The sequence below is a fragment of the Molossus molossus genome, unplaced genomic scaffold (genome assembly GCF_014108415.1).
Source record: "Molossus molossus isolate mMolMol1 unplaced genomic scaffold, mMolMol1.p scaffold_m16_p_22, whole genome shotgun sequence".
NCBI classification, from domain to species: Eukaryota; Metazoa; Chordata; class Mammalia; order Chiroptera; family Molossidae; genus Molossus; species Molossus molossus.
The window spans coordinates 25434506-25557267 of record NW_023425358.1 but is presented as its reverse complement, the minus strand read 5'-3'; the positions used below and the strand labels follow the sequence as shown (position 1 = coordinate 25557267).

Genomic DNA, 122762 nt, shown 5'->3' with positions numbered 1-122762 from the left:
AGCCAGGATAAACCCCTCTAGGCATCTTGCTTCTTGAAACCAAGGGCAGTTCTGGGGCTCTGCTTTGGGTAATTTCAAAGTGATTTCCTTAATCAGGAGGATTTTGAAACACAGAAAGACATCTGGAGAGAAGGGGTTTGGGTTGGGTTCATTTTGGAACAGTTGCCCAGCATAGGATGATACGCAGTTGGCCGAGTCCTGGGGTGGGTGTTAAATATAAAAGATTCACACAACAAAAGCTCCCTTCTGGGAGGGCCCGGTGCATCTTTGGAAGTATCTCTTCCAACACCAGAGGGTTAGGTAGCGATGTCAGGATGAGTTTTAATCTTTACAGAAACTCCTGTGATGTAATCTGGGGAAAGAATTAGCGTCATGCAACATAAAAGGTTAGGATCTGCATGTCTCAGGGATAAAAAGGACCTTAGAAATAGTCAAGTCCAAAGTATCCCAACGTGGGTGTATTTTAAAGATGATTTAGGCGTTGCATTAATCAGGCTAAGTTGACTAATGCTGCAGTAATAAGCAAACCCAGAAATCTTTGTGGTTTACCACAACAAAGCTTTGTTTCTCCTACGCAAATTCCGACGAGGGTCAGAGCCTCTAGGGTGATGGTCCTCCACGCAATGACTCCAGGGCTCGAACTGCTTTGATTGTTGCTGCCATGTCATTGTGTAGCTTCCAGGTCACAAAAGCAGAGGAAGAGAAAATTGAAGGGCTACATATGTTGCAAAACAAAACATTACAGATACAGAATTTTAAAATCTTTGCCCTGAACAAGAACTGACTTGCAAGACGAAAAGAGAATATTCTTTAGTTAGGAGCTTGGGACCACCCATCTCATTTTCTTAGCATTATCACAACCACAGACTTTCATTTATCTCTGACTAGAACCCCAAATCACCTCCAAGATTTGCTCTGTGGTCAGCAGGGGAGAAGGTGTCTTGTCATCCAAGCAGGGACGATGAGGCTCGGTGGGGTTCAGTAGGGGTGAGGAACGTGGACCTTGTGGCTAATTCCCCAAAGGCTACTTGAAAGGGAAGCTGATATCATATATTTCAAAGACAGTCAAAGACAGAAACACAAACGCATGCACCCACAAAGACACACAAACCCGCTGAAGTTGATCCACACAAAGACACAATTTACACACACATCCAAGCACACACAGGCACACCCACAACGATACTCCGACATGTGGCCGCCTCTCCTTGTGTGATTAACCTCCCCAAGGCTAGGAGGGGAGGCCGGAAGGTCCCCGAGGTCCTGTGAGGACAGTGAACGAGGCCCGGAGTATATAAATCTGGGGTTGGCAGAAGAATGGGCTCACCCACCTCCATTCCTCTCTGGCTGGTATCCCATAAACCTCTCCTAGCCCCTGCCTTCGTGGGAGCAATCTCCGCCGCCACCTCCCGGGTTTGTTAGATTTAGGTGCTGGAGTGGTTTGTTTTAGCCTGCCTGACAGGGGCACATTTACCATCCCGGGAGCCTGCAGAATCAGTGTTGCTTTCTCCTTGCCTGCGGGAGAAAGTGGGGTTTGGGGGCATCAGGCATGGCTGCTGTGACCTGGGCCCCTGCTCCTTCCAGAACAGGGGCAGGGTTGCTGGCGCAGGGCAGGACTGGCCCTCTCCCCAGCTCAGGGTGGACTGCCGAGCCTGGGGTCTGGCCACCTGTGGACCCCGGAGGCCCGGGGTCAAGGAAATGAAGGCGGAAACCAGCTGGTAGACTTCTCGGTGTCAGGAGAAAGCCCGTGTGGCGACTGAAAGCAGAGGCTGTGTGCTCAGCCTGCGTGAGCGGCTCTGTGACCTTGGGCACTCGGAGCTCACTTCCCCATCTGTAAAATGGGGATGATGATGGTGCATCCCTCACAGGAAGCTGTGGGCGTGTGGCACGAGAAGCGTTTTAGCACAGGGCCAGACCCCGGAGACATGATTCTATAGGTGTTGGCTGTTTTGCTCAGACTTGTTATCATGCACAGACAGAGAGTCAGGGAGGGGCCACAGATAAGAGAATGTTCACGATATACAAGCTTCAAAGAGAAAACGGCTGTTGGTCTCTATACTTCTCATTAGAGGCTCTGGCCGTTCTGGATATAGTGTGACCGGGCTCCCTGGGGTCCATGCCAATGACTAACGGCACCCACTGCGGTGGTGCTGACAGGGTGGGACCAGCTTCAGGTCTGATGACTTGTTGGTTAGCCAATTCTTTCTCAAGTGTTTGGTGCCATGGCAGAGGTGTTCCCCTAAGGAGCCCACACAGGTCTCCCTCTTCCTTCCTTCCTTCCACCTCCCCTTCCTTTCTTCTTAGATATTTATTGAGCACCTGCTATGTACTGGGTGCTTGAATGAAGTTGACCTGGTCCTTCCCTGGTAGTGCGTGTATCATGGCCTGGGAAGACAATCAACCAATAAACAGATAGGTGACCACATTGATTTCAGATGGTGGTAAATTCTTTGAAAGAGTAACCCAGCTGATAAGATAGATGGGAGTGATGGGGTGGGGGGTAGATGAACCCAGGGAGGACTTCTCAGAGGAGGTGACATCTCCGTTGAGACCTGAGGGGGAGAAGGAGCCGGCTGTGCAGACACGTGGGGGCTGAGACTTCCAGGGAGAAGGAACAGCAAGTGCAAAGGCCACGGGGTGGGGTGAGGGGAGGGCTGGTTTTTTCCAGCAATAGAACGAAGGTCAGGGTTAGTGAGGGGAATGCTACAGGAGACAAGGTCTAGTGTAGATGGATCATGTCTCGCCTTGTAGATCAGGGTGAGAAATAGAGGTTTTATTTTAAGGGCACAGACCTCATTTGCTGGAGGCTCCAAGACAGGGAGAGAGACACAATCCAATTTATGTTTTAAGGAGAGGACTTCGGCTGCTTTATGGGGACACCAGTGAGGGGGAACAGTGGGAACCAGGCGAGTGGGGAGGAGGCGGCTGCCTTGGCTGGGCGTGGCCTCAGTTCGAAGGAAGCTCTGGATCCCCAATATATTTTGAAGGAAGAGCTGATAGAAGCTGCTGACAGGTTAGATTGGGGTACGGGTGGTAGACTTGAACTTGTCTGTCTCAGTTTAGGTCCAATTCCGTTTTAACATGAACCTTCCTATGATGATTAATATTCCTGTGCCTCAGATCCCTGGGAGGGCAGGAGAATGAGCTGTGATAGAGACTCAGACCGAAGTGATGTCAGAGGTCTGGGTCATCGCCCGTCTCTGCTGCTGTCTGGTTAAGTGACGGCGGCTAAATCATGTCCCACCCCTGCCCCCGAGTCGGCCGGATCCCAGCGCCCTGGAGAAGGGAGGCTCGGAGGGGCTCGAGTTCAGGCACCGTGCAGCCGGGGTGAAAGCAGTGGATGGAAGCGTGTGTGTTGGGGTGTCACCAGGAAACGTCGCTCTCTTTGCTGGCTGGGCGTCCCTTCCCTCTGCCGTCTCCCTGTGGCTCTGAGGACACTTTGCTCCTCTGTTAGATAGCACCACAACAGGGCAATGCATACGTGCATGCTACAGGGAGACGAGATGGCGACAGTCCTTGGGCACCCCCGTGACGCTCGCTCTGCCGCTGTGCCGGGGAGAGTGATGTGACCCAGCTGGAGCTTCCGAAACGTGGGGAGGGCTGTTCGCTACCGATAAAGCCTCACAGAAATAGGGTTCCCTTTCCTCCTAGCAAGCAGGCTGTTTATGAGGCCTCACCAGCTCTGATTGGCCTCCAGGCTCACTCTTGTGTGTTGGGACGGTGGGGTAGATGGAGGACGGGGATCTTCCCTCTTCCCCCTCTGGGCCAGCTGCCTCCTCCCCACCTCGCTGGCATGGACCTCCCCCGTCACCTTCCTTTCCTGTCCTCGTCACACTGAGCCAGGCAGGACCCCCTGCCCTCCAGAGTGACCATCCATTTCCAGATTCCCTTATTCAGGCTTGTTTTCCAGGGGATGAGAGGTTCTACTCCTCGTAAGTATTTCAACAGGAACCTCCATGAACACATATTCAAAACGAAGGACTCTAATGGAGAAATGTCAGCTATTCTGATAGACCGACGGATAGAGTAACTTAGGGCTAGTGAGCAATTCCGATCGATTGTTAACACCCCCCACATTTTTAAAAGTTGTGTGTGCTCAATGCGTAACCCTTGGAAAACACAGAAGGGCACAAAGAAAATTAAATAAAATTCTCTGTAATTCCTCCAGTCAACAATTACCACTGGCAACACACACACACACACACACACACACACACACACACACACACTCACTACATATAGAATATTTACCCCAAATAGCATACTTTGCATATTCTTCTGTAGTCAGTTCTTTTCATGTAGCAATATGTTGTGAGCATATACCCAGAACTATAAATATTCTAACCCATGATTTTTTTAAATGGATAAATTTCAAACAACACAAAACAGAAAAAAATGATATGCTATTATTACAATCCTCAGGATAACCATTGTCACTTTAAATATTTTTAGGCTTGCCCTGGCCATTTTTGCTCAGTGGATAGAGATTTGACCTGAGGACCAATGAGTCACAGGTTCGATTCCAGTCAAGGGCACGTACCTCAGTTGCGGTTTGTCCCCGGCTCTAGTCTGGTCATGTGGGAGGCAACCAGTCGATGTGTCTCTCTTACACTGATGTTTCTTTCTCTCTCTCGTCTGATGATAAATGAAAAAATATCGTCGGGTGAGGATTAAAAAATATATTTTTAGGCTGTTTTTCTATGCATATATGCATTAGAATGTAATCTCTATGGAGTCTTGTCTTGCTTTCTGCACCCGTGTCCGCAGCAACTAGAAGACATGTATGCATTAGGTACTCAATAAATATTGTTGAATGGATGAAAAATAAAAAATGCGTATTTAATAAGGAGCTGGAAGCAGAGTCAACCTGCACAGTTATTTTTTTTCCTGGAGCTTGGAACACCCTAATTTAATACATTACATGGGAGGAGACAGGCATTCACCTTTGAGAAAGACCATCCCTTCATTCTGGGTGTGAGCACTTGGTGGGCAGAAAATAAGAAAAATATCTACGCATAGTTCTTGGGGAGGCTCTGAAAACTTAGATGCTGAGGCCGCAGAGGGAGCTGTCAGTCTTCTGAAGAGAACCCAGTGCAAACTGTGCATGTTGGCGGAACGTGCCCTGCAGGGTTGGAGAAAAATCTGTTTCCAAACTTGGGGTTAGGTTGCTCCAGCCCCAAAGGTGCTTGTTTGCTCTTGAGAGTTGGGGTGCGTATTCTCATCCAAGCGTTTGTTCACTGGAGCTGGGAACTGAGGGCCAGAGCGTGGTGGTATTGGAGACGGAGCCTTGAGGAGGTGCTTAGGTCTGAGGGTGGTGCCCTCATGAAGGGGATCAGTGCCCTTATAAAAGGGACCCCAGAGAGCTCCTTGCACTTGCTGCCGGGTGAGGGCACAGCAAAAGGGCGGCCATCTGTGCACCAGGGAACGAGCACTGGCACCTTGATCTTGGGCTTCCCAGCCCAGAACTGTGAGAAATAAATGTTTGTTGTTTAATTCACCCAGTCGACGCCATTTTTGTAATAGCAGCCTAAGACAACAGGTCAGGCCCATTTAAGGTGGAGGCAAGGATGCCCTAGGGGATGGATACCAGGGCTCCCAGGGAGGCAGGGCCATCCTGGAGGCTGTGCCGCAGCCTGGCAGACTCCGATTTCACAGGTGTGTGGAGGAGCGCTCAGGGATCCACCTTCATAACAAGTGCCCAGGTGACTCTGTTGTATTAGCCCATCACAGAATTACTGGCTCAGGGATCAGCTCCCCGTCCAGGTGGCTGCAAATGGGCTCCTGAAGTTTGCTTTCCCTGGCAGGTGGGAGTGAGGGAGAGGGACTGTCTGGTTCCTTTGGTTTGTGGATATAGTAGTTCCCCCTTATCGGGGGACACATTCCAAGGCCCTCAGTGGATGTCTGAAACCATGGCTTGTACTAAACCCTATATATACTATGCTTTTTCCTCTATACACATACATATCTCTGATAAAGTTTAATTTATAAATTGGGCACAGTACGAAATAAAACAATTACTACTAATAAAAGAGAACAATTATAACAATATGCTGCAGTGGAAAGTATGTGACTGTGGTCTCTCTCTCTCTGTCTCTCTGAGAGCTGATCTAAAAGCCCAGCCGGCGGCTGAGTGAATAATGGCAGAGAGTGAGGAGAAGCTGAACAAGGGATGATTCCTGTCCCAGGTGGGGAAGAGCAGGACAGGGTGAGATTTCGTCCTGCTACTCAGAATGGTGCGCAATTGAAAAGTTATGGATTGTATATTTTTTGGAATTTTCTATTTAATATTTTCAGACCATGGTTGACCGCAGGTAACTGAAACTGTGGATAAGGGAGGACTACTGTACAGTAGCAGAGCGGGGACAAATTACTCCTGGGACTGAAGATGTACTTTGTAAGAAAAGGCGGTGAGCAGATCTGCTCAGATGTTTAAGAACCCCCTCTCCCCCAACACTTTGGAGTTGAATAGATCAAACATTTGGGTGTTACTTGACCTTTCTGAACCCCCATTTCTTTGTCTATAAAGTACAAGCAATTATTACAATGAATGTGTATGACTTCAGCATTAAAAAGAGTAAAAAAAAAATCCAAATGATTATTTTTGGGGATCATAATAAAAGGTCTGAGCCAGCGGGAGATCACATCCACAGCTCGAGGCCAATATAGAGCAACATGGCTTCATTGCATGTGCCTGGGTGCAGGCGGGCTGAGCCGAGAAGGGTTCAGCCTCGAATAACAGTTGGGGTGTAGGTTATATACTCTGCTTCTAGCTTCCGGCAGTTGCTGCTGACGTACTCTGCCTGGCCCACTGTCCACTGTGCAGTTGGACTGGTCTGGTATCTCGTCCTGCATCTGCTGGGTGATTCATTGTCTTGCGGATAATCCAGATAATCCTTATCCATACTCAACAGAAGGCTGAGCAAAGGTCATGCAAACAACACAATTTTCACAGTTTCTGCCTTTTGCAAACTTTTACCTTTACCCTTTAACACATTACTGACCCTTTCACGTAGATCCCCTTGAAAATCAGATGACAGCTGGGGATCCTGCAGTGGCATGAGTTATGTATGCCTGGCTGGCATACCATTCCGCTCTTTAAAAAAAATTTTTTTTCTTTATTGACTTTTAGAGAGGAAGGAAGAGGGAGAGAGAGATAGAAACATCAATGAGAGAGAACATCAATTGGCCGCCTCCTGCATGCCCCTCACTGCACTGCAGATCAGACCCATAATCTGGGCATGTGCCCTGATTGGGAATGGAACTGGCAACCTCTTGGTGCATCGGTCAATGCTCAGCCACTGAGCCACACCAGCTTGGGCCCTTTCCTCTCTTTTGGTAACATCTTATGAGTCAATGGGGGTTGGATTAGCCCCATTTAGGTTCTCTGGATAAGGTAACATTAGGCCTGGCCAATCAGAGCACTTATTAGATTCCCCCCCACAATGATTGGTTTAGGTAGGTCACATGACTACAGAGCTGGCCCAATCAGAATGAGTTCCAGGCCTTCTGAGAGAGATACTAACATAGAGGAATTCTTTTTCTGCTGGAGTCTCTGGTGGCTGGGATGTGAGCAAGATGCTTCTGTCACTCAGCTGGGCAGAGCATCTGATGGTGAAGACAACACAGAGATGAAATAAAATAAAAAAATAGAGCCCTGGCCAGTTTGGCCCAGCGGTTGGAGCATCGGCCTGCGGACCAGAGAGTCCCGGGTTCAGTTGCCGCTAGGGGCATGTACTAAAAAACAAAACAAAAAAAACAACAAAAAATAAATAAAATAAAATAAAATAAAATAAAATAAAATAAATAAAAAAATAGAAACAAACCAAGTCTTGATGTTGTCTTGTGAGCACCTGATCAAGCCACACTTGAACTTCCAAGTTATGTTGGTCAGTAAATCGCCCTTTAGGCTTAGTCACTTTGAAATGGGTTTCTGACACTTGCAAAGTCTTACATAATATAGCAATTAAGGTGGAACCATTTTGAAATGCTAAATGCTCCAAATAGACGCAGATGGTCTGTATTAAATTTTCATGCACTTGATACCTTTGATGGAGATGAGGGTCTTTTTCCCATCCCTCTGAGAAAAGGAATAATTTTGCTTGTTTTGAAAAACTAGACATCTGGCCAATCCCAGAGAGATAACATGACTCTGTTTCGCAATGTGTGACTGTGTCTTTAGAATGGCATGTCTGCTCTGCCAAACATGTATTGAGCACTTCCTGTATACCAGACACCCTCGCCTACAGAAATTAACTTGTTTCCAATTTACAAAAGAAAAAAAACTCCCCGATCATACCCCAAATAAATAGAATTTATAGTTTGGGCTCTCTCTCCCATTCTTTTCCTGCTAGCTCATTGGCTCTTGCTACTGGCTTACATTAGAATTTGATAAGAGATGATAGTTGATTTAGCACAAAATGTTATGTGTCAGAATAACTCATTGAGATGATAATTTGTGTTTTGTTTTCTACAGGAACAGAATCAGAATGGATGGGAGTTATTTGTACAGAGAGTTATTTGTACATCCTGCTCTGTACCGGATCCAGTTCGGAAAGGGGACAAGAACGCTGGGTAGGCAGACGTGATGTCTGCTGCTTTGGTACTCAATAAATGCCTGTTTCCTCCTCTCTTTCCTCTTCTGTCTTGTTAGACCTCATGACAAAGTGGAAGTGCTGTCATCTACGGGCCGAACCCTCCCCGGGAGAGTCAAAACCTGCTCCATAGCCAGTGAGCTCCAGACAAAGCCTGTGCGATTGTATCGGGCAGAGGACTGGGCTCAGAGAGCTTTCAGGACTGCTGTAGGAGAGGGCAGGGCTCGGACTCCAGCGCCTGTCACCGGAGGTCAATGATGTGCAGCCCAGGCGATTCTGCAGGCTCCTGGGATGGTAATGCTTACTAGCTCCAGGAGCTCAGAGCCCCTTTCCAAGCAGGCACTTTGTTGTTTTCAGGAGGAAACTCGATCCATTCTCTTTGTCCTTTCATTTGCAACATTGGCTGATGTGTCAAAGGGGAAGAGAGGGAGTTGAATGACTTTGGGGGGGCAAAAGGCGGAAGCAGGGAGAGCAGAGGGAGACTCCCTAACGCCAGAGGCAAGTTGGCTGGAACATTGCAGGTGCCATGACTCACTCCATCACAGGGTCCTAGGGAGGAGATGGAGCCCCACTGGTGCTGGGATGGGAGGCATTTTATTTATTTTTTTCTTTATTGATTTTTAGAGGGAGAGGGAGAGAGACAGAAACAGAAACATAGATGAGAGAGAACATCAACTGGCCACCACCTGCATGCCCCCTCCTGGGGATCAGGCCCACAACCTGGGCATGTGCCCTGACTGGGAATCGAACCAGTGACCTCTTGGTGCATGGGTCGATGCTCAACCACTGAGCTATATGGGCCGGGCTGGAGAGGCATTTTAAATGGATGGGGAACACAGAAGGGATGTCTGGGGTACACTGAATCCTGGATATTGGGGCTCAGCCTCCACAAAGATTCCTGTGGCCAAACTTAAATGATTCTGTAGAGTTGGATGATGGTCCACCAGTGAGGTCATGGGATACTGAAGACCAGAGGCCTATTCTTTGTTTCCTGAACCCCATGTCAAACCTCTCAGATTTCAGTGTGACCTTAGAGAGGTGGAAGGACCATCTTAAAATATGGAGATTGAATTTCTCACCAACTCCACAGGATGGGGGCTCAGAGTTGATTAAAAGATAAGCCTGGTATTCATTGCATATTCGATTCTGCAGGCTGGGTCTTTGAAAGGGAGCTGTCATTTGTTGAATGCTTACTAGCTTTAGGTACTGTGCTGGATTTTTTTTTTCTCTATTGATTTTTAGAGAGAGAGGAAGGGAGAAGGAGAGACAGATAGAAACATCAATGAGAGACAACATCGATAGGTCGCCTCCTGTATGCTCCCCACTGGGGATTTGGCCAACAACCTGGGCATGTGCCCTGACCGGGAATTGAACTGGTGGCCTCTTGGTGCATGGGATGATGCTCAATCCACTGAGCCACACCAGCTGGATGTGTGTTGAATTTTTAAACTTATGGGATTGTCTTTACCCCTCAAAGCAACCCTATGACATTGGATAGTATTATATTCTATAGATGAGGAAATTGAGTCTCAGAGAAGTTAGGTTGCTCGCTGTAGGGTGTGTTGTTGATGCCCCTCCACACTCTCTCGCTTGGGTCTTACAATTTCAGGGTCCACAGGCTGAACTTCCAAACCCCCAAATCTGTAGCTCTTTGTCTGAGGGCTCATGCTGACCACCAGGGTCCCCATGTTCCGCAGGCCCGACCTGCCATGGAGTTGATGCCTTAGGGGGCAGCCCTCGAATAATGACTTATAGGAGTTGGTGTCCTTGGATGAGTTCCACTGTTAGCCAGTTCAACACTGGCTGGCTCGCTGGGGTCTCCAGCAGAATCCAGCTACCTTGGTAGCTTCCTGGATACACATCCTGCTTTGGTTCCTCCTGTCCCCAGTCCCCGGCTGGTGCTTCAGGAGGTCACCTTCTGAATCAGCTACTTGCGTGAGAAGCCTTGTCTCAGGGGAAGTCTCCGAGGGATCTCAAACTGAGACACTTGGCCTTGACAAGCAGTGAATCGAGGAGCTGGGACTCGACCCCTGTCTGCCTCTTTCTGATGCCTGTGTACTTAGCTGCTGCTCTAGAGTTTTCTTTTAAGCTTGACACACCAGCATTTGGAGGGTCTGCCAGCGATGGACAAGTTCTCTGCCGCTCAACAAGCTTGTGAGCAGCGACCCCGCCGGACCGGTGCATGTAAGGTGGGCATATTCAGCAGACCCCTAATCTTCACGATGGAAGCAGCAGGCCAGTCTCAGGGTGGAGTTCTGCTCGTTGGTGGGAAGGAGGAGGGAGAGTCTATTGTAGTGAGGAAGTGTGGTCTGTGTGCTGATGCTCACTCTAGTTAGCATGCTGCCTGAGTACAATGTCTCCAAGCTGGCCATCTCTCAGCTGGGCGATAAAGTAATTTAACGAGGGCTGTCTTCCAGGCTAGAGCTCCTGGAGATTGCTCCCCATTTATCACAGAGGAAAAACCTGGATCCGCAGCCCTTTGGCTGCCGACATCATCTAGGCTGCACGTCATTGATCTTTGAATGGTGAAGTTCTGCTGTGGGTAATGGAGTCAGAGCCCATACGCTCCAGTAGCCATGAAAGCTCTTCTCGACCCGGTCCTCTGCCTGATGTGAATTCACGGGCTTCGTGCCTGGTCCTTGGCAATGGAGTGGGAGTTGATGGACCCTGGGAAGATTCTCCTGCCTACAGATGCTCTGCTGGTTTGTCGTGATGTCACCCAACAGAGAAGGAATAAGGAGTGAAAGAAATATATATTTTTTACTGTTATTGCAATGGAAATTGTGTTTGCCTACATGCAAGGGTCTGCCTTTTTTTTTTCCCTGCAAAGAGCCTGAGAGTATTTTGGGCTTTGCAAGACATAGGGTTTCTTTGGCAACGGCTCAACCCTGCTGCTGATGCATGTGGTTGTGTTCCAGTAAAACTTTATTTATAAAAACAGGGCTGGATTTGGCAGGCAAGTAGACCCTGGCCCACAGCATCCATTTTTTCTTACTGACAGTACCTGATTTTCATTTCACCTTCCTTGTGGTCCTAGGAGACTGACCACCCAACCACTGGGGATGGATTTTGATTGGCTTAAGTCAATCAGCACATTCCATTTCTCTGGACACTGGCTGGTTCTGGAAGATCCCTTGGGCTGGCGTGGAGCAGAGCTGGCAATGGAGATGGGAAGAGGGGGATGGAGTCCAGAGGACTCTAAGGAAGGAGAGAGAGGAGGACTTGGCTGTGGATGGGGTGTAGAGAGAGACAGAGGGACTGTTGAGCTCCATGGATAAATGGCGGCATGGAGACAGGAAGGAAGGCACACTGAGGGGGGGCGTCCGGAGTGGGGATGAAGATGATCAATGTAGGTCTGTGCAGGCTGTGTTTGAGCTGTCTCCAAAACATCCAAGCATTTGCCTTGCCAGCAACTGACATTACTCCTCTCCCCGCAGGGTGAGCACTTTGCAACCTACTGACACGGATTTTATCACTGCCATCGGGAAGCAAATGGGCAGAGGGGTAAAAAGAAAACAACCCCAACTGTCCTGTGGACACTCGGTTTCATTCGACTCTTGTAGCCCTGGTAGAGAATGTCAGGCAAGGGGGACGTGTAGGGGAACAGAGGGAAGGGATCCGGTCTATTCCCATTCTTCAAAGCTCCTAGGCTAGCAGTCACTGGGGTCAATGAAATTGAACTGCAATCTACAACACTTATTGAATACCTGTTTTATGGTGGGCGTCATGGCTACATTGGAATCCTGTCTTTCTCTCACGCCTCCCTGGAGAAGACTCGGGACCATCTCTATGTGGTCGGGAAAGGAGAGACCTTATGTTTGAATAGAGGCAAAGACCAAAAAAGTAATAATCAGGACAAGTCATCAAAACTAAATTAAATCCACACGCCAAGTAGAAGCTCCACCAGCTATGCCAAGTGATTAGAATTAAATAGAAAGATCTGTTTCCTTTCGCCTCCTCTCCAACCTTTTCCCCGTGTTGTGTTTTTCTCCCCCTCTGAAAGTAAAGAGAAGTCTTAACAAGCACCTCGGTGAATGATGTGGAGTTCTCTTGGAGTTTTCAATTTGGCTGTATTGATTTATAAGGTCGTTTCAATTACTGAATTCTTCTTGGTGGCAGTGCGTAGGGCCCGAGTACGTGAGAATCATGCTCTATTGATCCCAGGTACTTAGAAAGGGGGCATTTACGTGTCTGCTTGAGATTGATGAAGTTTCAAATAATGAAGCTCCCCATGCCACATTTATTAAATGAAAATCTAGAATTCATTAACACAAGAACTTGTCTCAGATGGGGGGGGGTGCTTGAGGAAAAATAGGAACTACAGTAGTTATTGTGAACATAATATATGAAGCAATTTGAATGCGAGGGAAGGCAATTTAGAATCTTATTAAATTTTCTTCTCTCCTTTTATTGGGTGAACATGGTTGAGTGGCTTCTGGGGCATCATTGATCAAAACATAGGTACACGGGGAGGTGGGGACTGGAGAAGAGACCAGTTCCCCATTCCTTGCTCTAGTGAAAATGGGATTTTTTCCAGTGCCTAGTATCTGGCGGAATCAGAAACACAATGACTGTGAATGATAGATGATGGATGGATGGATGGACGGATGGATGAGGGTTGGGAGAGACCATTGAACATTAGCCGTGGTTGCCAAAGAGGTGGCAGCTATTTAGCTAAGCCCTGTCAGACTCTGTTTCCGATTCATTTCACTCACTCATTCATTCTCTTACTCCACAAACATTTATTGAGAATTGATCATGTGCAAGGTACTATGTTAATCACTCTTCGTATCCTGGGGCTGTCCTAACAAATGACTACAAACCAGGTGGCTTAAAACAACAGAAATTTATTTTTTACAGTCTGGAGGCTAGAAGTCCAAAATCAAGGCATTGAGAGGGGCACCCCCCCACGCCCGAAGGCTCTAGGGAAGAATTCTCCCAGCCTCTGCCAGGGTCGGGGGGTCCTGGGCGTTTCTTGGTTTGTGGCACCATCACTCGGTCTTTGTCTCTGAATTCCCATGACTGTCTTTCCTACATGTCTGTGTCTCTAGACTCCCCTCTCTCTCCTTATGAAAACACCAGTCATTGGATTTGGGGCCCATGTGAATCCAATATGACCTCATCTTAAGTTGGTAACATCTGCAAGGGCCCTATTTCCAAATAAGGTCACATCCATAGGTTCTAGGTGGACATGTCTAGGGCTACCAGCCAAATGGGGGAGAAAAGAGAAACACACAAATCCTGCATATAAACACCAGTGTATAAACACCTCCCAGTTGCTAGCATGTTGCTCTGGTGACCTGCTGTATCCCCTTGAATCCTTTCTGCAACTCGCTGAACACAGGGAGGAGGCTGCTCGTTTTTAGAGACGAGGAAACGGAGTTGCGGGAGAGTGAAGTCGTGGAGCTGGCCAGGGGCACAGCCAAGTCGTACCGGTTCCTTGTACACCCTTACCGTAGGGCAGAGAGAGCGCAGGTAAGCGTCGAGAGGGAAAACAGAGGTGAACACTGTTACACGTGGGTGTGGAATCCTTCTGGGATGTACAGTGGACATTTTTTTTTTGTCTGCTGAGCATCCCCTTTCCAGTCTTAGGAACTGGCCGTCTTCCCACGCATGTAGCTCCGTGACGGGCTCCCGGAAGCCATGTGTGGGCAGCACACCCCAATCCTGGCCATGGTTGATTAAGTCAGGCGTGGGCACCTGGCCCCCACTGAGTCAGCCAGTCTGGACTGGGAACTTGGACTGGAGACCAAGGGGTTCTAGCCTCAATCTTGCTGATCCCCGAGATGGAGCAGGTGGGAATTTAGAACGGGCGCCACTCCCCTGTGTTGTGGGCTTGCAAGCCGAGGAGGGTGGTCTGCAGAGGGAGAGCAGAGGAACCCAGCTGAGAGAATTCAGAGATGGTTCCCATGATCCAGCCGCATCTTACCCTTTAGGGCTCTGCGTGTCCTTGGGACAGTCGTCCCTTTTCCAAATCGATTCAATGGAAAAGGTTTCTGGGTCTTGCAACCAAGAACACTATGCGTGACGAGGAAAAAGAAACCCTAAAAAGTAGCTTGAGCCATAAAGATGTTTGTTTGTTTGTTTATTTATTTACTAAGATGGCTGGAGGAAGGTAATTTTTGTATGGTTTAATGTCATTAAAGGCATAGATATTTATTCTTTTGTCTTGGCTTCCCTGGTGTGTAGGCTGACTGCCCTCATGGTCACAAGGCAGCTGCCGCAGCTCCAAGAATCACATCCTCACAAGAGAGAGTCCCAAACGAGGAAGGAAAGGGAGCCAGAGCAGGAAAGGAGCTCTTTCTGCACGTCCTTCTCTCTACTAGGAGACGAGGAGGAGGACTACTTCCGGAAAGCCCCTCAGCAGATGGCCCCGATGTCTCATTGGTCAGATAGATGGCATACTATGACTGATTTAGACAAGTCTTAATTCGTCCTCAGGGGCTGAGCATATTTTTTCTTTTTCCTTTTTTTTTTAAAATCCTCACCCGAGGACATTTTTGCATTTATCTTCAGATAGAGTGGGAGGGAGAGAGGGAGGAAGAGAGAGAGAAAAACATCGATGTGAGAGAGACACATTGACTGGTTGCCACCCACATGACCCCAACTGGGCTGGGGACAAACTGCAACTGAGGTACATGCCCTTAGTGGGAACCGAACCCTGGTCTCTCTGGTCTGCAGGCCGATGCTCTAACTGCTGAGCCAAACCGGCCAGGGCTGAGCATATTTTTCAATAGTACAAAATCATAGCCCTGTGAATGAGGAAGAGGGTATGCAATGGTATTGGGAGGGTAACCAATAAACTACTCCATGAGTCTTAACTAACAAATTATCCATAACGTTTTTTAGCCTACAACATTCACTATAAATATTATGACCATCTTTTCATTTTGATAAATATACAAAGCGCATGATTTTATTCACCACGCTGTAGAACAGTACTCAGCATAGGTGATATAGCCAATGACCTCTGCTGTCTGATGCCCCCCACCACCTCTCTGCTGTTGCCCTGGCAACAATCATCTCTGACCCGGTTGTCAAGGACAATTGTCTTTGTCTTCCTTTTCTACTTCTTTGTTAGAGACTTTTTATTTTTCTCCCTTAGGTAAGACTGAGGTTTCCAGAGAGGATCATCTCCTTCTCTCTCCTCACTTGTCCATTCCTGAGCCCTGAGGATGGACAGCCAGCACCAAAGTCTTGGTCAGGGGATCGGGTGGAAGCTGAGCCCTCTCTCTGGTGACACTGGGTACTGATCAGGGAATCCTTGGCCTCCAAGTGACCTAAGTGCCCAGCACGAGCTGACCATAGCAATGCTTCTTCTTCCTCCTCCTCCTCCTCCTCCTCCTCCTCCTCCTCCTCCTCCTCCTCCTCCTCCTCCTCCTCCTCCTCCTCTTCTTCTTCTTCTTCTTCTTCTTCTTCTTCTTCTGTACGTGACCCTAGTGGGAATTGAACCTGGGACTCTCTGGTCCGCAGGCCGACGCTCCAACCGCTGAGCCAAACCAGCCAGGGCAAAATGCTTTTTTTTCCCTTTTCTTAGAGGGCGAGGGGCACAATGCTTCTTTGAACATCAGGTTCCTGCTGGCCCCAGGGATGGAGGGTGATGGCAGTTTGCTGTCATGGCTAAGCACAGACTTCAGACTTGGACGGACCTAGGTTTGGATCCTGGTTCTGCTACATGGAAACAAGTTACTTCAACTCCGTGTCTCTCGGTTTCCTAAAATACTGTCTCTTCTGCGGGTCACAGTGTAGGTTGGAGATACACATGTCGAGTCATGAGCAGAGAACCTGGCATGTAGAAGATGCTCAAGAGATGACAGTTGTGGCTGGTGTAATAGAATTTCCCAGGGGGCTCCTCTCCTTGCCCTGTTCTCTATGTGGGGGAACCATGAAAGAGACCATGCCCCTCCATTTCCTCATCTTTAAAGAGAGAAACTAATAAAACGGGTCATTGTTTGTTAAACATCCAGCAGGTTGTAAATTCAGTGAACATGAACAGTGATCACTAGTACCACCGCTATTTGTACTAGGCTGATGTTTCTTTATGCATTTCATAATTCTTTGGTGCCTTCTATTTTTTTTATTTATTTATTTTATTCTTACCTGAGGACATTTTTTCAATTTTCTTTTCAGATAGAGTGGGAGGAAGAGAGAGAGAGAGAGAGAGAGAGAGAGAGAGAGAGAGAGAGAGAGAAACATCAAAGTAGAAGGGACACATCGAGTGGCTGCCAGCCGCATGACCAACCAGAGCCGGGGACAAACTGCAACCGAGGTACGTGCCCTTAGTGGGAACCGAACCTGGATCTCTCTGGACCGCAGGCCGACGCTCCAACCGCTGAGCCAAACCGGCCAGGGCCTTTGGTGCCTTCTAGAAGCCAAGCCCTGTGCTTGGTTCTGGGGGGTTAGCAGGGACCCCAACAGGCACAGGGAGGAGCCATCCTGCCTGGGTGCTGAGACAGTCACCTTTGCCTGGGAGTAGACATCTGTGAGCCAGGTCCTTGAAACAGAGTTCTCCCTTCAGCCTCCCTGGAACCATGGGGGGAGGGAGCAGGATGGAGATGGGCGCGGGAATAATGATTCTGTCAGCAAGAAGTGAACCACCGAATGCAAAGGGACGTCAAGGTCCCACTGCCCCAGCGGCAAAGGAGGGAGGCTCTTCCTGGCAGGCCTCCTGCAGCCCCAGGAGATGTTTAAATGCACTTAATTCGGCGGACAGAACAAGCCCGGCCTGCACGGCACTTCTGAGAAGCCAGCTCTTTGGGGCCAGAAATGCAGCTGTCCTGAGAGAGCTCTGGGATCAGGCACCCACCAGAGCCTCCTTGCCGATTGCATCGGCCAAAATAGGCAGGAAAGACGCTGGGGACGTCTGGGGAAAGAGAGCATTGATCTTTGTTTATGGTTGATTCCAGCTTAGAGTGGCCGGGAGCATAGGATCTGGAGCCAGAATGCCTGGGTTTGACTCCCTGCTTCCCCCCAACCAGCTGTGTGGCATTAGGAAAACCACTCTACCTCTCTGAGCCTCGCTTTCCTTGTCTGTAAACAGGGGTGGAAGTGGTCCCGACCGTGCAGGGCTGCCACAAGGATTACATGAGACAATGCACGTGGAATGCTGGTTCTCCCGTTAGCTCTGCACAGCAAGGAGGCAGGGCAGGCTGCCCATCAGCTGGCAAAGGCTCAGGGAACTCCCTGAGGGCAGGTGCTGGGCCATCCTTGTCTCTCTCTAGTACCTATTAAGATACTTCAATTATGTATCACATATCATTCTAGGAATGTGACCACTGATTGCATTCATTCAATAAGCACCTGACAACATCCTGATCCCAAACGTCCTGCTCCATGTGGATTAGAAAGATGTTTTTGGGTGAGATGTGGTGCTGATGTGGGTTTGAATAACTGCTGTTGATTGAACACTTCTGTGCCGGGCACTGTACCAAACACGTCACACGCATTTTCATAGGGTGCTCAAAAATTGCCCAATGAATAGTGCTATTCTTTATTTCCATTTCATGGATGAATAAACTAAGCCGTATCAAGGTTAAAGAAGCTGTTCAGGGCCATCCATCTGGTGGTGTGAGAGCTGGGATTTCCACCCAAGCTTGTTAGACACCAAAGTGAGCACCTGGAGTATCCCACATGGCCCAGAGAAGGCGAGTGACTTGCCAAGGTCACACAGCACGCAGGAACGCAGCCAGCTGCTTCGGCCTGTCCTGCCTCTCTGCCCCTCAGTCCTCCCTCGTGCACACTGAAGCCCACGGCACTGGGCGTGGAACCCCTTCAACCCCCCGGGGAAGGACAGAGGGCATGAGTGGGCCCGGAGTCTTAGTTATTCCTTTCATACCCTCACTGTGGTTGTATGACTTTCTAGATTGAATCCAATTTCCAGCCAGAGCTGAAATGTGTCAGGCATTTAGCAGCGACAAGCCAAACCGGGCCACGTGTGGCGGGAATAGAGGGGGCTAATGACTTGCCGGTGGTGTCCAATTACCAGCACGATGTCAGAACAAGGCAGCTCGGGAAGATGGTGTCAGCCCTGGCTCCACGTCTGGGCCAGGTAACAGGAGTGGTGTGAGGTGGGGCATTCACGGCACCTGAGTCTCTGTTGCTGTCCCAAGAGGGGGCGACATGCCTTTCGATCACAGACACCGAAGGCAGCAAAAGCAATGGAAAAAGAAGTGTATGTGGAACGGAATCACCGCACGTGCGTGGGAGGAAGGACGAGGTCGTGGTTAAAAGCAGATCTTTGGAGGCAGAGCTGGGATGACCTAGCTGGGTGACCTTGAGGCTGCGTACTTTGACTCAGTTTCTTTTTTTGAGGCTCCAGTGAAGCAATCGTTGCAATAAGGGCATTTCCTTTTTAAAAACATTTCCTCAGCTTTATTGATGTATATTGACACAATTAATTGCCCATATTTAAAGTGCACGATTTCATGAATTTTGACACGTTTACCTATGAAATCATCACCACAATCAAGATAGCGAGCATAGCCATCATCCCCAAAGTGTCCTGTGTCCCTTTGTCATCTCTCCCTGCCCTCCCTGCCCCCATTCTTCCCAAGGAAACACTGGGTTGCTTTTTGCCACTATTGACTAGTTCGCATTTTCTAGAATTCTTTGATATGATACGTGCTTCTTTTGTTTGCTTGCTTTTTTTTTCTTTTTATTCTCACCTGAGGACATTTTTGCATTTATCTTCAGATAGAGCAGGAGGGAGAGAGGGAGGAAGAGAAAGAAACATCGAAGTGAGAGAGACTCATCGACTGGCTGTCACCCACACGACCCCAACCGAGGCCGGGGACAAACTGCAACCGAGGTACGTGCCCTTAGCGGGAACTGAACCCGGGTCTCTCTGGACCACGGGCCGATGCTCTAACCGCTGAGCCAAACCGGCCAGGGCGGCATACTGTCCTTAAGGAAGCAGAATGAATATTCATTAAATCAATGGCCATTCTATGTTGCTGTGTCCCTGAGCCTGCGAACCATGCCTTGAGAAGTAGAAACTGCCCGCTCTCTGTAACTCCCAGTGGTCTACATGGAGAATCTCTGCGGTGCCCCAGGCTCTATGGATCTCCAAGTCCCAGTTTCCAAAGGGGGTGATACTTCCACGAAGGGACATAATAAGGGTCTCAGTCAACATAAGACCATGCCTGCCACCTTGGCATTTCGGGTGGCCCAGGAGGCACCATTCTGGTGGACGCAGCTGACCCCGAGCTGCAGCTACATGTGAGTGAGACATCTTCTTGGTGCTCAGTTGAATCACCTGGGGTGTCTTTTGGTACCCCCATACCTAATATAGTTCATCTTCCTCTTGTTAACGTTTCCTCCACTTGTGACCAACCGGGGTTCTGTAGAGACTGAGCCTGCGGGGAGTGAGCTTCATGTGAGAAGCAATGAATCAGAGCAGTTCAAGGGGTGGACTGTCGTAGACATGGTGGGTGCCTCTCTTGATTCCTTTAACTGGCTGGTGGGCCCATCTGCTAGGTCCGTGAGTGCTGGTGCACAGCTCATGGCTGCCTTGTTCTCCGGGGAACCAATGGGAACCCTCTGTTACCTGGGACAGCCAATGATAGACTGATACAAGGGAATAAAATCCAGACCCCTTGCCTAGACACATCATCCCTGTGATGTAATTCATGCTCCAGAGCACCCGGTGGGATCAGGCTGAGGCTAGTCTCCAGCTGAGACCACAGCCTCGCTTAGCTTTTACCCCCTTCCCTGTCCCGCCCCCTCACCCCCTCTGCTCTAGGAGTACTCACTCAAACAACAACAACAACAACAACAAAAACTTACATAAGAATAGCACTGAAACCCGTAAAATCTGGTAATTAATCTAACCAAAGATGTGAAATACTATGATCACATCAGGTAATATCTTAGAATTATCCAATAATGATGATGATTATAATTTTTAAAATGTAGTTTGGATCTGTATGAATTTCCTATTGCCGCTGTAACAAATTACCATCAACGGGGTCGTTTGACAATATGCATTTGTTATCTTATAATTCAGGGGGTCAGAAGTCGGACATGGATCCCATCGGGGTAAAATCAATGGCAATATTCTGTCCTGGAGGCTCTAGGGGGGAATCCATTTCCTTGTCTGTCTCTATGACCCTTCTTCTACCTCTTTCTGAGGACAGAGAAAAGACTCCACTTTTTCAAGACTTGTGGTTAAATTCAGCCCACCTAGATAATCCAGAATAACCATCGCATCTCAGAGCCCTTAACCTTGTCCTATCTGCAAAGTCCCCCTTGTCATGAAAGGTAAGCTATTCGCAGGTTCCAGGAGTGAGAAAATGGGCATCTCTGGAGGCCATTATTCTCAAGTCCGTATTGTGTTTGGTTCATATATTTCTTAAGTCTTTCAAAATTGGGAGATCCCTCCTTTAGAATTCTGGGTTCTTTTTCCTTTAGGATCCTCCAGCCTTGATTTTGCTTATGGCTTTTAAAAAATGTTCTCCTGTAAACTGGTAGTTGAATCTAGAAGCTTTGTCAGATTTCTGATCATTTCTTTTGGTAAGACGACGTCATCGAAGGTCTTTTGTAATATTAGTAACTTATAGCCGCTCAATACACACATTTATTAATCCTATAGGGGCTGAAAAAGGGTGATAGTCTAATCCTACAATTCTGTGTTTGTTCATTAGTTGGAATACATCTACAAAGTGTCACCCGCTATTTGGCTAGCCTCAGATGCAGTTCTTCTAGGAGAGGCACGATAGATGCTCCTTCTGTCCTTTTATTTTCTTCTTTCCACAATGAAGAGTTGGTTCACTAGCATCCTCCCTCCATGCCCAGTGAGTTCCATTTTGAATCACCACAAAGTCAAGGATTTAAGGATGTCCGATGTCAAACCCAGATCTATATTCTGGTTTCAGAACAACAGTACCTAAATCTCTTCTCACTGCGAATCAAGCTATTCTATCCCCAAGACTGCTTAACTGAAAATAGTTGCTCACTAAATCCACTGCAGAAAATAAGAATTAATTAGTTGTTCCAGTTTTAATAAACTAAAGACATAAGCCAGAGTCACATAAGGTCATGATCGGCAGGCAAGTCCCAGTGTGACCATCCTGGGTTGCCAGCCTTCCAGTCAAAACAAAAGATTCATTAGTCAACGTGGTCTTTTCTCATGCCATTAGCTTCTCTGTATTGAAAGTACCTTAAATAACCTCGCTCCCATTATTGGCTCCAAAAATCCCTTGTTTAAAAGCATCTACTTAATAAGACCGGCCAACGTTATTGAGTTCTTGCTACGGGAGAGGCAATGTTCTAAGTACTTCAATAGATTGATTCATTTAATTTTCACAATCGCCCTAAGAGGTAGACATTACTTTTATCTCCACTTGTGGATGAAGAAATTGAATCTCAGAGAGGTTAAGTGACTAGCCTGAGGTCAACCAGCTGATAAATGATGAAGCTGGGACTGGCAACCCTGGGCCCGTATTCCCACACGGCAATTATTGGCCAAGTAGTAGCTGTCTCCTTGAGACGGCATGTGCCCTGCGTTTACCACAGTACCCACCTGTGCTCTTCATTCATTGATATTGCTTGCCTGTCCTCAGCAGGTACTTGAGTTTAAGATTTCTGATTCGGCCCTGGCGGGCTTGGCTCAGCGGTTAGAGCATCAGCCTGCGGTCCAGAGAGACCTGGGTTCGACTCCCACTAAGGGCATGTACCTCGGTTGCAGTTTGTCCCCGGCCCTGGTTGGTCGTGCAAGTGGCAGCCACTCAATGTGTCCCTTTCACATTGATGTTTCTCTCTCTCTCTTCCTCTCTCTCCCTCCCAATCTGTCTGAACAAAAGGTAGAAAAATGTCCTCAGGTGAGGATAAAAAAAAAAAAAAGATTTCTGATTCGCCTCGCCACCCCTTTACAAGTCTAACGGTTCTAGGAAGCTTTAATTGGGTTGGTAATAAGAAGGGATGCCTCATCTGAACCTGTCCAGGGAATAGTTTTATTTGTCCTGGAGCCCACACTGTGCTGGATTTATCAACGCAGACTCCCAGTGCCAACTTTGATGGAGTAAACTGTTTCCGAAATGCAGGCCAAAGCATCTCACTTGAGCTGTGACTTAGTAACTATGTGTGCAATTACCCAGCGGGGCGATGCATGATGGACATGCTCAAGATGGGATCTGGGTGCACTGGACTAAGTAATTTCCTCCTTTTTGTTTCTCCTGCCACCAGAAACAATTCTCGTCCTTGTTGACTGTCTCACCGGAGTCAGATCTTCCTCTGGCCGCTGGAGACGACACTGAAGATGTGACTCCGAGGCCAGACAGCTGTCAAGAGGCGATGGAACTCAAGCCCAGCACCACAGTGTCTGCTGTGTGACTTGGGGTTACTTTGTAAGGTTCTCTGGGCCTATTTTTTTATCACATAAAAAGCCAGGGCTGGATGGTGATGATGTATCAATTCTACCTCCTCCTAATCTGTCTTCACTGCGCTTAAGATCCAGATTCCTGGGAGAGAGTGATTGGTCCAGATGGAGTCACATGCTTGCCCCAGCAGGCAAGAGGTGATGGGCACTTTGATTGACAGCTCCCAGAGATCTGCATGCAATGGGGATGGATGGGTGGGAATAGGTCCCTGTATTGCACATGAAGGTGCTGGTAAAACTCAGCAGAGGTCCGCAGTGGAGGCCTTCCTGGGGGTGCACAGGGTGCCACAGGGCCCAGGCAGCTCTTTCAGGAGCTGGGACAGGGATTGCTGGTCTCGCCATCTGCAGAATGACCATCCTGGAGTACATAGACCCCGAGGGTCTCTCTGTCCCATCCCCCTCTCTGGCCAATTAAGACCCTCTGGCTCCTTCACTGAACACCACCTGCCAAAGAATGTTGGTTTCCTGGACTCCTGCCTGGGTGCAGCCCTGGGACATACAGCTGCACCTGTCACCAAATCTTCCCCTCTCCCTCTGATTATGAAACACCGTGATGAGATGCAGGAAAAGGGTCTTTAACATTGGACATTAGTGACAGTCATCATGTGCCCATAGAAATCCTCTTCCCACTCCCTCCATTACTGTGTACCCGTCTTAATCCTTGTCAGGCTTCATTACGCGTGGACAATAAAGTGACGCTGGAACAATAAAACGAGAACGTTGAGGGGTGGGCAGAGTGGCTTCTGGGTCAGGCTGGAGTGGGCACTGCCTTCTTGGCCACATAAAACTTTTATTGCGTTGGCTGTCTCACTGCCGAAGCCTGTGGCTCTTTCAATTATACCCTTAGCGTGGTCAGAGCTCAGGCTCCAAGCCAGTGATTCTCCTCCTTGGCTGCGAATTGGAGATGCTCTGGGGAGCTTAACATGCTGAGATCCGTGGTCCCACCCCCAGAGAGTCCAATTTAATTAAGTCTGGTCATCTTTGGGCGTTGGTATGGTTCAGTCTCCCCAGGTAATTCGAATGTGCAGACAGAAATGAGGACCACTGACAGGTATGGGCTGGCTCTTCAGGTCACTGGGTCTCCCTCCCCTAGTAGAATGAGGATTCTGGGGTAGCAGCCTTGTCCTGGACTTTTGGAAGCACCTCCTAGTGGCGAAGCATACAGAGCCAGATAGCCATGGGTTCAGATCCCAGATCTTCCTCTCACTCACTGTGCACCTGAGGGCAAATGTCTTAACCTCTCTGAGATACAGCTTCTTCATTTATAAAGTTGGGTTCATAACAGAACTCCCCGACAAGGGTGTCATTAGGATTAAATGAACTAGTGTATATAAAACACTTGGTACAGTGCCAGGTATACATAAGCCCTTGATAACTGTTAGTTGTTATTACTATTATCTGGCATTTCCCATGTTTTATCTGAATATTTAGATACTTGGTGTGTCAATCTAAACAAGGCAGCCCCATGAGGGAAACTGGTTTTATGATATACAGAAGAATTTCTAGGACCCTGCTACCTGAAGGGTGCTCTGGGGAACGCCCCCTCTATCACCCCAGAACTTGGGAGAAATTCAGAATCTCAGGCCCACCCCAGGCCTAGGAACCAAAAACCTGCATTTTTAACATGAGCCCCAGGTAACCTGCATGGACCTTAACTAGCACTTGAGAAGCATTGGACTAGAATGTTCTGAGCTGAGGGCCCCGGATGAGAGTCATTCTCCACTACACTAGTCTTAAGCCAAGGTAACCAGGGGTGAAATTTTAGGCACTCTGGTAGGAAGATATTTCTGATCAAAAGAACTTAAAAAGTCATTCTGTTGGACTACTGAGATGCTCACATTGACTTCTCTCTTTGGGACTACACCCATTGTCACACGGAAAGGCTCAAGACAACTCTATATGACAGGTACTATCTTAGCATGTAAAGAAATTGAGACTCAGAGAGATTAAGGAACTTGCCTAAGGCCACACAGCGTGTACAGAACAGTCTTTTGAAGCCTGCTCCAGGGTTCTGACTCTTCTGCTTTTAGTTTGCTTGGAACCAGTAAGTAACCTCTGGATAATTCCCTATTTCTCGCCACTGTGCAACCCTCCTTCTTTCCACACTCCTAGCTGGACGGCGAACATGCCCATCAGAGCCACACCCAGGGGCTGTGTGCCATGTTGTGGTAAAGAAATGCTTGATTATGATGATGTTCTCTCCTCTCCGGAAAGTTAATTGATACTCACACGCAGGCTTGATCCTTGAGAGTGCGTGGGCCAAGTGTGTGTGAGGACTGACGAGCGTAGCAGAGACGGAGCAGAGGTGCTCTCCACAGCCTGGGCACTGGCATGCTCGCACAGACCTTTCCCGAAGCAGAGAGCAAAAACCCGTGCCAATTCCATGAAAGGGCTGAAGGGTCCTTTAAGATATGAGGAGTGCATCATGAGTGGTTCCGGGTCCTCCAAAGGGGACTCACATTACTTGACTCACAGGGGAATTAAAAGAGTTGGGGTGAGAGAGAAGCAAAACCTACATCGGATGAAAACAATGGAAGAAGAAGAAAAAACTGGCAATAGTCATTAGTGGTGGAAAGCGGGGGGTAATGAGGAATGGTGCCTTGTCCCTGGCTGTTGGGGACAAGCAGGGGGGATCCGGAGCAAAGGAGTAAAGTAGGTGGATCTGGATGATGTGATGTTGATGATAATGAGAGGTATTCTATGCTGGGCATCACGTGAGTTCTTCGTAAGTACCATCCCATCGAATCCTCTAGATGTGCACCATTCAATACACAGCCATGCGCACCATTCGATACACAGCCATGCGCACCATTCAGTACACAGCCATGCGCACCATTCAGTACACAGCCATGCGCACCATTCAATACACAGCCATGTGCACCATTCAATACACAGCCGTGTGCACCATTCAATACACAGCCATGCGCACCATTCAGTACACAGCATGTGCACCATTCAGTACACAGCCATGTGCACCATTCAATACACAGCCATGCGCACCATTCGATACACAGCCATGCGCACCATTCAGTACACAGCCATGTGCACCATTCAGTACACAGCCATGTGCACCATTCAAAACACAGCCATGCGCACCATTCGATACACAGCCATGCGCACCATTCAGTACACAGCCATGTGCACCATTCGATACACAGCATGTGCACCATTCAGTACACAGCCATGTGCACCATTCAGTACACAGCCATGTGCACCATTCAGTACACAGCCATGCGCACCATTCAATACACAGCCATGCGCACCATTCGATACACAGCCATGCGCACCATTCAGTACACAGCCATGCGCACCATTCGATACACAGCCATGCGCACCATTCAGTACACAGCATGTGCACCATTCAGTACACAGCCATGTGCACCATTCAATACACAGCCATGCGCACCATTCGATACACAGCCATGCGCACCATTCAGTACACAGCCATGCGCACCATTCGATACACAGCCATGCGCACCATTCAGTACACAGCCATGCGCACCATTCAGTACACAGCCATGTGCACCATTCGATACACAGCATGTGCACCATTCAGTACACAGCCATGCGCACCATTCAGTACACAGCCATGTGCACCATTCAGTACACAGCCATGTGCACCATTCAATACACAGCCATGCGCACCATTCGATACACAGCCATGCGCACCATTCAGTACACAGCCATGCGCACCATTCGATACACAGCCATGCGCACCATTCAGTACACAGCCATGTGCACCATTCAATACACAGCCGTGTGCACCATTCAATACACAGCCATGCGCACCATTCAGTACACAGCATGTGCACCATTCAGTACACAGCCATGCGCACCATTCAATACACAGCCATGCGCACCATTCGATACACAGCCATGCGCACCATTCAGTACACAGCCATGTGCACCATTCAATACACAGCCATGCGCACCATTCAGTACACAGCATGTGCACCATTCAGTACACAGCCATGCGCACCATTCAATACACAGCCATGCGCACCATTCGATACACAGCCATGCGCACCATTCAGTACACAGCCATGCGCACCATTCGATACACAGCCATGCGCACCATTCAGTACACAGCCATGCGCACCATTCGATACACAGCCATGCGCACCATTCAGTACACAGCCATGTGCACCATTCGATACACAGCCATGCGCACCATTCAATACACAGCCATGAGCACCATTCAGTACACAGCCATGTGCACCATTCAGTACACAGCCATGCGCACCATTCAGTACACAGCCATGAGCACCATTCGATACACAGCCATGAGCACCATTCAGTACACAGCCATGCGCACCATTCAGTACACAGCCATGCACACCATTCGATACACAGCATGCGTACCATTCGATACACAGCCATGTGCACCATTCAGTACACAGCCATGCGCACCATTCAGTACACAGCCATGAGCACCATTCGATACACAGCCATGAGCACCATTCAGTACACAGCCATGAGCACCATTCAGTACACAGCCATGCGCACCATTCAGTACACAGCCATGCACACCATTCGATACACAGCATGCGTACCATTCGATACACAGCCATGCGCACCATTCGATACACAGCCATGTGCACCATTCGATACACAGCCATGCGCACCATTCGATACACAGCCATGATTCACATGTGGCTTTTTAGATTTAGGTTTATATGAAATAAAATGAAAATTAAGTTCAGTAATTACACTAGTCAAGTTTCAAGTTTTTGATAGCCATGCATGGCTAGTGGCTACCACATTGGATGGTGAAGCTATAGAACATTCTTGCAGAATACGCTATTGAACAGTACAGTGCTGGTCTGTATCCCACCTACTCCAAGTATGGCCTATCGATATTACCTAGAAGCTTCTTAGAAAGCCAGAATCTAAGCCCTTCCTATGCATCTATGGAATCACTAATTTGGAAAGTTTTTGGACAGTATTTCTTCAAGTGCATTTTTTTTTCCTGCCTCATTGTCTTTCTCTCTTTTCTTTCTGGAATTGCAATTACCCTCATTTTAGACTTTTTGATATTATTTCACAGCCCCTAAAGCTCTGTTCATTGTATTCTCAATCTATTTCCCCTCCCTCTTTTAAAGAATGAATATTTTCTATTGATCTAATTTCAAGTTCCCTGACTTTCTTTTCTTATATATTCTAGTTAGAAAATTTCCATTTGGTTATTTTTAATATTTTCTATTTTTCTGCTGAGATTCCCCATTTTATATTCACTATGACCCTATTATCCTCTACATAATCAGACATAGTTACAATAGTTGTTTTAAATCCTTGAATCATAGTTTCAATATCTGGGTCATCTCAGGATTGGCTTCTGTTGAATGTCTTTTCTCTTGAAAATGGGTCACATCTGCCCGGTTTTCTGCATGTCAAGCACTTTGGAATTTCACCCTGGATGCTGTGAATGTTTTCTTTAGGGGATCATGAATTCTCTTACATTGCTCCAAAGAGTGTTGATGATTTTGTTTTAGCAGACAATGCAGTTGGTTAGACTGCAAAGTGTCTCACCTGTATGTGCAGAAGTTAAAAATCTTAGTTGAGATCTTTAATCTTTAGCTGTAAGCTATTTTGAGTTCTCCTGTGCACGCATGGTCTTGGGGTCTGCTAGAGATTTGGACTGCATCTACACCCAGAGTTTGGGGTGCCCCTTCTCTGCTTTCTCCCCTCTAGGACTGTCCCTCATTATGATTATGGCTGCCTTGGGCTGCATGCATCCTCTAGTTCCTGAGGCCAGAATAGTTGCCAAGATTTCTGAGTGTTTTAGCTGCCCTGCAGGCTGAGATTCAACTTCCCTCCAAAATCTACTTCTTCCCCCAACTCTCACAGTTGTGTGTGGTATGGTTATGGTTAGTCTGTTAGGCTAATGGGTCACATCTGACTCTGCTGTACCATAGAGTTCAGGACTTACTGAATCCGTCTTCATTTTACTAAGATCCCCACATGATTAAGAGGCAATGCTCATGTTATTGATGAGGAAACCGAGGCTTAAAGGGATTTCTCCTAATGGCCAAGGCCAAGAGTGTTAGGGGAGATGGGGTTCAAACCCATCAGGATTTTTATTTTTTATTTTATTTTATTTTATCCTCACCCGAGGACATTTTTCCATTTTTTGTTCAGGTAGAGTGGGAGGGAGAGAGAGGAACAGAGAGAGAGAGAGAGAAACATCGATGTGAAAGGAACACATCGAGTGGCTGCCACCTGCACAACTGACCAGGGCCGGGGACAAACTGCAACCGAGGTACATGCCCTTAGCGGGAACCGAACCCGGGTCTCTCAGGACTGCAGGCCAATGCTCTAACCGCTGAGCCAAACCGGCCAGGGCCCATCAGGATTTTTAAAATATTTTTTTCTTCATTGATTTTAGAGAGAGAGGAAGGGAGAGGGAGAGAGATAGAAACATGGATGAGAGAGAACATCGACTGTCCGCCTCCTGCATGCCCCCACTGGGGGTTTGGCCCACAGCCTGGGCACGTGCCCTGACCGGGAATCAAACCGGCGACCTCCTGGTGCAGGGGTCGACGCTCGACCACTGAGCCACACTGGCCAGGCAAGACTCCTTCTTTAATATCTACTGTTGATTCATGAACAGTGAAGCTCATGGCCAACAGCACTGTCACTCCCGCCTGAATGAAGCTTATCTAACATGTATTTTCTTTTTCAGGCGCATCACGGCCCCCCTGTGCTCAGGAACAGGGCCTCAGCGCTACGCTTGGGGGTCCTTTTACATAGTGAAATCCCCAGCGCAAAGCACAGATTGCTGAGGCATCGCACCAAACTGAGAAAAGGAACGTGTTCCCAGTGGGAGGGCCGGCGGGGGAAAGAGCGGCTCCCTGTTCAACCTCAGAGGCAAGCAGGCTTGGGGGGCAGGGGGGTGGGGGGGCTGCCACGTCTGCTGCTCTGTGCCCGTCCTGAGAGGTTAGAGATAAATCTGAGCAGGGAGGCAGATCCTCAAACACCGGTTTTCGTGGATCACGAGGATCAGCCACACGGGGATGGTGCTTTGCATACGGTAAACTCGGTGAAGGTTTCTTAGGGTTATTAAGGGCTGGGAGGTGGCTCATGGGGCTCATGAACAAATGTCTCTGTGGGGAAAGAAAGGGCAAAGTGGAGAAAGCTCGCTCAGACTTCCTGGTGCCCCGGGGGAGGGGCAGGGCTTAGAGTGGAGTCGCCCGATGTGGTCAGCCTCCAGAAATTCAATTCCGTGTGCAGACCAGCTAGACATCTTGATTGCAAGAGACAAAAATGGACATTTGTTACCTTAAGCAGAAAATACCTCTGTTGGAAGGGCATGGGAATCATGGGTACGGTGGCGGGCCAGGCAAGAAGAGAGACAAAGGGCTGCCAAGGGCCAGCCGCTGACATGATCTGTGTAGGGGCCACACGTGGCACACACCATGCACATGCAATGCCAACCACTTCCCTTATCAGGATCTCATACTCTGGGCCACTATGCACTTGCCCAAATCATGCCAGGATTCTTATGTTCCGGGCGCTGGACCATTACACTGTGTTTCATCTCCTCCTCCTTCCGTTTTCACAGAGGCCCCTGGAGGTAGGTCTGTTGTCCCATTTTACAGACAAAGAGACTAAGGGCCAGAGACTTAAGGAACTTGCTGGGAGTGAGTCAGAGAGCAGGTGACAGGTGCAGGATTCCACCTGGCATCCCAGGGGAGTCAGTTCCTTCCAGGTGAGGAGGAGAGGAGGTGGGGAGGTGGGGAGGGAGCAGAAACAGTGGGTTAGGGTCCTCGTTCTCAAACTGTGGTCCCTGGACCAGCAGCAGCAACAGTAGCACTTGAGAACTGAAAAGTGGCTTCTCAGGTGTCACCCCAGATGTCCTGAATGGACACCCTGAGGGCATCATGACAAGCCCTGCAGGTGATTCTGATACTCCTGTTTGAGTCCCCTGGCTTAAAAGCCCAGGGCTGGCTGCCCGTGGCAAGTTATCAACTCCGTTTGTCATCTTCTGCATTATGTATGAGGTTTCATTAATATGCAAATTTCTGTCAATTGATTGGCTTGCCTGGCATGGTGCCTTGCATCTCCTAAGTCAGAGGCCGCTGTGCTTTCCTGTTTTGTAATTCTCTAACTGTGGACCATTCTGTAGCTGCAATGAGATCAATAAACCCTCTACTCAGAGGGAAGTGAGCCGGGCTGGCTCCCATATGCCCAGAATTTCCGCTGCCTTGAAGCTCCTCAGGCCGGGGAATTGCAAAGGGGCCCTTGGAGCCAGTGCATTGACGTTTACATTTCAGCCTTGTCAATTACTGGCTGTGTGAGGAGAGCAAGTCATGTGACCTCCCAGCCCATTTCCTTATCTGTGAGAAGATGGCAGAATCTTCGGACTTATTAGTATGAAAATGATTAGTCTTTTCTTTCTCCCAGCCTTGGCCTCTGAGGGATTCAGTGACATACCCAAGGTCACACGACTCTCTTGTGGTGGAATCAGGCCAGAAAGCAGGTGACCTACAAGGACTCTTGGCCCGTCATGAATCCACCTGGAGGCTGGTGTCGTCACTGACAGTACTTTGCTGCTGGTGACTGTGGGGAGGGAGGGGTCAGTTTCAGGAGTCTGGACATGTGGCCACTCTTTGACCATTTTTGGATACTGAGAGACAGGACAGGCAAGAGACAAAGCCAGGTGATGGAGGTAGGCACTGTCCCTACCCTGAAATACAAGCCTTGGTCATCTACCTTGTTCTCAACGTGTCTATAAGCTGCCTGGTTGGGGGCAGCCAAGCCTGCAGGTCTTTGGTCCTTAGTTTCTTTGTCTGTAAAATGGGACAACAGCACCTACCTCAGGAGGCCGCGGTGAGGACTGAGGAAATGATGATGCACAAACTATGCTCCCAGTCAAGTGACATATGCTCCCTGGTCCTGGCGTTCTGTAAAATTGGGGTAATGACAAACCCATGTCAGAGAGGGCACTGGGATTCTTGCTATTGTTGCTACTCCACTGTTTGGCTGTATCCTGATTCATTAGCTCGTCCTATGGGAAAACTTCTGGGTTGTCCCCACTTTTCCCTGGGACAAGTCCACAATTCCTTATCCAATCCTCTGGGGACACCTGTGTTTTGGGATTCACATGTTTTTGTCCTCTTTTTCTGAAGGACTTTTTATTTTCATTTATTCAAGAACTTTACATTTTATTTTCAATGACAGCTGACATTCAGTATTCTTTTGTCTTAGTTTCTGGTGTACAGCATCGTGGTTAGACAGTCATATACTTTACAAAATGTTCCCTCTGATATTCCCAGTACCCCCCTGGAGCCATCCATAGTTATTGCAATATTATTGACTATATTCCCCAGGCTGTACTTACATCCCTATGACTACTTTGTAACTGCCAACCTGTGACTCTCAATCCCTTCACCTTTCTACCAAGTCCCCCAGCCCCCTTCCCTTCTGGCAACCACCCGTCTCTGTGTCTCCGGGACATGATTTGGATTTCAGGCAGGGTACAGGGCACATACATCACATGCTATGTAATACCCCTGGGGGTGATGGGGCAGCACCCTGCCATCAAACACATTTATGAATTCTTCAGTGAAACCATAAACATTGCCACTGAAGGGGGCGAGTGAAGACTCACTCACTAGCTTCCCATTAGTTCCAGGCTGGTTTTACTGAGTGAGCGTTGGCTCCACCCTTAGGGAAACAGCATCAGAGTCAAAGCCTCCTGGGGGGTTGAATTATGATAAACGCATGACTATGCACTTAGGCAAATATTTCTGTAAGACGACTTTCTGCAAAAGATGTCGCTGGGTTGAGGAGTCTGTCCATTTACAAACTTTTAATACTCGTTGAGAAATTCCCACTCCCCGCTGTCTCTGAGCTGCACTCGTTGTGAGCCAGGATCGCTACGGAAGTGGAGGCCCCGGCTCTGGGGTCCTGGGGGGGTGGAGGTCTGCCGGGGGTAGCAGGGCCTTGCCCACCCCCTGGAGTCCTTGGAGACAGAGGTGAGTGGAGGCTGCTCTGTGCACCTGCCAGGAGGGGGGCACTGTGCCAGCAGAAGGCGGGGCTGGGCTCGGAGCAATGGGAGCTCAAGGAAGTGAAATCTGAGCTCCCCAGGCTTGTTGGACAGGCGGGAAAAGTACTCAAGGGGGCTGGCCTCAGGGCCCAGAACCCAGTCAGCTGGTGTCAGAATTAGCTCTGGCTCTCTTCCCATCTCCGAGCCAAGAGCTCCGGGGCCGGGGCTGGGCTGTGTTTCCTTCCTTGTCTCTCCATCTGTTTGTATCGGAGGAAAACATATTCCTGAGTGGAGATGGAAGGCCTGCTGTGACCACAGCTGTTGGAGCAGGTGGCATGGGGCTGGTGTCAGGTGGGAGTCCTGGGTGACTTGGCAGGTGCTGGGTACCCCCTGTATTGGGGGAACATTGCAGGGATGTGAAAGAAGAGGTGATGCTTCTGATCTTCTTCCTGTGGCCGGCACAGTGCCTGGCACTTAGTGGGAACTTTATATGCGATTAGACGGAAGGAAGAAGAGAAAGAAAAAGCAAGAAGCCGAGTGATGTTAGCAGGTCAGAGCTAGAATGGTCTTTAATGATCACTCTGTGTCCCCGTTTTACAGATGGGAAAGCGGAGGCCCAGAGGGCTCAAGGGGCTTGCCCGAGGTTACCCAGCGGGTAAGCCCCCTCCAAACCCTCACAGCCTCTTCTGTCGAGTCACCCCATCTCTCTGGCTTCAGGTTCCTCATCTGTCAAATGTGTGTCTGCTCCTGACCCGCTCTGTCTGCTGGGTGGAGTAAGAATCAAAGTTGATCACATCCCTCCCTTGTATAAAACCCTTCTGTGGCTCCCCATTGCCCTCAAAATAAAGATATGGGTCTTTCCCGGCCGGTGTGGCTCAGTGGTTGAACATCGACCCATGCACCAAGAGGTCACTGGCTCAATTCCCAGGCAGGGCACATGCCCAGGTTGTTAGCCAAATCCCCGGGGGGGGGGGGCATATAGGAGGCGGTCAATTGATGTTCTCTCTCATTGATGTTTCCATCTCTCTCTCTCCCTTCCTCTCTCTCTAAACAATAAAGAAAAAAAAGACACGGGTTCTCAATGCCACTGACATGTCTGACCCCGGAGACTCCCATCCACTCTCCTCCCGGCATCAGCCTGCCTCCCTCCCTCCATCTCTGCCTCCAGCGCCCCTGCTGGCTGCCAGTTCAGCCACCACTCACACTCCTCCCCTCTGCAGGGCCTTTGCACAGCCCTCTGCCTGGTGGTTGGGCCCCAGGATGCTGGAGTTTCAAATCCTACCTTTGCCTCTTCCCTGGGCCACCTAGGGATAGTGTCTGATTAGTTCTGTCAATGCTCCGCTCACTAAACAGGGAAGTTGGAGATGTTCTGAGCTTCCCCACGGGAGGGAAGGACCATGGCAGGTTCTTAAAGGGCTGACGTTGTTGGTTTTTGAAGGATGCTTGGGGGCAGAGACCACGATTCAAGCATGAAAACTAAATTACTTGGTCATATGTCCTCAGAAAATTGCTCTGTTCTCTCTCCTCCCCCACACCTGGCCATCTTACTAAGTCACAAGATGCTCTTAAAAGCTAAATAACACCCTAGGATGTGCGTAAGGACGTGCGGGAATGTGCGTAAGAGAGAGAAAACCTGGTTTCTTGGATGCTGTAAAATGTGTCGATTCTCCTTGCTCTTGACCTGAAGTTAGAAATATGGGGACTTTTTATAAACTGCAGAAAGACTGTTAGTTTTTGGAAAAAAAGAGAGCAAGCAAAAGCCTTAAGAGCAGCCCAACAGACCATGGCCTTCCCTTCGGCCGCAAGCCGATGTGTGTCCCACATCGTCTTTATCTATTCACCATGGTTAGGTTGCTCCCATATTTTGGCTACTGTAAACAAACAATGTTGCAATGAAAATGGGGTGCATATATCTTTTTGAGTTAGTGTTTTTATTTTCTTTGGATACGTACCCCAAAGCAGAATTGCTGGGTTCTATGGTAGCTCTATTTTTAATAGTCTGAGGAATCACCATACTGTTTCATAGTGGCTGTACCAATGTACACTCTCCCCAACAGTGCAGGAGGGTCTTCTTCTCCACCACTTGTTCTCCCATTATTTTTTTAAAAATCACATCCCCCTGTTTTTCTCCTCACAGCATTTACTGCAGCCTTTAATTATTTTAAGATCAGTGGTTCTTAAGAGGGGATGATTTTGTCCCTACCCCTTGGGGACATCTAGCAATCACTAAAGATATTTTTATTGTTACATTCTGGGTTAGGGCGGGAAGAGCCCAGGGGTCTTTCTAAACATCTTATAATGAACAGAACAGTCTTCCACAAGTATCTGGCCAAAATGTCTACAGTGCCGAGGTTGAGAAACCGCGACCTAGACTACAAAGTGAATGTTACCTATATAATGTGCCTTGACCTTCACATGGATTCAAGGGCTTTCATTTCCACAGAAGCCCAGCTGCTTGGCGCTGTCTGTGGTGCTGAAGGGAGCTTGACCTCCAAGCTGAGTCCCCCAACAGCTTGTCCAAACCCCCGCATTTCTTGATCCCGTTTGGATCTCTGTTCCCAGATCCCACCTCAGACTGTTGTACATTGACTTATACAACATGAGAGCAGGAAGAGTCTTAGAAGTCAGCTAGTCTAACTCTCCTCTGTTGCATTAAAAGGAAAACGAGGTCCAGAGTCCAAATGGGCTATTGCAATAGAAGATGACATTGCAATAGAACGGCATTTACTTGCAGCTGATGAAGTGCCGGTCATTTCCCTGGGGGCCCTCCGTGCCCAGCACACTGTGGCCAATGACGTTTTGCCATCTGAGGACTGTTAATGGGGTTGTCCCCCGACTAAGAAGCTCTTTGAGGTAGGTTGTCCCTGAATCTCATCAGCACCAGAGGGAAGTTGGGTGAGCAGATTTGCTTCTGCATTGCTCAGGGCAGCCAGGGTGGGCAGGCCCTCACTGAGTGCTCTGGGAACAGATGCCCTCTGTTCCTGGAAGCTAAGTGGGTCTTAGGTTAGCACCCACAAATCTGAGCATCACTCTGCTTAATGTGACCCCGAGTGTTTCCTGTGTTTTACAGCCCTGAGCTTTTGCTTCTGACTTCGTGGGACTTTGTGAAACCATCGATTTCCCACTCATCAGAGAAATAAATTCCAGGAGGCTATTTTGCTAGTAGTGGTCTTTTGTGAAAGCATCACTTTTATGCATTGTGAGGAAACTGCCACCTAACGTGGCCTTCAGTTGAGGGCCTACTAAGTGTCAGGTGCTTTATATATTGTCTCTGATCTTAATAACTCCATGAAGTGGACATTATTTGCCCTGTTTGCAGATGAAGAAACTGGGTCTCAGAGGGGCCAAGTAGTTTGCCCAAGGTCACACAGCAAGAAAATGGTGGCATCGCATGTTTAACTCCATCTTTCTCGTCTTTCCTCCAGATCTGGTGTTCTCAAAGTGTGGTCCCCAGACCAGCAGCACCGGCACCACTGGGAACGTGTTAGAAATGCCCATTCTCAGATCCTGCCCCACACGCAGGGGGTCAGGAACTCCAAGGTGGGCCTGGCAATCTGAGCTTTGTGAAGCCCTCCCGGTGATTCTGCTGCTGATTCGAGTGTGAGAACCACTTCGCTAGAGTTCCTTTCTTTTGCTTCCCACCAGAGCTGTCTTCTAGAGAGAGGGACCAGCACTGAGGAGTTATCTTGTATTTTCAGAGGCAGAAGAGATGAACTACTCCAGATTCCCTTCCTCCCAGGAGCAGATCACTGGACATCGTAGGCTTAGTATCATTCGGGAAACTTCTCTACCTTGACTTAAGAGGAGAGCCTTCTAGCCAGCGAACTGCCTCAGTTTCTCTACCTACAATTACACAATTCCATGAGGCTCAGGTGTTTGTCGTATGCACACAAAATAACAGTGACCTCAGATGATGTTTCATAATAACAATAGCAGTGGCCATGCTTTATTGAGCACCTACTGTGTGGCAGGCCTGACGCTGCAGATCGGTAAGCTCTGTTGCCTTGAGTCCTCACCCTATGAGACATGTGCTCTCATTCCTCTGGGCCTCAGTCCTTTCATCTGTACAATGGGGATGATGTCGCAACTACTGCACAGGGTTGTTTGGGGATTAACTGAGTTCGTGTATCTAAGTGATTAGAACCAGGCCTGGCACATGGCAAGTACCATCTAAGTATCCTAGCACCACGCACATCGTGTATCTGGGGAAACTGAGGCTCAGAAAAGTAAACGACTTGCTCACGACCACATAGCTGAGAAGTGGCTGACCCAGGTCTGAAGCCTGTGTGTGAGGACTCCAGTGCCCACTCTTTCGCTTTCTGTTCAGAGGCAACCACGTGGCAGTGACCCTGGTTTGGGGGTGCCTTTTCCTGCCCCAGATATCAGAGTGGGATTCCCTGGTCTCTATAGCTTTGGTCCGTTCTCTCTTAGCCCATGGACGCCCCATTGCCATTCTCCGGGCCCCCAGGCTTATGGAAGTAAACGGCAGAGCCTGAAAAATAAATAAAAAATTAGCTTCACGCTCCCAGTGCCCGGAGGCGATGGCAGGCGTTGCATTATTCAGGCTATTTGGGTGGGAGCTGTTAGTTTTCTGCTGCTCTCGCCTCGACGGCCACCCCGACAGATTGATGGATGAGCCAGTAAAACACTCGGAGGCCAGGAGGAAAATTCTTAATCATAACTCACCGATGGTTTTTCTGCACTGGCAGCGCCAGAGGCTCGGCCTGGCCTGGGACCTCCCTCGGCCCCCTCTCGTGAGGCTGAGGGTGCCAAAGGCAGAGTCATCCTAGCAACCGGCTGAGGACTTGAAGCAGGACTTTTCAGAACGGCGCTCTTCCTTCATTTTATTCTAGGCTTTTATTTTTAAAAGCGAAGGTGTAATGAACAGAACTGTACAGTTCGATGAATTTTTACATGTATGAACATGATATAACTGTTATTGGACAAACGGGGTCCATTTACCCGTGTGCGTCCAGCCCAATAAGGTCCGAGCAGGAGTTTGCAGCCAAGGGAGTGAGAGTTTCCTGGCTGAGGACATGGCCCACGCCGGGAGACACAGGTGGCTAATGCAAAGACCCGCGGGGGTGGTGGTACTGGTGCTCAGGGGCTGGGGCACCTGATAGAAGCTGGAATTACAGTGGCTTGTCCTGGGGAAGCTGATGCCACCAAGAAGTCCGACGCTGTCAGACTGGAATCCAGACAGAACCCAGCTGACCCAAGAGCCTTGAAAATGCAGCCCTGAGCCAGGGAAGGACCAGGTACGAGGCAAACAGGCCCAGACCCAGAGGCAAGCAAGCAGGCAGAGCATCCCCCCAGGCACCGAGGATGACCCACTGTGCTTTCCAGGGGCACGCAGGCCGGATGCAGAGACCACCCTCTCTGCCGCGGCTCCGCCCCCGAATACTCTGTACAGGATGCTCTCTCTCTCAGCATCCTAAGCATGACATCTGTCCCTTTGTGTCTGGGCACAGGGCATGCGTGGTCTGGAGCCACTTCTTCCTGGGCCACTTTGTGCTTTTGTGGTGGGACATGTAGGTATCAGTTGTCTGCAAGATTAAAACCCACTCAGGTGGAAAATGGCAGGTGGGGTGCCAAGCAAAAGGATTCCATCCCTCCTCAGCAGGAAGGCAGCCCTTTGAGCCAGCGCCAGGGACGCCGGATGCCTCTGCTGGCAAGGCCCCTCCTGGCAGATGGAATCTGCAAACCTCAGTGCCCTGCAAGGGAACACAGGAGAAAACAATCCACACTGGGGTGTGTGTGCTCGTCTGAGCCCATCCGCTGACAGGCCAGGTGACCCTGGGCAAATCCTCCCCTCCCCCAGCCTCTGCTTTGCCATCTGCACAACGGGATCATGATGCTCTTCACTTTTCTCATGGGGTGTGGAGAGGACTCACGTGCAAAGAAAGTACATGTTAACAGGATGAAGGTAAAAAACTTAGCTTTGGCCCCTATCTGTTCTCCTACTCAGAAAAGTCACGTGGTGAGGAGGTATGCCGGAACATGTCTTTAGCAAAGTCACAGGGTAACAGAACCCTAAGGGGACCTCCAATGATCAGCTCAGTGGGTACTTAATAAATGTTTGCTAGGTGCATGAACACATCAACACCCACCCCTTACCGCTAATTAAATCACATTTTATTTTAATCTTCACCGACGACATGCTTAGAGAGAGGGAGGAGAGAGGGAGAGAAACATTGATGTGAGAGAGAGAAACATCAATCGGTCGCCTCTCATACGCTCCCTGACTGGGGATCAAACCCGAAACCCAGGAATATGCCCTGACAGGGAATCAAACCGGTAACCTGTCATTGCAAGGGGACAACGCTCAACAAACCCAGCCACTCCAGCCAGGCTAAATCATATTTAAATTAATATTTGGTAGTCAAAGCTCCTATGTCTTGTCTCAGCCCTTCCTACCAACCTCCTTTTCCACTGCTCCCCAATCCGCAGCTGGCACCCCGCTGATGTCTGCTGTCTCTCTTTCCTGCTGGGCTGTGGCTGGTCTACGTCCCTCTCCTGAAGGTTTCTGTGACCCAGGCCTCTTGAGTTCTGTAACCAGCTTCCTCCACACCCTTAGGCCTTGCCCAGGCCAACTCATGCCTCTGAGCTACTCTGTCCCGTTCACGGTGCCTGAGAGTGGGGGAGGATTTGGCTAAGAGGAAGGATTGAGGGGAGCATCCTGGAAAGGGGGCAGAGCATAAGTGGGGGCCCAGGAGTGGGGATGAATAGGACCTAAACAGAGCCAGTAGACGGTGTGTCTCACAAACGGGGTGGGCAAATGACTGAGCACCTGTTCTGGGACAGGCACAGGGCCAAGCTCATGGCTTTTATGTCTTATGATGAGCCCTGTTTACTGTATGGAATCCCAGCCTACTCACTTTGTAAGAACTTGACCTCACTGTCCCTCAGTGTCTCTGGAGGGAAAACCAGAGATGTACCTGCTCATGGGTTCTTATAAGAATGAAGAGTTAAGGCTTCCGGTCAGGATGGCGGGTAGGTAAACGCGGTATCCGTCCTCCCACAACCACATCAAAGTTACAACTAAACTATGGAACAACCATCATTCAGAACTGCCTGAAATCGAGCTGAATGGAAGGCCTACACCTACGGAATTAAAGCAGCAGCCACATCCAGACTGGAAGGAGGGTGGAGGCGGACGGGCTGGTCCCACACCCACGTGTGGCGGATAAAAATCAGGAGGACACCTCGGCTGGGAAGATCCTCCCTGAGGACTCAGGGGTCCCCATCTCACACCAGGTGCCCCGCTCAGGGTTCCAGTGCCAGGAAGAGAATCCCCATAACTTCTGGCTGGAAAACCCAGCGGGAACTGAGACTCAGGGAAACTGGTGGCTGGAGCCCCAGGCAGCTCCTCTTAAAGGGCCCGCGCACGGACTTATTGGACTCTCTCCCTCTAAGCTTGGAGGGGAGGCAGCTCAAGGGGCACCAGAGACATACAGGGAAGAACTGAGCTGCTTGGCACTGGAGCGAGGGCTGGAGAGGGGATTTCTCTGTGACAAACGTGCTGTCAGAGGCCTTTGTTCCTTTGGTGAGCCCTTCCCTGGGGCAGTAGACAGAAGCCATATCTGGGACTCCAGCAACCTGGCTCACACTGGTAGCCCCGCCCTACCCAACTTTCAAGCCCACCCAAGCTGTTGCCACTTGCTTAACCATAGGATTGGCCTGTCTTGGATCCTGCTTCAGGTTTTCCTAAATTCTTTCAAACAAGCAGCATCTGGTCTCAGCTAGCCCCATACCGCTTATTAAGTAATACACGGAAACAAACACAGGGAGGCAGCCAAAGTGAGGAAACAAGGAAACAGGTCCCAAATGAAAGAACAGAACAAAACCCCAGGAAAAGAACTAAGTGAAATGGAGATAAGCAACCTAACAGATGCTGAGTTCAAAATACTGCTTATAAGGATGCTCAATGAACTTAGTGAGAACCTCAGCGAACTTAGTGAGGGCCTCAAGAGCATAAAAAAGGACCAGTCAGAAGTGAAGGATGCACAGTCAGAAATGAAGGAGGCACTAACTGAAATAAAGAATAACTTACACAGATTCAATAGTAGCGTAGGTAAAGCCAAGAAGAAAACCATCGATCTGGAATATAAGGAAGCAAAAAACACCCAATCAGAACAGCAAAAAGAAAAAAAAAAAATGAGGAGAGTGTAAGGAGCCTCTGGGACAACTTCAAGCGTGCCAACATTCGCATCTTGGGGGTGCCAGAAGGAGAAGAGAGAGAACAAGAAATGGAAAACCTATTTGAAACAATAATGGCAGAAAACTTCCCTAACTTGGTGAAGGAAACAGACATACAAGTCTAGGAAGCACAGAAAGTCCCAAACAAGATGAACCCCAAGAGGCCCACACCAAGACACATTATCATCAAAATACAAAAGGTCCAAGACAGAGAGAGAATCTTAAAAGCAGCAAGAGAAAACAGTTAGTTACCTACAAGGGAGTTCCCATAAGACTGTCAGCTGATTTCTCAAAAGAAACTTTGCAGGCCAGAAGGGAGTGGCAAGAAATATTCAGAGTGATGAAAAGCAAGAACTTACAACCAAGATTACTCTATCCTGCAAAGCTGTCATTTAGAATCGATGGCCATATAAAGAGTTTCCCAGACAAGAAAAAGTGAAAGGAGTTCATCACCACCAAACCATTATTATATGAAATGTTGAAGGGTCTTTTTGAAGAAAAAGATAAAATATATGAACAAACAAAATGGCAATGGATACATATCTATCAACAATGGAATCTACAAACAAAATGAACAGGCAGAACAGAAACATTCTCATAAATACAGAGAACATTTTGTTGGTTGCCAGATGGGAGGGGGGTTGGGGGAATGTGTGAAAAAGGTGACGAGATTAAGAAGTACAAATTCATTGCTAGACTGACAAACCTCAAAGGGAAGGGGGTTGGGGGGTGGGAAAAAATAAACCAAAGAACTTATATGCATAACCAATGGACACAGACAACAGTGTGGGAAAAGGCAGGAGTGGGGAGGAGGGGTCAATGGGGAAAAAAAGAGAAACATCTGTAATACATTCAACAATAAAGATTAAAAAAAAAAAGAATGAAGAGTTAACATATGGGAAGTGCTTAGAACATGCCTGCCACATGTGGTCACTGCTCCGTAGGTGTGTTATTGGAGTCTCTAGACTTGCCCTGTCCAAGATGGCAGCCACTAGCCACATGCGACTCTTTAAATTTAAATAAATGAAAACCCATTGAAATTCATAATTTAGGTGCTCATCACACTGACCACGTTTCACGGGCTCGATCAGCAGCATTTCGGAGAAAGCAGGTGTGGAGCGTGTGTGTCGTATTAGACAGAGGTGCTGGAGAGCACGCGTGAGAAACTGGCTTTAGTGGTGACCGCTGGGGAGGTCCTGGGAGGTGGTGGGGGATGGGCATGGCAGAAAGATTCTCCTTTTTTGTGCATTTGGGACTTAAAAAAAAAAAATCACAAGCATTTACTACTTAGCAAAACACCCGAACAACATGCATCTTATAGCAAACATCTTTATGGAGGAGACACAGGCTCGGGGAAGGTCCAAGTGCAGGGGCTGAGGCTGGAACCCTCCGTCTGACCTGCAGCTGTAGCTCTCAATCAGCCGAGATGGGGATGCAAATGGATATGGGGACCCCCCAAAGCAGGCGAGGTTCAGCTCTGGAGACTCCCAGGACCTACTTCCCTATTGTAGTCCTGACCAGGGACCACCGTGCAAAGCCCCTAGGGCGGCTCCCAGTCAGATTCACGGAGCGCACATTATGCGGACTGGAGGGAAGACAGGCTGGGTGTCAGACAGGCTGGGTCATGTCCGGGCTCCTCCACGACATCTCTGTGAGATCTCGCGCCTCGGTCTTCTCATCTGCTAAATGGGGAGAGTAACTGCTTCATGCTCATAGGGTGTTGCCAAAACGAAGTGAGACAATGTGAAGTGCTTGACTCCTGGTGAGCCCATGATAATGGTGAGTTAATGTATTGTTACTATTATTATTGTGTTAAACCTCTGAAGTTGGCCTCTGATGGAGGAATCCATGAGGGGCAGACATTTGGCCCCCTGCCCCCAAGCATTTTCTCCTCCCACGTCCTTGGGAAGGGCAAACGAAGAGGGTACGAGGGAGGAGGCGGCCTGAGGTTCGTCTCAGTTATACGGTCACACCCATCCCTGGCATGTTCCCCTCGGCCTTGCAGAGAGTGGACAGGAAGACACTACGTTCTGATAACAAAGAGTGTGACAAAAGGCAGGAGTGGCCTCGAGGAATATTTATGAGGCTGTCACATGGAGAGTCTCCAGATTTCCCTGACAGTCCCAAGGTGAAGAAGCAATTTTGTATCTGCCATTAATCTTGCAAATAAATGCATGAAGTGGCCGCAGCTGGGAGTTTTCATATTAATTGATTGTTGCTTCAGAACTGAGTGCAGAGCTCATTAGGCAGGGCTGGGAGCGGGGGGCCCACTGTGCTCACCGGGCAGTCCTGGTCACTGCGTGGCCCCGACAGCCCGCTGTGGCCCTGGCCCGTTGGTGGGTGATGCTTGGGGCTCCCCGCTGGTACCAGGACTGGCATCCAGAACCCGAAAGGGAGGGAGAAGGGGTTGCGGGGTTGGAGATCTCATGGAGCTTATACTTGGGAGACCGGGTTCAAGTCTGGGCCTCCCACTCTCCACCTGCGGGAACCTGGGTCACTGCTCCTGTCTGAGTCTCAGGTTCGTCATCTTTTAAATGGAGATTTTACCAATGCTTAGTACAGAAGGGTATTTGAGGGTTACGTGAACTTAGCTCCAGGTCAGAGTAGATGCTGCTCTTGGGATGTGATTATTGGGTCCTAGACGGATTTGCCTACAACCCTCAAACCCATGCTGTGGGGTGACTGAGATACTCGTATTAATCCTCCATCCGCATATACATTTATATATCTGTAAATGGTGTGTCATCCCTCAGTGGCACTGGGGTGGGTGAAGGATCCAAGTTGTTTGGGGGAGGGGTGGGAGAGTCCAGAGGCACGGGGACCAGGAGGGAGCGGGAGAGGACTCCTGACATGTGTATTGGGCTTTACCGTGTATGGAGGACACTCATATTCTTCCTCTCACCTGCTCACCTCCAGGTCAGGTGGGCAAACACCCTGAGGACAGCACCTCCGCTGCTCTTCCGCCTTCACTTTCACTGAAACCTCGGTGACTCTCACTTCTCCCGGTGCCTCAGGCCACCTGCGCGGTGCCTCTTTCCTCATATGTTTACTCAACCGCTCAGCCTTTCCCAAGCCCCACTCTGCAGCCATTAACTCAACCACTCACGTGTGTTCAACCAGCCAATGACGTAGTAGCACAATGAGCCAACCAATCAGCTAATCAACCAGCTGGCCAATCAATCAACAGACTGACCATCCAGCTAGCCCCAATTAATGAACCATTCAACAAACCCACAGATCAACGAACCAATCAAATAACCACTAATGAACCATGAAATCAAGGAACAGAACAACCAACTAGCAGCCAACCTACGGACTAACCAAGCAACTAATCAACCAACTAGCTAATGAATCAACGAACCAGCCAACCAGGCAACCATTCAATGAGCAACTAATAAATCATTCTACAAACCCACAGATTGAGTGACCAATTAAATAATCACTAGCTAGCAAATCAACCAAAAAATACTGGTTTTGGGCAAATGTGTACCAGGAGACTCTGACTTGACCCAGGAGAAGGGCCGTGTGCCTCCTCTTCGGGCTTTCTGCAGCCTCTTGGACTGCCTCCCTGCACGGCCCTGGGCCAGGCACTTTCTATGTGGGCCCCACTAGAACAGTGGCTTGCAAACTGGGTTCCCTGGGGTCCAGGGTTCTGTGGAAGGGCCCTGTGGCTGCCTGGGGAGGCAAGGAGCAGCCAGGTGGGTGGTATTGGGATTGTCGTCCCTGCTTTCTACATTGGGATATTGAGTATGACTTTGAAGATAGGTTAGATGTCTTTAAAAAGACATTATTTGGGGGGGGGTACGTGCCCCTTGCCTCCAGGGCCTAGAGGGAACTGAACCCGGGTCTCTCTGGTCTGCAGGCCAATGCTCCAACCACTGAGCTAAACTGGCCAGGACTAAAAAAAACATTTTAAAAATGTTTAAACCCCAACACATGGGTTCTCTTTTTAGCTCCTTTTTTAGATCAATGACTGTGTCTTTGTGGGTGCCGGGGAGTCATGAAGGAGACCTTAGGCTCTTGACCTGGAGTTTCCAGGGGGCAGAAGGACAGAGGCAGCCACCCAAGTCTCCCCGGGACAAGGGGCTACTGCGCTCTGAGGCAGGGCCGTTGGGAGCTGGATATACTTAGAAGCTCGGGAGACCAGGTGTCAGCAAGGGGCTGAGTGTGAGTCACTCCTGATTGCATCTCCGTACCTGTTTCCAAGCAGAGCCTGCCTCCCGTGATCCAGGGTCTGCTGGAATTTCCGAACAGCTCCTGGTGGGGCATAGGAAGACCGGATCCAGCTCTCACATCCACACGCAGGGAATGCAGAGGGCGGCGTGTGGGAAGACTGTTCATATCACACCAGCTTCCTCGGTGGGGTGTGCTGCTGGGACGCCTTTGTGGGTTTCAGCTTCCAATAGCAGACAAGCAGCCAGATAGAGCCCAGGGTTCCCCTGTGGCAGAGAAGGCACAGCACTGGGGGCCGGGCACTGGCTTGAGACCCGCTTCGCTTGAGACCTCAGGCAAGTCGCTTCACCTTTCTGAGCCTCTGTCCCCTCTTCTGCAAAATGGGGGTGGTCAGTGGTCACCACTGAAGAGAGTAGACCAAGAGTAGGAAGCGCCTCTGCTTAGTAGGATCCCCACCTTAAGAATGGAAACTGGCCAAGCGGGGGATTTTTGGAAGAGCTGGATTATAATTGAGGTTTCTGAGTTGATGTCTCTTTTCTTAACCCTGAGACATCTTTTCCTCTCTCTTAGGGGGCTGTTTCCTCTGGCCAGTTAGAACCAAGCCCTGACCGGAGAAGCTGGCTCTGTTCAAACTGCCGGGACTGACTCCGGGGGCCTCTTGATCTGTGCCCCTGTCTTCTCAGCAACGTCCCCCACCTCGCAGCAGGGTGTGGGTTTAGACCTCTCCCAAGGCACATGAGACATCTCAGATGGCCTGCCCACTGATCCGAGAGGCCATCATTTATTCAGAAGCATCACCTAAGTTCCTGATTTATTGGCGACAGGTCAGCTGTGTTTGTAGGCAGCCATGGCCATGCCGTTGCTTTTTTCAGAGACTAAGAGCCCGATGGGGAAGATAAATGGAGTGATTCTGGGAATCCTCAGAGCAGCTCCTAGGAGGGATCCCCTCACCCCTTCATGCTCACCTGGATGAAAAGCATCCTATAGGGAGGAGACTGGCTCCCAAAACGGGGGTATGTTCCTTCCTGGAGTTGCAGGGTATTTCCATACTAGAATCATAGACTATCTGAATCGGAGTCACAGACGGTGAGAGTCAGACGAGTTCTTGAAATCATGCAGTCCAGTCCTCTCACTTTATGGATGGAGAAGCTGAGGCCCAGGGTGGGGAAATGACCTCATCAGGGCCACTCAGCCGGAAGGCTGCACCCTGACTCTCCCTCCTTTCTCCTAGAGGTGGGGATTAGCCACCCAGTGGAGGAAGAGGGCTTTGGAAGGGATCTTACATCTTCCTAAGCACCCCCACATACAGAAAAAGAAACTGAGGTTCAGAGAGGACCCTTGACTTCTTGACTGTGAATTGCACAGGGATCCCATGGTTGTCTGCTGCTGAATCCCGGCTTTACCGCTTACTAGCTGAGTGACCTTGGGTAAATCACTTAACTGAGCCTCAGTTTCCTTGTCTGTCAAGGGAGGATAATAGTAACAGGGTTGTTATGAGGATTAAACAAGTTCATGCACATAAAGCCCTTGGCAAGATGTCTGCACATAGTATGAGCTCAATAAGTATTGTTGCTATTATTATTATTATTATTATTATTATTTTGTGGTATGTGCTCCTAGCGGGAACTGAACCCGGGACTCTGGTCCACACTCAAGGGCTGAGCCAAACTGGCCAGGGCTATTGTTGCTATTATTATGTAAAGAGAGCAAATGTCCCTGGCGTTATGCAAATGGCGCTGCGGGGACAGTAATGCCCATATTACAAGGGCTGCTTGCAGGACCTCACCCTCAGTGTCTCCCCAAGGGACTTTCGGGCGCACTTCCTTGTGTTCAGGAAATTGCCCGCCCACATTCTCCTGCTCTGAGCATCCCGAGGAAGTCCCTGTCCACGTGCCGTTCAATTTTCCCAGTAATTCCTGTGGTCTGGTTGCACACGGGCAGTCTGCACTCCATCTGGGCCCTCAGACACACTCTGATGGATGCCATGGGGTTTCGAAACCACTGGAGGCAGCTTCCTTAAGCCAGGCGATTTTGTATTTAAAGAAATCATATTTTTAGATATTTATAAAAACAGAAAGGAAGATCTGGCAAATCTTTTAGAAATGCACGAACGATCCCGCATTTCTGCTTGGCAACAAGGGACTGGAGCTGAATGGCCACCACCCTATTGGGACAACGGTCTCCACTCGGCCCCCAGTCCTGAGACTCCCTTTACTCCCCCTCCCCCTAAGCCCCCAGTTCCCGTGCCCAGCCTGGCCTCCGCAAGCATTTGAGCCCCCTGATCCAGTCCTTTCTGGCCATTGAACGGGTCAGGGTGGACCCCTCTGTCCTCTCCCCAAGAACTCACTCCAAAGACCTTCTTGCTGCCGACTTCTGCCCCATCTCTCACCCTTGGAGTGCAGATTTTAAAACAGGCAAAATTGATCTGCCAAGGACGGGTGATTAATTAGACTGGAAGCCTGGCCGCAGGAGAGCCTCGGAGGCCGGTTTGATCTCTGATGCCTCTGAATTGCGCTGCCTTTGGGGCTGGTTGCGCAGATGGGCAGATGGCGTGCTATTCATGACAACCACCGACCCAGCACCCCGCCTCCCACCCTGCCCTCTTCCCTTTCTTCTGGAGATCTCCAGGGGTGCGTGGGGGCGGTGGGGGCTGTCACCGCTCTTTGGAGCCTGGGGGACAGATGTTCACACCTGGCACGTTGCCAGGGTGCATTTTGTCTTTTCCTCACACTTTGTTATCACCTCCAGGCAATGCTCAGGACTGTCGGAGAGGTGGAGAGATGGTGGTGGAGAGAAAAGGCTGAGACCCCCGAGAGGTTTCCTTCAGAACCTTGCCACCCACAGGCTGTTCTGGGCCCAGTAAAAACGTGAGGAAGCTTATAAATGCAGACTCTGGGCCCTGCATTTTAACCAGATCCCCCAGGCAATGGGCGGACCAGAGGACTTTTCAGCTAGATCTTGGCTTCAGCATACATCTGTTGAGAGTGGGTAAAGTCTTTCCTAGTGAGTCTTAAATGACTATGGGATCTGATTCTTACCAACCGCCACCTTGCCCCACTGCCCAGTGTCTGGTGCATAGTAGGTGCTCAGTAAGTTTTTGTAGCTTTACATTCTCCATAGGGGTTAGGTTTTCTATGTAATTCTCAGCCTTGGCCCCACACTGGATCCCCCAGGGCAGCTTTAACATTACTGGTCACTAGGTCTCATGCCCAGAGAGTCTAACTTAATGACCCGGGCGTGGCCTGGCCCTGGAGACTTGATAGCTCCCCAGAGACCCAAGTGCGGCCCCAGTAGAGAACCACTACGATGGTGCCTATGATAAAAACTCTGAGTGGTCAAAATCACTCTTTCAAATCCCACGGGGAGGCTGATGTTGCAGACACACTCACCATCTCTGCTTTTCCTCGGTGTTGAGATTGGACATCCGTTTCCCCACTGAATAACTTTCTGGCTCGGAGTTAGGGGTCAAGGCATAGGAAATACTTTTCTTTGCAGGGAAGGGTCACACTGGGGTGATGGCACGAGGGTGAGATGCTCACTGTCTGAAGGGGTGCACGGGAGGTGAGAGCCCAGCCACATATATGGATGCACCTGCCCTCCCCACCTCTTCTGGTAAATTCCTATTCCTTCTTGAGATCAACTTGGTCACTTCCCCCGGGAAGCCTTTTCTGACTACACCCACGGTAGGCAGGTTCCTTTGTTATATGTTCACAAAGAATGGTGCTCTTTTCAGAACCCGGTTGGCAGGCATTCAGGCGTGTGTGGTTGGGCATGATGTCTGGCGCCCCCTTCTGGAATGGAGGTCCACTGGGGTCCTTCACTGTGTTTCCAGGTCACATGACAGAGGCTCAGTGAAAATCCCAGTGAATGACCGACTGCCTGGCTAAGTAAGCGAATGAACGAATAAATGCAGTTCTGCATGCACAGGTGGTTGAGGGTACCACCACTGAGGGAAGGGTTCTTCTTTTCCACATGGCTTCTCTGTAGATGTGCTTTATCCAGTTACCACGAGGGACCCTGCGGTGTGCAGTGAGACATAGCTGTGTTTCTTGGGTCTGTAATTTCCCAATAAGTAGGCTTTCAGGCACGTATGTCTTGTGGTTTGAACATGATTTAGTTATAGCTCTGTTGCTAAAGTAACCACATACGTAAGCCCTCAAAAATGTGCTTTAATAGTGATGGCTACTGTGAATTTGTGCTATTTAGGTAACTTGCAATAGACTTGCAGGGCAATATAATTACATGGCTGGGTTATTTTTAATTTCATGGGACAGCGTTTCTCAAGCCTCTGCCATCCAGTGCCCCCCTTTTTTTGATTTTTTCCCTGCTTGTATACCACCCCTATGGTGTCATGAACTTTAATTTTTTTCTTTAAATCTCATTAAAAATGACAGTAAATGTCCTCATGAAAAATAGCAGTAAACGTAGCTCCAGAGGAAAATAGAGATGACCACAGTCAATAGAAAACCAATCACTGATTTTCTCAACTAGAAGGTAACCATAAACTATCCCCCACCCAATACACAGTGAAAATAGAACAATGTGATTCAACGTTACCTCGACGCTGTTGCCTGCCCAAGGCTCTGAGCCAGTGCCTGGTCTTTCTGCTATAAAGGGACAGTGGCAAGTTTTGGAGAAGGTGTTCAAGACTTGTTAGCCCTAAATTGAGACATTTCCCCATGTGCAGTTGGAAGGATTGGAGAAGAACTGAAAAGGGTATACTTTTCTTGTGCGGTGATTCAATATTTATTTAGTGTCTTGTCCGTATTCCAGGGCATTGTTTTAGCAAAAAAAAAAAAAAAAAAAAAAAACTCATCGTATGAGCTCCTAGTTTTATAAAACCAACAGCATGTTTGATGTTTTGGCATCGAGTTGACTGCAACTATTTTGTTTTGTTTTTTTCCCCAGCCAAATCAAAAGGGTTGAGATTCAGTGAGTCTTAAGGTCTCCCCCCGCCCCCCCCCCAGCAAACTATAAAGTTAAGAACCACTGACAAATCACAGGTGCAACTGCCCAGGGTTGGAACCCTGGTTTTACCACTTGTTTGCTCTGTGACCTGGGGCAAATCACTTCACTTATTGAAGCCTACATTTTCTCAGCCGTAAAAGGTTATTCACCTTTTACGTATCAGCCTCAAAGGACTGACACGAGGCTTCTTGTCGTGAATCCCGTCTCGAACAGGACAGGTGGTCTGTAATTGGTATTATTGTTGACGCTGTAAGCTCCCAGAGAGCATGGTGGGTCTCTCTTAAGCACTACCACCGCGTCGGTGGCTGGCACCTGCTTGATGCCCAGTGAATATGCTCGTGCTTGACCAGGTCAGGGCTGCGGAGGGTGGGGATGCTGTTTGCCCACACTGCCGGCTTCAAAAAGTCTTCCTCCATTAGGTTTGCAAAGCGTCATGTGTCAATTTAGAGACTGCCTTTGGGTGGAATCACCCTTGAGATTTGGGGGCGGGGGCAGCGCTGGGCAGTCAGGACAAAGGGGTCAAACCATTTGGTACGTGGATGGTGGAAACAAAGACTTCAAGTATGAAACTCCAGAATCATAAGCCATTAGGGCTAGGACTAAGTGCCCTCGCTTTCCCGAGGGAGAAACTGAGGCTGGAGAGGGGAGGTGTCTTGTCTAAGGTCATCCAGCCAGAAGGAATCAAAGCAGAGGCCTGAAACCACGTTTCCTGATACCCACCGGGTCCAGACTCTGTCCCCAGCATCATGCCCAGGCCTCCTGTGTGCCTCCTCCAGCTGTTTTCGGATCTGCTTGTCTTCCTGGAACTTTGCAAAGCCTCTGGCCTCCTCTCTCCTCTGGGAAGAAATCACAGTCTCCGCCAGCACCTGCAGGAAGCAGGGGATGCTGAGAGCCTCTGTGTGCTCACATCATTCCGCTTAGGGCCCAGCTGTGATGGGGGCGGTGCGCATGCACTGACTGGAGCAAAGGCTGTGCCAAGCCGTCTCCAGAAAAACATTGCCTCATGTCTTCCCTCCTGGGTCTCATCTATTGGACTAAAACATGTTTATTCTTCCATATCATGCAACTTACATTAAGAGGACGGAAAAGGAAAAAAAGCATCAAGAAGAAGTTAAAAAAATTGCAACCCCACAACCCAGAGATAACCACTGCTAATACCTGGGCACATTTCTTCCAGTCTTTTTTCTCTTCGTGTATATATATTTCTCTTTCCCTCACCCGGCCAGCACACTCCCACCCTGAACACTCTACCTGCTTTCCCCCACCCACCCCATGCCACTAAATAGTTTTCCTGTTTTCCTAAAGCATCAAGGATTTGTATTCATGGATTTGGAGAAAATAAATAATTTTTTTTTTTATCCTCACCCGAGGACATTTTTCCATTTTTTTGTACAGATAGAGTGGGAGGGAGAGAGAGGAAGAGAGAGAGAGAGGGAAACATCGATGTGAAAGGGACACATCGAGTGGCTGCCACCCACATGACTAACCAGGGCCGGGGACAAACTGCAACCGAGGCACGCGCCCTTAGCGGGAACCGAACCCGGGTCTCTCCGGACTGCAGGCGGACGCTCCAACCGCTGAGCCAAACCGGCCAGGGCAGAAAATAAATAATTTTTTATATTAAAATTAACATGGCCATATTTCGAAGTGGAAGGTGAAATATGGCTGTATTTTGTAACTGAAACAGGAGGTTTAAAAAAAAAATGAGCTGGGAGCTTAGACTCTCAGAGCTACACATGTGCTCTTCTTTGCCATTTGATGGGTAAGTATGGAAGTAGCAGTCTATTTCAAGATTTTTTAAAAGAGAATTTTTATGAATTTATTTGAGCCAAACAAAGGATGGATGCGGAGGAGCAGGGTCTCAAATATTCCCCAAGATATTTTTATTTATTTATTTATTCTTTATTTTATTTTTCTTAATTGATTTAGAGAGGAAGGGAGAGGGAGATCGAGAGAGAACCATCCATGAGAGAGAACATCAACTGGCCACCTCCTGCATGTCCCCCACTGGGGATCAGGCCCACAACCTGGGCATGTGTCTTGACCAGGAATCGAACTGGCGACATCTTGGTGCATGGGTCGATGCTCAACCACTGAGCCACAGTGCCCGGGCTCCCCAAGATGTTTGAAAATATAGTACTCACCAAGTGTAATTTACTTAATATGTATTATATATTACATACGTAGAATATACTCAATATATACTTATATATATTTATATTGCACGCTATATTTATATATAATATACTTCATATATAACAGTTATTATATAACTTATATAAAATAGCTTTATTTAGATATAATTTACATACCATATAATTCACCCATTTAAAATGTATATTTCCACGGTTTTTAGTATGTTCACAAAATTGTGCCACTACCACCCTAATCAATTTTAGAACATCCTCATCCCCTCAAAAAGAAACCATACCATACAATTCACCCATTTAAAATGTACATTTCCATCCATGGTTTTTAGTATGTTCACAAAATTGTGCCACTACCACCCTAATCAATTTTAGAACATCCTCATCCCCTCAAAAAGAAACCCTGATGCTTTAGCCATCACCCTCTGTTTCTCCCCAACCCGACAACCACTGACCTATTATTGCGTCTGTAGATTCGCTTATTCTGGACATTTCATATACATGAAATTGTATACTACGTGGCCTTTCGTGTCTGGCTGCTTTCTCTTAGCATCATGCTTTCAAGGTTCACCCTTGTTGCAGCAAATATCAGTATTTCATTTCTTTTTTTATAGCTGAACAACAGTCTACTGTATGGATACACCACCTCGCGTTTATTTCATTTTCTAGCTATTATGACGAATGCCACTATGGGCATTTGTGTACGAGTTTTTGTGTGGACACATGTTTTCATTTCTGTGGTGTCTACCTAGGAGGGGCACGTCTGGGTCACATGGCACCTCTGTTTCTCCTTTCCAGGAACCGCCAGACTGCTTTCCACAGCGGCCGCGGTTCACGTCCCCCCGCGTTCTGTCCGGCACTGGTCATGACCGTCCTCCTAGTGGGTGCGAATTGGTATTTCACTGTGGTTTTGCTTTGCATTTCCCTACTAATGTCATTGGGCATTTTTCATGTGCTTATTGGCCATCTGTGTATCTTCTCTGGAGAAAAGTCTGTTTAGATCGTTTGCCCATTGTTAGATTGGGTGATGGAGTTGTCAGAGTTCTCTTGTATTCCAGATCCAAGCGCCTTATCAATGGTGTGCAAATATTTTCTCCCATTCAATGGGTTTTCTTTTTGCTTTCTTGCTGATATCCTTTGAAGCATTAATGTTTTTATTTTTATGAAGTTTGAAAAGTATTTTCAAGACATGATTTTATGGTATAATTTAATGTTTCATATGGGTATTGTCCGATAGTTTGGGGACTGGCACCAGGCAACCTGTTCAACCATTGTCTCACTTACCAACCTAAACTCCCACCCTGTTTCAGGGACTGTCTGCCCCGGACTCATAGATCAACTCCTGCCCTAGTCCAGGGACAATAGACTCACATTCCAGAGGCTCCCATGCGTAGCCCCGCAGGACCTAACCCTAACGAACAAATTCCAGCTGCCACGGCAGATATAAAAATCACAAACCGCCCTGGCCGGTTTGGCTCAGCGATTAGAGCGTCAGCCTGTGGTCCGGAGAGACCCGGGTTCGGTTCCCGCTAAGGGCACGTACTTCGGTTGCAGTTTGTCCCCAGCCCTGGTCGGTTGTGCAGGTGGCAGCCACTCGATGTGTCCTTTCACGTCGATGTTTCTCTCTCTCTTCCTCTCTCTCCCTCCCACTCTATCTGTACAAAAAATGGAAAAATGTCCTCGGGTGAGGATAAAAAAAAAAAAGATCACAAACCCCAGCATCGGGCGCGGCTTCTAGGACTCGACCCCCGGAGTCTGTGAACCCGCCCGGAGTGTACCCAATAAAGCCTGATTTCTGCTTATTTGGCTCTTCGGTTTCTTTCCACCTCCCACCGGCGGCGCCACGTGTTAACACTTGTTTTAACACGTGTTCCCAGTTGATTTACTATTATTGATGGCGTTAAGCTATATCTCTGAATAAATCTGTGCGCAGGTCTGACGGTCTCCTCAAGACAGAGTTCTAGACGTGCACGACTCTGCCTAAGGGTACGAGTGCTGTTATGACTCTTACAAAATTGCTTTTCGAAAAGGTGCTGCCCATGCACCCTCCTCTGCCCACCACCGCCCCTGCAATGCATCTGAGCCTACTTACTGCATCCTCTGCTACAATTACTCGGGAAAACTTCCTCACTGAATTCACTGAACGTTTACTGAGTTGCACTGAGTTTTAAGAGGCATGTACAGCTGGTGTGGGCTCAGCTGTGCAAGAAACCAGTCGGGGGAAACCAGTTTGAGGTCCATCAGAGGTACGTCCAGCCAGAAGGGATGGCTAATCAGACCCCAGAATATCTTTCAAGAGATGCAGTTTTATTACTTTTATGTGCAGATAACAACTGTCTGGGAAGAGAAACCATCTCTTTTGTCAAGTTCCTTGGGGAGGCTGAGCGGGAAATGGTAACTCCCAGAACACTTTGTTGGCCGGTGGTGGGCTTCACTCAACACCAGTTGCCACTCATTCTTGTTTGCACCATTGATTTATCTCTTCCTTCCTGGTGACAAAAAAAAAAAAAAAAAAAAAAGAATCCATTCAGGTCATTCCAAAATTCCAGATTAGTGCGGTTTGACCATCTAGATTATTATGAAGTTGGTGGTTTTCAACAGTCGTTTAAAGATTAATTCATCCAGCAAATATTTCTTTTAAGTATTTTTTTCTTTATGGATTGTAGAGAGAGAGGAAGGGAGAGGGAGAGAGAGATAGAAACATCGATGAGAGAGACCACTGATTGGCTGCCTCCTGCATGACCCCCACTGGGGATCGGGCCCACAACCTGGGCATGTGCCCTGATCGGGAATCAAACCGGTGACCTCTTGGTGTGTGGGTCGATGCTCAACCACTGAGCCACACCGGCTGGGCCCAGCAAATATTTCTTGAGCATCTATTATGCACCAGCCATTACACTAGGGGCCCAAATGTGGATCTGACTTATGGTCTCACATGTATGCCCCTGTAAGGTTCTGGAAACCGTTTTAAAATGTTGGACCTGCCCTTTTCAGAAAACCGTGTGCCACGTGGGCACACCCCTGTAAATCTTATCTTTATGGCCTCCTTGGAGACCATCACTACATTTCCCAGGGGTCCACGGGTCCCAGGTTCAGAGTCATGGTCAGAGTCTACTAAATGAAAAAGAAAAATGTCATCATATTTGTGTCGTAATTGCATAATCCCTTAGAACTTGACTCAGAATCAAGGATGTCCTGCCCTGGCCAGTTTGGCTCAGCGATTAAAGCGTCCGCCTGCGGTCCAGAGAGACCTGGGTTCGGTTCCCGCTAAGGGCGTGTACCTCAGCTGCAGTTTGTCCCCGGCCCTGCTTGGGTCGTGGTGGGTGGCAACCACTCGATGTGTCCCTTTCACGTCGATGTTTCTCTCTCTCTCTGAACAAAAAATGGAAAAATGTCCTCGGGTGAGGATAAAAAAAAAAAAATGATTGGTTGTAAAGATTAAATAAAACAAAAATTAAAAATAAAAAAGGATGTCCTGCCGTTTGCCACAAGATTGGCAGACTTTGACATTTGAACACCAGCGTCAGCAGAAACTCCAGCAGATGTGGTCCCAGCCCTCTCTGAACCTGCCATGGGGGGGGGGGGGCATTCCTTACCAGCCCTGGACGACCCTGGGGACATCCGCTGAAGCTCAACAGGGCATTTGACCCCTCGCTCTCACCAGCAGTGTGTTGGGAAGAAATAGGGATGAAAAGCAGAAGAGGGGACAGGCCAGTGGTGTTGGCATCAGGGGGCCTGGATTTACCAGGCTGGGGGATCGTGGGTCACGACGGGCTCCGGTGGCTGAGTTCAGCTTGGTCTTTTAGATGACATCAGAGCCCAGTTAGGGTTTGGGGAACCAAGACGCCTCAAATAGTAGAAACCAAGGTGGACGGCTGCGGGCATGGAACGAAGCCAAGAGCGTGGCCACCCGCGATCCTCAGCTCTGGGAGGCCCACACATGGCTTCTTGGGCCGGTTTCCAAATGCGGTTGGAGCAGCGAACCCCTGCAGATTCCGCCGCCTGCTTCCCGCGGGGTGAATCCGACCAGAGCCAGGACGGCATCTTTCTGGGTGAATAATTCACAGTTTCCTTTGCAGAATTCGAGATGAGCCGGTGGGCCCTCACCCCCTCCCTGTCGCCCAGCGCCACACAAAGGCACGCGGAGAGGACGGAGCAGGAGGCAGCCAGCTGCTTTGGGACGGCCACAGGGCGGCACAGAGGGGAACCTCATTTCCGAACCCTCCGTGCGTGGCGCCGGGGAGGGGTGCTGTCTGAGAAGGAACACGCTGGGAAAAGAAGGAGGATGTTGATTTAGACCTGGGCTCTCTCCTCAAATGCGTATGATCCTGGGGTTGTGGCTTTCTCGTGGGCCCTGGGGTGTTCTACAGGGCAGGAGATGGGAAACGTTCCAGGTGCTATGCTCAGGGCCTTATATGGGTTCACACCAGTCATTCCCACCGCCACTCACTGTTTCTATTATTACATCTGTGCCCTTTGTTGTGACCTCTCTGAGGCACAGAGAAGTTAAGCCACTTGCCTTAGGTCACACAGCTGGTCAGTGGGGCAGGAGTAGAACCCTACACTGTGCTCTCAAGCTCCCTCCGTTGCTACCTAGAAGCCCTCAGGCTGTGGGAATATTTTCTTTATCACCTGCTAGGGCATGGACCCTGATCGATGCAAAGGCAGCCCTGGGCTAGGATCCCAGGCCCCTTGCGTGGTAATGGTTACCCCTCTGGCCCCTGGAATCACGGGGAGGTTCTGGGAGACGGCCCTGTGTAGCTGGGTTTTACCAGCTGCTCAGGAAATATTTCCATGTTTACAGAACTGGTACAAGCCCTTTGGCTGTGTGTGCCCTGCAAGGTGGGGCTGTCCTGGGTGGGGGCCTGTGGATGACAGCCCTCGCAGGCCTGGTGGGGGCCAGAAACCAGGGCACCTGCGTGCCTGGAAGACAGGCCAGGTGAGGGGAATGTGAGGTCTGGGACCCCTGGGCGTCACCGCCCCGGCCCAGGGCGAGGGCCAGGGCCCCCACCCCTCCCGTCTCTCCTCAGAGAAGGCGGACTTGACTTCTGGGCTTGTCTCTGAGTCAGAGGCCCCGGCAGGAAAATAAACTTTCTGTACCAAGAGGAGCTCACTTTTCAAAAATAGGAGAAGCAGTCCCGTTGCTATGACGAATTCCTCATGTTGCTCCATGTTTAAAACATTTTTTAATTTTTTTTAATGACCCACATAAAAAGGTACATACGGCCTCCTTGTCGAAGTCCGTGGAAGAGTCTCCCTTATGCCCGATTTGAGTGAAGCTCAAGGGGCTGGGGGCCAGGAGAACATGTTTGCTTGAAGGCCTTTGACAGCTCTGGGGTCTCAGGACCCTGCCCCACATCATGGCAAAATGTCCCTCCAGACCCCGGACACAGGCTTATAAAAATATCTGGAAAAGGTTTTAAAATACTTCCTGCTACATAGGGCTCTATGAAGGATCAGGGATTCATCGTGTTCTTGTGAATGGTGCGGGTTGGTCTCCGAAGACGCCAGAGCCGTGGACAAGCGGTGCGCTCAGCCCGGTCGGTATACGTTTAGCCAGACATGTCGTGACCTCAACCCTTCAGCTGCCTTTCGGTGTCCTGGGGTCGGCGTGCTCGTGGGCTCGGTTTCAGATCTCCCTCTGGGCCCTGGTACGCGTGTCGCTTTTCAGGTGGGGCCAGGGCTCAGGGTCTCAGTTTTCCCATATGGGAAATGGGTGTGGTTCAGGAGAAGGTGTGGTAGAGGGAGGTGGGGAGAGAGGAATAAAGCAAATGGGGCAAAATAGAAAGAATCCATGACTTCGGGAGAAGGTATATGGGAGTTCTTGCTCCTTTTGTAAGTTTAAAGTGATATCGAAACGAAATGAAATTATATCTAAATGGAAAATGAAAAAGTCCCCCCACCCAGGGTGGTGGTGGGTGGGGGTCAATGGATTCACTGAAAACTTTGTGGGTGAGGAGGGGCTGAGGGGGGTGGCTCCTGGTTCCCCGTCCTCTCTAGCCAAGCAGGTCGTTTTCACGTGCCTTATATTTCGGGGATCCATGCAGATTCTTCTGGGAGAAAAGGGTCCTCCAAAGAAAAAGCTGGAGGCTGGTGGAGGACAAAGGCAGGCCTGGGGGCGTGAAGAGTCTGAGTCAGGGATCTCGGAGAGCATCGGGTTTTGCTTTGTTTTTCAAATGTCCACCTGAAGATATGCTTATTGATTTTATTTTATTAAAAATGTTTTTTCTTTATTGGTTTCTAGAGAAAGAGAAAGGGAGAGGGAGAGAGAGAGAGAAGCAATGATGAGAGAGAACATCCATTGGCCGCCTCCTGCATGCCCCGTACTGGGGATCGGGCCCACAACCTGGGCATGTGCCCTGACAAGGAATCGAACTCACGACCTCTTGGTACATGGGTCAACGCTCAACCATTGAGCCACACTGGCTGGGCTTATTGATTTTAGTGTGAGAGAGGGAAGGAGGGAGAGAAGCAGGGAGGGGGGGTGAGAGAGACATTGCTTGTCTAAGGTAGATGCAACCCAGGTATGTGCCCTGACCAGGAATTGAACCCATAACCTTTTGGTATACAGGACGATGCTCCAACCAACTGAGCCACACCAGCCAGGGCGAGACCATGGGTTTTTCCAGCTGCGAAGGGCAAAGAAGCCAAGCCGCTGGTTGTGGACGGCTGTGGGGTGCGAGGCGATGGTGGGCAGGGAGAGGAACAGGGGGAGGAACAGGTGGTGAGTGTGAGTCTTACAACCAGCACCTGGTCCGCTGGGCTGCTCTGGGAACTTTGTGAGCAGTAACCACACCCTCTCTAGCCCCATGTTGCGGAGGAAACTGAAGCTCAGAGAGGCGGAGTCACTTTCTTAAGGTCACCCAGCCAGGGAATAGCAGAGCCAGGATGCCAATCTGAGGACCTAGGTCCAGTGTGTGACTTTACTTCCTCTATGTTTATAATGTAGTGAGAACAGAGACTTTGGTGGATGCTGCCGGGCGGGAGACAGGGGGAGGGGAGTTTCCAGAAATGACCCACAGAATTATGACAGGACCGTGTATTAAGCACTAGCTCCGAGCCCTGTGTCCATATACATCCCTCCCCTAGCATATGGCTGGTCAAGTGGTTTGGACCCTTGCCTGACCTTTCCTATCACTGGCCATGCAGTTCAGACCCCCTGACCATTCCTCTCTAAAGACAACGTCTCCGCCTCACTTGTATTTCAGCTCCAGGCCCAGAAAAGCAGCCATACCAGACCAGTGACGCAGTGCCTGTCCCAGGACCAGCCGCACCGACTAATGACCCCTGTCCTGGTGCAGAAAAATCCGCAGAGACCACGACCCTGAAAGAGCACAGGAAAGCTGAGGAATATGCTATTATAACCCCCCCTGAGATCTCCCCTAAGATTCCCACCTGCGAGAGAGAGAGAGAGAGAGAGAGAGAGAGAGAGAGAGGTAAATACCTTAACGCAAAGGACCCAGTGTGCGCTCTCCCCCAGGGGAGCACGCCCAAGCCATTACCTCCCCCTTCCTCCTGCTAAGAGACCCCAGGAGACTTGCAACCCGGGGAGCGATGGGCAGCGGCAGCTGGTCCAGGCTAACCCCTGAACCTGTCTCCAAGGCCCCTTTTCTCTGACGTCCCAGTGAGCCAAGCAGCCCCGCCTGGGCTCTCCTGCGGCTTCTATGCCCTTCCTTGTCTCACTGTCCGAAGTGGGTCTTTGCTGCGGCCAATGAATTCCTGCTGGCTTGGCTGCACTCTGTCTCTTGATTGAAATCTTTCCTTCCAGAAGACGAGACCACGGTTTCTTTGTCTCAACAGTAACATTTCCACAGGCTGGATCACCTGGCTCCCCTTCCAGGATCCCCCAAGTGTGCTTGATCTTCCAGGAAGGCTGCCTCCTCCTGCTGCCTCTCCCCTCCCCTCCCTCCCCTCCCTCCCCTCCCCCATGACCCTCTCCTCCCCTCCCTCCCCTCCCCATGACCCCTCTCCTCCCCTCCCTCCCCTCCCCCATCACCCCTTTCCTTTCCCTCCTCTCCCTCATCACCTCCCCCTCCTTCTCCTCTCCCTCCCCCTCCTTCACCTCTCACTCCTCTTCCCCTTCACTTGTCCTCCTCCCCACCCAGCACCCTGTGCCCACAGGCGATGAGGACACTGAGGCTGGGAGAGGCGAAGGACGCACCACATCCCGGGGCTCGCAGTGGCGGAGACGGTGAATCAATCACACCAGGTCTGCTGATCTCAAAGCCTCCCTCTGAACCCCTGTGCTGTGGGTTGACAAGGTAACTCGTTCTGGGCTCCAGAATGTATCCCTAAAGCAAGTGTCTGCGTCAGGGATTTTCAAACGTGAGCGAGCTCTGAGCTCCGGACCCCCAGCAGCTCGCTGACCTCCAGCTGACCGGGTGCCACCCCCAGAGGGCCCCATTCTCCATCCCTCCCTCCACCCCTTCCCTTCCCTCCACTCACTCACCTTCTCTTCCATTCCACACAAGTTGTTTTCTGCAGCTTTAGTTTTGGAGTCAGACCTGGGTTCAGTCAGACCTGTGGGCGTGATCTGAGCGCCCTTGGCTAAGCTACTTCCCCTCTGTGGCCACAGCACCCTCATCTGTAAAATGGGCACATTGACACCTCCCCTGGTGGTGTTGGGGGGTCACACGACTCATTCCATGGAAACCCCTTGGTCCGGGGCCGTGCACTCAGTAGGCGCCTGTTAGTTCTTTAGTTGGAGGCAGAGGGCTGGGCTCTCGTCCCACTGACCAGCTGTTTGCCTTGGGCCAATGACTTAACCTTTCTGTGCCCCAATTTCTTCACCGGCAGAGTGGGGACAGAAGTAATAACTGCTTCCTGGGGTTGCAGTGAGGACAAGTGCCTAGCACATCGCCTGGCTGTCGGCTCTTTTGATGATTCTACTGAGGATAGTGATGATAGTGTGATGACCCAGGGACTGAGCCAGGCATGGCGCTTCGTTGGGGACAGAGCAGGGGACACCATCCAATCCTTTCCCAAGGAGCTCCCGGTGTGAGGGGGAGACACCTTCGCAGCAGGGGCAATATCCCGTCAGCGCTGTGATTGAGGGGAAGCCCAAAGGGCCCAGGGGGCCAGAGCAGCTCCCAGGGGACAGGGAAGGCGTCCAGGGAGGTGCTCCCCAAGCTGAGACCTGATGAGGAAGCACAAGACCTTTTGAATAATAAATACGTTCATAAGAATTTTGTACTAAAAGATAATTGATCGAGTGTGTTTATTATAGTTAAAAAGTTGAAAATAACCTAATCAACCACCTAGGAAGTATTGATCAAATAAGCTATGGTGCACTGAGTCAATGAAATAATGAGCAGCTGTTCAAACAGGGTAAGAGATATAAACCTTATCATTGAATGAAAAAGCAGGTTACAACATGGTACATAGAGTATGACTGAGTCATCTCATGTTTATGTATAAAATATATACACGTGTGTGTTCATCCCAGAGTGTTCGCATTACTGATCTTGGAAGATGAGGGTTTAGGATGAAAACAGAATTTATATTTAAACAATACAGGGTCTGCACGCAGTTCCAGGTTTTGATACATTTTATCAGAAAGCTCTCCAGAAATGTTATGTCAGTGTATATTCCAATTAAGTATGTGATTGTTGCTTCTGTCTAACATTTAAGAGAATCAAACATACAACATTGTAATCTTTGTTCCTTTGATACTTTAAAAAAAAACCTCATTGCTGTTTTAATTTACAAAAAAAAGAGGAAGCAAGAAGTCATCAGGCCGCGAACAGGGGCAGGCAGGCAGGGCATCCAGGTGGAAGGAACAGCGTGTCGCCCTGGCCGGTTTGGCTCAGCGGTTGGAGCGTCGGCCTGCGGTACAGAGAGACCCGGGTTCGGTTCCCGCTAAGGGCACATACCTCGGTTGCAGTTTGTCCCCAGCCCTGGTTGGTCGTCCGGGTGGCAGCCACTCGATGTGTCCCTTCATGTTGATGTTTCTCTCCTCTCTCTCCCTCCCGCTCTATCTGAACAAAAAATGGAAAAATGTCCTCGGATGAGGATAAAAAAAAAAAAAAAAAAGGAACAGCGTGTGCGAAGGCCTGGGGTGACGAGGTGGCCCTGGCGGAGGCATATCCAGCACTGGAGCGCCTGGGGCCCTTGTCAGAAACACAGCGCTTCCCCCAGATGCATGTTCTCCGGGGCTGTGCTCAGACAGTGGGCACGGCTCCCAGCTGGGCTTGGCCGACAGAGGGGTGGGTGGGTTGTCCCCAGCAGGCCTTGCCACCCGCCACCACCCACCAGCCCAGTCCCTGTCTGGCAGAGACAGCCTGCCCTGGCAGCCCCCACTCCGTGCAGCTGGCCGCCCCCGCCCTCGTCCGGCTCAGTTTCCTGCCCCTCCCTCGCCTGCTCCCTCCAGCTGTTTCTCTGGCAGAGGCTGTCCATTCAGGACAGCAGCCCCTACGAGCAGGAGCTCAGCACAGACTGAGGGCTCCCCGGGAGCCTCTTAGGGATGAGGCTGTTCTAGGGTGGGGGTGGGGCTGCGCGGTGGGCTTCGAGGGGATTTTGAATGACTAGATGAACTGCTTTCTGGGAAAACAGCCACAGCCCAAGAACGGTGTGACTGGGAGAAAGGCGTCGGGAAACAAAGGTCTCCTGTACAGCCTCTCGTGGCCCGAAGTCCTGGGGCACCCTCAGGAAGACCTGGGCGGAAACCAGCCTCAAGGTACCATGCTTGGCTTTGGCACCACCCCGAGGGGCCAGGAAAGGGGAATCCTAGTCTAGGAGAGAAGTTCTTTGGTTCTTAAATTTTAATTTTTCTCAAAACGAGTATCATTCTATTATGATTTTCTGATTTTTAAAATAATGCATGCAACTTGTAAAAAATAGCAAGGTCACCAGGATTTTAAAAGCAGTGCGTTTAGGGGTTCCCTTTGTGACTCTGTTAATGCTCACGACAGCCACGGGGAGGTACTTTCACAGTCTTCATTCTACAGAGGGGGAAACTGAGGCTCAGAGAGGGGAGGGCACTGGCTCAGGGCTGCTGGGGGGTTGAGATTGGAATGAAGTGAGGGTCTTCACCCCTGGGCTGTACTAACTCTCAGGACAGAGATAAAAGAGGGGTCCTAACTCAGAGGTCGCCCTCTCTGTCACTCACTAACTGACGCATGAAGTTTGTGGGGTGCCGGCCATGTACCGACACATGGAAGCATGTCAATGTGAATACACACACCCACTGTCCCCCTCAGTTTTAAAGATTAAATTTATTGGGGTGACACTGGTCAGTAAGATTACCTAAATTTCAAGTGTACAGTTCTGTAATACATCACCTGTCTATTGTTCGTGTGTTTCCCACTCACTTTTCCAACATCCTGCCTCCTACTGCAGCTCCTTCCCCATCATCTGCGTGAGAGACATGGCTTGGGGTTTATTTAGGTATTTCTCGTCGTGATTGTTCCCCCTGCCCCATGATTATAAATAGTGCTGCAATGACCACTGTAGTTGGTCTTCTTGGTTTGCTTGTTCTATGGACACCTTTCCAGAGGCGAAATCACTGGGTCAAAGGTGTGCGTGTTTTTAAGGCTGTTGAGGTTTTTGGCCATTGGCCCTCCCCTGGCACTGTACTGGGTGCAATGTTCTCCTAGCTCTTAAAACTTCCCCCATGAGAAAGGGGAGGTAACCCCTGGCTGCCTCACTTGCCATTTCTTTCTTAATGCTGATTTGTTTTTATATTCTTATTGTTTACTTTTCTTTTATGATTATCCTGTTCAAGTCCGTTTCCATTTGTTTTTCCCTGTTGGCTTGTCTTTTTCTTATTGATACTTAGGAGTTCTTTGTATATGAAGGCTAGGAACCCTTTGCCAGTGTTCTCTGTTGAAAATATTCCACTCTCCTCTCTGTTTCCAGACTAGCACATTTTAAATGGGGAAGGCATAAAGACGAGGTTTTGGCCAAATTACAAGAAAACAACATGTAATAATTAAGGACAGTAGGCTCTCCGTATCGTGGGTTCCACATGTACAGATTCAACCAACTGTGGATCAAAAATCTTTGCCAAAGCCCTGGCCAGTTTGGCTCAGCATTTAGAGCGTTGGCCTGCGGACCAATGAGTTGCGGGTTCAATTCCGGTCAAGGGCACGTACCTCAGTTGTGGTTCATTCCCTGGCCCTGGTCGGGGTCATGCGAAGGCAACCATCAATTAATGTGTCTCTTTCACATCGAGGTCTCTCTCTGTCTCTCCCTTCTCCCTCTCTCCCTCCCTCCCTCCTACTCTGTCTGAAGATAAATGGAAAAGTAAACTCGGGTGAGGATTAAAAAAAAAAAACTTTACCAAAAAGAAAACCAAAGTTTGCCTTTACTGACAGGTGCCATGCAGTTACAATAGATGCATCTGCATATTCGCCTCATTATTCCCTAAACAATACAGAATAACAACGATTTGCTTGTCATTTACATTGTATTAGGTGTTATAAGTAATCTAGAGATGATTTCAAGTATATGTGAGGATGTGTACAGGTTATAAGCAAATACTACACCATTTTATATAAGAGGCTGTGGATTTCGGTATCCAGAGGGGTCGTGGAACCAGTCCCCGTGGATACGGATGAAGCCCTGGAACTGGCGTTGGCGGTGAGTCTGATCACTCAGACCAGCGTGGCTCAGAGAGGGTAGCAAGACAGCGGCCAGACCCCGGGTCTTCCTTATCCTTCCATCGAGGGCGTGAGCCCCAGTTTCCCTTTTGGAACCCCCTACTTCCTTTTCACGACCAATCTCCTTGCAGTTCTTGCTGCGCCCTCCAACTTGCTGAAAGGAAAAACTTCTCCAAATGCTCCTGTTGCTGAAATGAGTAGCGTCGGCTAATTCAGGTCTCTGCTGGTGAGAGGAGGGTGGCTTGGCATTTTCTTAACAAGGTTTGACTCACACCGGTGATGCTCAAACGGCGGGGTGTCCGACACTGAAGAGCCCATGGGAAGAGTTCTTTATCTCTTGGTACACAGGGACAGTCTCTGGATTTGACTTTGGGTAAGTACTCCTCTCTTTGGCGGAGTCCTTCTGAGAACTCCCCCTGCAGCTGGGCCAAGGCCTCTCTCTACTAGGTCCTCTCAATGCCTGCTCCCCATTCCCAATCCCCCCTTTCATCACAGTGCCTGTCATACTCTCTTGTGATTGCTGGTCCTGCTGTCTGTATCTCCTGCTGGCCTGGGGGCTCTTTGAGGCCAGAACAGGGTATTATTCTCTCTGTATCCTCAGTCCCGTGCACAAGACCCGGCATGTAGTAGGTGCTCAGTAAATGTTCATCGAATAAATAAGTAGCCAGGCCTCAGTTTCTCTATCTGTAAAATGGGATGAGGGAGTTAGACTAAAATCTCATCTCTTAGATGCTTACTTAATAACTCCTGTCAGTTTGGCAAACCATTATGTCACAATGATTTTCTTGAATCTTCTGCATGGCAATATGATAAGGGTACTATTAATATGTCTGTTTGACAGATTGGGAAACTGAGTCCTGGAGAGGGATTCTGATGCTAGGCCTCCATGAGAGGCAATAGAGCACTGTGGCTATGGGGTTGGGTTCTGTTGGGTGGGCTTGATCCTGGTCTGCCACCTGCCAACTTAGTGACATAGAACAAGTTATGCCTTATCTTAATGCTTCAGTTTCCTCATCTATAGAATGGGAATATGTAGTAACTACCTCCTAGGATTATTAAAAGATTAAATGAGATGATACATGAAGAGCATTTAGCAGAGGTCTTGTCATGTAGTAAGGGCTCTATAAACATTAGCTATTATTCCATTATCATTTCTGTACCACTGTGCTATCTATACCCATGATACCCATCTGGGCCAAGTAGAAATTATTATTAATTTCTTTACCAGTAGATTATTAACGCTCAGGTTCTTGCCAGTGTACAAGAAAACAAAAAACTGATTTCATTCTCTTTGAGCTATGCTGCACGGGTGCAGTTATCACTGCCAGTTTTGAGGCTATGAAGTAGACTCAGGACTTCTCAAAGTGGAATCCTGAAATTACTGACATTATGATCAATAATCATGAGTGGTTCTTAAAGCTTCAGTTTTCTGACTCAGAATATCTGAGGATGAGCAGTGGGAGTCTGCATTTTGAACCTGTCTCCTGGATGAGTCTGATGCACCCCAAAACTTAAGAACCATTGTGCTAGAGTACTTGAACGTCTTTTCTTTTTGCCTTTGCCCAGGTTTCTGGGTTCTTTGCTGCACACTGAGGTGTTTTTTTCCTTTATAAACAAATATCTGTGAACTTCTTGCAAGATATATCCTGTGTCAGCAGTTGAGGCCAGGAGGCATGATGGAGAAGAAGTGAAACTTTGTTGTGTTGTACCACAGAAAGTCAGATCCTGTTAGTAATCACTCAGTGTGCAGACTTGGAAAGTATTTTAAGCCACAGAATCCTTTCCTCCAATGAAAAGATATGGAGAAGTGCAATTCAAAAAATAGATAAAAGTCATATTATTCTAGTTGAAATAGAAATAGAAGTGGGGGGCTCTCATTGCTAAAGGACCTCTAAGAATTCTGATAGCTCTGCTGGGCAGGCTGAACATTGCCAATCTACTCCAAATTGCTAAGAGACCAAAGTTCTTGACCTTTGCTGAATATGCTCTGAGACCTTAGGCAAGGTACTCTCACTCTCTGGCCATAATCATTCATAAATAAGGAGACTGAGTGTTGTATTTGTCGGATAGTAGCTGTAGTAACAGATAGACCCAAACATGTATGATGGCTCAAACAGAACGGATGTTTATTATATGGCAGGTATCTCTGAATGGAGGGTGACCCATCTCCTGTCCCTGCCATCCCCTTGGACATCATCACTGATTAAAGAAAGCACGGGGGTGGCATGCTTGCTTCTAAACTGCCTTCCACCACCCACAAGAACTAATTATGTGACCTATCTAGTTGCAAACGGGGCTGGGAAATGAAGTTCTGAACCAGGGTGGCTTCTTCCCAGCTACAGCTGTGTACTGTAGAGGGGAAACTGGGTTTCGTGGACAGCTGGCTGTCTCTGCCACAAGTATGGTGGCTTCTTGGGTCTCTTCCGTTATTCGGTTCTAAGTCTAAATGTTCATCAGTCAATCTTCAAGTTAACATGGTGATGTTGGGCCCACAAACACTTCTCTCTCTGTAAGACAATCCCCATCAAACAGACCAAGTCAATTCCTACATTCCAGGCCCCTAAACACGGATTTCCCCGGAACTTAGACAACTGCCGTTCTCTTTCCCTTCTGGAAAAAAGAAACAAGAATAACTGAGCACAGCACATTTATTGAGCCAAAGGTTGGCATATCCATTATCTCACTTAATCCCCTCACAACCTTATAGAGAAAGGCTTCAGGATTCATCATTCCCATTTTAGAGATGAAGAAAATGAGGCTCAGAGAGGAAGAGGGATTTGCCCAAGGTCGCATAGCTCATAAGCGAAAGAACTGGGATTTGAACTCAGAAAATCCTACCCCCGCCCTAGGGTCTCATTGTGTGCGTGGGTGTGTGTAAATGTGTGTGTGCGCACGTGCGTGTGTATGCACGTGTGTGTGTGGTTAAGGTAGGCGTTCTCTTTGCGCTGGATTTTCCCAGCACTGGGCATAGGGGAAGTGAAAGTGCAGGAATCATTGTCTGAGTCCCTAGAATGGGCCACATCTAGATTATAAGGCGGCCGGGCGGTGGACCTTGTCTGAGGAAGCCCAGTGTGAGTACTATAGCCACTGGCCAGAAAAAAGGACAGATGCAGGGCATCAGGGGGTCCTGATGACACTGAGGTCTTGACCAAGCCAGGCACATAGTGGGTGCTTGGGATCTGTTTCCTGTGTGAATAAACCTGTGGAGGATGGAAGTTGCATTAATGTGAAAACTAGGATAAATCAGGCCCAGTCCTGTTCTTAAGGCCTTCAAGGGAGGGGGAGTAAACTTGTGACATATATTTTCATTCATTCACTCAAAGACACATTTGTTTGCACCCTCTGTGTGCCAAACATCCCACGAGGCAGAGTGATGAAAAAGACAGGATTATTTGCCCCCATTTTAGAGATAAAGAAAGTGAGGCCCTGATGGGGTAAGTGACATTCCCAAGGTCATTTGGTGGGACTAAGACCTGGGGCTCCTGGTTCCCAGTCTAAGACTCTTTCTATGCCTCTTGGATGATGGGGAAGCCCGAGGCTGGGCATGAGATGCAAGGAAGGAGGGTTGGCAGCCACTTTGTGCTGCTTCTGGACTCCAGGGCATGCTGGTTTCAGGCAAAATTAGGAAACTTAGTTTTACTTCTCGTTTGGAACCTCCCTATTTTTGCAGTGATGAGCACAGCATGGTAGAGAAAGAGGAGGATTTCTTGCCCTGCTGGATGGAACCGAGAGGCAGTAATTCTACAGGGTGCTGTCAGAGAAAGAGATATTAATGTCTGGTTGGCACCTATTGACCTCAGAACATGGTCATAGACTCCACAGCCAACACAGACTTCACATCCCAGCTCTGCCCTTTAACCTCCTGCGGCTTCTGTGTCCCCATCTGTACCTTGGGGACAGTCTCAGTGCCTACTTCACAGGGCCATTGTGGGATTAAATTACTTACCATACACAAAGCACTGAGTACGGCTCATGGTCAGCTCAATGAAAGCATTTCTATTTGGATTCTCAGGAAAGCAGGCGTTGAAATTCTTCTTTGCACATCTGGGCTGATGTGGGCATCTGGTGCCTTGTGAGTTTGGGTTCCTAGGCTAGAAAAGGTCATTTCGGCCAGTCTCCTGGCTTTACGCCACCCCCCATGGAGAAGTCCTGGGCGCCAGTGGTGGGTGTGTTCCACCCACCATAGACACACTCTGGTGACCTTGGAAGTAGCAGCAGCTGACTCAGCAGGGTGGTCGGCTGCTACCCAGGCAGAATGTTGGAATCGGTTCTGCTTTCTTGGGATATGTGACTTGGGAACTCCGATGCTAGCCCTGGGCTCGTGCTGAGGACAGTGCTTGTGCAAGAAGGTGGGTGACTGGGCGACCGGGGCAAGAATCGACAGCTAGCATACTCGTCGTTCCTTCTGGGATCATGGGTCAGAGACGGGACAGTGCCATGTAGCCAGGCAGACCTGGGTTCTAGCCCTGGGTTCGGCACTCACCGCCGGGGTGAGCTCAGGCAGGTCACATCACCTCTTTGAGCCTTCGTTTCCTCCTACAGTTGTTGAGAGACTGTCTGCACTGAGCAGTCAAGGGCCTCGGGTCAGGATTGAGGACGGGGGACATTCAAAATACTCCCATCCTTTGTCACCTGAATTGGTTCGAATGGTTCTCTGAACTTATGAATTTCCGGGTGTGAGATGAAGTAAGAGCTCAGAGAGCCAGTGCATGAGTGTCCTTTGGCTGCTGCGGCAGTCACCACAGATTCCGGGGCTCAGAGTGACACCCATTTATTATCTTAATGTTCTGGGGAGCAGAAGACCAAGTGATTTGGACGTGGGATGAAATCAAGGTGTCAGCAGGGTGGTACTCCTTCTAGAGGCCCTAGGGGCGAGTCCGTTCCCTTGCCATTTTCAGTTTCTAGGGGCTGCTCACATTGGTTAGCTGATGCTCCCTGTTCCCATCTTCAAAGCCAGCAGCAGCAGGTTGAGGCTTCTCACACTGAATCACTGACTCTCCTGCCTCCCTGTTTTGTTTATAAGGACCTGCGTAATGACACTGGGCCCACCTGGATGATCAGGGTGACTCTCCCCATTGCAAAATCCTTAACTTCATCACATCTGCAGAGTCCCTTTTGTCATGTCAGGTAACATATTCTCAGGTTCCGGGGTTAGGACAAGGGTATCTTGGGGGCGGGTATTATTCTTCCCTGAAGAGCAAGGCACATCTCAAACCCTGATCTGCTGATCTGTCCTGACCTTGGCCACGAGAGTTCAGCTGGCCGGTCTTGCAGGTGCAGTGGGCTCAGCAGGGCACCAGCCAATCAGAACAGACATGGTTGCAAACAGCCAGTGAGTCTGTCCCGGGGCACTGGGGTGATTGTCAAGCCTGACCAAGGCCCCTGTCCTTGGCATCACTGAGGTTGGATTGAAATCCTTGCTCCGTTACTTACAAACCCCGGGGGCTCTGAGCAAGAGAGTTTGCTCATCTGTGAAATGGGACGGCAATCTGAACTCCACAGGCTGGTGGCTGGCAGCAAACCAGCATGCCCAGCTGAGTGCTTAGTGTGGCGCCTGGAACCTGGTGACGGGCTCCGCGTGAACCCGTGATCCCGGGGCGGTTTGGTTTTCCAGGCTGGGCCTCTCTGTGGCGCTCTGTAGATATGAGCACCCTCTGTCTCTGCTCCAGGCTGGGGACAAGTTCTAGCCGGCTCACGGGCTGCCAGGAGCGGAGCGACTTCCCATTCCCTCGAATGAAGGAAGGAAGCAAGTTCATGGCTGAGGACGTGTGACCCCTGGGGGCAGGGGCTGGTACCAGCTGCCCAGCCGGGCCTGTGTTCAACCAGAAGGTTCTCAGGATCCGAGGTGGCTCCGGGGAGGGTTACTTTGGTCCCCGCACCCGGAAGACCCTGCAGTTCTCTGTTGTGCTGTTCAGTGTGGCTTGTTTCTCCGGTTCTGTCTCTGAGTTTCTCTCCGCTCTGGCCTTGCCGCTGAACGCTCCCCCTCTCTCTGAGCTGCCTGTTCAAACACCCCAGAGGGACCCCTTTATTGGTTTATTTAGTCTTGCCAGAGTTCCTGTTGGGTCCCTAATGGGGTTCAGGTTTCCCTCTGATGATGGGCTAATCCCTTCTCAATCTGCAATCTGTATTTCCAGGGAGTCCCAGAAGGAGCTTGAATTGACAGCGAATTAGGTTGACACTGACCTTGACATTATCCAGCTCAGGCGCAGAGTTCTGTGCTCCATTCGCGGGCCTTGGCAGACGCTGCCGGTTCCATCACGCCTCTCTAGCTGAGACCAAATGTTTCAGTAACTTAGCTCTGTGTTTCGCATCGTCCCAACACGTCGTGGCTTGAAACGAGGTACCTGTTGGCGGTTCTAACGGGGCAGAGTTCTGCAGGACGGTCCATCTGTGTTTCACGGGCCTCCGTGGTCAATCAGGGGCTGTGCTCAGCTGGGAGCTCGATGGGGCGGGGGCGTTCGAGGCGGCCTCGCGTCCTTCGGGGCCTCGTGCTGTCTCTCTCCGTGTGGAAGGACCGCTTGGACCTCTCCACCTGGAGGCTCAGGGCTCTGGGCGAGAGAAAGCAGAAGCCAGCCCAGATTCAAGGGGAGGAGAAATGGAGCCTACCTCTTGATGGGGGAGCGACATACGTTTGTGTGTGTGTGTGTGTGTGTGTGTGTGTGTGTGTGTGTGGTGGGGAGACGTGAGAGTCTGTATTTAAAACAGTCTACCAACCGAGCTTGACCTTAAAATCTGATGGATGACAATGATCAGCTGAGAACATCGTCATCCCCGAGGGTCTCGGTCCATTCCGGCTGCTATAACAAAACGCCACAAAGGTGGTGGATTCGGAACAGCAGAAACTCATTTCTGACAGTTCTGGAGGCTGGCAGTCCAAGGCCAGGGTGCTGGCAGGGTTGGATTCTAGTGAGGTGGTCATTGGGGTTGCGGACTGCTGCCTTCTCGCTGAGCCCTCGCATGGCGGAAGGGGCTGAGCATCTCCCTGCAGTCTCTTCTACAAATCCCACGCACGAGGGCTCTACCCTAATCACACTCCAAAGGCCCACCTCCTAACGCCGTCACACTGGGGGTTAGGAGTTTAATATAGGAATTTGGGGGGCAGGCACAAGCCTTCAACCGTAGCACTGAACTGGTCCCACTTCCATTTTTCAGATGAAAACACGGAGGCTCTGAAAGCGAGAGGGGCTTGTCCAAAGGAGCATAGGAAGGTTGTGAGAGCCGAGCACACCTCCACGCATTCCACCCGCCTTTGCTGAGCACCTACTGTGTGCCAGGAGCCCGGGGTGCAGGGAGAGACGATCCCTGGCCTCAGGGAGCTCCCAGGCAAGCTCAAAGACAGGTGTGCAAACAGAGCGGGGCTCATCTAGCCAGGAGGTTGGCTTGAACAGGCCGGAGGTCAACTGCTCCTGGCTCACCAGCACCCGTGACAATCCTGTCCGTCGTCCACCCAGTGCAGGAGGTGAACGCTGGGCCCTTCTGGCTGCAGCCATTGTTCAATCCACTTGGGTTAGTGCCAGCCCGGTGCAGCCCGTGTTTGGGGCGCTCGAGGAGCGGGGAGCGTTGATGGGGCAGTCAGGAAATAACCTCGAGAAGGAAGCATGCATTCGAGCTGACTCCAGGGATGAGTTGGCCTTGAAGGGGAAATTGGCTAGAAATAAAAGATATTTCGGAGGCAGGGAAACCAGCATGAGCAGAGATTTAGACTTGACGAGGTCTGGGGTGGTGGGCGGGAGCAGGGAGCGGCCCGAGGCAGTCTGGACCTTCTGCAGGGCCTTGAGTGTCCCATCCGATTTCTGGGTGGTCCCACCGCTGCCCATTTCACCAGAACAGCATCCCATTGTCCCCGGGGCCTCGTCCTCTCCAGACTCGGTGCTTAAACTTGAACCTCTGGACAATGGAAGGGTTCAGACAATCTCAAGCTGATGGAATTGGAAACTCCAACTTGGCACAGGGCATGTGGGTTTGTGGCTTAACCTCCTGGGTTGTCTGCTCTGTAAACCGGCTTGGAGGAGAGACTGTTTCTTTGCAATGGTGGCTTTTGCGACTTAATAATGGGCCCCCTCTCCTACCGTGCTCAGGACTTGCTGACAGAGGAAGGCACAGAGGTTGGGAGGAAGCGAGGTGTTTCTGTTGCGCTAAAAGAGAGTTGGTTCAGGGCGGAGCCTGCGGTCGGCCTGTGACATGTTTACAAGGGGGAGAGAGACGCGCCCCTGCCCGCTGAACCAGGCTGGGCGTTCGAGTTTCCACTGGCCCCCCAGTGGTGTGGGAGGCGGGCGGCTGACGTCAAGAGTGGTCATTAGGGAGATTTCCAGTCTCGTTTGTGACGGGCTGGATTCACCGGGGGCCTCTCCAACCGTCAGGGGTTTGGGTCACAAAGAAAAAGGATCCCCGAAGTAAGAGTGGAGCAGCTCCCCAGTGGGTCGAAGCAGAAACTCTGCTGCTCCCACGGAGCTGTTCTGAAAGCCGTTTCTGCGGCTTGCTGGCCGCAAGGCCTCGGAAAGGTCCCTGACCCGCTCAGAGCCTCAGTCTCCTCCACCGTAACTTGGGGATCACAAGGGGACGTCCCTCACAGGGGCAGTGGTATGTGGCTCATGTGAGAATTGGGGCTGAAACCCAAAACGTGAGGCGGTGGCTCCGGTGGTGGGGGGATAGTGGGGGCTGGAAGTCCTGAGAAATGCCCGTTTAGATGACGCCAGGGTCCGAGCGTGGCCCAAGCTTGCCCCGCCGTCTCCGGCATTGGCCCAAAAGCATGGCTGCAGTGGGTGGAGGCCTTGGCCGCCCGCCGCTCCTCCCGGGGAAGCCGGCCCATCTGGCCTAAATGGGCCTTTCTTTTGCTGTTTTTCTCTCCGCTCCTGTGAAAAACCTCAGACATGAAGGAAGTCAGACACAGGGCTCCGGGGAAGGGCAGGGGCGGCTTCCCGGAGCCTGGCGGGGCGGTGCACTCACCTCCCCAGCCCTGGGTCCTGCTGTGCCTGGGAAGGCGTGTGTCAGGCCGCCCGGGCCTCCTCCCTGACCTGCTGGGTGGCCCCTGATCGGGCCTAGCTTGCTTGCTTTTTTTTTCATCAAATTTGTTGCGGTGACACTGGTTAATAAATCACACAGGTTTCCAGGCTTTCCGGTCACTTCATGTTCTGGCGTCTCAGGTTTTGCAGCGGTCCGGGGAACCTGCAGCGCCCCCAAGTTCCTCCTTCTGGGAGCCCCTGTGCGGTTTCTACGGCCCGAAGGAACAGGCAACCTTCACGTGCAAGTCCCTGCCGGGCTTCTGCCCAACCCCGCTCCCTGCTGCCGCCAACATTGTCTTCTGGGGCCGTCAGCCCTCCTGGAGGGGTGCTCGCAAACTCGCCCTGAGATGTGGGAGGTGGGGCCGACGGTCCCATTCCACAGCCAAGGAAACTGAGGCCCAGAGAGGGGATGTGTGCTGACCCACTTTTCCTCTGTCGGCCAGCCTTCCTCTCTGCCTCGATGCCCCTCTTTCTCCGTGGCATCGCCTCTCGCTCTTCCGTGGGATCTGCCGCCCAAGGATTCAGTTTGGAGTCAGACAGACCGTGTTCAAGTCCTGTGTCCCTTGATGACCAGTCGGCTACTCTCTCTCATCCTCCATTTCCCCACCTGTAAATGTCAATGAGAGAGGTGACAGGGTTGTCCCTGAGCTGTGCAATGAGGGTTAAAAGGAATAATCCTTATGAAGGGCTTTAGTTAGAGGACCCTGTCAAGGGAGGAGGACCTAGGCTTCTGGGCACGGAGGGCGGGCTGCGTGGAGGGCCTTGGTCAATCATTTCTGAAGTGATTGAATTCTTTAAAGGCCCCTTTCTGCTCCCCCAAACCTGTTAGCAGCCATATTATCCTGTCTAGAAATGGGGTTCAGAGAGGTGGTTTGGCTGCCTAAGGTCACACAGCTCGTCACGAAGGGACACAGACTCCTGACATCTCGCTCTTCGCTTGTCTGTGCATCGCAGGAGCTCTTCCTGTTCTCTGGCCCCTTCTCCGGAGCCCGCCTACGCTCCCCCCACCGAGACCTCCAGGCCTTTCCACTTTACCTGCCCCCAGGTGCTCCCTATGCCAGTCAAGGTTCTCCCCTGTGTCTCTGGTAGCTCGATCAGAACGTCTCTGTCTCGTGCCCCCGGCCTGGAAGCCCGTTCTCACGCAGCTGAGAACCAAAGCTGTCAGCTCTTTCACACCGAGGTGCTTACGGCTGCGGTAGCTCGCGGGAGTGGGGGTTTGGGAGCCGGGCACTGGCAGCCAGGAGGGTCTGCCCGGTGAGCCTCAGGCCCGGACACGAGGATCGTCCTGGAGGCCAGTGAGCAGCAGCCTCCCCGTGCAGGGGCCGGGACAGGAAGTCTCCGAGACAGTCCCATAGGAGTTTGTCTTGCAGAACTGACACCTCCGCCGGGGCCTCGCTGGTCCCCCGTTGTCTTCTAGATGGGGTGGCCGCAACTGGGTGGACTTTTTTTTTTTTTAATGTGATGGAGCTATATATCATCAGAGCTCGGAGAAACAGCCAGCTGTGAAGGCGAGTGTCGCAATCTGGCACCCCCCACGTCTACACCGCCTGCCTGCAAGCCTGCCGCGTTCTCACGGGACCTGGGGGCAGGGGTGGTCACCCCGGCTGTGTCCTGGGTGAGGAACTTGGGGCCCTTGTGACCTTCTGCTGAAATGGTAAACTGTCTTCTCACTCGGGGGGGGTCCCCTTCCTTCCAGGTGCTGGAAGGGGCGTCGGGAGAGGATGAGGCAGTACCGGCTGGGTTGGCACCCCGAGAAGCATCTCATTAGGGTGGGAGGCTGGGTGATGTGGGGCTCAGAGCTTCCAGAATCTGACTCGTTGGCTTCAAATTCCTTGACTTCATGGCCAGGTGGCCTCAGTTTCCTCATCTGTAAAATGGGGGTGAGAACTGCACTGCTTCACTGGGTTTTGGGGGGAGGAAAGGGGCAGATGGACCTAGTTCAGGGTACATTTTATTTTATTATTTATTTATTTATCTATTTATTTATTTATTTATTTATTTTTTATCCTCACCCGAGGACATTTTTCCATTTTTTGTACAGATAGAGTGGGAGGGAGAGAGAGGAAGAGAGAGGGAGAGAAACATCGATGTGAAGGGACACATCGAGTGGCTGCCACCCGCACGACCAACCAGGGCCAGGGACAAACTGCAACCGAGGTACATGCCCTTAGTGGGAACCGAACCCAGGTCTCTCCGGACCGCAGGCCAACGCTCTAACCGCTGAGCCAAACTGGCCAGGGCTCAGGGTACATTTTATTTCACGTTTTATCTCTACGTGTTTGTATTCACCACGGCCAGTGGTTTAAAGGGAAGAATCCAGACTTGGGAAAGTTGGACCCGAGAGTTCACAATGGGAATGCTGAGCTCGGGCCTGGCACTCAGTATGGACATGGCATTTGCTGCGTCCCTGGCTGTCCCTGTCCTTAGGGATGGGGTGGGTTGCGGGAGAAGTTACGTCTCTTTCTGCCTCACCGTCGGGCTTTGGAAAGACGGCTCCACTTCGTCGGGAGCTGTGTTCTTTTTAACTGGGGGCTATGCAAGGATGCGGGGGTGACATCCAAGGTGCCTCTGGCCCCAAGGCAGTGATAAGTTTCTAGAACCTTCCGAAAGGCTTCCCTGGGCATCCTCTGGCTCTCCCAGGGGTGGTGGTGGCCAGCTTGTTTCTCCCCCAGGATGTCGTGTGGAAATGCTGAGGCCATCTCCAGATACTCGAGTTTCTTGCGGGGGCTCCAAAGCTCATGGGGTTCTGGGTTGTGCCCCCAGACCTGGGGTGTGAGGAGCCAAGGAGCCAGATCAAAGGCTGGCTGCTTGGCTCCTGTCTTCTCCACGGACCTCCTGACCCCTCGATCCTCTTCCTACTCTTCCTGCCCCTTCCTGTCTCCCGCAGCTGGTGCCCTGAGCCCGCTGCCGGCTCCCAGGGCTGAGCAGAGCATCCTTAGGCGGAGCCAGGCACTTGCTGCTCCAGGTGCCAGCCAGGTTCTTGGTGGCTGCTTTCCTCTGGGCACTGGCTGTGATCCGAGGGGATTCCTCCGCTGTGAGGTGGGGGTGGTAACCAGGGCTGTGGGGTGGCTACGGCAAAGCGAGGGACAAGAAGGACCTTGAGGACTGACAGTGGTGGTTCCTAAGGCTGTGTGGTTTCCAGGGTCTCTGCTCAGGGCTACGCCCTGCAGGGGCGGGGTAGGGGGGCACCGGCAGAGATGCAAGGACGAGGGAGACAAAGGCGCCTCTGTCAACCCCGTGGGGCCCGCCCTCCGGGAGGCCAGTCGGGAGATGGGTGCTCCGGAGCCGAGGAGGCCTCCTGCCCGGCAGTGGGGTGGGCACCCTGTCTCCGGCCAGGATTTAGTCTTCATGAACAATGGGTGGAAAATTACTCTGGATTCTTTCCTGAGCGGTTGGGAAATCTAGGGCCAGTTCATGAAGGGGAGAGATTCTCCACACCCCAGGAATGGGACCAGGACTTTATTTTAAAACAAAAGAAAAGCAGAAAACAGCTTCCAGTGGTGGCTACTTGGGGCCGCTCGAGGCTGCCAAGCCAGCTCCCAAACGTGACTCCTGGTGGCTTGGGCTCTGGCCCTTGAGATGGGGGCCAGCACCAGAAAGACTGCTGGCTGGCCTGTCCCCGGCTTTCTCTCTGGGACCACGCAATCCGCATCTACCTTTCAGGGTTGACGAGGGGCCATAAGTCTGCCTCCTTCACACTGTAAATAGTTTCAGACAGCCGCAGAATTTATTCCTGATCCTTGATCCCCACTAGGGCCCCGTGAGTGATTGTTAGCTTCCTTTGATAAACATGGAAACTCTGGCCAGGAGTTGGAACAGCTAGGACAGCTGGGATAAGAAGCAAGTTTCCCTGGCTTCCTGTGAAACTTTGTTGCCTCGACTTGACCCTGGGCTCTGTGGGAACAGAGGGTCTAAGTGGTTCTGAAGTATTTTTTTCAATAGATTAAAACAGCATAGCAAGTGCAAAGGGAGGGCATGAAAACCCTAGATGCTATTAAGAATAAGTGGGAAATGATACACACACAAAATGATTGATTGTAACATTGTAACACACACAATGATCAATTTATTTTATTATTATTATTTTTTTATCGTCACCCAAGGACATTTTTGCATTTATCTTCAGATATAGCGGAAGGGAGAGAAGGAGGAAGAGAGAGAGAAACATCGATGTGAGAGAGACATGTTGAGTGGCTGCCACGCGCATGACCCCAACTGGGGTCGGGGACGAACTGCAACTGAGGTACCCTTAGCGGGAACCGAACCTGGGACTCTCCTGTCCACGGGCTGACGCTGTAACTGCTGAGCCAAACCAGGCAGGGCACAATGATGAATTTTAACAGTAAGAGTCTGGAAACAAGCCGAATGTCCATCCCCATAAGTAAATATGGCAAATCCAATATGGAATACTATGCAGGTGTCAAAAAGGACAGATGCGTGTTTTTTTTTTAACATACTGATAGGAAACCATCTCCAAGATATATTGTTAGGTAAGAAAGACAAATTGCAAAATAGTGTGTATAGTTTATGACCTTTTATGTAAAGTGGGAGAGAAATTAGAACATACATTTATATTTGCCTAAAGAACCTCTGGAGGGACACATGGGGACTGGGTGGATGGTGGCAGAGTCAAAGCAAGAATTTCCCTTCTAACCTTTTCCTAATTTTAGATGGTCTTGAACATCACCAATTAGATGGACTTATGTTGCCTAGTCAAAAGTTTCCATTCAAAAGCCAAATTAGAATTGTGACTTGATCCCCATAACTGATATTATGAAGTATATTCTAAACGCTAATGTCCATGGCTTTTATCACCATGATGCCCTTGACTATCATGTGAACCCATTTGAAATTTTAAACCTAGCTGCACCTGACTCCAGCTTCCTCATTCATTTTGTTTTCTTTGTGTGTGTTTTTTTGTACATGCCCCTAGCGGGAACTGAACCCGGGACTCTCTGGGCCACAGGCCAATGCTCCAACTGCTGAGCCAAACTGGCCAGGGTTTCCTCATCCATTTTGAACTAGCCGGAGAAGGTCCTGTTTGGGGCGTGTGGGGCCTCCCTCCTGTGTGCATGTCATCTGGTGGCTGGGATGGACTTCTGTGTCCCCTGTGGGTGTTCAGGCATTGTTTCACAGTAAACCTGTCATCTCATTTCAAGTAGCATTTGTAGGAAAACAAGGTGTTCTCATAGGCTCACCTTGAGATTAATACCCAATGGACAGAGAGAACCTCTAGAGAAGACAGCGACTGAAACCTAGTAGGACTTTTAGTCAGTCTTTTCTCTACTAGGATCCCCACCCCTTACCCCGCCCCACAAACACTGCCCCGATCCCATCACCAAACAGGCTGTGTGTTAAATAGCACGTACTATTTCCTGTTAAAATTAACCAAAGACATGTGGTCACTAGTTGCGATGTGGCCCTAGCTTTCCATCCCCAAGTGAAGGCTCCTCCCATTTCTGCTGGGGCCACAGGTGCTCCCTCATGCTCTGCTCTGTGAGAGTTTTGGCAACACCCGAAGGCTGTGCATATTATACTCTCACACATGTGCATAAACGCAACAGAAAATGCCCCCACACCCTCCGCTCTCCAAGCTGCTTTGGGCCCCCCTGGAAGGATGACCACTCGTGGGGTCACTCCTCGGCCCACTCTGGGGTGGGTGCGTGGGTCTTCCTGAGCTTTCTTGGGAGTCGGGCAGAGAGGTGCCTTTCTGCCTCCTCCCCTTCCTCTCTCTCTCTCCCTGTCTCCCAGCCTTTGTATTTGGTCTGCCTTTGTCTTTCTTCCCCGCTCTTAAATTTTGGCTGCTTGTCACTCTCTCTGTCATTGTCTTTTTCTTTCTCTTCTGCATTCCCGCTTCTCGTCCCTCTGCCCCCACATTTCTCTGTCTCCTCTTTCCCCTGTTCTCCCCTGCCCTCCCGCCCTCCCATCTCATTCTGTGTGCACTGCGGTGGTGACATCCTCTGCTCCTGCCACCCTCTCCCAGCTCCCTCCTCCCCACTGAGACCCCCTGCCCACCCCCAAACTCCTGCCCTTCTGGGGCCCAAGGTGGAGAGGGCTCTTCACCCCCAGCCCCCGGGCTGAGGGCAGGGCCAGCTTACTGGGCCTGTGACCAGGGCAGCCACAGGCCTCGAGGACCTGCCCCAGGCCGAACCTCTGCAGTTAGTGTCTTGAAATTCTCAGTAGTTTCTGAATAAGGAGGCTGCGCCCTCACTTCGCGCCGGGCCCCACCATGTATGCGGCTGGTTTGCCAAGGGATGGGGACTTCCTGGGAGGGGTCGCCCTGGGGCTGGGGTGCAGGGTCCATGTTCCGTCTCTTGCTGCTTCTCACCCACCTGGTAGTAACTACCCCCAGATGTGCCTCCAGCCCCCAAAGTCACTCCACTGGGTGGTCCTCCGACAGCAGAAGGTAGTGGCCAGACTCCTGTTTTACAGAGCAGACGAGCCAAGGTGCAGAGAGACTCAGCCACTCGCCCAGGGGCCACAGCGGGGGAGCTGGATGAAACCATGACTAATTCTGTGCATTTGGGCTGACACCGCCGGGGCCTCCGCAGGCTCCCTTCTGTCTGGGAGCTAAGGCTCAGCCTTTACCTCTGTGAGGTAGGGGGGACGAGAGGGGCCGTCCCTGCGCGGAGCCAAGGATGTCTAAGTCCCGGAAATTCCTGACACAGTTGCCTGGCACCTAGCTACCTTCTTAAATAGTAGCCCCGGCCTCTGTGAGCCTCAGTTTCTGCATCTGCCAAACGGGGATTATGGTCGTGCCTGCCTCACGGGAATTTAATGACACGGACAGGTGCTCAGGCCCAGCAGAGGTGGCGGGCAAGGTCAAGGTCAGGAGCTTCTGTTCCACTGGCCCGGCTCCCTCTGGGGCAGAGGAAGGAGGAGTCTGTGCGTAGGAAAATCACGTGGTTTATGGTCCAGACGGGGTGCTTTGAGAATGACAGGAGCACTCTTAACACGTATGTTGGGACAAGAGGCATGAACGGGCTGTAGGGTCACTCTGCATGTGGGTCACGAGTGTCCGTGCCAGTGTCAGAACACGGTAACAGACAGGTGGGTGTCGGGGGGGGGAGCGTGGCCCCCCAGGCCCATCCCCAGCTGGTGGAGAGCACAGCTGAGGTCTAACATTTGCCGTAGGACACAGCGGCCCGCTGACTCCAAGGTCACGGAGGGTGTCATGATGGCCACCCCTCAGACCCCCTGCCAGATGTTCTAGAGATGTCTGTGGATTAAGCCAGCAACGCATAAACCTGGACACCTAGTTAGTGTCTCCTAGGAAACGCGGTTACTCCTTCCCTGGCGCTTCTAGGAAAAGTGGCTCTTACTGAACTGCCGTCTGGGGCAATGCCAGCAGCTGGCGGGACGGGTGTTGGGTTCAGGCAGCCGGTGTTTGGAGCCTCTTGAAACATCCGGAAGCTCGAGGCCGTGTCCACTCTCAGGATGTCCCCGAGGACGCCGATCGCCACGGCAGCCGTATCCTCTCCCCGTAAACCTCCGAAGAATGTCCTTCTGCTGCCGGCTCCAGGAAGGCCCGTCCTTCCCCTGAGCGGCTTGTTTTGCACCAGGGGGAATGGCTTTCCTTTGCAGACGGGGAGCCTGGGAGTTTACGGTGCGACCCACCCAGGCGAAGTATTTAGGGCATTACTTATCGTCTGCATTTTTCTCCTCTGCCTTGGCTCCGTGTTCTGTCCCCACCCTTGTTTCCCTTCCTCCGTTCTCCTAGTTTATGTTCTCCGGGACACACGAGCCTCTTTGGAGATTCATTTTTCCTCCCTTTGGGACCTGCAAGCAAAAACACCCTGTGGCACCCCCCTGCCCCCGAGAGCGGTCCCACCTGGACAGGCCGGAAGGCGAGGGGCTCGGATGGCCGAGGTCGTGCTGGCCGAGGTTAAAGTGAGGAAGTGACCGGGCTGCCTGGGGAAGGAGGTGACTGCGTATCCGGTGGGACCCCTGGCAGCTGTACCGGGCTCGAGGTGAATGCACCAGGTTGTTGAGTTCAGTTTAGCAACAACAACAACAACAACGAAAGGAAGAACTTTCTAATGATTTCATGGATTTTTTTTAGAAGTTCTGCTGGTGGGGTGGGGGAGGAGAAAGTTCTGAAAAATGGCCAAACCCAGGGAGAGTTTATTTCTGATTATTTTATTTCTGAGCCATGACTCGAGGGCTCAGGGGATGCCTGAGGAGAGGTCCCAGATGGAGCCCCCCCCCCCATTTACCAGGTACAGGATTTTGCCCATTTTGCCCTCTGTGATGTTCCCACGCCTAGCACAGTGCCTGGCACACCACAGAGATTTGTCAAATTGATTGAATGAAGAAAAACAAAGTTTATGATGGCAGAGCGAGGAGCCAAGCCCGACGTTATCTGACTCAAGAAGTAGCTGGCTTCAAACATAACCGTCAAGGGCGCTTTTGCTGGAACCAGGCTCTTTCCTGGTATAGGTAGGGTGACCCACCTGCCCTGGTTTGCACACTGAAGGTCCTGCACCCCAGGACACCCCAAACTGGATGGCTGGTCATCCTGTGCACCCTGCAGATGCAAGCTCGTGTCATCTTTACGTTGACCCGAGCTGCAGGTGGGGAGGCTGATCCTGGGACCCGAGACTGCACGGTAGGCGCAGGGCCAGGCTGGTGCGTGGCTTTGCTGCAGCTGCGGGAGGCCTCCCCTTTCAGCTGCACTGAGCCGCTGTCCCGTCTGTCACTGAGGGGGGCAGAACTTCCAATCCTGCAGCCTCTCCAGCAACCACTGTTAGGATCCTGGAATTTCCTCTGGGCTTTAACCAGCTGTTTTTCCTGTTGAGGGTGGGGGGCAATTTTCTTAACAAGACCCTTGGGGATGGTGACAGTGCAGTGATGGGGCTGAGGGGGCGGGCAGCCTGTCTCTCCTCCCCCGGGGCCTGGGAACTGGGTGGGATCTCACATTCCCGGTGACCTGCTTGCTGGCAGCAGCACCAACCCTTTTGTTAACCGCCTGCCTGGACTCCTGCCAGAGGAATCCAAGGGCCAGAACCTGCCCGAGCCTGGACTGCTCCTGGGCAGGGTGTCGCTGGGCTGGCTCAGGGCTCCAGGATCTCCGGGGTCCACCTGGCTGGACAGGCCCCTGCAGCCCCCTCCTTGCCCCAGAGCCTGGTGTGCGGCGACTGCACTGTCCAGAGGCGGGTGAGTCGGGTCACTGAGGGCTCTTCGAGGTGGGACTGTGGATGTGTGCACCTGGCAACCCTGTCCGCCCTGTGCACAGGTGGGTCGGGTGCAAGGATGCTGGCTCTGTATCCAGTGGGCCCTCTCGCTGGGCAAGTTACAGACTGTCAAGGGCATTCACTATGAGTGACGATGTGGGCCTGGTGGCAGAACCGCCCAGGTTCAAATGCCACCGCTGCCCCTTCTTGGCTATGGGACCTCGGGCCAGGGGCTTTGCTTCTTGGTGCCTCAGTTTCCACATCCACACAATGGGAGCGAAAATACTCACCTTGAAGGTTTGTTCTGAGGAGAGGCTCTGGGTGCCCTGTGAGCTCCTGAGGAGTGGGGGTCAGTGTCATCGCCCTCAGCCTCTTGGTTTCTGTTCCTCTCACCCCAGGGCTGCACCCCAGGACCCTGTGATGGCGGAGGACTCTGAGTCCCCACAGAGAAGCCTTGCTGGTGAAATAGGGAAGTCTGGGGAGAGGAAGTGACACTACTTGAATGACACCAGCCCGTTTAAGCAGCCGGGGTCCATTAGAACACGGGCTCTGGACTCCCGCAGGTCTGAGTTCAAGTCCTGCTTCTGCCTGGTGCTGGCTGGTGGTCTTGATTAGGTTCCTTTCAGCTCCTCAGCTTTCACCCCTGTTAGGTGGGGTAATCATCATGTCCTCCTGGGGGGCGGTGCTCAGGATACAGGGACATAAGGAAGTGCCCAGCAGAGATGCCTGGCACAAGTCAGCATGATAATTTTCTTTCTTCTTGTCCTTGTCACCTTGCTGCCCGCTCCGCCTGGACCTGTGTTGAGTGCCCAGTGAGGCCGGGAGAGCAGAGGGGACCAGGAAAGGACACTCCAGTGGGGGAACCCCCAAGGACAAAGGCTCAGAGGCCTTGAACCACTGGGGTCCTGAAGCACAAGGGAGCACTTGGCTTGGAAGGACTGAGGTCTGAGATCCCCCAGCGACCCCTCCCTGACGCCAGCGCCGGGCTTCCTGTGGGTCTTGCAGCCCTGTCCTGGGTCAGTGACCCCAGGCTGCTGACCCCACCCACACTGGCCAAGGGAAAGGAGACCAGTGTTCACACCCAGGGGCCCTCCCTTCCTCTCTCCGAAGCTTATCTCCACCCTCCACCCCCGCTCCTTGCCCTTTTGTAGCCCCTCCCTGAGCTCTGTAGGGTCAGCTTCACACCCACGTACGTGCTGTTAGACGCCTCCCATCAATAGTGAGATGACAAGAGCCAGGATGTAGTCTAAGCACTTCGAATGTCAAGTTCTTTAATCCCAGACAGTTCTACATAAGAGATGCTCCTATTTCTCCCACTTTCCAGATGGGAAGACCGAGGCGCAGGGTGGCTGAATGGTGCTCCCTAGGTCCCACAGCTGACTGGAATTAAACCCAGGCAGCCTGGCTCCTGAGCTGGATGCTCAGCTCCATGTAGCAAAGGCTTCTCACACACCAAGGCTCAGCCCAAAAGTCACTTCCTCCAAGAAGCTTTCCTGATTTCCCCAGCCACCGTCTCTTTGCTTTGTACAGAGCCAGGGCCACAAACTCAGCAATTTACAGGGCCAGGCAGGAGACACAAATGACTCACGCAGGGACAATATTCCCTTGCGCAAAGAAATACGTGTTCTCCCCTTAACGCTGAAAGCGAGACTAGCTTGGCTCGCTGTCTGGCAGTGTGCGCTTATTTCTGCAACAGCAGAGACCCAGGGTGAGTTGTCTGGTGGATGCAGCGACTCATTGCCCCTGCGTGAGAGTGGAGACCGGGCCAGCTCTCTCCCACAGCATCTAGCAAAATGTGGCACTTAGAGGTACCCACTAGCTGCTTTTTTTTTTTTTTTTTTTAATCCTCGCCTGAAGATATTTTTCTATTTATCTTCAGATAGAATGGGAGGCAGGGAGAGAGAAACATTGAAGTGAGAGGGACACATCGACTGGTTGCCTCCCGCATGACCCCGACCAGGGCCAGGGATGAACCGCAACTGAGGTACGTGCCCTTGACCGGAATCAAACCTGCGACTCATTGTTCCATGGGCCGATGCTCCAACCACTGAATTAACCCAGTCAGGGCTCCACTAGCCGCTTTTTAAATGGATGTTTGAGCCCTGGCCAGTTTTGCTCAGTGGTTAGAGCATCAGCCCACGGACCAGAGAGTCCCGGGTTTGGTTCCCGCTAGGGGCGCGTACCTTAGTTGCTGTTTGTCCCTGGCCCTTGTTGGGGTCATGTGGATGGCAACCACTCAATGTTTCTCTCACATTGATGTTTCTCTCTCTCTCTTCCTCACTCTTTTCCTCCCACTCTATTTGAAGAGAAATGCAAAAATGTCCTCGGGTGAGAATAAAAAAAAAAATGGATGGTTGAGTGCATGGATCCATGCTGTTTCCTACACCTGACAAACCTGCTCCTGCCGCAGGGCCTTTGCACTTGCAGTTCCCACCACTTGGAGTGCTCAGGTCTCTGCTCAAAGGTCATCAGCTCAGAGAGGCCTCTTCTGAGCACTCTACCTAAAACAGTATCCCCTCCTGCATCCCTGTGCCCCATTTCTCTTTATACAGTATTTTATTTGTAGCACATATCATCACCTGCCATTATATTCCTTTTGTTTTTTCAGCATTTACATAGTGCTTTAATGAACAGGGTATGCCTCAAAACTTTACCACTGTGAACTCATTTAATCCCCAGAACAGCTCTGTTTTCCAGATGAGGGAACTGAAGCACAGAGAGGCCTGGGACTTGCCTAAGCTCACACAGCCGGTGAGGGGCCGAGCAGGGATTCAACCCAGACAGTCTGGCTACAGAGATGTTTGCTTTCTTTGTTATGGTTTGTCTCTGATTATTACCTGTCCCTTCTGCTCAAAACTGCTAGCCCCTCTGTGGGAGTGACATGCTCTTTTGTTCCCTGGTGTGTCCCCAGGGCCCAGCTCTGGGCTTGGTGCATTGTAGGCGGTTAATAAACGTTTCTTAGAGGGATGGAGGCGGGGAGACAGGGGGCACAGAGAACCGGAGGGAAGAATCCTCAGCTGTTGAGCTTTCTGCTAGCTGAATGTCAACGCCACCTTATTGGAAGTTTCTCAGCTTCCCGGAGGGTTTGAGTCAGCCGGTCTGAGGGGGCCCCATCCCGCTCTCCCTCCCCCTCCTCTGCCCTCCAATGGGGCCTCTGTTTTCTAACCTCTCTCAGGCAAAGGTGCCAAACCACACTCCTGGAACCCTGGGCCCATGCTGAGCACACTCCCTCCCATGACAGGGCCGTGGAGGAGAATGTTCCAGGCTGGAGGCAGGAAGTCTTCGGAACAAGATGGCCTGGAGCGAGCAGGGCTGTGGGCAGCCAGCAAGGGGCCCAGGCGGGGCTGCCCTGGGCCAGATGTGCTGGGGCCTCCGCGCCGCTCAGGGCAGAGCAGACGGGACAGGAGAAGCTGGGAGGGGGACCTGGCGCTGGAGCCTCCTCGTGTCTCCAGTTGGCCCGAGCAGTTCTGGAGGAGCCCAGTGCCCTGCCAAGTCCTCCTCGGACCCTACAACAGTGGCGCGCACTGAGGGAGCAGCGGGAACACATCTCCCGGTTTCTCCTCTCCTGATGGTAATAAGTAATCGCATCATGACAGGCACAGAGCCCAGCACGTCACCAGAGAGGTGAAGTAACCAGGGCAAGGTCACACAGCCTGGGCGAGCTGGGGCCGAGAGGAAGCCTAGCTCTGAGTGTCACACAGCCAGGAGAGGAGGTGCCGAGCCCGGGCCGCAGCTCCTGATCCTGTTCCGGGAAAGGGACCTGGCCCTGAGCGGGCCGCCTCGGGTCGCCGGCAGTTGTGGGTTCTTGACTTCGTGCAGGAAAGATTTCACAATACGAGTCCAGGTGATTTGGAGAGAACGTTTATTAAAGCCGGGGACAGTTAAATGAGGGAGGGCCTAGGACAGGAGAAACGGCAGGAGACAGCCCAGACAGGGCTGCTTTGACTAACTGGGACATCAGAGAAAAGGAGACGTTGGAGACAGATTCAGGGGGTGAGCCCGGGACGAGCTGCCACCGCCCATTGCTCCCCTGGTTGCAAGTCTTGGGGGGACCCTTAGAGCTCAGGAGATGCACATGTGTAAAGGAAGGGAAAGCCCGGGGGTGGAGGGTTGGAGGGGTGAGGGGAGGGCGTGCGCTGGGTCATTTGTTCTGAGGGTTTTAAAGGCTGGGAGTTTGGGGGATTCTTAACAGAACATTCATCAGCTTTCCCAGATGTGCTCTTTCAGGGTCGCGGTATCCGCTGGCCAGTTAGTGCCAGGGCAGGGCTCTTTGGTGGTGGCAGCCAGTCCTGATGTCATCCACCTGGTTCTGCTGCTTTTCTGGGCCCGGAGCTGAAATACACCTGAGGCCCAGATGTTATCTCCGGGGAGGTGACCTTCTACATCTGCTGCAAACTGCTCAGCCCCCTTGTTCAGCTGTCTCCGTTTCTTCATTCGCACGCCAAGGGATTCTCCCAGCTTCTTACTCCCCTGCCTCGATTCTTCTCGCTGCTCAGCTGCTGCGTAACTTTGGGAGGGATTGCCAAACTTGGTTGAATCAGTTTGCTCCTCTGTGAAATGGGAATGGGGGAGGTGGCATTGATTGAGACCCTGCAGGAGGCTGGCTGTTTTGCTAGGCACACCACACCACTGACTTCCCTTCATCCTCGCAGTACGGTGGGCCACCTCTGTCCCAGAAGGGCCACCTCCTTGTTGTGCGGTATCGCCCTGGGCTCACAGGAGGGAGACAACAGCGTGATTGCAAGCGAGGGGCTTTCATCGGGTTGGAAACTGCTTCGCAGAGGCTCTGGCAGAGGATGTGGGGATGCCAGGAAGGGGGACGTGGAGCTGAGGAGGAGGAGCAGTGGCCACGGCTTCCTCATCCGGCCAGGGCAGCGTGTGGTCTGGGAGGAGGAGGATGAGAGGGACCACTGGCTGTGGCCCGGCTCCCAAGCCGCCTGAGCTTCCAAACACCCTGGAGACTCATCCATTGGTTTCCGGAAACACAGCCCTTTGCTTTGGTTCAGAATCTTCGAACTGGATTCAGCCTGGCTTTCTTCCCGCTGTGGACAGAAACGCCGCTGGTTCTCACTGTCTGACTTTTCTACATGAACATCGGCCGGACACCTACTGTGCGCCGGGCACCGTGTCCACGTCACTGTTTCATGACACGCTCACGATGACTCTAGGAGGGAGAAATGATGTCAGCCCCATTTTACAGAGGAGCACACTGAGGCTTGGAGAAGAGAGGTCATTTGTTCACGTTCCCTGAAGTAGGAAGGGCTTTTGAACCTGGACGCTCACAAGTGTGGACTCCTTTGGCCACTAAGTAGCTTGGAGTGGGGACAAGTCTGAAACAACCTTGTCACAACAAGGACCCCAGACTTTCTCATGATGTGGTAGTGGGGAGAATTTTAAGTTAACCTTGAACCTTCAACCCAGAGATAGTAGACCTGGAAGGGATCCCAAGAGAGCTTTTCATTCAGACCTCTGGATTTACTGAAAGGAAGGTTTTATTATTATTTTATAGGCAATGTTACTATGGCTCAGAGAGGTCAAACAACTTGCCTAGGGTCACACAGCATGGTGTGACTCAAGGCTGGGAATTGGCTCAAGGCTGGGAATAGACAGACACTTGGCCCATTCAACCATGGCAATTTTTAAAAGCTAGAAGGGGGCTCTTGAGACCGCCAACTCCAACCTCCTTGTTTTACAGATGGGGAAACTGAGGCCCCAAAGGTTCAGGAATTTATCTAAGAATATTTGCCAAGTACAGCCTGTAAGGTATGAAAGAAAGAGCACTCTATTCTTAATCTGGATTCAAATCCCACCTTTGCCTCCCAGTAGCCACGCAACCTTGGGTAAGACTCAACCTCGCTGGGCCTCAGCTTCCTCAACTCTAAAATGGGCATAAAATAAGCACCGTCCTATGCAGTTTGTGTCAGGTGATGTATAGAAAGTGCTTCTCAACACCCTGGCACACATAGTAGGTACTCAGTAACATTTTATTTTGGTGGTTATTATTACTATGAGCTAGCCCTGCCATTCTGGAGTTCAGGGCTCCTTACCAGGATGTCCGGCTGGGTCTCCTGCACCAACCTGGGGCTCTGGTGTGAGTTTCAGGGGCCTGGTGAGGTTCTCATTCATCTCACAGAGAGAGGGACTAAGGGAGGAAGCAAAGCCGAGGGGCTCCAGAGGCAGACGAGCCTGGTTCTCAGCTTCCTTGGTCTTCTCTTCATAGCAGGTGGGGGCCCTGTTGATGGGGACAGTTGCTTTGCCCGCCACCTCCCAGGCGTCTCAAGGTGCCGGGAGGAGACACCAAGCTTTGGGGCAGTTTCCGATGCAGCCTGGCTCTCAGGGCTGATGGTGGGTTGTGCCGACCTGGATTTAGGGGACAGGGTCTGAGCCAATGACTTCTCGGGGGCCGGGGGGGCACCCACTGTTACCCAACAGGGGACCTGGCCCTGAGCAAGTCTGCCTAGGGCCAGCAGGTAGTGTGTGGGTTCTTAACTTCATGTAGGAAAGATTTCACAAACGAGTCCAGGTGACCTGGAGGGTACGTTTGTTAAAGCTGAGGACAGTGAAACAGGGAGGCTTAGCATAGAAGAAGCAACAGGAGAGCCCAGGCTGGGCTGCTGTAGCTCACGGGGACATCAGAGAAAAGGGGCCTTGGAGACAGGTTCAGGGGTTAGCCTGGGACGGGTTGCCGCTGCCCATGGCTCCCCTGGTTTCGAGTCTCGTGGGATCCCTTAGAGTTTCGGAGATGCACACCTGTGGGGGCAGGAGAGCGGGAAGGGCAGAGCGCTGGGGTGCTGGGTCATTTGTCTTGAGGCTTTTATCTCTCTTGCAGGCAGGAATCTTATCTCAGGGGCAAGTTTCAGCAGAATATTCATCAGTTTTCCAGATGTGCTCTTTCAGGGTCATGGTCTCTACTGATTGATCAGCTTCAGGGCAGGGGTCATTTGTCAGTGCCGCTGGTCCCGGCGTCGTTCACCTGATTTTGCTGCTTTTCTGGGCCTGGAGCTGAAATGGAACCAAGGCCTTGATGTCGTCTCTAGGGAGGTGACCTTCTGCATCTGCGGCAAATTGCTGGGCCGATTCGTCCAGCTGTCTGCCTCAGTTTCCCCATTCCACGTGCTAAGAAATTTTCCCAGCTGCTTGCTATCCTGCCTCACCACAAACCCACAGCGTCCAGGCTTGACGCCCACTCTGTGAGCAGGACACCCAGCGCATGCCATGGGCTGGCTCCTGGTGGGGGACACAGTGACCATCCCCGGCAGCTGCCTCCCGCCACATCCTAAGCGGCTCACGCGAACACCCCGCCCCCAGCGCCTGCTGCCTTCCAGACGCTGCACACTCGGCGGGATTCCTCGCACGAGTGGACTCGAAGCTGACTCCAGGGGATTAAGCAAATGGGGGACTAGGACTCCCGGTCCTGTGGGATATAAGCAAGAGAGGACATTTGTTTACAGGCTACCTCCAGGGCTGGGGCAGTGTTTATGGGGAGAGGCACAGGCCACCTACCCGATGGCTTTGGACACAAGCTGAGTGGTTGGAAGAACATGTAGTGTTTGTTCGTGGGCCCCATTGTTGGGGGCCGAGTGGCTTTCTGGCCTGGGAGGAGAAATGTCTATCCTGACATTCTTGGGGGGGCCTTTGAGGCTGAGAATGGTTGCTGGGTCCGCAGTGGGATAGTGGGGTTGGGTTGGCCCTCTACCTGGGCCCTGGGCGGGGCCGCGGCGGGGTCAGGCCTTGGCTCGGTCCTAGGGTAGGCAGGGCCAGATTGCTTGGGCCTTCGGGACTTTGGTAAGGAGCTGGGGTTATTCTAAGGGTAAGGGGAGCAGCTGAGAACTTGAGGCAGGAAGTCATGCAATGCGGTGGTTTGCGTTTTGAAATGACCTTTCCAGCTACTTAGGTGGAAAAGAAAATCATAGTGGAAATGAGAGGCTGGTTAGGGGCCCATCGTGGTCACCAAGGGAGCAGAGATGATGGACGAGGTTTGTGAGCTGTTTAGGGGACCACAGGTAGGATGTGACAGACGTGGGGTGACGAGGTGGGTAGGGACCATCTGGTCTCTCCGCCCCCATCTCAGCAGGAAACAGACCACCACTCAGCTGGAGAGGCCGGTGGGAGCCTAGGAAGGGAGGACCCGGGAAGGGTGGGCAGCGGAGGGGCAGGGCCTCGATTCAAGGTTAAGGTGCAAGGAGACCTTCCTGCCCTGGCCGGAGGGCCGGAGGGCCGGAGGGCCCAGGGGTCGCTGCCACCCAGGGAGCACAGCTGAAGGAGACCCTGCAGGGAGGGAGCAGGAGGATGACCACCTGCCCTCGCCCTCCTGCTGCCCTGCCGCCCGCACGGCTAGGGGTCAGAGGGCAAGGAGCTATTGGTCACTCCTATAGGTCAGCCCGCAGGGCACGGGGCAGCAGGGAGTGGATCTGGGGGCGCACACAGGGAGGAAGGAGTGGCGTTCCCTGGGGGGGTGCCGGGCCCTGGCATTGATATTTGGGGTCTCCTGCTTCTGTGCTCTCACCAGCTGCTGGAGTTTCTGGGGCCTCTGCCTCTGAGCAGGTGGGCTGTCCAAATCCAGCGGCAGGCGCTCCTGGCCCCCCCGCCCCCCTCAGAGCCCTGAGCGCAGTGTGACCCCATCTCAACCAGAAGGCAGCGGGCCCGCCCGGCGGACAGCCAGCGCCTCCTAGCCCCCCCCAGTGACTCAGTGTGAGCTCCTGAGTGTGGGCGTGGGACCAGGGAGGAAACTCTCTCCCAACACAGAGCTAATTCCGTCGCGGGGCTGGCGGCCAGGCCTGCTCTGGAACACCGGCCGGCGCTGTGTGGTTTCGAGGTTTCCGCGCCTCTCAGCACTAGGCCTCCGGGGACTGCACCCCGAGGTGTTTCCTGGAGCCACCAGTGGAGGCTGGGAGGCCCCTGTCCGTCCTGAAGGGTGAGAAACCGGGGGATGGACCAGCGGGGGGACTCTGGCAGCAGCAATGACATCAGGACCCACCGTCGGTGGGGACATGGCTGAGGAGGGACAGACATTGGGGCCGGGAGAGTGTCTGGAAGGCCCCAGGATGTTTCCGCTGCTGGCTGAGGCTGTGATTCCGGACTGATGGAAACAGCAACGGTTGGGGGTCAGAGAGCCTTCGGTTCGCATCCTGAGCGGATGCGGAAAGGCTGTGTGAGCCTGGGCCAGTCACTGCCCCTCTCTGATGAGCTTCCCTTTGCAGACCTGTGCAGGGAGGGCGCGGAGGGGCGAGGCCTAAGGTGTGGGGGGTGCCAGGCAGAGTTCTAGGCTCTGGGGATCTGCCCACCACACACAACACAGCCCAGGGTCCTCTTCTGTGTGGCGTAGGGAGGTTCACTTGCTCCCTCTTGACTTCAGTTTCCCCAGCTACAAAATGGGACGCTCTCTGCGCGGTCTCTCAGCCCCTAAGCGCCGTTCAGAGGCCAAGAGAGATGGAGGAGAGCGATCGGGGCTGCCAGCCAGGCTGTCGGGGTGGGCTGCGGGGGAGGTGGGAGAGGGGACATGAGCCAGGCCACACACCAGGAAAGGCCTCGTTTCCCCCACGAGCTCCCACGCCCACGGCCGGCCGGTGAGGCGCTTGCACTGGGCCTGGGCTGCCACCAGGGAAAGCTTAGCAGCAGTGTGTGACCAGAGAGGGTCGGGAGGGCCAGTGAGTGGCTGCTGGTGGATGGGCTGGCTAGGCACACAGGTGCGTGATGTGGGCAGGTGAGGGCTGCTGAGCCTCTCGGAGGGGAGGCTGGGGGAGAAGGACGGACAGGGCAACAGAGAGACAGCAGACAGGGCAACTCCACAGAGAAGAGAGAGGCAGAGAGAATGAGACACGTGCACAGAGACAGGGGGAGAGACACGGACAGACAAACACAGGTAGACAGACACGGACAGACAGACACGGACAGAAAGGGAGCGAGTCCTTTGCAGACTCCTGGTGCCCGTGTGGCCAAGGGGCCTGGAGTGGCTCAGCGAGGAAGCAGGAGGCACCGCTGCTGCCCAGATGCCTCTCAGCCCTGCTGTCCCGAGCCTGCGGGCACATGGCAGGCAGGCGGTCAGCAGCTGGAGGAGGTGGGGTCCTGGGTCCACAGGGACCTGGGTTCAGATCCCTGCACGGCCTCTAACCATTCAGGCGACCTCAGGCAAGTGACCCTCCTCCCTCTCGTAGACCCTGCGACCTTGCAGGGTTAGGAGGAGGTCCGGGTGATAGAAGGAGCGTCGACGGCACCCCAGCCCCTCACTGGGGCCGAGGAGCAGTGGGCTCCAAAGAGCTTTTCCCGGAGCTTCCGGGATCGTGACCCATCCCCATTCGGGCCACCAACACAGGCAAAGGGGCTCGGGGAGAAGCCAGGGACCTCGGAGTCTTGTCTCACCCCGTCTGTAAAATGCACACCCAGCCCCCTGCCGGAATGCTGGCGTGGAGGTTCCAGGGGGCCGAGACCGGAGTGTCCTGGAGCCTCTGAGGGGGTGAGCAGTGGCCAAGGCAAGAGAGGGGCCCTGGCAGCTCGGCAGGTTCCGAGCATCCTCACCTCTTCTGAGTGACTAGTTGGATCTGCCTTGCTCACCTGAGTTACCTGTGCGACCTCGGGCACCTTACTGACCCTCTCTGGGCCTCGGTTTCCTCATTTGTAATTCCACTTAGAACTGTGCCCGGAATGCATTCAGGGCTGTGGACGTGGTTGTGTAACAAAAATGTAGCCAAGAGCATCCGCCTGAGGTTTTGGATCTCTGTGGTGGGAGGAATCAGGGGTGACCTTGAACGCCAGTCCACCCCTGCCCCAGCAAGGGTCTGGGGTGTGGGCGGGGCAGGGCATTAGCTGTGGGGTCTTGTGCCTGGTGACCATCTGGTTCCTGGCAGGGGCCGGGCTAGCCAAGGGGTCCCAGGGCCTTGGCCACTGCCTAGCCGCCTCCAACTGGGCTGATGCTGCGGCTTCTGTGGCTCCTCCAAGTTCACTCCCTGCTGTGGGGGCGGGTCTCCGAAGGCCCCTGGGGCAAGGTTGAGGCTGCTTGTCTGGCCCTTGGTCTGCACAGTGTGGTTTCATCAGGGATTCAACGACCCAGACACTGCCTGAACATACACCCCAGGTAGGGGTCTGGGATGTCTGTTTGCTTTGGGTTTTTCTGGACTGCGGGAGAGGAGGGAGGGCTGGCACAACGACACCCCTCTGTCCCTCTCCATCCGCATCGTCACTGGCCTCTGGAAGCCCCGCACTTGTCTGATTTTCTTTCTTCGCTGCATTCATTTCCTTTCAGCCCCGTTTTCCACCCCCTCCCCCCCCATTTCCGCTCCCAGGGCACCATGCTAATGTGTTCAATGTGTACCGCTTGGTCCGGCTGTGTTCCTGCAAAGTGTACCATCCTGGTCTGTGCGTGCCGCTGCTTTTGCACGCGTGTCTCCGGCGTCCCAAGTGCCGTGAAGACAGGTGGTTCCATGATCTGCGCTGTGGTCACTGTGTTGCTTCTAACAGCCGCGTAGCTCTCACCCGGCCCTCCGGTCCACTACTGGCAGCCGCCTCTGTGCGCTGCCGGGGTTCTGGGATCCCTGACGTTTCTCCTGCCATCTCCCTGATAACCTGAACCTGCAGCTCCTCGTGGGAGGAGCGCACAAGCCCCCAGGACAGGCGGCAGGCATATAATTCTCAGCCTCCAGGAATGTGACCTCCATTGTTCCCTGAGCCCCCAGCGTGAGCCCAGGACACCTTCTCTACCCTTGCCCAGTCCCCTCTCCTTCCCAATCCTGCTTTCCCACGCCCTGCCCGATTTTTCCTGGAACATTTCCTTAATAAATCACTCGTCTGACGCTTCCTTCTGGGGCACGGAAGCCACGGGTGCCCCGCAAACACCACGCAGGTGCATCCTGGTGCGTGGTTCCTTGGGGGGCTGTGAGGTGCACAGGGGTTCACGGGCCCTGCAGTGTGGCATGAGGGGTCGTGCCCCGGCCCGCCGAGCCGAGGGGTATCCATGCCGGCTTTCTAGTCCTTGCCAGCCTGGTAGGCACAGAGTGGCACGTGGTTCTGATTCTCATTCACATTTCTTGGAGCATTAGCTTGTCATATGCCTGGGTTTGGGGGCGTCCCTCCTATACAAGAACGGTTTATATCCTTTGCCCATTTTTCTGATGGGATTGCTGTTTTTGGGTTGGGAGGAAGGAGTTCCTTGTACTTTCTAGATGGTGATTCCTTATTGGGTTTAGAGACTGTTAATCTCGTGGGCGTGCGCGCGCGCGCGTGTGTGTGTGAGTGTGTGTGTGTGTATGTGTGTGAGGGAGTGTGTGTGAGTGTGTGTGTGTGTGTGTGTGTGTGTGTAGCCCATTGTAAGGACAGGGCTTAGGCCCCAGCAAGGGCCAGGTCTTGGGGAAGAGCTGGGTCAGCCACCCAGGCACAGAGCGAGTGATCTGGACAGCAGTGCTGAGTTATAACCATTACAATGATGTAGGTGTTATGGGTTAAATTGTGTCTCTGCTCAAGTTTGCATGTTGACATCCTAACCTCCAGTGTTTCAGAACGTGACTGCATTTGGAGACAGGCCTTTAAAGAGGTGATTAGGCTAAAGTGAGGTCCCTGGGGTGGAGCTCCTCCAATCTTCCTGGTGTGCTCATAGGAAGACGAGATTAGGACAGACAGACACGCAGAGGGACGGATGTGTGAGGACACAGGGAGAAGACAGCCGTCTGCAAGCCAAGGAGAGAGGCCCTGGGAGAAACCCATCCTGCCGACACCTTGGCCTTAGACGTTCCGTCTCCAGAAATATGAGGAAGAACGTCTGTTGTTTAAAACTCCGTCTCTGGTCCTTCGTTATGTAGCAGCCCGAGCTCACGGTGACAGCAGCATCATTCAGGCTGATTCCAAAGCCTGGAGAGAAGGATGCCACCCCCTCGCAGGGCTGTTTGGGGACAGTCTGTGACAACATTTCTTTTGTTGTTGTTGTTCTGCTTGCATTTTTTTTTTTATCCTCATCCGAGGACATTTCTCCATTTTTTATTCAGATAGAGCAGGAAGGAGAGAGAGGAAGAGAGTGAAACATCGATGTGAAAGGGACACATCGGGTGGCCACCATCCACACAACCCAACCAGGGCCAGGGACAAACTGCAGCCAAGGTACATGCCCTTAGCAGGAACCAAACCCAGGCCTCTGTGGACCGCAGGCTCTAACCGCTGAGCCAAACTGGCCAGGGCTGTGACAACGTTTCTAATGGGCTTGGCACCTGCCACATAGTAAGTGCCCGATAAATTGCGATGCCAGTGTAGTAACATACGTGCCAGACCCTGAGCTGGGGACTGGTGAAGAGCCAGCATCTGCTGTTCTGCAGGCTTTTCGGGGGGTGACCTGAGGAGGGCAGGACATGGTCAGCCTCAGAGGGAGAGGCCTGCGGAGCTGGACAGAGCGGAGAAGAAGGAGGCAGGAGGGGTCAGCACCGGGTGCTAATAGAAACTGGTGGACTCTGCCCTGGCCAGTTTGGCTCAGCGGTTAGAGCATCAGCCTGCGGTCCGGAGAGACCCGGGTTCGGTTCCCGCTAAGGGCACGTACTTCGGTTGCAGTTTGTCCCCGGCCCTGGTTGGTCGTGCGGGTGGCAGCCACTTGATGTGTCCCTTCACATCGATGTTTCTCTCTCTCTCTCCCTTCCTCTCTCTCCCTCCCACTCTATCTGTACAAAAAATGGAAAAATATCCTCGGGTGGGGATAAAAAAAAAAAAGAAACTGGTGGACTCTCATTACAGGCAGAACCAAAACAATAGCGACAACAGAAACAAAAATCATAGTGGCTTTAACCTCTCCGGTGCAAAACGTTTTACTGACCTCCCTGTGCCTTGGTGTCCCCATCTGGAAAAGGGTATAATCAGGGCCCAGCCCCGGAGGGCTGTCGTGAGGACTGGGTGAGGCGTGTGGAAAGTTCGTGGCCCATTGTCCGGCACACAGGAAGTGCTTAATTAATTGTCAACGGGGAACTTTCCAGGCGCCAGGCGGTGCCCAAGCACTTAACACAACCCCTCATTCAGTCCTCACGACAGCCCCGGGAGCTTGGTCCTTGGATGAGCCCGACTGCGTGAGCCCCCGTGTTGAGATGGAGCTTCAGAGAGGGCTACGCACGGGCCGGGGTCTGTTCAGCTGCTGCAGCAGAATGCAAGGGCCTGAGGCACTCAAATCGCCAACATTCATTTCTCATCATTCTGGAGGCTGGGGATCCAAGGTGAAGGTGCTGGCGGATTTGTGTATGGTGGGAACCTGCTCCTGGTTTACAGACTATGTCCTCACAGGTGAGGGGCCCAGGGGGCTCCCTGAGGTCAGGGCACCAATCCCATTCCTGAGGGCTCTGTCCTCATGACGTAATCACCTCCCAAAGACACCGCTTCCCAATACCATCGCACCAGGGATTAGGTTTCAACATATGAATGCAGGAGGGACACGAAAATGCCCAAGATTACACAGCGTTAGGTCGCGGAGTGAAGAAACCACACCGCCCCCTAGGCACTCTGGGAGCTGAGGGCAGAAAGGGGGACAGGCTGGTCACGGGCGCACCCAGGCTGTGACGGACGATGTTGCCTTTGGCAAATGGTTCTCAAACCTCCGCCAGATTGTCCTGCCAACTGGGGAAGGTGGATTCCTTGAGGGGCTAGGAAAAAGATCTGAATGAGGGGGTATCCCTGGAGGGTGGAGCGGGGACCCTGGGCCACGAGGAGAGGTGCGAACAGACGTGGTTAAGAGCACCCTGGGTGTGCACTGGCTGCTCGCTGACGTGTGACATTAGCCTCCCTTTCTCGCCTTTACATTGGGAGTAATAACAGGACCAGTCCTGGGCGTTGTTGATGATGTGAGAGTTAATGCAATTAAAGCATTTGGTGTCGTGTTTGGGCTGTTGTGTGCACGAATCAACTCTTATTTATCATAAGGAACTAAAACCCGTATCAAGCATAATTACATGTAGACGTAAGAACCAACCCAAACCAAGGCAGAAACCTGCAGACCAGCAGGGTTCATGGAATTAACCTTTGACCTGCAAATGTGATCCAGAGCTTTCTTGTGGCCACATCAAAAAGGGAAATGTGAGCAGCTGTAGACCCTGGTGATCAAGAATGAGGAAGCAGCCCAGTTTCTCAGGGGAAGCAGTGTTGTTCTCCAGGGCACTTCTTACCGGGCAGGGGGCTTCCTAAGGGTACCCCAGGAGAAGCAGGGGACAGTGTCATTGACCAGGGCTTACACAGCATTGCACACGTGCAGATTTCCACGGCGCCTTTAAGAAAAGGTAAAGGGAAAGCTGGGAATGTGGCTGAGGGGAGGCAGCTCCGTGGGGGATCAAGAATGTGATGAGAGTCTGGGCTCTCGGGGTTCAAGGCTGAGGCTTAGAGGACTCAGAGCGGTGGGATTGGAGCCTGCTGAACCATCAGGGAAGCACACTGGGGTCCTTGGAAGTCAGGCTCTGGAGTCTTATTTCCCAGCTGTGTGGCCTCAGGCAAGTTGCTTCACCTCTCTGAACCTCAGTTTTTTAACCTGCAAACTAATATTCCCGCAGGGCTATTGGGAACATTGCCTGGAGTCTTACATAGCAGTGTTTGGCATATAATGAACACTCAAAGAAATGTTACCTATATGTATACATAGATTATGTGTATACAGTTATAGATACTTTTTTTCATTAGCTTCCTGGTTTAAGAAATACGAATAACTAGAATTTTATAGCTCTTGGCAATGTATAATTGGCAAAGGATTTATTCTCATTTCACATGACCCTCCTGACAATGTGAGGGAGGGGTTCTTACCCCCACGGGAGAGATGAAGAGACTGGGGCTTAGAGAAGAAAAATCTTTGCCTGTGTTGCCTTTGACCTGCCCTTGAACCTAGAGCTAGGAGACACGTGGGCAGGATGCATTGGTCCTTTGGCCTTCCTGGCCCCTCCCACTTTCCCAGGCTAAGGCCATTTTTGGAGGAAGTTAAGAGTAGAAACCTGAGAAATCATCATCATCAGAAGAAGAAGAAGAACAGTAATAATAACAATAACAACATAGTGCTTACCCAGTAACAGCAGTGTTCTGAGTACTTTGCAAGTGACATTTAACCCTCTCAACCGTTCCAAACTATTATGATCATGCCCATTTTATAGATAGGACACCTGAGGTGCAGAGAAGGTAACTGACTTGCTCAGGGTCATAGGAAGGTCACACAGACTGAGGATTTGGATGCTTGGCAGTCTGGTTGGGCCCCAGAATCTGTGTCCTTGACCACTCAGCCCAGTACTACCTGGTCTAGGGGCAGAAGTGAGCTTGGGGCAGGAAGGATGTATGTGGGGACAGCATGGAGGCCAAATGTAAACCTGTGACTGAGGCCCCCCCTTCAGGGACAGCCGAGGGACTGGCCTGGGGGAGGACACATACCAAATGGGGACACTGACTCACTCAGTTCTCAGGATGGGGGTGAGGGGTGAATGGGGAGACATGCCCAGAAGATGTCAGCACCATCCTGTGCTGGCCCAGCCTGGCCCCCATTCAAGACGAAAAGATGTGGCCTCTGACCCTCAGCTGCTCCTAGCCCGGCAGGAGAGCCAGACATGACGTTATTTGTGTCCCCAGAGCATCTCTGCAGACTCGGCTGGGCCAAGGGCTCCGCCCACCACTGCTGCGGGGGAGGTGGGGTCCTCTCTGCTCCCTCCCTCCAGCGTCTTACCTAGAGCTGTCCTTTCCAACTCACCTGTGAAACCTTAGCCTCGCAGGCTCCAGGGAAGCCTGCCCCAGAAAGCCTCTGACTCCCAGGCTGGGGAATACCCCTCCCGGGGGCTTCTCAGACCACCTCCTCTGCCTTGTGCCTTGCAGTCCACCGGGAGCTCCCGCGGAGTACCCTTCCTCGATCTCCCTTCTTCTGTCTGGAAATTGGACGTGATGGCTGGAGCTCAGGCAGATTTCCCGCCAGAAGAGCCATTTCCCTGTCCCTGGGGCCTGTACGGCCCGCCACAGGGAATGTGGGCACGGTCATTTCTTCCTCAAGGGTACACTCCGTGTCTGTCATCAGATCATGATTCAGGGCAGAGTGGACTGAGCGGAAGAGCCCAGATTCTGCAGACGGGGTTCAAATGCCCGCTCTGCCACCTCCAGCCTGGATGCCTTGGGCAAGGGTCTTCCCGGCCCTCAGCCTGGGTGCCCCTCACAGGGCTAAAGCGAGACCACCTGTATTACTTGCTCAACACAGTCCCTGGCATTTTATTATCATGAGCACTAGTCACATGTCTGCCCGTGAAGGGGAGGGCCGCTGCACTGCCCCCATGAAGTGCCCCAGGAAGCCCTGGGGACCCTTATTGGGCACCTCTGGAATCTGCTGCCAGCCTGCAGAGTGGGATGACACCCAAGCTTAAATTCTGAGTCCCTGGGCTCAGTGGAATTTTACAAGTAGCTCTTATTTAATAAAAACCGAAGATGACTTTTATGCAATGAAATATAACCTCAGATCCATTAAGGACCAGCGATGAATTCAGACAGAGGAGTTATTGAAGCATCGACGGGCAGGCTCGCCAGGCTGAGCCATCTGCTTGGAGCCCATGTGTCAGGCTGGGAGAGCTTGGGTGGCGGGAAGTGCATGGACTCCAGGGGGTCAGAGCCCTGGGTTCAAATCCCAGCTCCGCTGCTCTTCAGCTGAGTAACCTCGGGCACTCACTTCACCTCTGCCAGTCTCTGCCAGCCTCTGCTTCCTTTTCTGTAAATTGGGAGTAACGCCAACAGGTCCTTTCTCTGGCTGTGAGTCCACCCAGTGCTGTGTCTCTTAGACCGGGATCCAGCTGCTGCCTCCTCATTCTTCCCTGCAGGTGTTTCCAGCTGCGCACAGAGGCTGATGGTCGAGGACCCTCACGGAAGAGCTTCGGGCCCATAACGTGAACGGTAAGGGACTCTGTAGTCTGAACTCATATCTCCAAAGGGCACCAGGGGGGTCCACTGACAATGTGGGAGCACTGCTCAGCTGTACCCTGGGTCTTGGAAACATGGTTGGAACCAGGCTCATGGCACTGTGCACCTCTCCTTCATGGCACTTGGCATTGTTGAGATTTCTTCCATGATTAAGGAACTTTTGGAACTTTTAAGGAACTTTTGGATGAATGTTTGTTTCCCCCACTAGACTGTTAGGGGGAGGGGAGGGTTCCAGAGAGGCAGGAGAACATGGTTGTCCAGAAGACAGATTCTGAAGTTGGGTTGACTCTCAGCTGTCTGACCTTGGACACGTGGCTTAAGCTCTCTGCGCCTCTGTTTCCTCCTCTGCAAAACGGGGTTCATCACCTACCTATCTCACTGAGATTTTGCAAGGATGAAGAGTTTATATATGTCAAGCCTTCAGAATAGTGCCTGGTATGTAGGAGGTACTGGACAGCTAATTTTAAATAAATAAAATAGCAAAGCAGGAAGTAGTTAAACTATGGAACTGGCCTTGCTAATTGCCAGGGAGAACAATGTCGTCGGGCATCGGTCAATCAGCGCAACGGTCTTGCTGGTGTTGGTTAACCTCTTTTTTTTTTTTTTATCCTCATCGGAGGACATTTTTGCATTTATCTTCAGATAGAGCAAGAGGGAGAGAGGGGGGAAGAGAGAGAGAGAAACATCGATGTGAGAGAGACCTATCAACTGGTCACCAGCCACACGACCCCAACCGGGGCCAGGGACAAACTGCAACCGAGGTACATGCCCTTAGCGGGAACCGAACTCAAGACTTTCTGGTTCGCAGGCTGATGCTCTAACTGCTCAGCCAAACCGGCCAGGGCATGGTTAACCTCTTAAGCCAGTTCCACTCAAAGTTCCTCTAAAGACCCCTGTTTCCTGTTGCAGAGAATGGAGGACGAGGATTACAACTACACCTATGAAGAATTTGAGCCTGACATTTTTGAAGAACCGCGTGCCCCAGAAGGTGGGGTGATCAGGATTTTCCTGGTGGTGGTCTACAGCATCATCTGCCTCCTTGGAATTCTGGGCAATGGCCTGGTGATCTTCATCGCCACCTACAAGATGAAGAAGACGGTGAACACCATCTGGTTCGTCAACCTGGCCATCGCGGACTTCCTGTTCAACATCTTCCTCCCCATCCACATCACCTACGCCGCCATGGACTACCACTGGGTTTTTGGGACGATCATGTGCAAGATCAGCAACTTCCTGCTTATCCACAACATGTACACCAGCGTCTTCCTGTTGACGGTCATCAGCATCGACCGCTGCATCTCTGTGCTCCTCCCTGTCTGGTCCCAGAACCACCGCAGCACACGGCTGGCCTACATGGCCTGCGTGGTTATCTGGGTCCTGGCTTTCTTCCTGAGTTCCCCATCCCTTGTGTTCCGGGACACGGCCCTGGTGCATGGGAAGATATCCTGCTTCAACAACTTCAACCTATCAGTGGCCAGCTCTTCCCCGTGGCCCGCGTTGCCCCACCTGGACTCTGTGATGTTCCACCGGCACATGGTGGTGACCATCACTCGCTTCCTCTGTGGCTTTCTGGTCCCACTCCTCATCATCACAGCCTGCTACTTCACCATCGTCTGCAAGCTACAGCGCAACCGCCTGGCCAAGACCAAGAAACCCTTCAAGATCATCGTGACCATCATCATCACCTTCTTCCTCTGCTGGTGCCCCTACCAAACCCTCCAGCTCCTGGAACTCCACCACACCTCCTTGCCTGGCTTCATCTTCAGCTTGGGTTTGCCCCTGGCCACTGCCATCGCCATTGCCAACAGCTGCTTGAACCCCATTCTGTACGTCTTCATGGGTCAGGACTTCAAGAAGTTCAAGATAGCCTTCTTCTCCCGCCTGGTCAATGCTCTGAGTGAAGACACGGGCCACTCCCCCTACCCCAGCCACAGGAGCTTTACCAAAATGTCGTCAATAAACGAGAGGTCCTTCACGAATGAGAAGGAGACCAACATGCTCTGAGCCTTGCCCGGAGACCCCAGTAGACACTCCCAACCTTGGCGTCCAATCCAAAGCTATACCTTCCCAAGACCATAGCAGGGGCCTCTTCAGCACCCACCAATGCCCACTGTACCTTGCACGGGGCTGAGCAATATCTTGAGCTGGGTCTCAGGGCTTGGAACCCTTTTCTTCCAGAAGCATGGTGGACATGGCATGCCGTGTGTCCCAGCTTGGACCAGCATCCATGCCTCTTGGGAGACCAGCCTTGACTGACGCAAAGCCAAATGGGGAGAATTCTCAAACACACTGCCATGGACGGGGATCAGCACACACCAGGGAGATTATGCTACCTACTGTGTGCTCCCCGGTAATGATGCAAACACTCTGCAGGGTCTGTTCCTGGCGTCCATTCCTCTGGGTTAGGCTGTGTGGAAATGCACAGGTCACCTGGGTGAGGAAGGTGACATGAGTCCATGAACTCCCAGGACCATGCCTTTGACTTTCGGATCACCTGGGGAGACAAGGAACAGGTCCCGAGGGGCCGTGTGGGCTCTGCGTGAGGGCCAGACAAGCAGGGTGCAACGGGAGCTGGGGCAGAAATGCAGAAAGAAGAATGCAGAAGGCACATGGCATGAAGCCGCTCACCCTGGAACTACCCAGGGGGATGGTACTTGGTGCTGTCATTGTCTTAGAGGTGGGGTGGTGCTAGCCCTTTCCCTCAACCCCCGTCCTCACTTTGCATTTGTTCCTGGGGGTGCTGGGATGAGGGGGCAGCTTCACCAGCAGCCCCCACTCCATCCCCGCGGTTCCTGTCTCCTTCTCTAATCTACTGGCTCTGGCTGGAGCCACTCAGAACGAAACACTCTGGGGCAAGAGGTGAGGAAGGAGGGCCTCTCCTCTTCCTCCTCAGCTCCCTCAAAGCCTCGCTGGAGACTGGTCCAAAAGCAACTTCCAGAAGCCGCCTGGGCACGCCTCGCGGCTGGGCAGGGCGTCTGAAGGCTCAGTCACTGAGCTCAAAGCGGAGTCTGGACCCTGACTCCTTGAAGTGTGCTTCTGGAGCGACCATGTGGCTTTTCTCACCAGTACACCTTCCTGTGCTACGTCGTCATTATCCCAATTACAAAGGACAAAGCGGAGGCTCAGAGGAGGCAAGTCACTTGCCTGACAGCACACAGTAGCCGGAGGCTCTGTCTGATCCTATAGAGAAAGTATCTATTGAGAATATTCTAGACCATAATGATAACCTACATTTATTGAGCACTTTCTATGATAAGCACTTTACATGTATCTCATGTATTCCTCACAGCTGCCCTAAGTCAGGTACAATGACATATTATTTCCCTTTTACATACAACGTATCTGAGGCTCAGGGATGTTAAGTAACTTGCTGATCTCTGCCCAAGGCTGGATTTGAACCTAGGTCTCTGCCTGGCTCAAGTAAAGCTGTAGTCTTAAGGCTTTGAGAGGGGCTAGGGGTTTTGACCGTAAATTTTTATTCCTCAGCAGATAAACATCTTAATGGCCTTTCAGTCAGCTTTGCAAATAGTTTTCAAAAATGACCCAACATGGCAAAGAAAATGCTGTTGACCTCCAGCTCCTGCCCACACATGCCCACATGGCTCCCCCTCCTCACCTCTGAGACCCCGGGGAAGGCAGTGGGGACGGGCCTGGCTGGAGGCAGCCCCCGTGGGCCCGAGGGTCTGCATCCTGTTTCTTCCAAGTCTCTCACCGCGAAGCCAATTCTCCAGCAAGAGGCAGTGAACAGATGTAACATCTACACAGTGCCTGGCCGGCTCCCGAGGCCACGGGCTGTTTGGAATCACACCTCATTAGGACACAAACTGTTCCTTCACTTGTCGTGCCCTTGTGTTTACGACCAGCCAGCTCTCAATTGATCCCAAGCTGCAGCCTTCGATGGCTGTAAGCAATCTGTACTTGGACAGTTGGCGAGCGGAAAGGGGGCTTTAAATATTGCCCCCCACCCCCAACTTCACAGGTGAAGCAACTAAGGCACAAGATGGTGTGGGACGTGTTCCAGGTCCCAGAGACAGTCATCGGCCACTTGGGGCTCTGAGCCCCGGGATGGGGCTGCTTCCTCGGCTGGGTTCCTTGCTCCTCCCGGGAGCCAGGAAATCAGTTTGTCATTGGGAGAGCTGATGAACAGGAGCAAAATCCAAACCAGCTGTTTTTCCTCCTTCGGGTCAGGCCTCCTTTTCCTGGCTGCCCGCCCACCCCCGGTCTTCCTGTTCTGGTTGTAGTTTCCCATCAAATGCTTTAAATGTCACCATGGCAGCCCCTTCGATCTTGTCCCTGCAGCTTCTTTGGAGGATCCCCACCGGTTGCACGTACCAGCCCCTGCTGTTTGCAGAGCGCGTTCCCCTGCATGACTCCACAGGCAGCAAGCTCACCTTGTGCCCCGGAGCCCCACTCAGGACCAGGACCGGTCCATGGGTCTCCGTGCTGCCTCCTGGGTGGGGTGCGCGGGCCGAGGGGGTGCTGGGAAGCAGGCGAAGGGATGGGAAGAGATGATGTTTGATTTGGGAACAGGGGAGGGGAGCAGGAGGAGAGAGGGAAGCACAAAGGGATGGAGGATAACGATGAAGGAAAGGAACCTACCGTAATGTGCAGGTGTAAAATCTCATCACACCCTCAAATGGTCCTGTGAGAAGAGGACCATGAGACCTATGTCAGGGATGCAGAAAGTGAGGTTCGGCTTGCAACCCTCACCTGTTCAGGGTGACACGGCTAATTAATGATGGAGCTTGGCTTTGAACAAGGCCTGCTTCCTGAGCTCCCAGCTTCTTCAGCCCTTGAGAAGAAGGAGGCGGGGAGCTGAGAGGGGATGAAGGGGAGGGGCTGAGACTGGGAGATGGACTAGGTGCTGGCCAAGGGAGGAGTTTGGCTTAAACCTGAGCCTAGAGTCAGCTCTGGGGGTCATAGGGGTCAGGATGGGTGGGAGAACATAGAACCCACAAATAAGAGTCATGAGGGCCCTTCAAACTCATCTTGCTCAGGTCTTTCCCATTTCACAGATGAGGGAGCTGAGGTTTGGAGAGCTTCCCTTTAAGAAATCTGCAAAAGGACATGGTATTTGGCTTGGATGGAAGTGGTCAGTGATTCCTCAACTCCTGCCACTGGCCCTTTTTCCTGCTCCTCCCTAACATGTGATGCTCTGGTCGTGTAACAGGAACACAAGTTCTGCTACCTGCTGTCTCAAAAACCAAACTCCTGAGACGGATGCTGGTGAGAAAGGAAAGTGGTTCGTTCAAGTGTCAGTCACCTGAGGAGGTCGGGGACTCTTGTCACAAAGCCCACCTCAATATCTCAGTGCAGGTTTCTTTAAAAAGGGGGAGGAAAAGCAGAACAAAGCGATCAAGGGGAGGGGGTTGAAAAGTTCTCTATGTGCAGACCAGCATGGTCCATTCTGATAAGGATCTTAAAATTGGTCAAGTGATTATTTGGTTTGCTCATCCTGGTCTTCATCATCCTGAAGGTCAGCAAATCTCCCCAAACTGGAATGACTGAAGGTCAGAGTCTGTATCTTCTGAAGTTAGCTTCTAGGATTCTTATACAAACATGCTGTTCATCTACAAGCTACATATTAGTCAGAGTCAGCATTTATAGGAACAATGTCAAAAGAATGGTGGGGTGCGTTACAATTCCCCACTGTTACAGTTGGAGCCGGGGTGCCCTGGGCCTGTAGTTGCCAAATCCCAGATTTGGAAATTTATTGCTAGGAGTGGTGTCTAGGACCAGGAGGAACAAGGAAGCCACTTGTCCTGCTGTGAAATAATTCAGCAGGGGACCAGCTCCTGCTGCAAACTTTTCCTTGCCTTCCCCGTCCACCTTGCGGAATAGCAGCTGACGCTCAGAGAGGCCAAATGACCTATCTGAAGTCACACAGCTATGTTGTGAGACAGCAGGTGAAACCCTGAAATTTCCAACTTATCATTCCCCAAATTTGGACTTCAAAAAGTATGCATCTTGAAAGAATTTCCCTCCAGTCATTTAATTTCTCAAGATAACATAGCAAACCACAGCAGATAGGAGACTGAAACCTGGGACACCTTACTCCTAAGTCTGTGCTCTTTGGCACTACATCAGACCATTTAAGGACAGATGCTCCTATCTACGCATTAAGACTCTATTAAGGGTCCATCCATCCTATCACCTGCCTATCTACCATCCATCCACTCACCCACCCATTCATCCCAACATTCATCTTCTCAACTACTCATCCCACTCATCTGTTCACATATCCATCCATCACCCACCCATCTATGTACATAACCATCTCTATATATCCACCCACTTATCCTTTCCATAAAAATCTAGTGAAGACTTACTTTTTGCCAAGCCCTGTGGTAGACACTGGGAATACAGGGTGATCTGAACATACACAATCTCTGTCCGTATCATTAGCTAGTGGGAGAGACAGCCAATAATTTGACAAAACACCCTCTGAATGGAAAGCAACCTCAGTAAGTGCGTCACATACTGTAGAGGGATCCGACCCTGTCCAAAGGCCAAGGACACTTTCTCGGAGAAGAGATGCTCGGGCTGTGAAGGAGAGGTAGGCACTGAATTGGTGGGAGGTGCAGGAGAGGGTGCTCCCGGTGGAGGGGAAAAGTATGGGCAGCAGTGTTGATGAGGGATGGAAGAGTGAAGGGGAGAGTCTGGGAGGGGAGGGGCCTGCAGCAGAGCAAGTAGACTGACCATAGATTATCTGATCATAGAGGAGGCAGGGCAGGACCTTGGGATCCTGAGACGAAGGGAATCCCCAGGTGGCAGTGATATCCTCAGATCCGCACATCGAAATGATGCCTGATGCCCAATGCGCGGGTCCTCCTGGGGAGGACAGGGTGGAGTGGGTTAGGGACTTGGGGACTGCTGTAGCCTTCAAATGAGTGTGATGACGCCTGGACTTTGGGAGCAAAGACAGACCTTGAGAGAAGTGGACTATTGGAGGGATATTTAAAAGCTCCCCAAGCTTTCTCAGGGGAGTGGTTAGTGGGAAACCAACCCGGGGACCAGTTAAGCTATAGAGAGGCCTCGGTGCGTTGCTTTATTGACAGAACTTAATTGTAAATATCATTCAAATTTACCTCCCAATGCACAATTATATTTCTCAGGGGAGCCCTCTGAGCACATAATAAAGCCCTATAAATAAGACATGTATTAACCTACAAGGAGCGGAGGCATATTAATGTGCAGTTGCGAGCGGTGGCTGTGGGGAATCGATGTCGACAAGACTCCAGTGCTTGGAGTTGGAGTGTAATCTTGGAGGTTACCGAATTCTGTTCTGGGGGTCTCACAGAAGTTTCTCCCCATGAGAGGGGATACCCCTAGGCATGCCAGCCAGCTACTGCCCTAGAGACCTAGGGCCATGGGTGTGAGATGAAGGGAAGAGGAATCAAGGGGCCGTAGGACACGTACCTTGTGCTCAAAGCCTCAACAACAGCAACGACAACAATAATGGTGGGTAATCTGAACAGAGCAAGTCCAAGGCTGGGGCACCCTCCAAGCATTTTACTTTCATTACCTCATTGAATCCTACAGCAACCTTTGTGGGAGGGACCATTACTATCACCATGTACAGATGAGGAAGTGGAGGTTCAGAGAGGTGAAGTGACTTGCCCAATGTCACACAGTGAGTAAGTGACAAAGCTGGGATTCCAACCCAGTGTGTTTGACTCCAAAGCAACTTGCAAACCTGAGCTGTCCTCTGAACAGACTCCTCTGGAACAGGGAAGGCCCGTGCCAAAATCTCCAATGTCAGATTTTGAGGAGGTGGGAGGGGGGAAACCAAGAAGTCTCTCCTCCCTCAGCCTTTTCTCTTTCCTTTGTCTGATTAATTGGAGCCTGAAAATCAAGAAACCAGATGGCTCCTTCCCTCTCCACCCCTTGTTCCTATTGTTTTGTAATTCTTTTCCGGCCTAAGACTCTATTAAGGATTTGGCTGGTACAACTGTGACGACCACAAACTTCCTGCCTTTGTCCTTCCAGTTTGAAATCATGGATGGAGCAATCCACTGGGCTCCAGATCTGTGTTGGGCACAGGGTGATGCTGTGGCAGAAAGCACAGGCAGCTACCTGACACCCAGGTGTCCCCGGAGCCCAGATGCCTAGCTCTGGGAGAGGGGGGATCCAGGATTATCTCTTCCCTGGTTTCCATCATGTAGATGTTTGGTGCCCACAAAACAAACATCTGGATGATTGAATGAGTTTCTGGCATCCAGCGGTGTCTCCCAGATGCTGGTGTGGTGGAGCTGGGGCATGTACAGGAAGGAGGGAAGGGGGCTCTCAGCCTTGGCTGGTGGCTGGTAATAGCCTGTGAGCCCCTGGTTTATGGCAGGCAATTTACAATGCCCAGGCCGCTGTCCAGGCTCCAGTGTTTTACTGGGAAAGTGACTGGTGATAGGATGTCAGGCATGGTGACAGGCAGCCAGAGTCAATGTCACATCCATCATCCCATTTCATCCTTATTGAAAACCTGGAGGGTAAACCCATCTTCATTTTAGAGATGAAGATGTTGAAGTTCAAAGGGGTTCAAGTAAGTTCCTCAGAACCACACTGATATCCAGCCCCTGACTTTTATTGAGCACCTACTATGTGTCAGCCACCATGCTGGGCTCTGGGGATACAACAGCTGTCACCACCCTTCTTTCATAAATCTGACAACGTATTAGTGCATGGAAGAGCTGGGATTTGAACCCGTCTGTATAGCTTTGTGGCTTACACTTTTTCACTCAGTATTCTGCTTCCTGAGTTAAATAAATTAGGTCCAGAGAAATTAGTACAGAACAGAGAAAGGCTTTCTGTTATAAAGCCTTGGATCTCTCGGGAATTGGAGAGAGAAGACTCATGTCTCTGCTGGAGTTGCTGAACTGAGATTGATGGGGGGGGGGGTGTTTGGCAGCTGTCAGCAACCGCTTCCCCGTCCCCGAGTCCTCAAAATAGGAGAGTGACCCCATCCAAAGCCCGTTCCCTCCTTTGAAAGAGCAGCAGAGAGATGGCACTGCTTTACCCAAAGCAAATGGTGTGCTAGAGGTGGAACTGTGGAAACTGAGGCAGGTTGAAGGGACAAGAAATTGGGAACAAAGTGGGGGTCCCCTGGTCCCCTTCCAGGCTCCTCATAGGGACAATTTCAGCTTGTTGGAATCCAAAATGTCACCCCTGTCTAGTTCCTGGATTGTAAACCTTGCCCCGGTCCCCTTCCACAGCATCTTCAAGGATGCAGATGGATCTATGAGGAGTCCTATGGTCAGTGTGTCTGATGACCCAGCCTCCAGAGGCTTCAAGCAGAGGAGGACAGAATGTTTCCAAAGGGAACCTTCCTCAGAGCCCGCAGCAGAGCTCCCCTCACATCTCTTTGGCTAGAACTGGGTCACATGGCTACTGCTAAGCCAATCAGTGACAGCGAAAGGAAATGGCTTCAGCCAATCAGGATCTATCCAGGAGTCACGTGGGAGAGGCATGCCCATTCACACACACCAGGAGGAAGGGGAGTGGATTAGGGACAGGCATCCAGGGTGTCTCCTGGAGAAGTCAGGAGTCACCCTGAAAAATAATGAGCAAGCTGATTAGGGAGCAGATTCACCTTCTTGTTACCAGGAAAAATGTTCTCAGATCTGAGCAAAGATACGATGGGGGTGGGGGTGGGGGTAGGGGAGGGGCTGAAGGGAAACAGCTCTTAGAAATAAAGGAGAACTTATTTCCTAGAAAATCAGAATGATTTATACCCGAGAGCAATGATTTCCTCCTTTTTTAAAAATATTAAATAATGCACAATCTTTGGTAAAAAAAAAAAAAAATTAGAACATATGAACCAGAAAAAAAAGAAAAAGTGTGTGTGTGTGTGTGTGTGTGTGTGTGTGTGTGGCGGGGGTGGGGGTGGGGGGTGGGATCACCTAGAACCCCAGGGGCCTTGTAGGATAAACATTAGTGTCATTTAAGTTCATCATCTCCAGTCTAGTCTGCTTATCTGTATCTTTCAATATTTATCTAGCAGAAAGATTTGTATATATCCTCTTTTTTAAAATATCTTCTGTTCTATGACATATTTATCAACTTTTAAATAAGACCACCAAATGTTCCCCTATATAGCATTGATTATTCAAGTGATTGCCTCAGAGACCTAGTAGAAGTACCATGCCCTGTTAATGGACATCTGGGTTGTTTTCTTTTTAGAAGTATTATTGTTGTTGTTGCGATTTCCAGATGGGTTCACCCTGGAGAAGCTAAGTAGAGCTGAGTTTCTGAAGCCTGACACTCAAGCCCTGGGAAGCTGGCAGATCCGACTAACCTGAGCTTTCTGGCCACCAACCCAGCCCCTAGGTCCCTGTACCCCCTCTGCCCTTCCAGCAGAGGGGAGCATTCTTTGTGGTTTTTCAGAAGAGGAAAGAGGCGGATGGGGTGGGCAGTGACCACACACACAGAATCTGGAATCAAGCCAGTTTCATTGGGCAAATAATTTTTCCTCTCTCAGCCTCAGTTTGTCCACCTGTAAAATTGGAAGTATAAGAGAAATGCCTCCTAGGGTTGCATGAGGATTCGATAAAAGAATCCATGTGTAGAGCTTATCACAGCACCTGGAAAATATTATGTGCTGAAAAGGTTGCTAGCCCTCACTGTCATCATGTTTCATTCCATTTTTTTTTCCTTTTACTGGAGCAACAAGACTGCATTTGCTTTGTTAACTCTGGGGGCTGTGCCTAACCCAGGTCATTGATTTAGGAGGCTGCACAAATCTTACTAAATTATGTATTAGGGTTGCACATTGAATACTTGCTACAATTTGGATGTGTGAAGAGAATGTGATTTCTTTGTCTGTAGCTGATCTGGTCTTCCTTACGACAACACTCTCAACCCCTCCACACACACCCTGCACTGGCAAAAACAAACAAACAAACAAAAAACCCATAAAAAAAAACAAAAAAATTAAGCTTTATCCATGTGATGGGTTGCATGGCATCCCCCCAAATTCATATTTGACATCCTGACCCCCAGTACCTCAGATTGTGACCTGCAGTACAGAGACAATCAAGTTAAAACAGGTCATTCGGTTGGGTCCTAATCCAATATGACTGGTGTCCTTATAAAAAGGGGAAATTTGAGAGCAGACACGAATAGAGGAAAATGACATGAAGAGACACAGGGAGAAGACGGCCGTCTACACGCCGAGAAGGGAGGCCTGGAGCAGAGCCTGCCCTCGGACGGAAGGAGCCCTGCTGACCCCTCCCTCGTGGGCTTCCAGCCTCCAGAGCTGAGACAACGCATTTCAGTCCAACTGTTCGTTTTGCAGGTTCCTGAGCTAAGTGCCCCGGGCTAGACATGCTCACCCTGTCTGAGGCCGCCTTGCCCTGCTTTGGGCATGCAGAGGGTGGGCTTGGTCTGCTGGTCTCAGGGCAGCAGGGAGGAGTTGGCGCTCCTGAGAGCCCTCTGCCCTGTGTGGAAAGATGTCTCCATCCTCCCCGGTCCTGCGTGAGTGAGCGGAGAACCGTGGAAAGAGGACCTCGCTCTGGGCGTGGCTGACTAGCTTCCCATCGGCTCTCCCAAATGTAACTTCCCCCCTGCCCCCCTGCTGCCCCCTTTCCAGCTAGAATTGGGGTGAGGCACCCCAGCTTGTCCGAAGGTCACTCGTTCCTCTCCCATGAACGTCCTGTGGGCTTTCCGCGCATCCAGCTCTGTCACGGGATCCCTGTCACCTCGAGGAGGTCACTTTCCCCTCGTGGGTCTCAACCTTCCCTTCTGAAGACCAGGAGGGGAGAGAGACGGGTTTTGACAGGAGAGCAGTTATCCGACACGGAACAAGTGCCCACAATATGCCTAGCGCTTCAGCCGCACCCCATTTCACGGGCTCCTCCCCCAACCCTGGGACACTGGCATGCTACGTTTTAAGGACGCGGAGACTCAGGTCTATGGGTTTGCAGAGCCTTTCTCTTGTCCAGATGACCTCTAAGGACCCTTTAACTCGGACACTCCAAGGTTCCAGGGATCAGACAGATCAGGGCTCATATCCCGCCTTTGTCACCTCCTCACCCCGGCGGGGACTTTCTGGACAGACTGCTTCACCTCTCTGAGCCTCAGTTTTCTCATCAACACAATGAGTCCGGTCATGCCCACTTTGTGGAGCTACGGAGATAATGAAGCGACGTCCTGCGGGTCCGGCACAGGGCGGATGGTGCCTCTTTGCCCTTCTCCGCCGCACACTCCAGGCCTTTCGGGGACGATCAAGCGCGGAGACAGCTCTCGGCAGAGCCTGCCTCCCGCCTCGCTGCCCTTCCGCGCACCGCACTCAGGCTCCAGCAGCTGCGTTTAATTGGATTCAACTTAATAGTTTTATCGATGCCTTTGGTTCAGGGTTCGAAGAGGCCTCTGGGTAATTTGCAGGTTTTTCACAAACCAAATAAAGAGCTGATAACCATAAACAAGCCTGCTTTAATTGGATTAAGGGAGGCTTGACTTGGAGCCGGCAAATCACAGAGGAGCTGGAGAGAGGAGTCCCTTAGAGACGTCAGAGGTTCTGCTTCCTCGGACCCCCGGAGCTCTCGGCACAAGGCTTCCTTGTAATAAATTGCGCGCTGGTGCTTCTGCGTCCACGTTTTATTTATGCATGAGACGGTGGCATCCCCCACCCCAGCCCGCCCTCCTTCCTCACTTGTTACGGGCCCTCCGGCTTTGGTGTCAGACCCACCAAGGTTCAAGTCCCGGCCCTGCCTCTCCCATGCTGGTCTTGAACAATGCGTTGCAGCCTCCGAGCCTCCGAGCCTCCGTTCCTAGCCTGCAGGCTGAGTGTGAGAATGACATGCTGGTAACTTGCCTGCTGCTTCATGGAGTCGCCGAAATAGTAGCCCCTAATAACATGAGTCGGTATGAGTCACAGTTTCTGCTCCCATGGGGGCTGCCATCTCCCGGGGCGTCCCAGCCAAGTCAAGAGGCAGCCGCCAGAGGTGTGATGCTTGCTAAATAGAGGGTCACCTCACCCAGCCTCGGCGCCCAGGGACAGCTTCCCAGGGCCTTGAGAGTGAACGAGGGTTGGCTAGGGTTGTGCGAGGGCGAGTCCCCGGGATCTGGTTAGGATGTCGAATCCCAGTTCCCGGGATGTGACGGGGAGCCTGAGATTGTGTTTCCAGCCTGCCAGGGGCCATGGGAGCGGAGGGGGGAACTGAGTGCAAAGAGCATGAAGGGGTTCCGTGGGCAAGTGGCGCTGTTTTAGAGCACCATCGTGGAGGTGTCACGTGGTTATACCACACCCGTTGAAATTCATCCAATTGTATACCTGAAGTCGGTCGGTTTTGTTCCATGTAAAATATACTTTAATAAAGCTGATCAAAAAGAAAACACTAAGGCCCTGGCCGGTTTGGCTCAGTGGTTAGAGCGTCGGCCTGTGGTCCTGAGAGACCCGGGTTCGGTTCCCGCTGAGGGCATGTACCTCGGTTGCAGTTTGTCCCCGGCCCTGGTCGGTTGTGCGGGTGGCAGCCACTCGATGTGTTCCTTTCATATCGATGTTTCTCTCTCTCTCTCTCTCTGTTCCTCTCTCTCCCCCCCACTCTACCTGAACAAAAAATGGAAAATGTCCTCTGGTGAGGATAAAAAAAAAAAAAAAAAAAAAGAAAGAAAACACTAAGTTCATGGTGGAGGAAATACTAATATTGACAACAGTGGTAACCAAATCCCTTCAATGCATCAGGCACTCCATGCACATTTGTCCCCTTTTCTAGGCTGGGAAACTGACGCTCAAAGACACACAGCAACATTTCGAAGGCCACACGCCTGGGAAGTAAAGCCGGACTTGAATCTGGGGAGGTGAAGGCACAGCCTTCGCACCTTCCATAGGACCCCTCAGCTCGGCTTCAAGACTGACCAGCCTGCCACACTGTGGCTTAGGAACTGGGTCAGTTGCTGGGGAAACACGGGATGCCAACCCCCAAGGAACCCCTGTTCCTCCTCGAGAATTGGGTAACAATTCCTGAATCCACGCACTTAATAAGGTGGGAAGCGGCCTCTGATAATAATGATTAGCACTTAACCATTGCTCTTTACCATTCGTTTAACCATGGTAAAGGCATGTTTATTTTATTTTTCAATTACAGTTTACGTTCCATATTAGTTTTTGTTAGTTTCAGGTGTACAGCATAGTGGTTAGACAGTCATGTACTTTACAAAGTGGCCCCCTGGGTATGTCCTGTACTCATCTGGGACCCTACACAGTTATCACAATATCATTGACTAGGTTCCCTATGCTGTACTTATTGATGGGCACCTGGGTTGCTTCTCTATCTTGGTTATTGTAAATAACACTGTAATGAACATAGAGGTGCATATATTTTTTTTTAATTAATGTTTGAGTTAATGTAATGTACACACACACACAGGTGCGGATTTGCTGGGTCATAAGGCAGTTTCATTTTTTACTTTTCTGAGGAAACCCCGTACTGTTTTCCATAGTAGCCGCACCAATCTGCATTCCCACCGACAGAGCACGAGAACCAGTTTAAGAGACCAGGGCTTCACATTCGGTTTTGATTAAAGATAGGGTTCCGAGGCCCTAGTTTGGAAACTGCTGGATTGGATGATTTTTAATTCCCTACTTTTTGTCCCAAGGCGTCTAAATGCTGCTTGTCACTATGTGCAAAACTGTGTGCATGTGAGTATATGTAGGTTCCCATTTTCCTGGGGAGACGATTCCTGGTTTACATGTGATTTGTAAACTGATCTAAGAAGCCCCACCTGCAGTCCCTTCCCAGTCTGATGATTGGATCGTTGAGGTTTTAATCCCCTCTTTGTCTTTTATTTTCTCCCCCCTCAAGTTTCCCTCCACCCTTGTCAATATAAAAGGGTCTCAGGTCACCTTTCCGGCTCCAGCACCGCCTCCCCTGGGGAAGAACCTGCCACCTTGCTTCTGTCAGCTGGGAGGAGTGGCAGGGGCAGCAAAAAGGAAAGAATTTCTGGAGAATCACTGAGCTGTGTGGAGTATGAGATTATTCCTTGGCAGTTGCCATGGGAACCTATAAACCAACCTTGCTGCTCAAAGTCATCTGGAGCACCAGCTCCCAGCCTGCTTCACGCGTGATGGCCTTGTCTCTCTCTACCTTCACCTCACGCGTGGGGTCCTCAGCCCCAGAAAGGCCACCTGTGTGCATGATTGGTTTTCTTCCCTCATCTGGTACTATCACATCTCCTCAGGGTTGCTGGGCCAGACCTCCCCCCTTCCTTCTTGGCCCTGGGCTCATTTCTCCCCTGGAATACAGTATGGTAGTTAGACATATGGACTCTGAAGCTAGGCTGCCCGAGTTCAAAGCCCAGTTTTATCATTTCTCAGCTGTGTGACATTGGGCGAGTTACCTAACCTCTCTGAGCCTTGGTTTCCCTGCTGTAAAATGGGGAGACTAAGCTTCCCAGTCTCCCAGGGTTCTGGTGATGATTCAGTGATGTTATACATAGGAAGCTCCTAGCATAGCACCCAGCATGAATTAATACTCAATAAATATTAGCTGCGATCATTGTGAGTAGTTTTGGCAGCCCCCTTTCTTCTTGGCCATTGTCTGAGCACGTCGATCCTTCTATCCATCTACCCCAAAGTTTGTGAGGGCCGAGAGGGTGGTGGACGGTGTTAAATGTAATTGATGTATTCATTCTTTGACTGACTATTTGTTCATCTCCTAGTCTGTGCCAGGAGGCACGTGGAAATCCAAAGGTGAAGATACGGTTTTTGCCCTAACGGAGCTTATGGCCTGGTCTCTCTCTTTCTCTCTTTCTCTTTCTCTCTCTCTCTCTCTCTTTCTCACACACACACACACACACACACACACACACACATACCACAGATACTGAAGTGATCATAACAATGGCTATGTCCAGAGCTGTGATGGAGGAGGTTAGAGAAGTTACTGAACTTGGTTCTTGTGGTCAGGGGAGGCTGCCTGGAAGAGGAAGAGACTGAGCCGAGCCTTAAGTGGGCAGAGACATCAGCCAGAATAAAGCTTTCCAGGGGGAGAGGACACCATGAATAAAGATGCAGGAAAGACAAGAAACAGCACAGTGTGTGCCTGTGAGCTTTGGGCAGTTGTGTGCTGGTAAATACTTCACAACTGGCTCTCCAAAAACAAACAAACAAAACAAAACAACAAAAAATCCTGCCTGATTTGTTGCATTTGCCAATTTCCATGGTGTAAATATTCTCGCCATGGTCCATTTCAAGCTACCAATGTGATGTAACTGAATGTGAATTTCAGGAAATATGTACATAACTGGCTCTTGACGGTGAGTATGAATGGGCAACACCACACCCTTCATCGACTTTGGGGACTCAAGTGGGGTGGGGGTGGGAGGAGAAAAACCGGTTCAGTACCTCTGAAGAGGAAATTCAGAGTAACAAAGGGTAACAAAGGGCATAACTCAGGCCTGCTTCAGCTGATAACTTGTCCATTTTCTCTGAACATCCTTTAATATTCCTTCACTTACTCAGGAAATCAAGAAGCATTTCCTGAGCACCTACTATGTGCCAGGTACTGTGCCAGTGCTAGGGATGTATGGATCATAATTCATGGATGGCCATGGATGCATGGAGGACATTGACACTCTTTTGCAGCTGCCTGCTGTCCTGGGGCCTAGATGGGGTGGGACAGTAGTTATCAACAAGGCAATTGAAAATATAACGTCGCCTCCCAGCCTCTACGGGATCCCTCCCATCGACTGCTGGGCTTCATTTTTTTTGGGGGGGGAGGATCTGCTTCAGAAGGTCTGGGATAAGGTTGAGCATTCTCAGTTTTGGAAGCCCAGGTAGCTATGGTTACAGGTCGGGTGCCCGACTAAGCTTTCGGAAGAGATTTTGGTCCCCAAGTTGCCTCCCCCTCCCCCCTGTCCCTCACTTTAGGACACACACAGGTCTTGCCCCCACCAAGCTCCGTCTCTCTCACTTCTGGCCAACTGTTCATTCCCCATAACTGTTTAGTAAACGACTCGGAATACACAAGAATCGTTTTGTTGTAACACATTCTATTCCATAATGACTGTTCATTTCAATGAGCTCCCGGCGGCCTGAAATAGATGCAGGGCCCCACTGGGCTAGATCGCCACCTTGGCTCGGGATGGGATTGATCGTTTCTTCCTCCTCCGGGTTCTGCCAGTTCGTTCTCATTTCCATGCTTCTCCCCCTGCACGCCGGCAGATTGCAGACTGTGAATTTGAGGGGAAATTGTGAACGTGTAAACATGATAAATAAACATGTTGCTTTTGTGAGGACGATATTATTATCCCCCAGATTTACAGCTCTCCTCGCCCGCACGTTTTATTGCATTTTGGGAGAAGCCGAGCGAGGTTTTCCTGTGTGTCATTGACCAACTCTCTGCCCTTCGCCCCCACCCCCGGCGGCCCCTCCGAGTCACTTCAATATCAACCTGGAATGGGGACACAATGCGTCTCCCTGGAAGTGAATGCATCTTGACAAGTGTTTTCTTTGGGGACAGTTATTTATAACTGCAAAAGCTATTCTACGTGGGGCGCTTTTGTCTCTGCCCTCCCCCTTTCTCATTTCTCTAAAATTGAACATATTTTTGTTTTCCCAGTGGGAAAAAGTACCAAATCAATTATTTAAACCTCTCCCCGCCCCTCCTTCCCTCTCTCTCTCTGTTTATCTCTCTCTGCCTCTTTGTTTCTCCAAATTTTCTACCCTTTTCTGTCTTCCATCTTTGAGATGGGACCTGAGTTGTCCCCACATTCGAATCCAAGGGTCGTCACCAAGCTCTGTGCCACCTGGGCAAACGACCTGCCTTCTCTGAGCCTCCCGCCGCCCTTAGGGCTGCACTTGACCTCCCACGTTCATTACCAATTTATAGGAAGAACTGAATGAGATATTTCCATGTCTGTCTCCACCCTCCCCTCGCCCTCCAGTGCCAGTGCCATCCCAAGAAGACAGCGAGCTCTTGGGGACAGTCAGCTCACCACCTTTCTCCCTCCCTCCCTGCTCCTCTGTCCCAGGTCCCCACCAGCCAAAGGGCCTCCCCCCAGGAGCTGCACAGGCAGAATCTTGGTGGCTTCTTTGCCTTGTCACCTCCCCCTGCCTACATCCAGTTTGTCACCAAGTCCTGTGGATTCCTCCCTCAGCTCTCACCATGCTCCATGCCTCTCTCTGACCCCACAGTCCAGCTCCCCCGAACCTCTCAGAGTGTCCCACAATGCCCGGCACGCAGCGGGTCTCTGACCACTGTCCCCTCTCAGGAGGGTCACTATAGCAGTGTCATTACTGACTTCCTGTCTCTAGGCTTGCCGCCCCCACCCCCTCTCAGTACTTACTGTAATAGCTAAGGGATGGGGCAGTGGAGCGCACGCCTGCGGATTCTGTTGCTAAGGAAACCACTTCCTTGGTTACTGGCCTGGGTAGCATTTGTCTCACTGTGTCTGGATCCCGCTGAGTCACTACCACTCTCCAGGAAGAGAGGGAGGAGGACTGGGGAGAGGACAATAGGGGCAGCGAGGAAGGGAGGAAGGGGGTGAGCAAGAGCTGGGCAGAAAGACAGAGAGCTCAGAGATCAAGAGACAGATACCGAGAGATGCTTGCACAAACAGGAGCAGAAATCGAGAGAGAAAGAGACGATGATGAAATGAGGGAGAGGGAGAGAGAGAGAAGGACAAGGAAGAAAAGGGGGTTACGAACAGCTGGAGGAAATAAACGAGACCACAAAAAGGGAAATTGAGGGGTGGAGGCAGAGTAAAGAGACCGGGTGAGAAAGGTGGGGGAGGACAAAGCGATGCAGAAGAGAAGGGGGAAGGAAGAGAGGCTGGGCTGCTGGGAGGAGATGGGGCCCCGAAGGGCCTGCCCAGCACCCCAACCCTCCCCCCCTCCCACAGTGCCCACTGGGCGGATGTGGGCAGCAGCCTTCAGGGGGACTGGAGGAGTCGGGTGGAAGTTCAGCTGTGAGCAGATGCTGAGCCCTGCCTGTTCTCCTTGCATCCTGGAGCCTCAGCAGGACACAGCAGCTCTGGAGAGCACAGGTGTCCCAGCTCCCAGGCCAAGCATGTCCCCTGCACCGGATGCAAAGCTGTCCTCCCTCCTCGGGGGCAAGGGCGCTGTGTGTGTGTGTGTGTGTGTGTGTGTGTGTGGACTGGACTTTGGAGGTGGCACCAGCTGGGCAGCCCCAGGTCTGCTATTAATCTCTGTGTGACTTGGGCCAGTTAGCACCGGACTCCGCAAAGCAGTGTCCCTGCTGAATAACGGGGTTCATAACCTCCTGGGCTGGTCAGGAGCCAACCACGTCCTTTTCCTCCTTTGCTGCATCGTCATCGCCCCAAAAGTATCCTGATCATTATCAAGCATCTGCTCAGCATTTGGTGAAATGTAAACTCTACCGGAGTGGGAGTTTGGTCTGTTTTGTTCCTTTTTAAATCTTTAGAACCCACCTGGCACACAGTAGATGCTCAGGAAAGACTGTTGAAGAAATGAATGAACAAATGAATGAATGCTACCTTGGTTTCTTCTGGGTCTGAAATAAAAAGATTGGATGGAAGAGGGTTGCCAAAGTGTGATAAAAAGGGCAGAGATTGGCCAAAGAAGAGGTCGCTCGACTGCCCATCGTAACCCTGTCCCTGGTCTAAAGGGCTGTGAGCTCTGTGGTGGGGAGGAGGCTGTGGTGCAGGGTCTGTGAAATCCGAGGAGGAGAGTCCCGGACAGCCTGGGGTTCGATGCTCCATGGCCATCCTCACTTCTGGTCAGGGAGGATTTGTTAGAGAGATACTATTTTTTTTAACATATGTTTTTATTTATTTATTTATTTTTCGAGAGAGAGGAAGGGAGAGAGAGATAGAAACACTGATGTGAGAGAGATATATCTATTGGCTGCCCCTTGCACGCCCCCTACCGAGGCTCGAGCCCGCAAGGCGGGCATGTGCCCTGATCGGGAATTGAACCAGGACCTCTCCGTCCATGGGACTGATTCTCAGTCCACTGAGCCACATCGGCCAGGCTGGGAGATACTGTTTTTGAGAAGTGAAAGGAAATTGGCATATTGGTTCAGGGCCTAGCCTGAGACCAGAGTCTAGACTTGATCTGAGGTCAGGCAAGGGCTCAGACTGAGGCCAAGGTCAGGGCTCAGAGTGACCAAGGTCAGGACCATTCAGGATCAGGACTTGGGCTCAGTCTGCGGCAGAGATTTGGGCTCAGTCAGGAAACACCCTCAGCATTTGTTCGGGGCGGGTCACGGCTTAGCCTATGACCCAGAGTGGAGTGCAGTCAATGACCTGGTCAAGCCCTGGTGTGGAGAGGGCCAGATGGGGGCTCTGCCCAGGGTCCCGGTCAATGTGGGGCTGAGGCCAGGCATCAGTGTGAGACCAGGATCACGCATCAGTATATGTCCAGGATCAGGGCTCGGTCTGTGGCCAGGTCAGACTTGGCATAGTGGTTCCGGGCTCAGCCCGGGACCAGGATCAAGCCTTGAGATTGGGGTCAGAGTTTAGCCTGGGCCCAGTGAATCACAGAAGGGATCTGGGGCCCCCATGAGCCCCCGGAGGATAAAGCCCCTGCCTTCGATCCTGGAACAACCTCACACTTGCCCATCTGAGATCTTCTTTTCCCTTCCCTACTGTGGAGGACCCAGGACGGGGGAGGGGGGACCGCCCCCACCTCCTGCGCTCTCCCTCTGGGTGGGGAGGACCCTCCTTCCCTTTCCCTGCCTGCCCCAGCTGTTTCCGCCCCTCTGCCCTGGCTGTCCACATGCCAGTGTGTAAGCCCGTGTCCCTCCCTTGGGCTGACAGCACCTGGGTATCAGCACCTTTCCACAGAGGACTCAGTCCTCCTTCAGGGATATTTGGAAATTGAGACTCACTCCACCCAGCAGGGAACAGAGGGCCTTCTCGGCCTTTATACTCTCAGTGGTTTCCAGGCGGGACACTGACACCTCACTCCAGCCATCTTTCCCAGCCTGTACCCCCTACACACACACACACACACACACACACACACACTTGCCAGGGAACAAAGGCCTGTGCAGAAGACGTCCCTCTGCAATACTCAGGCACCTGCTCGTGCACGGGGTCACACACACGGGTCATTACCTCCTCCACACGCGGGAGCCCACACAGACACACCAGAAACGGGACGGTGTCACCCCAGCACGGGGAGACAGTCTCATGACACAGAAGCAGTACGCACCCCGACACATCTCTCTCTTACACACCCAGAAAACACCGCCCGTGTGAGCGCGCCTTATAAAACACTGTGCCACGTGATAGAATTATCAACAAAACTCACTTTTAATGATGGTGCTGACCTGAGGAATCTCAGACAGAGGCTGTGGCCTGAGGTGACCACTGGCAGGGAACTGGCCCAGGTCTGGGACCGAGAGGCTCCCGGAGAGAGCTGGCCTCTGAGTGGGAGGGGCGGCCACGCCCTCCGCTGCTCGGAGAAAGAAGACTAGAAATCAGCCTGGGGAAGGGGGGGGCGGGAACACGGTACAAAATACATTCAGTGCCCCCTGGCTGGGCCCTGGGGTAGCCCCAATCCTACAGATGAGGGGCTCAGGGAGAGAATCGCAGGTCTGACTCCCTGGTCCCTTCTCTACATGGCCAGGTTCCAAGGGGCGGAATGTATCAGTCACATTCCTCTTAAAAAAATATATCTCTTTACACTCGCCTTCTCCAAGGTCTCTCGGCTATTTGGGAACGAGCACTGACTTGCACCCCAAGGCGTCAGGGGGGCT

General features: G+C 51.3%; 2 protein-coding genes and 1 long non-coding RNA gene across 4 annotated transcripts in view; all 3 read left to right on the top strand.

Moving 5' to 3' along the window:
* Positions 1-12460, top strand: part of LOC118640243 — a 16386-nt gene extending 3926 nt beyond the window's left edge. The window contains exons 2-4 of one of the 2 annotated variants that reach the window (XR_004961343.1): positions 6101-6233; positions 8474-8571; positions 12029-12460. This is a non-coding gene — a long non-coding RNA (uncharacterized LOC118640243). Of the gene's footprint in view, positions 1-6100; positions 6234-8473; positions 8623-12028 lie in introns of those variants that run through there. The other variant, XR_004961342.1, reaches the window with a different exon arrangement.
* A 13282-nt stretch (positions 12461-25742) lies between these two features.
* On the top strand, positions 25743-62878 carry LOC118640384 (dynein heavy chain-like). The gene is made up of 6 exons (XM_036277290.1): positions 25743-25900; positions 26124-26306; positions 26506-26771; positions 26905-27323; positions 27383-27514; positions 62825-62878. The coding sequence occupies exons 1-6, from the start codon at positions 25743-25745 to the stop codon at positions 62876-62878; spliced, it is 1212 nt and encodes a 403-aa protein (XP_036133183.1).
* Positions 62879-65370: 2492 nt separating this feature from the next.
* Positions 65371-103156, top strand: CMKLR1 (chemerin chemokine-like receptor 1). Its single transcript, XM_036277120.1, has 3 exons — positions 65371-65412; positions 100986-101058; positions 101995-103156. Exon 3 carries the CDS (start codon positions 101998-102000, stop codon positions 103087-103089), a length of 1092 nt encoding a protein of 363 aa, XP_036133013.1. The 5' UTR covers positions 65371-65412; positions 100986-101058; positions 101995-101997; the 3' UTR covers positions 103090-103156.
* Positions 103157-122762: the final 19606 nt, after the last annotated feature.

Excerpts from the sequence above, each read along its gene's own strand:
- LOC118640384 (XM_036277290.1), top strand. The coding sequence starts at position 25,743 with ATGCGCACCATTCGATACACAGCCATGCGCACCATTCAGTACACAGCC. Across the intron at positions 25,901-26,123 it reads ACAGCCATGCGCACCATTCA|CATGTGCACCATTCAGTACA; the intron begins GTACACAGCATG and ends TTCGATACACAG. Across the intron at positions 26,772-26,904 it reads CACCATTCAGTACACAGCAT|TACACAGCATGTGCACCATT; the intron begins GTGCACCATTCA and ends CGCACCATTCAG.
- CMKLR1 (XM_036277120.1), top strand. The coding sequence starts at position 101,998 with ATGGAGGACGAGGATTACAACTACACCTATGAAGAATTTGAGCCTGAC.